This window comes from Salminus brasiliensis, chromosome 12 (assembly GCF_030463535.1).
Source record: "Salminus brasiliensis chromosome 12, fSalBra1.hap2, whole genome shotgun sequence".
In the NCBI taxonomy this organism is placed as follows: domain Eukaryota; kingdom Metazoa; phylum Chordata; class Actinopteri; order Characiformes; family Bryconidae; genus Salminus; species Salminus brasiliensis.
The window spans coordinates 19,783,220-19,927,398 of NC_132889.1; the positions used below are offsets into that span (position 1 = coordinate 19,783,220).

The 144,179-nt window shown below is 40.9% G+C and overlaps 1 pseudogene; it reads right to left on the reverse strand.

Annotated features, from left to right (window-relative positions):
* Nucleotides 1-13,867: 13,867 nt before the first annotated feature.
* LOC140573563 (uncharacterized) lies at nucleotides 13,868-15,549 on the reverse strand (annotated as a pseudogene).
* Between the last annotated feature and the right edge of the window lie 128,630 nt (nucleotides 15,550-144,179).

Consider the following 144,179-nt stretch of genomic DNA (forward strand, 5'->3'; position numbering starts at 1 on the left):
GTATAATCAACAGCATTTCTTAAACTACACCATTGACTCGCTGCAGGAAGCTGAGTGACATTGAGAAACTTTATCTCTCAAAACGATTCACGAATGATGCATCCAAGGCTGATAATGCAGATATCTGTGTAATGTTTGGCAACCATTGTTGTACCTACATCCACCCAGATGGGATTGTAGATAACCTTACAAGTATATTGAATATATTGACTAAGCGTCGTGATCAATACCTAGCCAGTATCGATCCACAGGATAGCTCCTGGTGGGCCTGGATAGAATCGCAGCATTGGCAGTCAATGCTGCCTCAAATTTTCATTACAATTGTCACTATTCTCATTTTGCTTAGTTGCATTATTCCTGCTGTCAAGCACTTCTATGAGAAGGCTAGACTTACGTATCCTGCTCAGTGTATTATCATGCAGTACACTGAGGTGTAGCCCGATTATTACTGTTAAATCACTGTTTCTTTTCATTTATGTCTGCACAGTATTTTTTTTTTGTCTTTAAGGTTCAGCTGTCAAGATGGAAGGTGAACATCACCTAAAACCCATAGCAGGACATAACTCATCTAACCTATGTAAAAAGGGAAGTGGTTAATACCTCCTCCAAAACCTAAGCGACCCTGGATTTCAAGTGTGATATCAATGTGTTTGAAGGAGTAGATTGTGCGGCGGCATCTCCTTTATCCACCCTAGGAAGAAACCTGGCAACTGCTCAGCCCATTAATTTGCCACAACTGAATAACTTTGACGCACCCTCCCACGACTTCCCAGGTTACATCAAGATTTTCGCCAAGCCCAGTACTGCTTCCCGCCTACTAAAGAGAATAAGACAACTCCTGGGAGATCAACCAACTAGAAAAGGTTTCGAGATCCATACCAGGCACCCAGGTAGATCTGTCTGGTTGTATTGCACCATCTCCTCAGGTAGCGGAGCTGTTCTCTGCACCTGGACCACGTGTGCGTGGATGCCAGAGTGTGGATTGGTTCAATACCGCAATACCCGTCCATTGAGTGCCAAGCATCAGAGACTTCCTCCTCAACAAGACAGACCTTTGTTTGACCTGACCTACCATCAGTATTCTGATCAGTCTTCTTCATCCTACTAGTCATCCTCTGGATCGTCAGTGGCCTCTGCATCCACAGCCACCTTCCAGCATCATGCTTACACCGTGTAGACGTCCATGGCACCCTTTCCGGTGACCTGGACTTTGTGGTCTAAGAGGGACACTGTTGATTTTAACAATCATTTCAATCCTTGTTGTCCTACCCCTGATCTTGTCAACCCATAAGAAAGAATCAGCAAAGTATCCTTGCCCACAGGCCCAAAATCAATCCTACGTGTCTAACAAACTTATTTCATTTAGGTTGCCTAGACATGTAATGGCTAGTCTTATTGAACACATTCAAAACATAATCTAATGTTAACTTCTCCTTTCAGGTCACAAATGTTTAGATTTCCTTTATGTCCTTCACTGTCCATTCTCTCACAAAAGATAATTGTGTGGTTTGTGCTAAAGGACGCTCACACCCCTTGATTTGGCCTGTCCCATTTAACTCAACTGAATGTAATAACAACCTTGATGTCTCATCTCGCGACCTGTGCCCGTTTTGGTGTCTGATTTATAAGGGTAACTCATGATACCATGATTTTCAGAGTAAGGCCCTTTGTTCCAAGTATCAAAACATGACAATTTTCTCTCCAATGACCACACCAGCTGTTACTGAAAATCAAACCAATTTGCTGGCCTCTTGGATTAATAGCACTGTTTTCCCTGATTGTTCCTACGCCCCAACTGGTACAGGTCCCGAGCTGAAGAACTGGAAATTGTGAATTTGGATGGTAGACAGAACTGTCTTACCATCACAAACTGGATTGCGCATGTTTGAAAAACATACCAACACATTTGTTGAGTTTGTACAACCAAATCACCCATTATTTGCTTTAAAAGATAATGAAGTCTCTGTCCCAGATGTATATTGGGTTTGTGGGGACCCTTGGCTGTATGTTACCCTAGATGATGGCTGGACAGGTCTTTGCGCTAGAGTAATGTTGATTGTTCCCTTCACACTAGTCCCGGTCTCACAAGAGGAACTGAACAAAGGTGTTTTAAGCCCAGCATCCACTCCCCCTAAACATAGAGTTTGATGAGATACTCCTCTATCAAGCTTTGATGACAAGGTCTATATCAATGCGATTGGCGTCCCAAGGGGGTCCCTGATGGGTTTAAAGCTAGGGATCCAGTCACAGCAGGCTTTGAATCCATCCTATGATGCCCTGTCTGCCATTGCCGAACAACTCCATGCTTCTTCTTTAATGTCATGGCAAAACCATGTTGCACTTGATATGTTTTTAGCTGAAAGGGGTGGAGTATGTGCTATGTTCGGTGATTCATGTTGTACCATTATTCCAAACCATACTGCTAGTGATGGGAGCAATACTGAAGCTCTTTCATACCTGAAGAGTCTTTGAAACGAACTAGCTGAAAATTCCGGCGTTGACTCCAGTCTAACTGGATGGCTAGAGTCCATGTTTGGCAGATGGAAGGCCTTCACCATTGCCATTCTGTCAAACCTGATAGGCCCACTATCTGTACTGGCCTTATGCGGTTGTTGTGTTATCCCTTGCATTCAAGACCTTATAGTTAGGGCGGTTGACAAATCTGTGTCCAAAGAAATGTATGCAGGCCTATACAATTTACATTCCTGCCCCACTGATTATTTTTTGTTGCCACGATCGCGACCTCTCCTTTACACAATTTCATCCTATGATGACCTATTCACAGATGATTTTCGGCCAAATGATGACTCTGAATATAAGTCCTAAGTTTCCCCATTAGCCTACCATACTATAACATTCATTAAGATTTATTCTTTGATTATAACTTTAGATTCTTGGCCAGATGGACCTGCTAATGTTACAGTCGGATGGTGGTCTGTTCTGGGGAGCGGCGTTACTACATGAAGCCTAAATCATTTTCGGGGCCCGTCCTTTTGACGAGCCATTAAGGTGATCTCCTTGCACATTCTTAGCCTGTGATGGCTTGCCGCAGCCCGTGGACCAACTTTCCTGACTGTTTTCTTGTAAGGTCTTGATCGCCTGACTCTTTGATTGGCTTATAGTATGTTGTGGTTCAGTATATCGTGGTTCCTAGGGGGAAAATGATATATTCACAAGATTTCAAGTTGTTTACTTATGCTCACAAGACTTTGAATTGTTTACTTATGTTACTAGTATGTTGCTTACTTACCCACATTATTTTGACTGAGTTGATGTGTTCTTTCATACATTATATCGACTCAAGTATTGATGGTTACTCCAACATATATCACAATTAGTAGGAAACTAGAAAAACCATGAGCAAGGGACCTCTCCAGGAAGCTACGAACTGGGGATGAATAAGCTTCAGCAGATATATCATTTTTAAAATATTTTTTTAAATGTTTTTCTTTAAATCATTATGTATCCACCTGATGTGTTTTTTTTTCAATAATGACTGTACGCATATAATCATATATCATATGATACTATGTTACTATACTCACATGTACTGATTTAATCACCCTGATACATTGTTCGTAACAAAGTTACGAAAGGGGGGAAATGATGGTTATTTGTATTTGAAAATACGTTATCTGCATTTAACATGTTCAATGTATGTATTATGCCACAACGACCTTAGCATGACACCGCCAGCCGAAACACATTAAGACAAAAAATATGCGTAGGGGTGACCGCATCATGATAAGGAAGGTATATAGGTATATGGCAGAGCCTTGCTTTTTAGACTGCTTTGGGGAAGTGCTGTCTGTCTCAGGCTAACACATCACATGTAGTGCCTTAGTCTTCACTCTTCTTTGTACACTTTATGCAGAAATAAAGGTTGTACTCTGCCTTTCTATTGACTACGGAGCTGGATTCTTTTATGCATCATTCTTAAGTGCTTATTAGCTAATTGGGGAAATTAGAGAGAAAGCGTCGACAACCACTCAGCAGAAATTTTGGCCTCAACCATCCTTGAGGTCATAATTACCTGCTGATGTCAGATAGAATTCTGAGTCCAGATTTCAAAAGTAAACACAATCAAAGTTACACCTCTGATAACACAAGCTCTTCAGATCTGCTCTTGAAAGCAACAGCAGCTACGTCTCCTACAGAAACATCTACAGAAATGGTACATTTATCTTCTGAGGTGTATTTTTATTAAAGTAGACTAAACTTTCTAACTGTACATAATTATTAAATATTCATATTTTAGTTTCAGGATTCGAGGAATCGTTCTTCTGCAGGTCAGTAAGGCCTCAGGAGGAAACTAGTACCTACTAGACGGCTGAGAGAGTACTTGGAGGAAGCGGCTGCAGCTAAAAGTAGAGCTTCTAAGCCCGAAGCTCCAGAGATCTCAGTATAGGTGTTGAGCCCCAGGCTGCATCTCCAAGTCTATCAGTACTCCTCAGCAGGTAAACCAAACACCAGCACAACCTAGAAACCCTTCATCCATGATCCTCCTTCATTTAATAGACTCCTCCTTCAGAGTAGAGGTAGTAAGGCTCCTCTGTAGATGTGGATTTAGGTCCAAAAACAATCAGGTTCTGAATCTTCTTCTTGTGCTTCTTGATTCAGACTGTTGTCAGTCCACCCACTGCTCCTGACTCAGTCCCAGAGACCAGCTCCACTGGTAGAGAGAGCTCCCTGCTGGTCCTGTGGTGGACCCTCTGCTCAGAACTCCTTCAGGACATCTCCATCCTTACAGCCTGCAGCTAGGCTGAGAAGTAAAGCAGCGTCTGTGGGAGGAGTGCCGCTGAGTATGAAGGTCCAGCCTGATGGACAGGTCCATATCGCAGAGGTCTTCAGCTCACCCACTGGGACAAGCTTCGCCCCTCACTTTGAACTGGATACAAGCAGAGAGCCAATGCCTAAGCAGCGGAAAAGGAAGAGGAGGAGGCAAAGACACTGAGATCAGGAAAAGCAGCAAACATGACTTTTAACCCCTTTTTTACTATTTTAACTACTTTTATTCTTATTATTGTTATTAAAATGTACTTTTTTTTCTCTCATAACTGATGTACTGTCATGAAGTTTGGCACAGAAATGTGCAATTGTGAAATATAAGCTTAATAATAGAACTGTAAATGTTACGTTAGGGTTCACACCCAAATCTATAAACCTATTCTAAAACTGAACTGAACTTCTAAATTTCACTGAACCAAACTGGATTTAACTTCAACAAAGTACTGATACATAACATGCTTACCATTTACACTATGATTATTTGCACAGCTGTACAGATGTTAAGTTTCTATAAATGTTTATATCATATCTGTACATAATAGTTTGTATATAGATGTCTACTCAGGCTACATATTGATTTACAGTATTCAAACCTGTACAAGTACAGATTTCTGATTACAGCTCTTTATTACTTTTTAAACTTATTATTTATTCTATTTATTGTTTAGTATATTTTTCTCTCTTAGTGTAATACTTGTTAACGGTCTGTTTTTTGTTACATAAATATATAATACATAAATGGATTATTCTAATATATATATTCATTATGTAATATAACATAATTATAATATTATTCTTATAAGCACAGTTTATACTTACCTGACATATCGAGAGTCTCTACACCCAACTGAACGACGCGTGAAAGAAGGGCCATCTAGAGATCACAATATGTCAGTAACAGCTTCCTTGTATAAAGACTCTTCTAGGTGTAAGTAGGTCAGACCGGCCGGTGCAGTGACACATCCTATCCCCCCAACTGTCCCATTGGTTAAAATATTGCACGTGATTAATTGCCCATCTTCACACAGCTGTCATACTTATATGCCAGATTAAAATGTATGAAAAGATATTTATTGATTATTACTGAGATGTTTTTATCTGAATAAAGTATTGCTATTTATTTGTATTAATCAAATGTTAAACATTAGCAAGTTAAACTGATGTAATATTGTTGCTACTCTGGCATTTAAAATTGATACCAACAGCACTTGCTATCCGCTATCGAGCTAACCTTGTGCAAGATCAGCAGATAATTGGCCCATTGATCCAAAAAAAAATAATAAAGCAATAAACAACAACTACCACTAGATAAAACACACTATGAAAGGGGGGGGGGGGGGGGGGGGGGGCAACTCGGCTGGCTAAGCAGTAGCATGCTAGCTAATACAATCCAAGAGAACTTGTAGTGACAAGAAATATCAGACCCGACCCCCCACCCCCACCCCCCGACCCCCCTATACTGAGGACTTTATATGACCAACACTATTAGACATTATTCTAAATGGATAAAGCAATTGATTATGCCCTCCGTTTTGTTCGGACCCTATAGGGCGCTCAACCGCAAGTCTAAAATGAAGGGGTCCGTACGGAGCTTTTGTGCAAAAGTAATAATGATCCTACATTTTGATATAGATAACTGCTCACGTTCTCGACACAGTACATCATAAAACAACTCAACACACATTTTAATCAATTATGAGACTTAATTCAAGACGTCAGTGAGTCTGACCAGCCGATAAGCAGATCAGTTCACCAGTCAATCAGCACTCAGTAGCCAGAATGGTAGCGGTTTCTGCTCTACATCTGTTTCCTGTAGGGCAGGATGTGTACGCTGTTACATTTTCTTCTTATTCATTTATGTAAGGATTTCTTCTGCTTTAGTAATTAAAGATAATTCCTGCCTGAAAGACCAGAAAAAACATTCAAACATTTTTAACCATTGAAACAACTGAAGTCCTATAATTGTTGATTAAAAGTGTGTTGAGTTGTTTTCCTCTGTTCTGTGTTACAGTGAGAGCTGTTATCTGTATAAAAATGATGAATCATTTATAAATGACTATTTTGAACAGCTTCATATAGACCTATTGTTTTGGACTCACTCTGGGGTCCCTCTAGCGTCTGAACAAAAGACATCGAGTTGTAGGTTACAATATTCTCTACTATGGATTTTATCCCACTATTATAATATCAAATAATAGATCTAATATCTGCAATACGAGAGGGTTATTCTTGTTCCTCCAGCAGCAGCAGAGTCGCTGGGTCAAAGGAAACGAGCCTCGTCATTTCTTTAATGAGAGTTACAGTCAGTTACAGATTCTGGCCGCTAGACGGCGACAAAGCGCCAATTACACCAGTGTTACTCCAGTAAGGGCAGACATATGTTTGTCGTAGCGTCTCTGTTTCTGGTAAACGTGTTATTTATCACTGTATATTCAGTGCCAGCATTTAATCATTTATCTAGTGCCCTGGTGGTGTCCAGCACTTTTCTGATTATAACAATTATACAACTATCAACAAAAAATCACCAGTTTAATTTCATTTAATGTAGTTTAATTCAATTTAAAACATCTGTTAAAAAGTCACCACTATTAATACATTTAAAAGCATTTAAAATGATTGGTTGAATAATACAATATCAGTATCATTTAAAATGTTAAAAATGATAAACGCTGTAAGAGGAAAATACCGCGCTGATGTAATGTGGTGGACTGAACAGCAGATGGCGCAAATATACCGTTTAATATCAGACTGAGTTAAACCTGTGTTAAAAGACCAGTAGCTGGAAAGCGCCAGTAGAAATCCTGATTAGAGTTGATGGGTTTATTTGGTCAGTGGACACTGACCAAACTGACTGTTTAATTTGCCCTTCATATCAAAATTATACACCAGGAATGACTAAGTGCAGGTTCGTTAAGCAGGGTGACCAGACGTCCTCTTTTTACCGGACATGTTCTCTTTTTGGGATGTGAAAAATGTGTGTGCATTTATTTCACGTCTGCGTCTCTTTCTACAGTCGCTACTCAGTCTGTGCGGATTTCTACAGCTTTAAACACACTGTTGAAGTCCCGCCTTCTCACTGCCGCGATTGGTCTACATGTACTGCGGTCTACAGCAACCATTGGTCAAACTGCTTCTCCCCACAGTCGATTGGCCACAGCCTAAAACACAAATGTAAATAAACACAAATATGCTTGTCTGTATCTGACTTTTTATTTTATTTAGGAATTCGTTTATATATTTTACATTGACATGAAACTGAAAAACATCAAATAAACGCTGGTAAAAGTAAAACTTTTTTTTTATTATTATTTTACTTGACACTCAAGTTGGACTGAAAGGAGATTTGGCCCTGTAAGCAGAGTGAGGCTATTTATTAGTTTTGTTAAATTAGTAAGTGTATGTGCTTTAATGTTCATTAACTAACTTAGAGATATTAAACATTACATATTAATGTCCTTCTCTTACTAATGACACTCAATGGAGTAATAAAATAAAACACTTCAATTGAAATAAAATCTTTATTCATTTTAAAGCTTCTCAGGCTGCAACAAACAACTATTTTTACAATCGAATAATCTGACGATTATTGAAATAAATAATTGATTTAGCTTAAGGTAGTTTAAATTAAACTTTAAATTCAGAAATTCACTGTGTTAATGAATTACCCCGCTAATATTAAAGTTACATAATATAAAAGATTAATAAAACTCCAATATCTTTTTTTTCCAAATTTTAAACCCAAGGATATGTAATGTAGCAGCAATAAAATATAACAAAAGTACATCAGAAGGGCGGAACTTCATCAGTAACCTGTAACCTGATTGGTTGTTTGTGTTGAAGGGCGGGGCTTTGTAAGTAAACAGGCACCATTTTGAGCATTACGAGAACTCCCATTCATATTTCAACCATTAATAACATCTCTGGGTTGAGTTACTCAAAGATTTCTCTAGTTTACACTTTTTTCAGCATCGCTGTGAGGATTTGATTGCATTCAACGACAAGAGCTTTAGTGAGGTCAGTATATTGGTTGATCACTCCACCTAATCATCCCCAACTCTCCAACCCATCTCTAAAGTTTTGGATGGAGCACCATCCATCATTTCAGAAAACACAGTTCCACTGATCCACAGCTCAGTCTAACCTACAGGGGCTAGACAAGCTGTGTGTGTGCATTTGCACATCTGTGTCAGCAATGAGTGCAACATAAAGTAGCTGAAAGCATTGTTTAGCAGGGGTGTCCACAAATAATTGGACTATAGTGTAAGTTAAGTGAAACACTTGGAAGCTTTGAAAGTAGGTTAGTTTTAGACAACTCTGAAAATCTGAAATTTGAAAAAGAACTTTTTACAGTAAAATTGAACAATATCTGCATTTCATCGTACAATTCTTCATGCAGCTCATGATTAAACAGTCTGACAGTCTGTTCACCAAATGTCCTCATTTGCTTTGGCAGATAAGTAGAGCTGGGTGTCAGCATAGCAATGAAAGTCAATACCATGTTTACGGATTATTTTGCCCAGCGGCAGCATATAAAGAGTAAACAGTAGCGGACCCAGGATTGATCCCTGAGAAACACCATATCTTACTTTTGAGTAGTAAGAATATTCATTATTTAAGTAAACGCATTGGTGGCGATCTGTTAGATAAGCGAGGGCAGATCCTTCAATTCCTAGAGTATTTTCAAGCCTGTCAAGCAGAATTGCATGACCTTCTGTGTCAAAGGCAGCACTAAGGTCAAGCAGCACAATAGTAGTGCAGCCCCTATCAAATGAAATGAGGTCATTTGTGGCTCTTAGTAACACTGTTTCAATGCTGTGGTCGGGTCTAAATCAGACTGAAAGGCCTTGTAAATGCTACTGTTGTGGCGGTAGGTGCACAGCAGCTGAAACACTGCTTTTTCTAGGACCCTGGCTATAAAGGGGAGATTTGAGACTGGTCTATAAATACCAAGCTCATTGGGGTCAAGGTTAGTTTTTTTAAGAAAAGGCTTGATAATTGCTGAATTAAGGGATTTAGGAATGTAGCCAATGTTGAGGGAAGAGTTAACTATGGCCAGTACTGGTTGTATAACCCTAGGTAGAACCTGTCTACAACTGTGTGTACTGTGTTGTAGTAACCGGATGGAAATATTCAGAGTGTGCATTACAGCTGGTGCACCATTCATCAACATTCACTGCAGTGGTTTTTAGTCCAATGTTTTCAATTTTATCCTGCTAATGTCAGCAGGAATGGCTGAGTTAGTTTGTCTGTGACTGCTGGTGAGTTTATTCACAGTATTAAAAAGGAATCTGGGCTTGTGTTTGTTATTGTCTATTAGTGATGCAATTTATGATGATTTGGCTTTAATTAAAGCTTTTTTGTATTCCGCATGACTATGATGCCAGACATAGCTGTAGACATTGTTACGGTACGTTTGCTCATAAAGCGAGGCGGCAGGAGGATATCCTGGTTTAAGACTACAAACATGTCTGGTCAAGTCAGATTTATTTGTATAGCACTTTTTACAACTGTTGTCGTCACAAAGCAGCTTTACATAAATAGTGATTAATAAAAGACAGAGACAAAGAAGAAAGAAGAAAATAACGTAAGACATGATGGTCAAAGACCCCCAGTGAGCAAGCCAACCAATATAATAATGGTGGTATTAATAATGGCAGATAGTTACGAGTTGGTTACGCAGCTGGTTTGACGCAGGTAGAGGGGACCTCAGCGGGCAATCTTCCAGCAGGTCAGGCTGGGTGGCCATTTACTCGGAGAAGGTAAAAAGAGAGTTCGTTCTGAGAGGAATTTTATGGAGAGCAGAGAATGTTGAGCAGTATCAGAATGTGTCTGATGACTCCGGCAGGTCTGACTATAACAGCCTAATTAAAAGGAGAGAGCCAGAAGGTAACACAGACACGGGAGCACCCTGAAAAAGCCAGCATCTATCTGCTCAACCGTCCACAAACCTGAGTGATTGCGTGTAAGCAGTGAGACGACAGCTCCAGCATCTCAGTGTACTACAATTCTCTGGGTCCGCGAACCCCTGGATCTACACCCTTTATCTAAGGGGAAACATTAATTACCAAAAGCTAAACTAAACAGATGAGTTTTCATCTTTGATTTAAAGATTGAGACTGTGTTTGAGTCCCAAACATTATCTGGAAGGTTATTCCAGAGTTGTGGAGCTTTATAAGAAAAGGCTCTTTCCCCTGCTGAGGTTTACTGAATTTTGGGAACGAGTAAGAGTCCAGCACCCTGAGATCTAAGTAGTCTTAAAGGTTTGTAATATGTAATAAGATCCTGCAGGTACTCAGGAGCGAGGCCATGTAGGGCTTTATATGTTAATAGAAAAAAATTGTATTCAATACGGAATTTAACTGGGAGCCAATGAAGTGCTGATAGAACTGGACTGATATGGTCAGATTTTCTAGTTTTAGTAAGGACCCTGGCTGCAGCATTTTGAACCAGCAGAAGTTTATTGAGGTTCTTGCTGGAACAACCTGACAAAAGTGCATTACAGTAATCTAGCCTTGAAGTAATAAAAGTGTGTACTAGCTTTTCTGCGTCCTGTAGAGATAAGGAGTTTCTGCATAAAGGCTGTCCTACTAATATTGGCTAGTTTAGTTGCTCAATTGCTAAAAAAAAAAAGATTTTAGCCACTAAACCAGGAATAATGGAAGTATCAGCCAAGTCTAACATTAAGTCAGATAGTTTATTTCTAGTGTCTTTTGGACCTAAAAGGAGAACCTTGGTTTTGTCACTGTTGAGGAGAAGGAAGTTATGTGACATCCAGAGTTTTATATCCTTTACACAGTCCTCCATTTTGTGTAATCTAAATTTATCTTCAGGTTTGGCTGATATATAGAGCTGTGTGTCATCTGCATAGAAATGGATATTAACGCCATGTCTGCTTATAACTGAGCCCAGTGGTAACATGTATAATGTAAATAGTAGCGGCCCTAAAATTGAGCCTTGCGGAACTCCATATCTTACTTCTGTGTAATTTGAAGATAAATATTTTATCTTTACAAACTGATAGCGTCCCGTTAGATATGATTTGAACTACGATAGGGCTGTCCCTGTGATTCCAACCATTTTCTCTAATCTTTCTAGTAATATAGTATGATCTATTGTATCAAAGGCTGCACTGAGGTCTAGTAGGGCTAATAAAGATACGTAGCCTTGATCAGAGGCAAGAAGGAGATCATCAACACTAGGGCTGTCTCTGTGCTGTGATTGGGTCTAAATCCAGATTGGAATTTCTCATACGAGTCATTCTTACTCAGGTATAAGCAGAGTTGTTGGGCCACAGCTTTTTCTAATATTGTAGATACGAATGTTAAGTTGGAGATGGGTCTGTAATTAGACAATACACTGGGGTCAAGATTTGGTTTCTTGATTAAAGGTTTTATGACTGCTAATTTTGGGGTTTGGGGTACATGCCCAAGGCTAAGGGATGAATTTACAATTGTTAAAAGAGGTCTGATTATGATTGGGAGTATTACTTTTAGCAATTTAGAGGGAATTGGGTTGAGTGGACAGGTTGTACAATTTGATGAGTAAATAATTTTTTCTAGTTCTGGCTGTGGAAGTGGGTTGAAGGCTTCCAGTCTTTGTTCTACAACTAAGTTATCTTCTAAAACAGCTCCACCAGGTGACGGCCATGTTTGATTTAATAAGCAGGGTTGGATTGGTTGTCTAATATTTTCTATTTTATTATTATAATAGTTCATAAAAACAAGTTTTATGGTTAAAGATTGGGTTGAGTATCTGCCTGGCTTTTAGTAAGTTTAGAGATCTCACTAAAAAGTATTCTGGGATTGTTTTTATTTTTCTCAATTAGCGAGGCCAGATACACTGAGCGAGCTTTAATGAGTGACTTTCTGTATTGACTAAGGCTGTCCTTCCACGCAGAGTGGAACACCTTTAGTTTGGTCGTCCGACATTTACGCTCTAGTTTCCGCACTGTTTGTTTTAAGGTACAAGTTTGATCACTGTACCACGGTGCGAGCCTTTTTTGCCTTGTCATTTTACTTTTAAACGGTGCTACTTTGTCTAAGGTTGATCAAAGGTTATTCTCTAGATCGTTTGTTAATTTAACGAGCTCCGCTTGGTCTGGCGGAGTGTAAGCTAAGGTTGATAGGGGTGGGATGTTTTTAGTAAACTGTACAGCTGTCACTGCGGTTATTGTGCACTTTAGACAGTGTTGGGGAGACAAATTAACATTTTGCCTAAGATGTAGCTCAGGAGATTAGATAATGGTCTGATATTACTGAGCTTTGAGGTACAATATTTAGATGATCAATGCTAACACCCAGGGTCAGGACTAAATCTAGGGTATGGTTACAGTAATGTGTGGGTCCAGTTATGTTTTGTGTGATGTAGACAGAATCTAAGATTGATACAAACGCCTTTGTTAATGGATTGTCTGTTTTTTTTAAATGAATATTAAAGTCTCCTACTATTATAACTTTGTCGCTGCACACTGCCAAGTCTGCAGCAAAGTCACTAAGTTCTTTTAAAAATTCAGAATAGGGCCCTGGAGGCCTATAGATATTAACTAGTGTGAATGCATTTTTATTTGTGGTTGGATTTGATATATTAATGTAGAGAATCTCAAAAGAAGTAAAGGTGATAGTGTTTTTGAGTAATATCTAGTGTATTCTGGTAGATTATGCATACTCCACCTCCTCTGCCTGATAATCTAGGGCTATGTACATATTTATAACCTGCGGGAGAGGCTTCATTTAGTGCTATATATTGATCAGGTCTAATCCAGGTTTCAGTTAGGCAGAAAAGGTCCAGTTTCTGATCACATATGATTTCATTTACGATCACTGCTTTCGAGGTTAGTGATCTAATATTAAGTAGACCGAGCTCTAGACCGAGGTCTGAGGTGCTGCTGTTATCATTTGATTGCGAGATCGTTTGATTTAACACTGATTAAATGATTAAAACGAGCTTATCTAGATGTTCTATGTTTGGGTTTAATTCGGGGCACAGTCTCAATACGGTAAAACTCAGGTGACGCCTCAAAGCAGCGCGCAGACGGTCGGTTTAGCCGTTCTGTATGCGGCCTGGTCTCGACTCTGGATTGTCAGCAGCCTTTTACACTCCTCTGCCGTCTAACTAGCAGACTATGGGCTATGCTGCACGAAAGTAGGGCAGCACCCTCCCGCGTGGGGTGGACACCATCCCTACCTAAAAAACCAGGCTTGCCCTCAAACTGTAACCAATTATCTATGAAGCCCACATGATTGTCTGAACACCACTTGGACATCCAGCGGTTCAGCGCTGTGAGTCGGCTGTAAGACTCAGCTCAGTCGGCTGTAAGACTCATTGGGATGGGGCCAGAGCAAATTACGGCATCGGACATCATCTGGTCCAGTTTAACCACCTCTTTAATATTATCCTTCATAACTTCAGACTGCCGCAGACAAATATCATTGGCCCCTACATGAATAACTATCCTTAAATATCTCCTGTTTGCTAACCACTTAAGGTTGCCGCTAATGTCCGGTGCTCTGGCTCCCGGTAAACAGCTAATGGTTACAGCTGGAGCCTCTAAAGGACGAGCTATTTTCACGTGTCGAACAATAGAGTCTCTTATTACCAGAGTTCTTTGAACTGGCTTCTCAGCGGGTGTTTCACTGAGCGGGGCAAACTTGTTTGACATTCGAATCGGGGGGAGGGAGTGGTGTTCCGGTGGGCTAGCTTCGGCCTTAGCGCTAGCAATTGCCTTAGCTTTCCAGCTATGCCGCTAAATAAGTGCTAGAAAGTGGTAGAAAGCAGAAAAAACAAGCTAAACACGGAGACAGTGATTCCTCCAAGGTCCGGATCAGGAGTCAGGATTTCCCACAAGGGTTAGCGGCAAGCATTAGGGTCAGGGGATTAGGTAAAGGTCAGAAATGGAGTCAGGCTGAGAAATGCTTACTAAATGTTCTGTTTCAATACGCAGGGTCAGAACTAGGTCTAGTGTATGGTTGGACGTATATCTATGAGTTGGACCTATAACATTTTAAATAAATCCCAAAGCATCTAAGATTGATTTAAACCCAGTTCTAAGGGGGTCCTGAGTCTTTTCAAAGTGAATATTGAAATCTCCAACAATCAAAGCCTTATCAGTAGAGACAGCTACTTCTGAAAAGTCAGCAATTTCACAAAAATTGCATTTCAAGAAAATCTGTATAAGGTCCAGGAGGATGATGGACTGTAATAAGCAGAAAAGAGTGCTGCTTTCTAGAAGCCGGAAAAAAGCCTGCCACTTTAAGGCTAAGCACTTGAATGATTTAGCTTCATAACCTGAGTTTAGGATTATACCTAGAACTGAATCATAGATTGAGGCTACGCCGCCGCCACGACCAGACCTTAGTGGAAAACTGCAGTAGTTAAAGCCTGGGGGAGTCGATTCATTCACAGCAATAATTTATTAGGTTTAACCCACGTTTCACAAAGACAGTGAACTGAGGGGGTTTACAGTAATCATTTCATTGACAATGACAGCTTTACGTGCTAGAGACTGTACATTTAACAGCCCAAACTTAACGCGGGAGTTGCTAGTACTCGAACATCACGAAACGCTAATGTTGAGTCTAATCAGGTTGTAAAAGACCCCAGGCGGCTCAGACGAAGCCCATCTCTACGGTAGAGGGCTGGATGCTCCCGAAACCTCTCCCAGATGTCTAAGAAGTCTGCTCCAACGCTGACGCACCAATCCCGAAGCCAGCAGTGGAGAGACGGCTGAACGGCTCGCTCCTTCAACCGTACGCGGGCGTCCATCTTCTTCCGGACGGTGTGATACCAGAAGCTTGCGGAAGTGCTACTTCAGAACCTCGCTGCCGAGACGACATTTGTTCCAACGTGGAGAACCACGGTGCCAACGGCCCCCAGCCTCGTCTTCTGTTGGTAGAGCCCGCTACTCCAACAGCCACTGGATCTGCCGGTCCAGCAGGGCAAGCTCCTAGCTGAGCGTTCGAAGAGCACGTTCCTCCACGGTCACCATGTTCCTCGAGGTAAACAAACACACAGAAACACAATCGACGGATGGTGAGACGAAGGAACGTGAAGCAAGAGGTCGCAGTTGGCACAAAGATTACAAAATCAACTAGCTAAGAGAAATAAGCAAAAGCGAAGATGAAGGAATATCAACTGAGGCTGAGGAGTAACAAGTAATTTTTTCAAGTAATAAGAGAGCAAACAATCAAACAGCAGGTGAGCGAGCGTACGACCTGTCCACCAGAACCGGAAACACTTGCAGAGTTCATAGCTTTATGATGGGAGTCATATGTCTGCTGTAACTGGTGGGGCTCTGGTAGGAATCTGCACCCAACATGTTGCACAGATGGACTGTAATACCTTTATGTGTGTATTGGGGAATGTGGGGATGGGTCATTTATGCTTGATTTAAATATTAGAAATGTAAGAAGAAATTACATTACATAATTTACATTACAAAAGAAATTACATATTTTCTAGCAGTTCTTAATTTTTAAATGCATTATTGACAGTATTTGATGTATTTGGCAGAGATATATCAGCATAACTAAAGTCTTTTTGTTAAATTGCAGAAGATTCTGCTATTTTTGTTAGTAAAGTTTAATGTTTTCCATTTATTCAGATTTTGTCAATATGTGCATCTATTTATAACTCTTGCAGTTTATCAGTTTGACCACATGGTGACATCCAAGCTCCATCCATGAGGTCAATTCCAAAGGGATTCCTTCTCACTATATAGAAGTGCACTCTTCTATTTGAGTGAACGGCTTCTGTGCCCTTAATAGTGAGTGATTGGAGGCTGAATATTAAAGACATTGTATTAGATTGTCGAGTACAGAAGCTGTTGTTGTGTGTTTTTGCTTTATAAGAGTGAACTCCATAGAGAGGGAGAGTGTCCTTTCCTTCACATTGAACTGAACTAAAATCCATCAGAACACTAAACTACTGACAACTTTTTCAAGAAATGAGAGAATGTCGTTCCTGTCATATTGTCTAGTGATGGCTTTACAAGTGCCGAGGCAGATTAAGTAGGCGGTCCTAGATTTGAATATTTTAATGTGAAATATTACAACACAAACACTGACAGTCTCATCTCACTGGTTTCTTCATCTCCTCCTGGATGGTAGGTGGTTATACAGTGTGTGGCTGGAGTGAAAGGTGTCCCTGCAATCTCCTTCCACACACAGTGCTGGTGAGGAACATCTCTCATGGAAGGGGAACTTATATGCAGATATGATGTCCTGAGCATTTCTCACCACCTATTGCAGAGCCTCAGTCTGCCACAGTGGAGCTGCCATATTCCACTGTCACACAGAGAGTCTGCAGGACACAGAACTACACAACCGCGCATAATGGGGTCTTTTTATTAGGATGTCCCAAAACCGAATTACAAATGCAGGTGTTGATTTCCAGGTCTGGTGGGGATGACTGTTTTGAAGGCGGAGGAAAAGTCGATGAACAGCATACAGATATAGGTGTTTCTATTGTGCAGTCAGTTGAGGGCTTCTCCCTTATATAGTGCACATTATTGTACCCTATTGAGATACCACAGAGAACCTTTCAGCACAAGTACTTTTTGTACAAGTTAAGGTTCTATTAAGTTCCCCAAGAGGCTAAAATGCACCTTTAAACTATGGTACAACGGTGTCTCCTCTGCAAAAGGCACGAGCATGTGCTTTTAGATGTACCACCTCAGTGATGAGCCATTTTGGACCCTATAGTGACTAAAGAGTACCAGAAATATCCACTCATGATCAAAATGTCTTTCTATACTGTTTATTTATAGAAAGTAAATAGTAAACATATTGAACTTTAGCATTAATTGAAAGAGCAACAGAAACAGAAAGACATTAACAATGTTTATGAAGATTAAATTAAAAGAAACTGCACCCCATACCATTACAATATGACATTAACAGCAAATAAAACAATGAAATTAAGTAAAAAGGTTTTATTATACCAGCTAAAAAAAATCATATTTCATCCTGACACGGCAAAATGTACATATAGTTCCACTTATATAAAAGAATATCAGCCTTATTAAAAAGAAAAACACCCACCAGAAACCAGAAGCTACATTTTACCACACAGAACCCACACAGCGTCTATGTTTAGTAAGTACGTGACCAAAACAATGGAATCACTTCAGGATGCAGACGGCCCGTTACACCAACATCATCAAGGGAGTGCTTACATAATTTAGTGTAATATTAGACACACACTGAAGCACCTCCCCTTGAACCTGTACACCTCTGAGAGCATCACTGAATTTAAGAGTCTTCTGTAGGTCTGCTGGTGGAAATGGAAGTGGGGTGCTTACACTTTTGCTGAGCATCTCTTGAAGATCACATAGGAGTCCTTTAGAGGAAAACTCCCAGCACTGTTTCAGCTGAAGCGGTGACAAATGTTCACCATCACAGGATGGATGTCATCAACCTCATCATACACTGTAAGACAAAAGCAGAAAACACACAAAAGCTTCATTATGATGTTGCAATAAAGTGTAGAGATGAAGGCAGATCTCAGATCTCTTTCAGACAGAAAGACAGTAAAATGGATAGGCAGACAAAATAACAAATGGAAACACATGCAGTTGGAAAGGCAGGCAGAAAGACAGATAGACAGACAGGCAAGCAAAAAGACAGAGAGATGGGAAGACAGACCACCAGGCAGAGAGACAGGTGGAAAGACAGACAGCTGGAAAGAGAGACATAAAGAACAATGGACAGATGGAAAAACATGTAGTTGGAAAGACAGACAGACAGACACAAAGAAAGAGAAGTGGAATGACAGTTGATTTGACAGGCAGGCAGGCAGAAAGACAGATGTAAAGACAGGCAGGCAGAAAGACAGATGTAAAGACAGGCAGAAAGAAAGACCGATGTAAAGACAGGCAGAAAGAAAGACAGGCAGATGTAAAGAGAGGGAGAAAAAAAGAAAGACAGGTAGAAAATGAATGACAGGCAGTTTGAACAAATGATGGAAAGACATGGAAAGTCAGGCCAAAAGACTGACAGATAGACAGACAGGTAGTTGGAATGACAGGCTGGCAGACAGTTGAAAAAACAAATGGAAAGACATGCAGTTGGAATGAGAGCTATGAAAAGTCAGGCAGAAAGACAGACAGGCTGGCAGACTGGTTTAACTACAGATATTTAGATGGAAACACAATACAGGCAGACAGAGAGAAAGAAGACAAAAGTGGAAAAGACAAGGACAGCTGGAAGGAGAGAGTTTAAAAGACAGACAGATGCATAGACAGGCAGGCAGAAACACGGACAGACAGGCAGAAAGAAAGAGAGATGGCACAACAGATGACAAGAGACAGTTGGAAAGAGAGTTTAAAGGACAGGCAGGCAGAAAGACACACAGTTGGAAAGAAAGACAGGCAGAGGGAAAGAGACAGGCAGACAGGAAAGAAAGACAGGTAGAAAGACATTTAGTCAGATAGATAATACAAGCAGCCAGAAAGACAGACAGTTAAAATGACAGGTATGCGGAATAGGCAGGCAGTTGAACAAAATGATGGAAAGACATGGAAAGGCAGGCAAAAAGAGTGATAGAGGTGGAACGGAATGGAATGACAGCAAGGAAAAATATAGATGGGATAGATAAATACATAGATACAGAAATAATAAATACAGATAGATAAATACATAGATATTTAAAACACTATCCATTGATTAATCTTATGATCGGTTTGTTTGTCTTTCTATCTATCTATCTATCTATCTATCTATCTATCTATCTATCTATTAATATATCTCTATTAATGTATCTTGTTAAATTCAATGATACTACCTATATAATCATCCATCCTCCTTCCTTCCATCCACCGTAGACTAATAGACAGACATATAGACACATAGATAGACAGATACTTCCATTCACTATAGTTTGATAGATAGATATCTAATCTTCCATCCATCTAAACCTCATTCCTCTTATCTATATATCCTGCTTTATATCTATCTATCTATCTATCTATCTATCTGTCTGTCTCTTTATGTATCCTTTTAAATTTAATGTTACTACCTATATAATCCTCCATCCCCCTTCTTTCCATCCACCGTAGACTAATAGATTCACCATAGATTAACAGATAGATACCTAAACTTCAATCCATCCAAACCTCCTTCCTTTCCGTCTATCTATTTTAACCGTTGTGTGACATGTCAGGTGATGTAGTATAAGCTGTACACAGCATATTCAGTATGCATATTCAATATAATAACATTTCCATATTGTAAATGATCCAGTTGTTAACTGTAGCTGAATGAATAAGATGTCATTGTTTATTAATATTGCAATGAAGCTTCAACATTAACAGGTGAATATAATTATTTTATAGTAAATGTATTATTTATGTAGCTACTCATTGTTTGTATTGAATTTATTATTAATTTGTGTGTTTGGACAATTGTTACGTTTCTTACATTTACTTCATCTCAATAATGTATTCATATTGCATTTCCATTATTTGATCAAATCAGATAACATGCTGTGTGTTATGAGTTGCCCAGAATGTCCACTAAAAGTTCAATATTTTGGTAAAATCTGCATTTTGGGATGATATGGTCATCCATTCAAAAGCTATTAAAATGATTTCACACTTTAGCTAGAGCTGTTAAGGCTAGCTATATAAGAGGGGTAGTATGTTGTGTAGAATGCACTTGATTAAATATAACTTATTTTGGAGCATTCTGATTAATGATTTAAAAGCTATTGAAAATATTTCATAAAGACGTATTACAGCAGTTTAGCAGAGTATGCCTATTTAAGAGTAGCATGTCATGTGGATTGCAAACCAGCCCCAAAATAATACAAAGTTATGGTAGAATATTTCTCTCTACAATGGTTTGAAGGTATTAACCTTTTTGCTTGCACAGTTATTAAAGACCAAGCTGAAGACAGACAGAAATACATGCTATGTAATAAATGCTATTATAGACGACTTTTAAGACTTCTGATGTATCAAAGCTGGTTTTTTTTATTCACAACAAATACCTGAACAGCACCAAGATTGTAATTAAAATAACAGACTGTGTCAGTCACAACAACCAGAGATTTTGTAATATAAAGAAGATTAGAATAAAAAAGAAGATAAATGGAAATGGAAATTTGTCTTTGGCTTCACCAGGTTGCACAAAATAAATAAATAGAAAAAGTGTACCTACAAAAACAACACACAAACACACCTAAGAGCACAAACCAGCTTCAAACCCTCCAGGTATCAGAATAATTACAGTACAACTAAAATTAGCTACATTTTCATCAAATCAATAAGGGACTTCAGGATTTCACTGAAGGAATTCCATAAGAAATACATTTAGTATTCCTCTCCTGTTCAACATTGTAGAAAAGCAACACGCCTGGCTCATCCAATCAGATATAATACATTCATAATATTTAGGCCAATCATATCAGAACCTGATGTCAGTGAGTCTGTATTTCTGAGGTTGTATGTATTTGAGTGTTTTAGCACTGAGGTCATGCATGTGAAAAGATTAGTCAAAATTAAGTCACCTGCTTAGTTTTCATTTTGTGCAGCACATTCAATTAAGCTTTACTCAAATAGACACATAGACAAACTCATTGAGCACTTTATTAGGTACTTATTATTATTATTATTATTATTATTGTACTAATACTGAGTAAGAGGTCCCTTTACACTCGAATCACAAATTCCACAAGATGATGGAAACATTTCTTTGAGATTCTGGTCAATGTTAGAAAAGAGTAAGTAGAAAATGGGTAAACCTTAGCTATGAAGGAAAGCACACGGTCAGCAACAATGCTCAGATTCGTTTATGCTAACTGTTGACTAAAGGCAGATTAGGTGCATGAATTCATGCTGCTTGTGCCAAATTCTGGCCTCCACATCTGTTCAGCTCAGCAGAACTCCTGGTGAATTAAACCAAGCTGAATTTTTCAGGCTTTAATTGTCCAGTTTTGGTGAGCCTGTGCCCACAGCCTCAGCTTTCTTTTCTTGGCTGACAGAAATGGAAGCTTACTTGGTCTTAGGCTGTTTCTGTTTCAGGGTTCAATCTTTTCTGAGCTCTCTTTGCAACAAGCCAATTTCATGTGCAGGAACTGCTGCTCACTGGATGTTTTCTTATTTCATTTTCCTTATTGCTTTATTCTGAGGAAACTCTAGAGAGTAACTCTAGAGTGCCCAAAGATCAGCAGTCATATAAATACTTAAACAAGCCCATCTGGCACCAACAATCATTCCATACCTGAAGCTGCTGAGCCATATCTGCATAATCTAAAGCATTGCACTGCTGTCCCATAATTGAATAAGTTGAGGATAGCATGCATATAAATATATATATATATATATATATATATATATATATATATGCTTGCTATCCTCAACTTATTCAATTACGGGACAGCAGTGCAATGTAAGAAATGTCAGTCAACATAAAGTCAAGCTGAGAAAAAGAACTTTCTGAGAGAACTGCTTATACAAAAGATTTGAAAGGAACAGTTTGTGCAAGACTAAATTGACTCAGGATCTGGTTGAACACATCAGACTGCATGAACCTGATTCAGCCTTCTTTAACCAACTTTAATAAGGTAATAAGGATTGAGGAAGATGGAGGGAGCTTTTCTGCTATTGGTCCATTCACCATGAACTTCTACCACAATATAAAGAACAACTTTAGGATTCAAATGATATCAAAAAGTTAAAAAAAATAAAAAATAAAAGTATTTTATTTATTGTAAAAATACAAAAAAAATAATTGTTAAAATATAAGGTTTTTGCAAGGCAGTGACAAAATACACAAATAAGTCATTAAACCAAGCGGACCAAATATTCTGAAATGTGCAAATCAATAATCTGATTTTTGAGTTACATTGTTAGTTATAGCCTGTTGTAGCCTCTTTCAGACCAGGAACACTGAAAAGTGTCTAATAAAATAGTCTTTTTAGGTTGCTGACTTTATTCTATTTTTTTATATTGTTATAAAAAAATAAAAAATGAAAGGAGATTATTTGGCCATGTGTGCTATTGAGGATATTACAGCCTGTGTGCTCAGCATCCTCATAAAAAAACAAAACAAAATCAAACTATGGTCACCCTACTTTCAGCTGATTGCCAAACTACAACTTTCACTATGAATTTCCCCACATATGAACCTGATCCTTATCCATAAATAAAACTATAAAAAATCTAAGTGTTAGCTGGCTAGATGCTAATAGTCAATTTAGCCTGGTAATCCCACAATGGAAGGCAGGCCTTTTAGCTATTTAAGGCTGCAGACTAGGCTTGCTGGGGTGGGTACTCCAATCATATGCCAAGTTAAATCAGATTGTGGATCAGTTATGAATCTTTATTCGTTTAAATTTCCAATTATCCAATCAACCAAAATGTACTTTTATTTTTAAGTGAAATGAAGCAAAAGATACTCAGGTTCCAGTTCTGCTATTCTTTTAGGTGAGCTGAGGCAAATTATTACGTCCCACTTGAATCTGTCTGTGTTCACGGTTGTTTGAATATTTTTCACATGTCATATTGTTTTTGATGTATTTGATACTATTTGATAATTATAAAAGTCAGTAAAAGGCATTATCAATATATATGTACCAAGTACATTAATTCATAGTTTAAAAAAAATGAAAAAAATGAACACAAATGTAAGCGATCTCAAATCTCTTTCATGTATCACTTCCTACGCTCTCAGACGTGATAAAGAAGCAGCTGCAGGAATCGAGAAAAGAGTTGAGTCGGTATAAGACTGGCCCTCCGCTAGACTCCGAGAACATTAGGGCGTTCTTTATAAATGTGAGTGACCACTTTCTCAAACTCACAAAGCCAGCAACTTGAACATGGTTTAAACATCTTTCTGTCTTTCATTGTTTTCGCAGTGCTTGATACAGTTCAATGACCAGATTACCTGTGTGGCATCTGGTGAAGGCAATCAAGGCAGCTTGTTTGTTCAACTTCGCTCAGAGTTCAAAAAGTGGAAGGACCATCTTGACAGTACAAAGGATGAGTGTAAGTGAACAGTTTTTGTGGTTTTCATAGGTGAAAAGCCAGTGGTCACAACCCTGTTCCAGGACATCTACTCTGAGAAGTTTCCAAATAGGGTTGGGGATCTGATCCAGTTGAGCTTGAGCAGAATTCTGTCGGAAGGTAGATCTCCATGAGCAGGGATGGTGGCCAGTGGCCTGAAGGAACACTATTCCAGTAATTTTCAAACATATTTGTGTCCACACTTCTAATAACTGCAATTGGCAATGGATAGAACCAACTTCCATGCAACTTTCATGGACTTACAGCTAATGCGAAACAATTAGCGTAGTTTTTGCTGTCATTTTGGAATGTTACCAACTTCACAATCCACTTCCAATTCAGGTATGAATCTATATATTGTTGCTGTCCAATCAAAAATGTGTATCCCTAAAATGGTTATTTTACAGGAGATGGCAAAAATGGTCTTAGCTTTGAATGGAGCTATTCCACTCAGAATATACAGAATTATTTACACAGTGAACAGAGCAGCTACAGGGTTCAAATGATAGAGGAAACCAAAAAACGAACAGAAATGGAGATACATGTTTTTCATTGGACAGCTTGTTTATTTGTTTTTGTTCTTAAAATACTACAATTAAAAGTTTTAAATGTACCACAGTTTAAAAGACGCTCCAGACTCTGGTGAAAGAATATGACCTGAAATACAGATCAAGAGAGCTGCCTGGCTTCAGTGATTATAATGTATTTGAGGTGGTGGTGCAGAGGCTTGTGATCCAACTAAGAGCACCAGCCATTGAGAGACTCAGGGTCATAAGAGGTATGTTGACACCACATACAACCACAATCTTTACATTTATAATATAATTGTTTGATGCTTAAATAGACTGTACAGTATGTACAGAACTACTGCTGTTTCAGTAAAGAAGAAATCAGTGGTATTTTTAGGTAAAAACAAAGTGTTTGCAGTAACTGCGTCAAGCTGGTGGCCTCCCTGACCTCGCTAAACTGCATTCATCCTTTTCCAGCTTTTACTGCATTGTCTTTCACTTGCTGTTGGTTTCTGGGGGTTCTCTTTTTAGTCTCCTCTTTAGGAGGTGAAACACATGCTTCACAGGGTTTATGTGATTGACTTGGTCATTCTAAAAACTTCTACTTGTTTGCCATTGGGTCATTGTCTTGCTGCTTGATGACATTTTCCCAATTTAGATTGAAGCATTGCTCTGATGGCAGACCTTTGAATTTATTTGGCTTCATCATGAGTTTCTTTATCAATAAAGAATAGTGAGCTCATTCCAGAATCAGCCATGGAGGCCTAATTCATGACACTACATACGTTGTGCTTGAGTGATGAGCTCATGAGCTCATGATCTTTTCTTTCTCCACACTTTTGCCTTTCTGTCACTTTTTATAAAGTTGAGGTTACTCTTTGTCTCATTAGTCCATAAAACTTCCAAAGCCTTTGTTGTATATCTCTAAATGTCTTGATCAGTTCCTGGCTGATTTGCATCTTGCTGTATGGCCTCTATATTTCTGCTCTTCAAAGTCTTTTTTGAATAGTAATACCTTCTGCCCTCTGGAAGTAGTTTGAGATGTCTCTGTCTCTATTTATTTCTGTATTTCGTGCTTTTAGTGTTTTGGTTCCTTCTAAAGGTTTCTTGGTGTGCTTACTTGGGACTGGCACACGGATCTCTAAAAAAGCAGCTTTGTGACATTGGCTGTTGCTAAAAACAACAATATAAATAAATTATAATTTGAGTATATACTACTACATTCAAACTACTTCTGTATCCCATTAAACTGATAAAATAATATGAACAGCCTTCACAAAATATGTAAAAAAAAATGTTGTCAGATGTGGTAGTTATTTCCCAGTACTGTTTACAAAAAAAGAGCTCTATTTCTTAATGCTCTTATTCCACAATTCACTGTAGGATTAGTGACATGAAAGACTGTAGAAAAAGGGGAAAATAGGAACCCACGTGAGGTTCCCCAAATAGAACATGGCCATTGTCACCCATGAAGTTAACCTACACTCTACGTTTATTATAACCTACTGCTTCTGTGCTGAGCTTTATAAAATTGTTGTTTTGTGTTTAAACACTTTAATGTAACATAACTTTGATGAAAAACATAATATAATAATTAATTTATGAATTGATTTTATTATATTAATATTAATTAATTATATTAATTCATGTTTTGTGAGGGGAGGCCATCTGTGCATGGATAGCTAGAGCATGGCTGCATCTGCTTATCAAGCATCACAATGTCTAAAAAAGCAAGATCAGTCAAACTGTCATCAGTCCTGATTGTTCTTGGCCTTTCCACTATCTTCAGCACTGTCAGCCAAAAAGTGTTACTGTCCATCCTCTTGTAATCATCAGCTCTACATGGAAATTGGCCCATTTTTTCTCTTTATTCTAGTTCTGCTGGCAATGTAACGTCCACTCATTGCTTTTCCTACCACTGTTGATTATTGTAATTACACTCAACTAAACATTTCCTTCTTGCTTTTTGAGACTCAGGTTTTCAGTCCCACCCTGGCTTGTCTGGCTGATGTCTCATTATGGACCATGTGAAGCTAAATAACAGCAAGATGATGTTGGACATCCCTGATACGACAGATCCTGCCATCTTGAGCTTCAATTATGACTCAGCTTATCCTACAGCATATACATGAGACACATGTCCTGGCACCCAAGTGTTGGAACAAATGAATCCAGCTATCTGAACAACACAGTGCCTCACTTCAAATGCTGACTAAAGACCTGTTACTTTGAGAAACATTTCAAATGTCTTCTGTAGCATTTATGTGAGACGTGTTTCTGTCTAGACTATCAGCTTTAAGTCTAAATGTGTCTCTTCAGAGTCCAACAGTCTTTGTCTTTGTCTTTGCTCAAGGGTATTTCAGCTCAATGGTATTTCAGACCTGAATTTGTTTACACAAGCTATGGATAATTTTTTATATTTTCTGAGTGGACAACAAAGCTACATTTGTTAGGGCCTCTGGATATGAGCATCTTCTAAATACTGTAAGGGTATAAAAGTGCAGAGGTGGTAGAAATCCACAAGACTCATACTTCAGTAAAAGTACAAATATTCCAGTTAGAAAATACTAAAGTAAAAGTTAAAATATGATTCATATTTTATATTCAAGTAATAGTATAAAAGTCTAAAAGGACAGACTAAGAAACTGGTGGTACATTTACAGTTTATCCAGATAACTGGTGAAATGTTCAACTCTTCATGTTGTCCATTAAGGTTTGGTTGGAGAAGAATCCTTAAGTAAAGTACAGATCCTTCAAAACTCTACTTAAGCACAGTAAGAAAGTTCTGATACACTGTTAGTTGCCACCTCTGTAAAAAAGCCATGCAGTATTAGGGCTGACATGGACTACATATTAAAAAAGGACATACGAGTCCCAAGACAAAAGCTCCATAGTGGTCTTTGGTGATACTTTCATTAGTCAGTCTAAGCTTAGTAAGAGAAACTTCTGCACATTTGATGTAATTTGACAGTAATTTTATGGACCATTATCCATGTCTGAACTTGTCTACTGTATTGCAGAGACCATCCAGAAACAGTTCTCTGTTGTGTCTAAAACCTGCTTCCCCAACTATCCCCTCCTCCAGTGTTCTGCCACGGTAAATATTATCGTTAGGATGAAGAATATTTCCATAATTCTGAAATTTCACGAATAGCTTTTAATTGCTGTACTGACACTTTGTTCTCTAACTGCTTCTTTCTGCTTTTCCAGAACATGATAAACCACATTCAGTCAAAGCAAGAAGCCAAATTGGAGCAGAGAATTAGGGAGCAGTTTGAGATGGAGCAGCTGGTCCACACTCAGGACAGCACCTACTTTAAAATCTTGAACAAAATTGGTTTTGCTGGGGCAGGAGCTTCAGAAGATAAATCTGCTGAGCTTGACAGTCGGAAAAAGTACCCTGAAATGCTGTCTGCTTATTATGAGGTATGTTAAAGTGAACTCCTTGAACCCTGTACGTAGGCCTGCACTTCAGTTATTCACCCTCATAACTGCATTACTTTAAAAATTAACAGTTTCACACACACTAAAATCGGACCATGTGGGATATGCTGTTAATAAACTACCTAATGATTCATATTAATTAGGATTAATAACAAAGCAGTATATCTAGGGTTTAAAAGGGTAATGGATATTAAAGCACCTGGATAGTTAGATACATTTGCCTTACCTGTCAGGGTAAGACCTTCACCACTCTCTTGAAATCTACTTTCTGTTTGTGTCCATTCTTGCTCTTCTACCACTACATTTGTGCTCTTTGTCCAATCAGAGCACTGACATAAGCTCAAATCTATGTGCAACTGGCTCAAAAGACAAGAACACTGGGACATGTTGACTAACCAAAACCTCCAGACAGTCTCAATCTTTGAACAGCAGGTGAAAGTTCTAAGATCTATGAAATGTGCACTCAATTCAAATGACTGGTGTAATCCTTACCTAACAGGATTGCACTGGTCCAGAGGCAAGGGTACACATAACCAAGTATTTAATATAAATAATAATACTATTTTTTAAAGATTCGCTTGCTGACACCTTCAGGTCAATTGAGGTAAGTATTTTTTGTCTATAAGATGTATAAGTATAAGATGTCTGGCACTGCTCCCATTATTCACAATAAGTGTTGCTTGCTAACTGGACAAGGTTTTGAGAATGACAGGTTTAATGGGAACCAGCTATAATTCAGAATCATGTTGCATAGAAATCTAATTCAAAACAAATGTAGTAAAATGGCACATAAACAAAACCAGTCAGAAGAACAGAGAAAGTTTTATTTACAGCTTTTTGTACAGTTTCATTTATATTTCAAGAGAAATCATAGCAAACAGCTTGTGTATCCTTCGAGACATTGAATGACCTGCAATCCTGCATTTGTGACCTTAACTAATTATGGAAACAGTGGTGAATGACAGTGGGAAAGAAATGTAATGCAGTGCAACTGTTCATTTTGATTTAAGGTAGGAGAAGCCTTTGTATACCAGTGCAGGATCTGTCCTACCTTGGCTGCAGCATAAATTTGTGGATGCACCAGGATACCGGCACAACACATTTACGTTGAAGAGTCTCGAGACAACTTACAAAAACTATTGGCTTTGTGATCAAATATTTAAACAAGCCACAAAAAGCTTTGCTGAAGACCTGAATGTACATCAGTCCACGGTTAAAAAAAAGAAAAAATTAGGACTGTGTTCTCTCCCTATGAGTGCATTCTGCATCCTGTTAAGATCACTCCAAGAGTACATCAGGCAATCCTAAAAGAAGGCTCGAAAGACTTCAAGGGTAACAGCAAAATAACTACAGAAGACTCTCCAAACCCTCCAACTACTAATATAAACACTGAACACAACTGGTGCTCATAGGCCGACACCTCGAAAGAAGCCACTGACGTTCTTTGTTTGCCAAAGAACACCTAGATGTTCCCCAGTGCTTCTGGGGGGAAAATCAATGTCAGAACTGGAACAGGACAAAGAAGACTGCAAAAACCTCATCCCATTTGTGAAGCATGGTGGAGTGTGCATCATTAGGCCAGAGGACATCCTCTAATCTTTATGGCAACAATGTATTCAGTCACATGAAAACATTTTACAGGAAAATGTAAGGGCAGCAGTCCATGACTGAAGAGACGTTGAGTGAAGCAATAACAGAGTAATAACACACCCAAAACAGACAAGTTTTGGAGTCCTGACCTCAACACTACTGAGATACTGTGGCGTGACCTGAAGAGGGCTGTGCATGTAAGACATCCCAGTAATATTGATGAAATGAAAAAACTTGGAATGGTTCACAATTCCTCCTCAATGTTGTGCAAAGCTTATTTACAGCTACAGGAAACGCTTGGTAAAGGTGACTGCTGCTAAAAGGGGGATGTACAGGTTATTAAATTCAAGGGTTCACTTACTTTTTGTAGCCTGTACTGTGGACATTCACTATTAGTTATAATAGTAATAATTTATAGTGCAATACAACTCATGAACAGTACAAATGCAAATCCTAATGCACAGCAGAAATCACATTTTGCAAACTGGCTTTTTTGTCTATCCACAGATCTCTAAAGCATGTTTTAGATATTAGTTCTGTTGTAAAATTCATTCTCTTTATGGAAGAAATTTTGAATATCAGTTTTAGAGATGGCATAGTTTGTGAAATTTGTGAAATTAGGGATTAGGCTTGAATCTAGATTGGTCCAAGGCTTACATTTCACAGTTTATATTTTAGCTTTTGTTACTTTACAACAGCAAATCTCTATTTATTTTGAGTATATTTTCACCCAAGTACTCTCAGAAGAGGAGGGTTTTCAGTCTGCATTTGAAGACAGCGAGAGACTCTGCTGTTCGGACACCCAGAGGAAGTTCATTCCACCACTTTGGTGCCAGGACAGAAAAAAGCCTGGACGCTTGTGGTTCAAGCAGAGCGATACTTGAAGCTCGAATGACTCTTGGAACTGATTTGCATTTGACCATTCTTAGACATTTTAAGTAGATATTGATGCAGAATAAAAATCTCACTCCATTGACTGATTATCCAGATCACTCTAGGTTAATACATTTAACTGCAAAGGTGCCGTATCCAAAAAAAAACATGTAAAGGACTGTTCTCAAACCCCAGTTAGGTTCTTTTCTTGACCTGCACTGTCCACCTGCACAATTTTCAAATATCTTATCAAAAGATAAATCATCAAAACATCAAAATATGCCCACTGAAAGCACTGAGAAAGCAAGCTAGCAAATTCCCAGAGAAGTAAGACTCTAACTAGTAGCCATAGTATAGTTTTTTTCTGCATATCATGAGCGGAAAAAGGGCAACATTGGATAGGCAGGCCATGGCCCTTCTACATTCCTTCCATTACTGATGGCCCCAGTATGCCCAAGACCCAAGACACACAGCCAAACAGGAGTAGAGAAGGCACATCCGTAATCTGAGAAAAACCAAAGCAAGAGCACAGCAAGAGCAAAGCAGTAATGCAGGGTGGTCCTAATCCTAACTAGTCTTTGAGTATGTAGTATGTATTATAGGTAAAAGTGTCCAAGCTGAGGATACTTAAAAACCATGATGCATACTTGGAACTGGTCCATTTCTGAGTATAGTTTTGAGGGACACCATTGTCCCACAATGCCCCAAAGTATCCAAATGTTGGCATGGCAACACTTCATCACTTCCTGTTAGTCTGCAGTGGATTAGTACATTAATATTGAGTTTACTGACCTGTCAAAGTCTATCTCTTGTAGTTAGAGGATTTACCCTCCCTGCTTGTTATTGGACCCCTGTCTGTTCCATGGCTTAATAGTTCTGTTACTATGAGGGACTGTCATGGGCTGGACCGCTCCCAAGTGCTCTCTGATCCAGTTGCTCACTCCCTAGTCAAATATATATATATATATATATATATATATATATATATATATATATATATATAATAAATTATAAATAATATATATAATAAATGTATTATATATATATATATATATATATATATATATATATATATATATATATATATATATATATCCAAGCTGAGCAGTTTTCAGAGTAAATTATGTACATAAACACACATATAAACAACCAGAAATTGGAGAAACGGGTGAAATTAATTTATTCATTGATCATACTGACCACGCCCCCTCCCCCCCTCCTCCCCCGCGTGCTTTCGAGTCCGATCATTGACGCGTTGATGACGCTCCAGGCTGATTGTGAGCGCGCGCTGAAATGGAGCTCGGTGTTCGGTTCGGGATTCTGATCCGGTGGAAACCGTTCACACGTTAACCGACCGCTCCACCGACAAGCTGCTTTCTCTTCATACGGAGCCATTTCTGGTTCAGATGACCCCTCCCTAGGTGTGTGACCCAAGCTGTGGCCAGGTGTGTCCATTTTCCAGGAGTGGCGGAGGGAAGCAGAGGGAGTACAGGTGCGAAAACTCTCCTGAGCAGATCTGTGAGGAGCCTATTGCTCCTATTCTACCAAAGAAACATGAGTAGAAACGCTAGAGGGCGCCAGAGACCGAGTCCTTACTGAATAGAGCTGAATGGAGCTAAACGGGTAAAAGTGTTTATTAAATATTCATATTTTTATTCTTTTACTCGAGAATTATCTTCATTTCTGTAAATGTAGCTCATGAAAAATCACTGAGTGCTGACTGGCTGGTCAGCTGATCAGCTCACTGTGTGTCTGTGCTTCAGTGGAAATAAGACGGTGTTAAAAGTCCACTCTAAGTTTATTAGTGGAGTTTAAAGGAGTTTAGAATCTCACAGCAGTGTTGAAATGTCTGATGTTGGTCTGTTTTGAGGAATCGAGCCGTTTTCTCTGTTAAAATCATCAATCCTACAAAACGAGACTCCACTAAATCTCCCCTCAACCCGTTTCCTCTGACTCGCACTGCAGCGCCCTCTAGCGTCTGACCCGAGCAGAGACACGTTTAGGAGATTAATGCTGCACTAAATGATGATAATCCAGTCCTCCATAGAGAACTGTCTGTCTGTCTGTCCTTCTGTCTTTCTATCTGTCTGTCTGCCTCTTTGTCTGTCTGTCTTTCTGTCTTTTCCTTCCAGTCTTTCTGAGTCTGACTTTCCAACTGTGTGCCTAGTCATCTTTCTGTCTGTCTGTCTTTCCATCCATCTTTTCGCCTCTCTGTATTTCTGCCTGTATTTCTGTCTGTCTGTCTTTATATGTGCTTGTCTCCCGGCCTGACTTTATGCATGTCTTTCCAACTTTCTACTTTTGCCTTGTTCTGCCATCCTGCCTACCTGTCATTCCAACTGTCTGTCTTTCTGCTTGCCTGTCTGTCCATCTGACTATTTTTCTCCCTGCCTTTTCATCTGTCTTTCTAACTGCATGTTGTTCCATCTGTTTATTTTGATCCACCTTTCTGTCTCTCTGTGTTTACATCATTCTGTCTCATCTCCTTTCTAACTGTCTGTCTTTCTGCTTGTGTGTTTCCATCGATTTTGCCTATCAGTCTAATTGTCCATCAGTCCATTTCTTTCTACCTGCCTGTCTACCTTTCCATCTGTCTGTATTTCTGACTCACTGTCATTTTGCATGTCTGTCTTTTCATCTGTCTTTTTCCTGGCTGTTATTCGTCTGCTTGTCCTTCCACCTGTTTCTGTCTTTTTTCCTGTATTTCCATCATTTTTTTCAACTGCCTGTCTATTCATCCTCCTGTCTGTCTGTCTGGCCTTTCTTTCCACCTGTCTGTCCATCTGTCTGTCTGTCTTTCTGACTGCCTCTCATTCTACATGCATTTTAATGTTTCATGTATTTCTGTATGTCTTTTCATCTGTTTTATTAAACTGTCCATCTTTCTGTCTTTCTGCTTGCCTGTCTGTCCATCTGGTGGGTCAGTCCTTCTGTCTGTCTTTCTCTCTGCCTTTTCATCCGTCATTCCAACTGCATGTCGTTCCATCTGTTTTATTAAATGTCTGTCTACCCATCTTTCTGTCTTACTTCCTGCCTTTCTAACCGTCTGTCTTTCTGCATGTTTCTTTCCATGTTTCATTCTGCATGTTAAATTTTCTGTTTATCTTTCCTTCTGCCTCTCTTTACATCTGTCTGCCTTTCTTTCTGCCTCTTTACATCTGTCTGCCTTTCTTTCTTTCTGCCTGTCAAATTAATTGTCTTTCCACTTTTTTCTTTATGTCTGTCTGTCTGTCTTTCATCTTGCATGTTTTTCCATCTGTCTATCTTTCTTCATGTCTGTCTTTCCACCTGTCTGTCTGCCAGACGGTCTGTCTTTTCATCTCTGTGTCTTTTTGCTTACCTGTCTGTCTGTCTTTCTGCTGCCTTTCCAACTGCATGTCATTCCATTTGTTCTTTCATCTGTCTGCCTATCTATCTTACTGTCTTTCTGCCTACCTGTCATTTTAACTGTCTGTCTTTCTGACTGCTTGTATTATCTTTCTGACTAAATGTCTTTCCACCTGTCTTTCTTTCCTGTCTGCCTGTCTGTCCATCCATCTGCCTTTCTTTCCTGTTTTTCACTGTCCGTCTTTCCAGCTGTCTATCTTTCCATTTTTGTGTCTGTCTTTCTGCCTATGTGACCTTCTGTCTGTCTACCTATATATCCATCTCTCTGTCTTTCCAGCTGCTATGTCTCTGGTGTCTTAACTAAGCAGGGAACACGCTTAGGATATTAATGGTGCAATAAACACTTTTTTTTCCACTGTCTGTCTTTCCAGGTGTCTCTTTTTCACTGTCCGTCTTTCCAGCTGTATATTTTTCCAAATATCTGCCTTTCCAACTCTGTCTTCCTTCCTGCCTGACTTTCATCTTGCATGCCTTTCCATCCTAGCTGTCTTTTTCCCCAGCTGTCTGTCTGCCAGCTGATCTTTCAAATTGCCTGTCTGTCTTTCAGTTTGGTGTCTTTCTTTTCTTAATGTCTGTCTTTTCGTCTTTCTTTCCCACTGTCTTTCAAACTGCTAATCTCTCCAACTGTCTCTTTCCCACTGTTTCCAGCTATCTTTCCAAATGTCTCTTTCCATCCTGCCTGTCTTTCCAGCTGTCTGTCTTTCCAACTGCTTGTTGTTCCAGCTGCCCTCTAGCGTCTGATTGAAGCAGAAAACACGTTTAGGATATTATTGGTGTAATAAACAGTGATAATCCAGTACTCTATATAACTCTTGTGTGTCTGTCTTGCCTGTTTTTTCTTTCCACTGTCTTTCCAGCTGTCTTTTATCTTGCCTGTCATCTTTTGCCTTGCTTTCCAACTCTCTCTATCCCGCTGTCTCTTCAACAGTCTGTCTCTCCAGCTGTCTATTTTTTCAACAGTCTGTCTTTCAATATACTATCTGTCATTTCAACGGTCTGTCTGCCAGCCTGTCTTTCAAGTGGCCTTTCTTTTCATCTATCCCTGCCTTTCCCACTGTCTGTCTTTCCCACTGTCTGTCTTTCCAACTGCATGTTTGTCCATCTGTCTATCTTTCTTTATGTCTGTCCTTCTTTATGTCTGTCTTTCCAGCTATCTGTCTGCCTGGCGATCTGTCATTCCATCTATCTGTCTTTTTTGCTTGCCTGTCTGTATATCTGTCTTTCTGCCTGCCTTTCCAACTGTTCTTTCCATTTGTTCTTTCAACTGTCTGCCTATCCATCTTACTGTCTTTCTGCCTACCTGTCATTTTAACTGACCAGCCTGTCTTTCAAATGTCGTTCTTTACATCTATACCCGTCTGTCTATTTGTCTGTCTTTCTGACTGCCTGACTTTCCATACATCAGATTTTCCAACTCAGTTTTTCCAGCTTTCTATATTCCCTATATATATATATATATATACACATATATTAACTGTCTGCCTATCTATCCATCTGTCTGTCTTTCCTGCTGCTGTGTCTCTAGCGTCTTTCTGTCTTTCCGTCTCTGTGTTTACATGTGTCTTTTCATCTTTCTGTCTTTCTGCATGTTTCTTTCCATCTTTTATCTCAGTCTGTTGTTATTCCTGTCTTTCTATATTTCTGTTCTTTCCATATGTCTATCATTTTGCATATCTTTCTTTCAAACTGTCTGTTATTCCAACTGCCTGTCATTCCAGTCTTTTCATTGGACTGTTTTTCTACCTGCCTGCTGTCTGTCTTTCTGCTTGTGTATCAATCCATTTGGCTGCCTTTCTACCTGTCTTTCCACCCGTTTGTCTTTTTGCTGGCCTGTCTGTCCATCTGTCTGTTTTTCTGACTCCCTGTCATTGTGCATGCCTGTTTTTTTTCCCATGTATCCAGGTCTATCTTTCTTCCTGTCTGTCTTTCCATCTCTCTATCTTCAATCACTGCTGTGTCTCTAGCATCTGAACTAGCTCTCTGCCTTTTAGCTGTCTGTCTTTCCCATTGTCTGCCTTTCAGCTTTCTCTTTTTCCAACTGTTTTCCCCCACTGTCTGTCTCTCCATTTGTTTGTCTTTCTGCCTGCCTGAACATCTATCTGTATACCTATCTCTTCGTCTGTCTATCTTTCCAGCTGTCTGTCTTTCCAGTTGTCTGCCTTTCGAACTGTTTGCCTTTTCCACTGCCTGTTTTGCCATCTAAATGTCTTCCTGCCTGCCTGTCTGCTTCCCTTTCCCACTGTCTGTTTCCATCTGTCTGTCCGTCTTTTATCATCCCCTTCTTTTCATGTCTCTATTTCCCACTGTCTGTATTTTAAGCTGTCTGTCTCTGCAAATGTCTGTCTTTCATCCAACCTGTCTTTTAAATGGCCTTTCTTTCTTCTGTCTGGCTATCCCTTCTGCCTGCCTGCCTGACTTTCATCTTAACTGTCTTTCCATCCAACTGCCTGTCTTTCCAAATGTCTGCCTTTCCCTATCTTCACAGGTGTCTGTCTTTCAAGCTGTCTGTTTTTCTAACTGTTTTCTTACTGTCTATTTTTTAATCTGTCTGGCTCTCCCACTGTCTTTCTTTCCAGCTGTCCATATTTCCATCTATCTGTCCTTCTGCCTGCATGACTTTCCCTCAGTCTTTCTTTCTCACTGTCTGTTAACAACTGTCTATCTTTCCAACTGTCTGGCTATCGCACTGTCTGTCTTTCCAGGTGTCTCTTTTTCACTCTCCCTCTTTCTAGCTGTATATTTTTCTAACAGTCTGTTTTTTCTACAATCTGTCTTTCCCACTCTCTGACTTTCTTCCCTCTGTCTTTCGCATCATCCTTTTTTCCTTCTGTCTCTCTCTTTCCATCTTTTTGTCTTTGCAGCTGTCCTCTAGCATCTGAACAATGCAGAAATTAATAAAGATTAAAGATGTAATAAAAAAGATGAATCCAGCACTCTTTAGAAAACGTCTGACTGTATATTTTCTGCCTTTCTATCTGTCTGTCTTTCAACTTGCCTGGTTTTCCATCCCACTCTGTCTTTTGATCTGTCTGTCTTTCCCATGGTCTGTCTTTCCAGCTGCCTCTTCCCCACTGCCTGCCTTTCTTTCCAGCTTTCTGTCTTTCTGCCTGCCTGTCCTTTAAACACACTTCCCAACTGTCTCTTGTTATCTGTTGTGCCATCTCTCTTTCTTTCTACCTGTCTGTCTGTGTTTCTGCCTGCCTGTCTGTCCATCTGCCTGTCTTTTAAACTCTCGTTCCAGCTGTCCTTGTCTTGTCATGCTTTCTGCCTGCTTGTCTTTTCCCATTTTGTCTTCTCTCTCTCTCTGTCTGCCTGTATTGTCTTTCTTTCTAAATATCCAAATAAAATAATAGTTAAACCTGTCTGCCTGCCTGTCTGTCTTTCTGCCTGACTTTTCATATCTGTCGTTCCATTTGTTTTTTCAACTGTCTGCCTGCCTGTCATTCCAACTTCCTGTCTTTCTATTTGTCAGTCTTTTTGCCTGACCTTCCATGTCTTTCCATCATTTGTTCAAACTGCCTGCCTATTTATTTTCTGTCTGTCTTTCTTTGTGCCTGCCTGTCAAATCAACTGTCATTCCACTTCTCTTTCTTTGTATTTATCTGTCTGTCTTTCCAACTGCATGTTTTTCCACCTGTCTGTCTTTCTTCAAGTCTCTCTTTCCAGCTGTCTGTCTTTCCAATTGTCTGTCTGCCTGGTGGTCTGTCTTTCCATCTCTGTGTTTTTGCTTGCCTGTCTGTCTGTCTGTCTTTCTGCCTGCCTTTCTGCCTGCCTTTCCATTTGTTATTTTGACTGTCTGCCTATCCATCTTACTGTCTTTCTGCCTACCTGTCATTTTAACTGCCTGTCTTTCTGACTGCTTGTATTATCTTTCTGACTATATGTATTTCCACCTGTCTTTCTTTCTTGCCTGCCTGTCTGTCCATCCATCTGTCTGTCTTTCCATCTGTTTTTTCAACTGCCTGCCTATCCATCTGTCTATGTCTATTTTCCACCTGTCTGTCTTTACAACGATCTGTCATTCTGCTGGCCTGTATTTCAAATTGCCATTCTTTCTGTCTGTCTGTCTGTCTTTCATCTTGCCTGTCTTTTTATCGCTCGTTCCCACTGTCTTTCAATCTGCTAGTCTCTCCAACTGTCTCTTTCCCACTGTTTCCAGTTATCTTTCCAAATGTCTGTCTTTTCAGCTGTCTGTCTTTCCAACTGCCTGTCATTCCAGCTGCCCTCTAGTGTCTGAACAAAGCAAAGAGTCTTTAGGTTATTATTGGTGTAATAAACTATGATAGTCCAGCTCTACTCGTTATACTCCTGTCTCTATCTTTGTATACTCTTTGTATCTATCTTGTCTGTTTTATCACTCCACGGTCTGTCATTTCCAACTGTCTGTCTTTCCCTCTGTCTGTCTGTGCCAGCATGTCTTTCAAATGTTTGTTCTTTTCATCTATACCCGTCTGTCTGTCTGTTTTTCTGACTGCCTGACTTTTCATACATCTGATTTTCCTACTGTCAGTTTTTCCAGCTCTCTATATTTCCACCTGTCTGTCTTTAATGAAATTAATGAAGATTAAAGATGCAATAAACAAGATTAATCCAGCACTCATTAGAAAACTTCTGACTGTGTATTGTCTGCCTACCTGCCTTTCTATCTGCCTGTCTTTCATCTTGCCTGTTTTTCCATCTTTCTTTCCAGCTGTGTGTCTTTCTGCCTGCCTGTCCTTTAAACTCTCTTTCCAACTGTCTCTTGTCATCTGTTGTGCCATCCCTCTTTCTTTCTGCCTGCCTGTCTGTGTTTCTGCCTGTCTGTCTGTCTATCTGTCTGTCTTTTAAACTCTCTCTTTCCAGCTGTCCTTGTCTTCTGTCATGCTTTCTGCCTGCTTGTCTTCACCCTTTTTGTCTTCTCTCTCTCTGTCTGCCTGTATTGTGTGTCCATCTGTCTGTCTTCTTCCTTTCCTGTTTCTCCATCTGTCTTTCTGCCAGACTGTTCATATCTCTCTTTCCAACTGCATGTCTTTCCATTTGTTTTTTCAACTGTCTACCTGCCTTTCATTCAACTACCTGTCTGTCTATCTGTCAGTCTTTTTGCCTGACTTTCCATGTCTTTCCATCATTTATTCAAACTGCCTGCCTATTCATTTCCATCTCTCTATCTTTCTGACTATATGTCTTTCCATCTGTCTTTCTTTCCAACTGTCTCTTGTTCACTGTCTGCCTTTCCAGCTGTCTATCTTTCAATTTTTTTGTCTGTCTTTCTGCCTACGTGACCTTCTATTTTTCTGCCTATATATCCATCTCTCTCTTTCCATCTGTCTGTCTTTCCAGCTGCTGTGTCTCTAGTGTCTGAACTAAGCAAAAAACATGCTTAGGATATTAATGGTGCAATAAACAATCCAGTACACTGTCTTTTCCACTGTCTGTCTTTCCAGCTGTATATTTTTCCAAATATCTGCCTTTCCAACTCTCTGTCTTCCTTCCTGCCTGACTTTCATCTTGCGTGTCTTTCCATCCCAGCTGACTTTTTTTCCCCCAGCTGTCTGTCTGCTAGCTGATCTTTCAAATTGCCTGTCTGTCTGTATTTCACTGTAGTGTCTTTCCAGCTGTTTGTCTTTCAATGTAGTGTCTTTCCAGCTGTTTGTCTTTCCCACTGTCTGTCTTTTCAGCTGTCTTTGAAACTGTCTGTCTTTTCATCTTTTTTCCACAGTCTTTGAAACTGTCTGCTTTCACAGCTGCTTGTCTTTCCCAGCTGTCTATTTTTCCAGCTGTCTTTCATCTTGCCTGTCATCTTTTGCCTTGCTTTTCAACGCTCTGTTTTCCGGTGTCTCTTCAACTGTCTGTCTCTCCACCTGTCTATTTTTTCAACTGTCTGTCTTTTAAGCTGTATGTCATTCCAGCTGTCTGTCTGCCAGCCTGTCTTTCAAGTGGCCTTTCTTTTTATCCATCCCTGTCGTTCCCACTGTTTGTCTTCCTAAGTGTCTGTCTTTAAAATGGACTGTTTTTCTTGCTGATTATCTTTCTAGCTCTCTGCCTTTTAGTCTTTCTGCTTTCAGTTCTTACAGCTGTATATCTTTCCAACTGTCTGGCTATCCTACTGTCTTTCTTTCCATTTGTCTCTGTCTGCCTGCCTGACTTTGTCCATCTCTCTATCTCTCCATCTGTCTGTCTTTCCTACTGCTGTTTCTCTAGTGTCTGTACAATGCAGAGAACTTGTTTAGGATTGTATATTTTCTGCCTACCTGCCTTTCTATCTGTCTGTCTTTCATCTTGCCTGTTTTTCCATCCTACTCTGTTTTTTGAGCTGTCTTTCCCACGATGTGTCTTCCCAACTGTCTGTGTTTTTTCTGCTGTCTTTCCAGCTGTCTGTCTTTCTGCCTACCTGTCCTTTAAACTCTCTTTCCAACTATCTCTCTTTCTTTCTACCTGTGTTTCTGCCGGTCTGTCTGTCCATCTGTCTCTTTAAACTCTCTCTTTCCAGCTGCCCTTGTCTTCTGTCATGCTTTCTGTCTGCTTGTCTTTTCCCCTTTTGTCTTCTCTCTCTCTGTCTGCCTGTATTGTGTTTCCATCTGTCTGTCTTTCTTTCCAAATATCTGTAGTTAAACCTGTCTGCCTGTCTGTTCATCTGTCTTTCTGCCTGTTTTTATATCTCTCTTTCCAACTGCATGTCTTTCAATTTGTTTTTTCAACTGTCTGCCTGCCTGTCATTCCTACTGTCTGACTGTCTGTCTGTCTGTCTTTTTGCCTGTCTTTTCAACTGCATGTTTTTCCACCTGTCTATCTTTCTTCATGTCTGTCTTTCCACCTGTCTGTTTGCCTGGCAGTCTGGTTTTCCATCTCTATTTTTGCTTGCCTGTCTATCTGTCTTTCCTGCCTGCCTGTCTGTCCATCCATCTGTCTGTATTTCTGCCTGCCTGCCTGACTTTGTATCTATCTTGCCTGTTTCACTACTCCACTGTCTGTCTTTCCTAACCTGTCTTTCCCCTTGTCTGTCTGTGCCAGCATGTCTTTCAGATGTCTTTCTTTTCATCTATACCCGTCTGTCCATCTGTCTTTTTTACTGCCTGACTTTCCACACATCTGATTTTCCAACTGTCAGATTTTCCAGCTTTTTATATTCCAAACTGTCTGGCTATCCCACTGTCTGTCTTTCTATTTGTGTGTCTTTCTGCCTGCCTGACCTTCTATCTGTCTGCCTATCTATCCATCGGCCTGTCTTTCCTGCTGCTGTGTCTCTAACGTCTGAACGGAGCAGAAAACATAATACAGTAAACCCTGATAATCCAGTACTATTTATAGAACTCCTGTCTCTGTCTGTCTTTCTGTCTACCTGACTTTTACCTTGCCTGTTCTTTCATCCTACTGTCTGTCTTTCAAACTGTCTGTCTTTCCAGCTGCTTGTCTTTTCCAGCTGTCTCTGATCTTGCCTGTTAACTTTTGCCTTGCTTTTCATCTCTCTCTTTCCCGCTGTCTCTTCAGCTGTCTGTCTCTCCAGCTGTCTATTTTTTCAACTGTATATCTTTGCAACAGTCTGTCTTTCCAACTGTCTGTCTTTCGCACTGTTTGTCTTCCTTGGTGTCTGTCTTTAAAACTCTCTATTTTTCCAGCTGATTGTCTTTCTAGCTCTCTGCCTTTCAGCTGTCTGTCTTTTCAGTGTTTTGCCTTTCCATCTATCTGTCTTTCTGCCTACTTGACTTTCCATCAGTCTTTCTTTCCCACTGTTTTTTACTACCTGTCTCTCTTTCAGTGTGCTGTCTGCCAGCCTGTGTTTCAAATTGCCTTTCTTAGTGTCTGTCTGTCTTTATATCTGCCTTTTTTATATCTGCCTTTTTTCTTTTTTCATCTTCTATCTTTTCAACTGTCTATCTTTCCAGCTGTCCTCTAGCTTCTGAACAATGCAGAAAATAATGAAGATTAAAGATACAACAAGATTAATCCAGCACTCATTCACCAGACTGTATATTTTCTGCCTACCTGCCTTTCTATCTGTCTGTCTTTCAACATGCCTGTTTTTCCATCCCACACATCCCACTATGGACATGTCTTTTGAACTGTCTTTTTCCCACGGTCTGTTTTTTCTGCTGTCTGTCCTTCTGCCTGCCTGTCCTTTAAATTCTCTTTCCACCTTTTGGTCTTACCAGCATGTCCCTCAGCTGTCTCTGTATTTCTCTTTCTGCCGAGCTGTACTGCCCTCCTGTCTGGGTTGATGCTGGTGTGAGATCAGGGCTGACTGGGTCTTCCAGCTGCTGCTTCTGCTGCTGCTCTCCAGACCGACTCCACCATCATTGAGTTTTCTGCTTGTTCCATTCACCCTCCAGTAGAGCCAGAGAACCCCCTCAGCAGCTCCACTCATCCCCCTGATAAGACTGACATAAACTTTTACTAAACACATTATATATTTGTGCTATCCGGTGTCAACCAGAGGAGGATGGGTTCCTCTTTTGAGTCTTGGTTCCTCTCAAGGTTTCTTCCTCTTGACCTGAGGGAGTTTTTCCTTGCCACTGTCGCCGCTGGCTTGCTCAGAAGAGGCTCGGACCCGGATCTCTGTAAAGCTGTTGAATTATAAAATTGTCTGTTGTTAAAAGTGTTTAATGAATAAACTTGAGTGACTGTCCTCTCCACCTGTTGTCTCCTCCACGTTCTTCTCTTAACTTCGCTCAACCCACTCAAACCGCTTCCAGGTACAGGTGTGGGATGTTGGAGAACAGAAGTATTGAAAATACATAAATGAATTATCTGTATTCACTCTAAGTTACATTGGGGAAACGCTGTGTTCAGAAGACAGCTACTGTTTACAGTTTAGTAGAATACTTTTACACTATGCTATAATTACCCACTAAGTAAAAATACAATCTTTAAACGGTTCCAGTCATGTTTATATAGCATAGTTAGATACATAACATAGTTAGAAACATGCCGTTCATTTCATACAGTCTGAATATGGCTATAAGCTCAAAAACAGCCTGTTTTAAAGTTCCGTATATTCTACTATTCAGACTAAGTGACAAATAAAACATAACATTCATTTCCCAGATCATATGATCCATATTGTTGCTGTCCAATGAAAAACATGTATCTCCATATTGATTTTATTAATTGACCAAGTGACTTTACAGGAGAAGCAAAAATGTTCTTACCTTTGAATAGAAGTCAATGTAAAATATTTTTTACCAAGTAATTTAGAGCGTTTCTATTGGTCTATTCATCCAGATTTACTCACGCGGTGTACAGAGCAGGTGTACGGACAAAAATAGAGATACATGGTCTTCATTGGACAGCAGCAATATACAGACCACAGGCTTCAAACCGGCCCATTTTTAGTGTATTGCTCATGTCATTAGCACATTTAGCTCCGCCCATTGAGCCTACATTAGTTTAGCTCTGCCCTTCCCCTCTTCGTTTTTAACATCCACCCATTCACGTTGATGTTATAAGCAGTGTTTCAGCCCGGACTGCTTTTTGAATGAGGAGACAGATGGTAGCTGATAGGGTCGATAATATTTATATTTTCTTATTAATATTTATATTTTCACTAATCACTCAACCCAATAAACCCATAATGATGGTTTATTTACTTTAACGACGACAAAGTACATTAAACTCTTTAAGAGTAAATTCTCCAGTACTCTTCTTTCTAGCTATTTCCATCCTCCCTCAAAATATGCATATGCCCCCTCCAATATGCTGAAGAGTACACACGGATGGTGCTGATATTTGCTTTACTACTTTGTGGTGTAAGATGAAAGTACAGTGTTTCACACTGCAGACGTTTGTCATTGATCACATTTATTTGGACGCAGATATAGTTTTATTTCAACACCCGTTTTCATACTTTAGCCAGGCTAAAGTATAGCCTTCAAACATGGTGGAGGTAGTTTTAGACACTGTTACTATAATAAAGATCCCCAGAGTAAAGAATGAGAGACTACCCCCCTCCATATACATTCACAGTTGCTGATGTTTAGGACACAGGTAGATTAGAAACACACTGATGGGGGTTTGATGAGCAATGATGGGAAAACAGTGTATAAATCATCTCTCTCTGAAATGTACAGATTCACACACTCACAGGTATCACTCACTCACTCACTCATGCTCATCACTCACTCATGGTGTATTTGAGAGTGAGGGGTGGTTTTAAGGAGGCACATTTGATGTTTTATGATTAAATTCATCACTTTACAGTTTGGAACAAAGATGTCAGGACATCTGTAGCTGAGAAGAAGATTACATATTAATAAAGATTTTATTTTAATGGAACTGTTTGTCAATGTTGAGCAGATTAGACACACAGTGTTCAACTAGTATGTAGTTCATTTTATTAAGAAAAATCAAAGTAAAAGTGTCATTTATAAATGACAGATTTCTAACTTCTCCATATCCTTCATCTATCTGCCCAAGGTTTGTGTCCCCATGGTCAAATTCTATGTTTAGTTGCTTATGTAAGATTAAATAAGAACATTCTCTACAGATTATTATAACTAAGAGACACAATTTAATTCAAATACTGTTTATTTACTGAATTTAACATACTTAAAACAACCATTACACATGATGTGTGCTCCAATAATCTTTCATCTGTTTAATTCAGTAAATAAATAAATATTGTCTAAATAATTTTTTTTTTGTCTGTAGAGAACGTGTTCACTGTATTTACCCTTTAAAAATCAGGAACAGGTGCCAAAACGTTTGCAATAAGATTGTATTCTTGTTTTTGTTTTTTTCCTTTGTGCTATAAACTTGCTTTAAATGTCTGCAGTAAAATTACTCTTTGTTTTGTTAGCATGTAAATATATATATATATAATTATTATCTTTTTTTTTTTAATATTATTATTTTTTTTTAAACTTGCTATTGAGAGTTAACCTACACTTACTAACTATCCTTCACACTTCAACTCTGACTGACTGTCTGACTATCTGTGGGTGGCTGTCCATTTTAAACTACAAATTGCAAATTAAATTACAAATGCAGGTGTTGATTTTCAGGTCTGGTGGGGATGACTGTTTTGAAGGTGGAGGAAAAGTCGATGAACAGCATACAGATATAGGTGTTTCTATTGTGTAGTCAGTTGAGAGCTTCTCACTTATATAGTACACATTATTGTACCCTATTGAGATACTACAGAGAATCTTTCAGCACAAGTACTTTTTTGTACCAGTTAAGGTACTATTAAGTTCCCTAAAGGGCTAAAATGCACCTTTAAACTATGGTACAACTGTGTCTCCTCTCCAAAAGGCACCAGCATGTGCTTTTAGATGTACCACCCCTGTGACTAAATGTCTTTCTATACTGTTTATTTACAGAAAGTAAATAGTAAACATATTGAACTTTAGCATTAATTGAAAGAGCAACAGAAACAGAAAAACATGAACAATGTTTATGAAGATGAAATTAAAAGAAACTGCACTACCATTACAATATGACATTAACATCAAATAAAACAATGAAACATAGTAAAAAGGTTTTATTATACCAGCTAAAAAAATCATATTTCATCCTGACACGGCAAAATGTACATAATGTAGGTTCCACTTATAAAAGAGAATATCAGCCTTATTAAAAAGAAAAACACCCACCAGAAACCAGAAGCTACATTTTACCACACAGTGTCCATGTTTACTAAGTACGTGACTTTCCAAAACAATGGAATCACTTCAGTATGCAGACGGCCCGTTACACCAACATCATCAAGGGAGTATTTACATAATTTAGTGTAATATTAGACACACACTGAAGCACCTCTCCTTGAACCTGTACACCTCTGAGAGCATCACTAAATTTAAGAGTCTTCTGTAGGTCTGCTGGTGGAGATGAAAGTGGGGTGCTTACACTTTTGCTGAGCATCTCTTGAAGATCACCTAGGAGTCCTTTAGAGGAAAACTCCCAGCACTGTTTCAGCTGAAGCGGTGACAAATGTTCACCATCACAGGATGGATGTCATCAGCCTCATCATACACTGTAAGACAAAAGCAGAAAACACACAAAAGCTTCATTATGATGTTGCAATAAAGTGTAGAGATGAAGGCAGTAGTGGAGAGTAAAACACCTAGAACAGTCATAAATATTTATAACAGACTATAAAAGACACAATTATTCATATGAAGTTGGTTCATCACATCACATTTGATGGCTATACTGTTTTACACTCCCCCACCCCCCAGTCCTACTGCCACACCCCGGGTTGCCAGATCTGGAAAAACAACAGCAAGGAAACACAGCGTGCTGCAGCCATGGAGGCGAGGAAGCGACCTGGACCTGGATCATTAGATGTTCCACAACCTAAAAAGCCTCGGCATTCGTCTAAAAAGCTCCATGACCAGAGACGGAGTAAAAGCAGAGGAAATACTGGAGATGCGTTTGATAGATGGAGACAGCTTAGAGCCCAGAAGGACTCAAAACGGACCGAACTGGCTGATTTTCTCCTGAACAGGTGAGCACTGAGCTTCAGCTAAGTTTAGCTAACCTCATCTAGATCATTTCTTACAGCCACTAGTAGAGATGGGCTTTTTCAGTGCTTTAAACATTGGAGGGCTTCATTTCTAGCCAGTGGTCCGAGTGCAGCTGGGTTATGAAGGCAGCGCGTGTTTGAGAGAGCTAGGTAGCTAAAGTGCTCCAGACTAGAGCTGCCAGCTCAATATTAATGCAAACGCATCGCCAATATTTCCTCTGCTTTTACTCCGTCTCTGCTCATGGAGCTTTTTAGACGAATGCCGAGGCTTTTTAGGTTGAGGAACATTTCTGTGATTGGCGGTTCGCCCATAATTTCATCCTACCTGGACTTTCTGCATTTCATCAGTGCAGTCAGATAACTTGGTGTTTCTAATGTTTTACTGTGTTTTTAATGTTAGTTCTTGATTGAAGTGTATTATATAATCTCATCTACATCTTATTGTTTATTCCATCGTTTAAATTGTGCTGGTTTGTTCAGAATGGTTGAAAATAATGTTTTAATCGTGTGCACAGTGTCTATCAGACGTTAGCTGTTTATCCGTCGTATCTAATAGAGTCCATAAAGCCCTTTTTAGTAGAGATCACTCAGGTTTGATATTGTGGTGAAATGATCTTCACTTTTCTGTGTAAATAAGTTGATTATGGGATTTTCTTTTTAGCTTTGAATGTTCAAGCACCTCCACCCCTAGTAAGAGGCAGTAGAAGAAGCAGCATTTGATGCCCCTGTCCAGTATTGGGTGTCCATCAAGTGGAGCACTTTCAGACCGGTCAGTATTCAGGATCTGAACTAATATGATTTCAGACCACATTGTGAATTATAGATCCTAATATCAGTACAGAAGTACAGTATTATTGGTGGTCTACATTTTCACAAACAGAACAATTTGATCTCTATAGAGAAGATCTACCACTTCTAGAAGAAGGGACTGAAGCTCTGGAGAGCAGCATGGATGTCTCTGAAGCTTTGGAGAAGAGGTAACTATAGTTTATTACTAAACATGACACAGAGAAAATAGTAGCTGCAGTCCACACCTATGCTGACAGTGTGTAATTCTTTATCATATTGTCTTCAGAATAGGAGAGTCCAAGACAACCAAAACCTGAACATGAATGAAGATGAGATCAGTGAGCTCAGGAAGTTGTGATTATTGTTTGAGTAGTAATGTAGAAGTAAATGTACTTGTAGTGTGATTCCTAGTATTTACTCATCTCACATTTCACAGTTCTGATTGGGGAACAGATGATCAGGAAGAAAAGGAAAAGGTGATGACAGTCCAGATGAGGAATATGCTCCTCGTCTTTGTAAACAGTTTGTTATAATTTGATTCTTACAGCTGCTGCTTCATGACTGCAGGGGAAGACCCAGACTAAGGTCACTTCACCCTGATGACCCCAGAAGGTTTGGCCTGTTTCTACCTGTCCCGGCACCAACCATAGAGGAACTCAGGCAAACCCAGGCTTGACCGTATGCTCCACAGCTATAAACCATCCTTTCTTTTCTACATCACACTGTGCTGAAGAACTAGCCCACAAAACAATAACTCCATTTTTAGTGTAATAACTTCAGTTCTTCTCCACAGTGCAGCGTTCCAGACAGACTAATGAGCAGCAGTTCCCACTGGAGGAAGAGCTGCACATCTCTCAAGTCCCTTTAAAGTCCATTTGATATATTTTTCTGTACTATATTTATTCATATCTGTTGCTATACCTTGTTTTGCATTATTTTTATAATAAGGTCTTTCCACTGATTGGAGTTTGTATACTGATCTGAGCATTTCTGGTTTTATTAATGATATAATATGAAATGTTCACTTATCAATACTGTAAATCATGTTGATCATAACCATTTTAAACAATCTGATAACCATTTTGTTACCCTTATAAACCCTTATTACTCTGTAAATAGGAAATGCACACAACTGTTTAATAAAATGGTTCATTTTCATCTGGTCTTTTTTATCAACTCATAAGTCATACTTTGTTGTTACAGCAGCTTTGTTCATTAATAATTTGACTTTATTTGAACAACAAACAGCAATGTTATAAAGGTAAATCAGGGTAAAGACAATGTGAAATAAAGTAATGTGTAACAGTAACTACATGAAATGGAGGGAGCTGGTGATCAATGAAAGCTGAAGAGCTGGAAGCCCTGATGATGTTCCTGCGTCCAGAAGGTTTGTGTGGTGAAGCTCCAGTGAGGGTCCTTCATAACTGAGGTCTACAGCAGCTACTACTCGGAGAAAAGTGTGTATATGATCTGTTAAACTGAGCAGTATGTTGTCAGGATGTGTAAATGAGTAATTCCAGCTCCAGAGTGGATTTTAGGAGCAGTGGGCTTTTGTGTTCAGGAGAACGAGCTTGGCTCTGGATAAAGCCGGCAGCGCTGCATCCAGCTCGCTAACAGTTGACAGAGTTGTATAAAATCCTCATGAGCTGGTTTATAATGAACAGACAATAAAAACAGATCAAGCGAGTATATTTACTGATCATCTTACAGAATATGACTCGTCGTCGCTTGTGATTGTAAAAGTTATTGATCTCGTCTCGCGCTCGTTCCTGCAGGTTCAGTGTCCTCAACCTGGCAACCCGCTCGAGCTGCGGGTCTGGGGTTGAGGGGGCGGGGCAGACCCCTCTCTCCAGTGTTTGGAAATTGGACTGCGGGAGACATTTTAAACGATTGCTGTCATTTAGTCCTTATTGTTCCTTTTAATGTTTTATTAGAGGTCATTTCACGTCGCCTCCAGTTAAAAACCCTCGAATACGGAGGTTTGTCAAGGACTTTTATCTCTTTTGTCGGTTTGGAAACAAAACCTGATGTTCAAATAAAAACTATGTTCATGTTTAGTTTTCTCTTAAAATGAAAGTCAACCAAATTCACTCATTTTATACATTTATATTTTATTTAAGTTCATATTTCAGTTTATATTCAGCTCGTTGCGCTCGGGTCTGACGCGCCTTGACACGTGATCGCGTTTCAGTGACGTAACGAAGCTTCGGTTCGGATCACGTGATCTCCGGTATTTTGAGCGAGACTCTGAACCGCTGTTCGAGACGTGAGTCGACTCAGAGAGGAACATGGAGACCGCGGAGGAACGAGCTCTCCAGACGCTCAGCTTGGAGCTCGTCCAGCTGGACCGGCAGTCCGAGTTCCACCGACGGAAGACGAGGCCAGAGGCAGCCCGCGACGTCTCCAACGCGGCGGTCTCAGTTCCAGCGCTACCGGAGCGGAAGACCCCGAGGTTCGTCACATCCACTCCCGCACCGGAGAGGGTCTGGGGGCGTCGGCGTGGTCGGAAAAGTCGACGGCTCCTCCACCACCACAGCTCTTCACCTTCACCTTCACCTGCTCCGGCACCGAGTACAGCTCCTCAGGGCGGTGCTCTCATTGTTGGAGACTGTAAAACACTTCAGAGTATCGGAGCCAAAGAGCAACGCCACGGTCTCCTGTTCTCCAGGTGTCCGTGTCCTGGACGTCGGTAGTTGGCTCCCTCTCGGCGGCAGCGTGGCGGCTCCCTCTCGGCGGCAGCGTGGCGGCTCCCTCTCGGCGGCAGCGTGGCGGCTTCCTCTCGGCGGCAGCGTGGCGGCTCCCTCTCGGCGGCAGCGTGGCGGCTCCTCTCGGCGGCAGCGTGGCGGCTCCTCTCGGCGGCAGCGTGGCGGCTTCCTCTCGGCGGCAGCGTGGCGGCTCCTGTCGGCGGCAGCGTGGCGGCTCCGGCTCCGTTTGGAAAAAGACAGACTCCTGGATCATCGTCTTCGGCCCCCTGCTCACCTACCGACGAGTAAGAGAGCGTTTACCGGCTCTTCGTGCTCCACTGCTGGCTGCCGGACAGGAGATCTTTGGGGAGCGGCAGGTCCTCTTCCGCAGAGAGGTTCACCCGAGCGGCCTGGGGTCCGTCGTTCTCTCCGGGAACATCGAGAAGCTGCTACGCCAGGACTGACTGGCCCTTCCCAGTCCCACCAGTCAGGTTAGTTTAAGAGGATTTCCTCCATTTTATAACCATTAATATTTATAAGCATCAGTATTTAGCTGACTTTCCTGTCTCTCTTTGGATGGTTTGTGCTATGTCTGTCTCTCCTTCTGTTCAAAAGTCATCTTGAACATCAGTTTGAGACTCTTGAACCTCTATTGGAGTCTGATCAACACGGTTAGCTGTTAGCATGGGGGTACACGCCTCTCTTCATGGTGGTCATCTGCTATTGACTGGTCAGTCTGGGTTTGGTGTTCTGTAACACACACTGTAAGAAATTTCACCAGTCTGTGTTTATGGACTTTCTCTGTGTCTGGATCGTAGACTAGGTATGATGGACTGTTCTTGTCGTTCCTACAAAGATTCCTTTAACACTTTGAGTCTAGGTTAGGCTTTCTCTCTGTCAGCATGTCGTATGGAGGAGGTTTCAAACAGCTATTTAAGCTCCTGTTGTGAAGAGTTCTGTAGGTAAATTGCTGTGTAAAATGGTTGGTGTGTAACCCATCGGTTGATTGGAGTCTCACTTGCTCTCTCACTGTACATGGCATTCCACAGCACAACACTTACCCGTTTACATCCCAAACACAAAGCTCTTAACTTTCTCCAGCTTGAGCTTAGTTGCAGGTGTTGTCATAACATCTGCAAGCATATCTGCTGTGGGTCAGTGTTCAGTTATTTTACACTCATGGAGCGCTGATTGAATGAAGTGCTGTCTAATGTGGACGTGTTCTATCTTTAACATACAGGGTTCGTCTATCTTCTGTATTTGATGCTGAATCTGCATCACTGTGTTCCTCAAGCTTCAGTTACTCTCCACTCTTCTGGTAACACAGTCCATGATCAGTTGAAACCTTTAAGTACCTTCTTACATGCTTGACTGCAGTCCAGTGTTGTATTTAAACTTGGATCAGGTCTTGTACACGTTGTAATGGTTACAGCTTTGTAAGTCATCTTGAAACTAAAAAGAAAGGAGTGCAGAGAGAATCATCCACTAAGTGTTATTTTGTTTACTGCACCACAAACCCTCTGAAAACATAAAACATACAAACATCCACCAGTTCTTTTACGGTTCTTTCATACTTTGTCTATTGGAACGATCCAAAAACAGGAGTTGTGTAACTCTCACTGAGGTGTTTGTACTTCAGATGTTCTAATGACCCCCCCCCCCTTGTCTCTTCACATAAGTCAGTCTACCTGCTGCTTTGTGAGATCTTGTAGGATCAACAGAATCACTACTTGTTACACTGTGACTTTTGTTCTCATGGGGTTGACCTTGGCAGACATAACAAATTGTTCTAGTACTTTTGATGTGAACTTCTTTTGACTCCTCTTTACTGCTCCTTGACTTTTATCAAAATCAGGACCTAGAAAATGGTTCAGTGTTCCTAGATTCTTCATCTTGAATGTTGTTGACCTCTTTTTCACCTCCATGAGTAAGTAATTGTCTCTGGCAGCAATGATGAGATCCTCAATCCAGATTATCAGTATATTCCTCCTGTTTTCAGTGTGTTTGTTGTAGACACAACGGTCAGGTCTGTGTAAAGCCATTTTCATCTGGATAATCACCTGGTGGACCTCAAGGTCATCTGCGTCAGTGTCTGGCACAGTCAGCTAAGTACTGAGCTGCTTTCCTGTCTCTGAGTAGTGTGTACCATGTCTTTAGCATCAGTTTGAGACTCTTTAACCTCCTCTGGAATCTCATCAACACTGTTAGCTGTTTGTGAGCGTGTACACACCTCTCTTCATGGAAATAATCAGCTGTCATTACCTGGTCAGTCTGGGTTTGGTGTTCAGTAACACGCTGTAAGAAATTTCACAAGCATGTGTCTGCGTAGTAGACTAGGTATGATGGACTGTTCTGGTCCTACCTTACAAAAATTCCCTTTCTCATTTTGCATCTCACTTCTATCGGTCATGTTTGTAAGTGTTGTATACTGATTGAAGTACTCTCGTCTTTAAAATGTTGTGGCTTTTAGAGTACAAGCAGCTCCTGCATTAAATACATATGACCCTAAAGAAGTCACTGTCGAGAGAGCATACAACGACCTGTTCAGTTTACAGAAAACCTTTTCTGTTCTGTTTGCTTTTCCTTCAAATTCCTCTGGTTGCTCCATATATATCTCACAGTCGGTGCAAGTGGTTGTTGTATCGTCCATCTTGTGAAGCTGAAGGTCATACTGTGCTGTCATCTGCATCAACCCAAAACTGTGATTTTATTGAACTCCTTGCCTCTCTGAAGCTCTGTGGTACATTACAGACTGTAACAGTAATCAGTATTGGTCAGTGTCTGGTCTTCAATATCTGTCACACAATCAGCTAAATACTGAGCTGCTTTCCTGTCTCTGTTTGAGTAGTGTGTACCATGTCTTTAGCATCGGTTTGAGACTCTTGAAGCTCTTCAGGAATCTAATCACCACGGTTAGCTGTTGGCATGGAGGATGCACATCTCTCCCCATGGAAATAATTAGCTGCCATTACCTGGTCAGTCTGGGTTTGGTGTTCAGTAACACTCTCTGTATGAAATTTCAGCAGTCTGTGTTTGAGGACTCTCCATATACATCTCGCAATCAATCGTTGCAAGTGTCTGCTGTAATGTCCATCTGGTGGAACTGTAGGTCACTCAGCTCAAAATTGATTTTGTTGAACACCTTGCCTCTTTAAAGCTCTGTGGTACATTACAGACCCTGTAACAGTAGTTAGTATTGGTCAGTGCCTGGTCTTCAATATCTGACACAGTCAGCTAAATACTGAGGTGCTTCCCTGTCTGTCTTTGGATGGCGTTTAAACAGAGAGAGACAGACATAGTGAACGCCATCCAAAGACAGACAGGGAAGCACCTCAGTATTTAGAGATCTTGTAGGATCAACAGAATCACTACTTGTTACACTGTGACTTTTGTTCTCATGGGGTTGACCTTGGCAGACATAACAAATTGTTCTAGTACTTTTGATGTGAACTTCTTTTGACTCTTCTTTACTGCTCCTTGACTTTTATCAAAATCAGGACCTAGAAAATGGTTCAGTGTTCCTAGATTCTTCATCTTGAATGTTGTTGGCCTCTTTTTCACCTCCATGAGTAAGTAATTGTCTCTGGCAGCAATGATGAGATCCTCAATCCAGATTATCAGTAATATCCTCCTGTTTTCAGTGTGTTTGTTATAGACCCAGTGGTAAGCTGGGTTCTGTGTAAAGCCATTTTCATCTAGATAATCATGTTTCAGGTTCTTCTAGATGGTTTGAGCGCATACAGTGACTTATTCAGTTTACAGACAACCTTTTCACCTGTACTTGTCCTCCCTTTAAATCCCTCTCCATCTCCATCGATCTGTGCATGCAAGTAGGCTGTTGTAACATCCGCCTGGTGGAGCTCAAGGTGATCTGCATCAACCCAATACTGTGATTTTGTTGAACACCTCTTTGAAGCTCTGTGGTACATTACAGACCCTGTAACCTTAGTCAGTATTGGTCAGTATCTGGTTTTCAATATCTCAGTCAGCTAAATACTGAGGTGCTTTCCTGTCTCTCTTTGAATAGTGTGTAGTGTGTCTTTAGCATCAGTTTGAGACTGTTGAACCTCTTCAGGAATCTGATCAACACAATTAGCTGCTGGCAAAGGGGTACAGATCTCTCCCCATGGAAATAATCAGCTGTCGTTACCTGGTCAGTCTGGGTTTGGTTTTCAGTAACACATTCTGTAAGAAATTTCGCAAGCCATGTTGTACCATCCATCTTGTGGAGCTGAAGGTCATACTGTGCTGTCTTCTGCATCAACTCAAAACCCTGTAATAGTAGTCAGTATTAGTCAGTGTCTGGTCTTCAGTATCTGACACAGTCACCTAAATACTGAGGTGCTTTCCTATCTCTCTTTGGATGGTGTGTGCTATGTCTGTTTCCGTCTGTTTAAGCGCCATCACTGAGCATAAGGTTGAAACTCTTGAACTTCTTTTTGGGTGGGTTAAAATGGTTAGCTGTTGGCATGGGGGAGTACATATCTCTCCCTATGGAAATGATCAGCTGCCATTGACTGGTCAGTCTGGGTTTGGTGTTCTGTAACACACTGTAAGAAATTTCACCAGTCTGTGTTTAAGGACTTTCTCTGTGTCTGGATAGTAGACTAGGTATGATAGGTATGGTTCTTGTCGTACCCTACAAAGATTCCCTTTCTCATAACCATATCTGCTGTGGGTCAGTGTTCAGTTATTTTACACTCATGTATCGCTGATCGAATGGAGTGGTGTCTAATGTGGGTGTGCAATTGCTTCTTGGCTGTCTTCCAGTATTTATTTACAGGTGCATATTGGTGATCACTGTTCATGGCATTTGTGAGGTGCAAGCTTTCCTGAATGGTTGCAGACAGTGCCATATATTCTCCTTTACATGTAGACCGTTTCTGACTAACTGACGTTTGCATTTCTGTCTCTGTGTTTACGCTCTCGAGGAACATGGCGACCGCGGAGGAACAAGATCTCCAGACGCTCTGCATGGAGCTCGTCCTGCTTGAACGGCAGATCTAGTTGCTGTTGTAGAGACAAACTCCACAGATGGAGGACGAGGCCAGAGGCAGTCCGGGACGCCTCCAACATGGTCTTCAAAATACCAGAGAGAGTCGTCGTCTCCGTTGTGTTCTAATTGTTGGAGTTTCTACTGTAAAACACTTAAATTTTGGGCCCAAAGAGTAATGCCACGGTCTCCTGTTTTCTAGGTGTCCGTGTCCTTGACATCTCTAGGCTTCCATTGGTGCTTCGGCAGCGTGACTCCTTCAGCATCATCGTTCTCCACTATTCTCCACCTGACTCATCGAGGCCCTGAAGGAGCACTGCCGCACACATCTGGACACCTTTTGGAAAAAGACCGCCTTGGGTCCGTCATTCATGCTTAGTGAATTGGATAGTTGGCAGGTAAGTCATTTAACGTGTGTGTGTGTGTGTGTGTGTGAGTGAGTGTGAGATTCATAATACGTTTTGTCCTATTCTTTTTCAGAGGGGTTCTCGTTTGTTTGTTTGTTTGTTTGCTGTCTGACTCCGGACTGTTTTGAACTTTTCCAATGGACTTCAGGTATGTGCCATTTAAAAGAACTGGTGGATGTTTGTTTGAATGTTAGGTTTTTGATTGGGTTTGGGGGGTTTGTGGTGTAGTAAACCAAATAACTCTTACTGCGTGGTTCTCTTCTCACTCTTTCTCTTTTAGCTGTGGATGAGCTACAAAGCAGTGGTCGTTACAGTGTGATTGGGAATGGGTTAATGGGTCTACATGTAAATAAGGGAGTGACCAGAGACAATTAAAGCCCTGTTCAAGCGCTAGTGAGCAGTACACAATTGTTCTAATATTTTTGTAATATAAGCTCCCCAAATTCGAGTGAAAACGTGCTTGGATTAACTCCGCTAACGTTTTGTTTACTAACGTTTCCTGAGTAGACCCTGAAAGCTGGTTATTAATATGTACAGATGTAATACTGTAATGCTAGTTCTCTTGTATGATATTTGTTCCTTCAAATGCAGCTTCTCCTAGTCTTGGAAATATGAGGAAATACCACCGGTGAAAGTGGTGAAATAAGTACAGGGGGGTGATATTAGGCACAGCCATGTTAACTGAGTTTAGTGTGTTTTTCTTGTCTATCTATCTCAGGTGATATGCAGGTGGTCTTCACTTGCCCACCTGCTGTTTGCTAGCTATCATGTTGCTTGTTACTCCTAGTTATTTCTTTTTCTTTAATATTAGCATTGGCTTGTTTCTTAGCCAGGTTTAATCCTTTTGTTATCTGCTGTGTTACTTTACATTATTTTGCGTTAATAACTTACTAACCCCTTTGTTTACTCATGGAATATAGTGAACATCATGTGGAAGAAGACAGCTGCCAGGACCGTCATCTCTAGCCCCATGTCTACTACTGACGAGGGAGCAAGCCGTTCAGCCGACTCTTCACAGTCCACTGCTGGCTGCAGGTTTGACATCTGATCCCCTTCTGCAAAGAAAGGCTTCATCTGGCTATGTGGGGCTGTCTTTCTGACTGTGCGTCTGCCACTATATTTGGCTGTGTGTCTGTCCATTAACACTCTTTGTTTGTCTATAAATCTACAATTAGTTCTGTTTGAACTCTGATAGCTGGCTGTATATCCATGTGAAATTGTATGATAATCAGTCTGCCACTATGTGCATGTCCATGCATGTGCAACTCTATGGCTGGCTGTCTAACCATGTGCAACTCTATGGCTGGCTGTCTTTCTGACTGTGTGACTGTTTCTGACTGTAGTGTGTATGTCGCTCTGCAACTCTGGCTGTCTGTTCATCTACAACACTCTGGTTGTTTATAAATCTGCAGTTTGTTTTGTTTAGACTCTGAAAACATCTGACTGTTTCTCTCCATCTGCAACTGGTTGAGTGGGTGGCTATCCGTTTTAAAGTGTCTCTAAACACTGTGTGACTGCAACTGCTGGCTTTCTTTCTTTCAGTGTGTAATTCTGTGACTGGACTGGCTGTCCGTGTGCGACTCTGGCTGGCTCACTGACTGCTTAACGTTCTGCATCACTGTCTGTCTCCATCTAAAACTCTGAAACTCGTTCTGCTAAGGCTCTGGCAGCAACCCTGGCTATCAATCCATGTGCAACTGTGTCTGACAATCCGTCTGCCACTGTGTGAATGTCTCATTGTCCATGCATGTGCAACTCTATGGCTGGCTATCTTTCTGACTGTGTGTTTCTGACTAGGTTTGGCAGTGTTTGTCGATCTGCGACTGGCTGTCTGTCCATCTACAACACTGGCTGTTTATATCTGCAATTCATTTGGTTTAGATTCTGGCTTCAACTCTGACTTGCTGTCTATCCATTCATCTGCGACTGGTTGACTGGGTGGTTTTCCATTTTAAACCGTGTCTGTCTAACTGTGTGTGTGGCAACTTTTGGCTGGCTGGCTGGCTGGCTTTCTTTCCATGTGTAATTCTGTAGCTGGACTGGCTGTCCATGTGCAACTCTGGCTGGCTCACTGGCTGCTCACCATTCTGCATCTCTGTCTGTCTCCATCTAAAACTCTGCAATTTGTTTTCTGCATTGTCTGCAACTCTGTGGCTAGCTGTCTTTTCATGTGCAGTTCTGGTTTGCTGGCTGTTTTTCTGACTATGCATCTGCAACCATGTTTGGCTGTGTGTATGTCCCTCTGCAAGTCTGGCTGTCAATGTACACCTTTTTCTGGCTGCCTGTTCATCTGCACTTCATTCTGTTTAGACTGGCTGCAACTCTGGCTGTCAGTCCATATGCAAAGCTGTCTGTCTATGTGAAAGTGCATGTGCAACTTCTGACTATGTGTCTACAACCATGTTTGACTGTGTGTATGTCCCTTTGTAACTCTGTCTGGCAGCAATTCTGACTGGCTGTCTATACATGGGAAACTGACTATCTGTCTGCAACTGTATGATAATCCGTCTGCAACTGTGTTTTGGTGATTGCTGAATGATTGGTGTGTTTCGAACTATGCGTCTGCATCTCTGTGGCTGTTTATCCATATGCATCTCTGTGGCTGGATGGCTTTCTGAACTTCTGCATCTCTGGCTATAAAGCTGTAATTTATTCTGTTTAGACTCTGCAACGCTGGCTGTCTGTCCTTCTGCAACTCTAAATGTCTGTCTGCAGCTCTGTGGCAGTTTTTCTGTTCATCTGCAACTCGTTCTATTTTACCCATCTACAAGTTTGCAGCTCGCCGTCTGTCCATCTGCTCATGGCTGGACTGGCTGTCCATATGCAGCTCTGGCTGGTTGTGGCTGTCTCCAATGTGTGGCTGTCTGCATGTCCTTATGCTTGTGAAATTTAGTGGCTAACTTTCAGTGTGTGTCTGGCTGGCTGGCTGTTTTCACGACTATGCATCTGCAACTGTGTTTGGCTGTGTGTATGTTCCTCTACATCCTTCTCTGACTGGCTGTCAGTCCATATGCAATGCTGTCCGGCTGTCTATGTGACACTGTCTGATTCTCCAACTGCAACTGTCTGTCTATAAATCTGCTGCTCTGTATTTATTCTGTAGTCTATCTGCAACTTGTTCTGTTTAACCTGTCTAAAAGACTGTAGCTTGCTGTCTGTCCATCTGCGGCTCTGGCTGTCTGTCTCTGTGATGTGGTAGTGTGGCTTTCCCAGAAGGACACAGCTGAATACTTCCAGAAACTTTCCAGTGATAATTATAGAATTTGTGCAAAAAAAGTCAAAGGAAAGTAAAGACAAAGGGAAAACAGAACACAAAAGAGCCAAGTCACACGCTCTTCACATAATAAGGCCTCAGTAGCCTTCCTCTGAGGGCTGCGAAGCCTCACATCTACCATGATTTCAGTTTAATCTGCACCAACTAACCCACTATTCTTTCTACACAGTCCTTCTAAGCCAGGTGCTCATCCTTTGCTTAGCCTGGAGTGAACCAAGTGTCCACTATAGGGGTGGTCATCACATCCTGAAAAAACAGTGCAACCTTATTTACATGTCTTGATTACATGGACTTGTTGATGTATACTGGTAAGTTAAGCTACATGTAATTAATTGCCATATCCTAATGTTACTGGTGTGGTTTTTTTTTTTTTTTTTCCCCTTTATAGGTTAACTCTGGATCCTGCCGGCTCATAGAAGACCCACTTTAGGGATCTAAGGGGTGAGGGGTCAGCTATCAGGACTGCATCACACTGTCCATCTGCAACTCTGGCTGTGCTGGTTGTCAGTCCATGTGCAATTCTGGCCGGCCATCTGCAACTGTATGTGGCTGTATGTCCATGCATACATGTCCATGTGCAGCGCTCGCTGCCTGGCTGTCAATGTGTATCTCTGGTTGGCTGCCTGTTCTTTTGCATCTCTGGCTGTTTCTCTATTTAAAACTCTGCTTGTCTTTTCATCTGCAACTGGCTGTCTACTTGGGCATGTGCAACTCTGGCAGTCTTTCTGACTGCATCTGCATACATGTTGAACTGTGTGTATGTTCCTCTGCAAATCTGTCCATCAACACACCCTGGATGTCTATAAATCTGCAGTTTATTCTGTTTGGACTCTGGCAACTACTCTGACTGGCTTTCTATCCATGTGAAACTGACGATCCGTCTTTATGAGAATTCCTCTGCATCTGTGTTTGGCTGGCTGTTAGGTGCAATGATGGCTGTCTTTCTGACTATGCGTCTGCATTTCTGTGGATGTGTGCTGCTCTGGCTGTTTATCCATGTGCATCTTTGTGGCTGGCTGCCTTTCTATCTTTCTGCATCTCTGACTGTCTGCAACTGTGTCTGTCTTTAAATTTGCAGCTCTGTAGTTCTTTTTCTGTCCATTTGCAACACGTTCTATTTTACCCATCTAGTCTGTAGCTTGCAGGCTGTCCACCTGCAGTTCTGGCTGACTGGCTGTGATGTGGTAGTGTGGTATCAAGCAGATGCAAAGGACGATTCACCACAACCACACAGCCGAAGACTTCCAGGTAAGTTCCAGAGATATTGAATTTATGCAACAAGTCAAAGGAAAATGTAAAATGTATATAAAAAAAAAATTAAAGAAAGAATAGAACACAGGTTTTACAGGTCTTACAGGTTTAGAGGATGCCATTACCCCTTCCCTCCCTGATGGTTCTTCTGTCCCACAAGGGTCCATCCATCTGAAACTGTGTACGGCTTGCTGTCTATCGGTTTGCTACTGTCTAAAAGGTAGGTGATCATTCAGTTTCTATACATGTATTGACTTTTTTTTTTTGTCTTACAGGTTCAGGACCTTCTGAGCCCCTCCCTCACTGACCGTAGATTCAGCCACCATCAATCTGTCCATCTGCAGCTGTGTCTGGCTCTCTGCCTATTGTTCTACAACTGTGTAAAAGGTAAGTGATCTTTCCGTTTCAAAACCTGTATTGACTGTCTTTGTTGTCTTTCAGGTTCCGAGGATGCCTTTACCCCTTCCCTCCCTGATGGTGCATCTGTCCATCAAGGGTCCATCCATCTGCCACTGTGTAGGGCTCGCTGTCCATCTTTCTGCACCTGTCTAACAGGTAGATAATTATTCAGTTTTTATACATGTATTGACTTTCTTTGTTGTCTTACAGGCTTTCAGGACTTCAGGACACCCTTCTCCTTCCTAATGGTGTATCCATCAAACAAGGATCTGTCCATTGCAATGATGTGTTCGACTCGCTAACTATCTGACTGCAAGTGTGTAAGAGTTTGGTCATCAATCAATTTCTATACATGTATTGACGTTTTTTTTTTGTCTTACACGTTTAGGACCTTCAGAGCCACTCACTCCCTGACCGTAGATCCAGCCACCATCAATCTGTCCATCTGCAGCTGTGTCTGGCTAACTGTCTATTGTTCTGCAACTGTGTAAAAGGTAAGTGATCTTTCCGTTTCAAAACCTGTATTGACTGTCTTTGTTGTCTTTCAGGTTCTGAGGTTGCCATTAGGTGACAACAGGTAGGTGATTATTCAATTTCTATACATGTATTGATTTTCTTTGTTGTCTTACAGGTTCCGAGGATGCCTTTACCCCTTCCCTCCCTGATGGTGCATCTGTCCATCAAGGGTCCATTCATCTGCCACTGTGTAGGGCTCGCTGTCCATCTGTCTGCACCTGTCTAACAGGTAAGTGATCATTCAGTTTCTATACATGTATTGACTTTCTTTGTTGTGTTACAGGCTTTCAGGACTTCAGGACACCCCTCTCCTTCCAAATGGTGGATCCATCAAACAAGGGTCTGTCCATTGCAATGGTGTGTGTGACTCACTAACTATCTGACTGCAAGTGTGTAAGAGTTTGGTCATCAATCAATTTTTATACATGTATTGACGTTTTTTTTTTTGTCTTACACGTTTAGGACCTTCAGAGCCACCCACTCTCTGACCGTAGATCCAGCCACCATCAATCTGTCCATCTGCAGCTGTGTCTGGCTAACTGTCTATTGTTCTGCAACTGTGTAAAAGGTAAGTGATCTTTCTGTTTCAAAACTTGTATTGACTGTCTTTGTTGTCTTTCAGTTTCCGAGGATGCCTTTACCCCTTCCCTCCCTGATGGTGCATCTGTCCATCAAGGGTCCATCCATCTGCCACTGTGTAGGGCTCGCTGTCCATCTGTCTGCACCTGTCTAACAGGTAGGTGATCATTCAGTTTCTATACATGTATTGACTTTCTTTGTTGTCTTACAGGCTTTCAGGACTTCAGGACACCCCCCTCCTTCCTAATGGTGGATCCATCAAACAAAGATCTGTCCATTGCAATGGTGTGTTCGACTCGCTAACTATCTGACTGCAAGTGTGTAAGAGTTTGGTCATCAATCAATTTCTATACATGTATTGACGTTTGTTTTTGTCTTACACATTTAGGACCTTCAGAGCCAATCACTCCCTGATCGTAGATCCAGCCACCATCAATCTTTCCACCTGCAGCTGTGTCTCGCTCACTGTCTATTGTTCTGCAACTGTGTAAAAGGTAAGCGATCTTTCCGTTTCAAAACCTGTATTGACTGTCTTTGTTTTCTTTCAGGTTCTGAGGTTGCCATTAGGTGACAACAGGTAGGTGATCATTCAGTTTCTATACATGTATTGATTTTCTTTGTTGTCTTACAAGCTTTCAGGACTCCCCCCTCCTTCCTAATGGTGGATCCATCAAACAAGGATCTGTCCATTGCAATGGTGTGTTCGACTCGCTAACTATCTGACTGCAAGTGTGTAAGAGTTTGGTCATCAATCAATTTCTATACATGTATTGACGTTTATTTTTGTCTTACACGTTTAGGACCTTCAGAGCCACTCACTCCCTGACCGTAGATCCAGCCACCATCAATCCGTCCACCTGCAGCTGTGTCTCGCTCACTGTCTATTGTTCTGCAGTTGTGTAAATGGTAAGTGATCTTTCCATTTCAAAACCTGTATTGACTGTCTTTGTTGTCTTTCAGGTTCTGAGGTTGCCATTAGGTGACAACAGGTAGGTGATCATTCAGTTTCTATACATGTATTGACTTTCTTTGTTGTCTTACAGGCTTTCAGGACTTCAGGACACCCCTCTCCTTCCAAATGGTGGATCCATCAAACAAGGGTCTGTCCATTGCAATGGTGTGTGTGACTCAATATCTATCTGACTGCAAGTGTGAAAGAGTTTGGTCATCAATCAATTTCTATACATGTATTGACGTTTGTTTTTGTCTTACACGTTTAGGACCTTCAGAGCCACTCACTCCCTGACCGTAGGTCCAGCCACCATCAATCTGTCCATCTGCAGCTGTGTCTGGCTAACTGTCTATTGTTCTGCAACTGTGTAAAAGGTAAGTGATATTTCCGTTTCAAAACCTGTATTGACTGTCTTTGTTGTCTTTCAGGTTCTGAGGTTGCCATTAGGTGACAACAGGTAGGTGATCATTCAGTTTCTATACATGTATTGATTTTCTTTATTGTCTTACATGTTCCGAGGATGCCTTTACCCCTTCCCTCCCTGATGGTGCATCTGTCTATCAAGGGTCCATCCATCTGCCACTGTGTAGGGCTCGCTGTCCATCTGTCTGCACCTGTCTAACAGGTATGTGATCATTCAGTTTTTATGCATGTATTGATTTTCTTTATTGTCTTACAGGCTTTCAGGACTTCAGGACACCCCTCTCCTTCCAAATGGTGGATCCATCAAACAAGGGTCTGTCCATTGCAATGGTGTGTGTGACTCGCTAACTATCTGACTGCAAGTGTGAAAGAGTTTGGTCATCAATCAATTTCTATACATGTATTGACGTTTGTTTTTGTCTTACACGTTTAGGACCTTCAGAGCCACTCACTCCCTGACCGTAGATTCAGCCACCATCAATCTGTCCATCTGCAGCTGTGTCTGGCTCTCTGCCTATTGTTCTACAACTGTGTAAAAGGTAAGTGATGTTTCCGTTTCAAAACCTGTATTGACTGTCTTTGTTGTCTTTCAGGTTCTGAGGTTGCCATTAGGTGACAACAGGTAGGTGATCATTCAATTTCTATACCTGTATTGATTTTCTTTGTTGTCTTACAGGTTCCGAGGATGCCTTTACCCCTTCCCTCCCTGATGGTGCATCTGTCCATCAAGGGTCCATCCATCTGCCACTGTGTAGGGCTCGCTGTCCATCTGTCTGCACCTGTCTAACAGGTAGGTGATCATTCAGTTTTTATACATGTATTGACTTTCTTTGTTGTCTTACAGGTTCTGAGGTTGCCATTAGGTGACAACAGGTAGGTGATCATTCAGTTTCTATACATGTATTGACTTTCTTTGTTGTCTTACAGGCTTTCAGGACTTCAGGACACCCCTCTCCTTCCAAATGGTGGATCCATCAAACAAGGGTCTGTCCATTGCAATGGTGTGTGTGACTCGCTAACTATCTGACTACAAGTGTGTAAGAGTTTGGTCATCAATCAATTTCTATACATGTATTGACGTTTTTTTTTGTCTTACACGTTTAGGACCTTCAGAGCCACTCACTCCCTGACCGTAGATCCAGCCACCATCAATCTGTCCATCTGCAGCTGTGTCTGGCTAACTGTCTATTGTTCTGCAACTGTGTAAAAAGTAAGTGATCTTTCAGGTTCAAAACCTGTATTGACTGTCTTTGTTGTCTTTCAGGTTCTGAGGTTGCCATTAGGTGACAACAGGTAGGTGATCATTCAGTTTCTATACATGTATTGATTTTCTTTGTTGTCTTACATGTTCCGAGGATGCCTTTACCCCTTCCCTCCCTGATGGTGCATCTGTCTATCAAGGGTCCATCCATCTGCCACTGTGTAGGGCTTGCTGTCTTACTGTTTGCTACTGTCTAACAGGTAGGTGATCATTCAGTTTCTATACATGTATTGACTTTTTTTTTTGTCTTACAGGTTCAGGACCTTCTGAGCCCCTCCCTCACTGACCGTAGATTCAGCCACCATCAATCTGTCCATCTGCAGCTGTGTCTGGCTCTCTGTCTATTGTTCTACAACTGTGTAAAAGGTAAGTGATCTTTCCGTTTCAAAACCTGTATTGACTGTCTTTGTTGTCTTTCAGGTTCCGAGGATGCCTTTACCCCTTCCCTCCCTGATGGTGCATCTGTCCATCAAGGGTCCATTCATCTGCCACTGTGTAGGGCTCGCTGTCGATCTGTCTGCACCTGTCTAACAGGTAAGTGATCATTCAGTTTATATACATGTATTGACTTTCTTTGTTGTGTTACAGGCTTTCAGGACTTCAGGACACCCCTCTCCTTCCAAATGGTGGATCCATCAAACAAGGGTCTGTCCATTGCAATGGTGTGTGTGACTCGCTAACTATCTGACTGCAAGTGTGTAAGAGTTTGGTCATCAATCAATTTCTATACATGTATTGACGTTTTTTTTTTGTCTTACACGTTTAGGACCTTCAGAGCCACCCACTCCCTGACCGTAGATCCAGCCACCATCAATCTGTCCATCTGCAGCTGTGTCTGGCTAACTGTCTATTGTTCTGCAACTGTGTAAAAGGTAAGTGATCTTTCTGTTTCAAAACCTGTATTGACTGTCTTTGTTGTCTTTCAGGTTCTGAGGTTGCCATTAGGTGACAACAGGTAGGTGATCATTCAGTTTCTATACATGTATTGATTTTCTTTGTTGTCTTACAGGTTTAGAACCTTCAGAGCCCCCCCTCCCTGACCGTAGGTCCAGCCACCATCAATCTGTCCATCTGCAGCTGTGTCTGGCTCACTGTCTATTGTTCTGCAACTGTGTAAAAGATAAGTGATCTTTCAGTTTCAAAACATGTATTGATTTTCTTTGTTATCTTTCAGGTTCTGAGGATGCCAATACCCCTTCCCTCCCTGATGGTGCATCTGTCCATCAAGGGTCCATCCATCTGCCACTGTGTACGGCTCACTATCTATCTGTTTGCTACTGCCTAACAGGTAGGTGATCATTCAGTTTCTACACATGTATTGACTTTCTTTGTCTTGCAGGCTTTCAGGACTTCAGGACACCCCTCTCCTTCCTAATGGTGGATCCATCAAACAAGGGTCTGTTCATTGCAACTTTTTTGTGAATCAATATCTATCTGACTGCAAGTGTGTAAGAGTTAGGTCGTCATTCAGTTTCTACACATGTATTGATTGTCTTTGTTATCTTTCAGGTTATGAGAATGCCAATACCCCTTCCCTCTCTGATGGTTCTTTTGTCCCACAAGGGTCCATCCATTTGCAACTGTTTACGGCTTGCTGTCTATCGGTTTGCTACTGTCTAACAGGTAGGTGATCATTCAGTTTCTATTCATGTATTGATTTTCTTTATTGTCTTACAGGTTTAGAGGATGCCATTACCCTTTCCCTCCATGATGGTGCATCTGTCCATCAAGGGTCCATACATCTGACAGTGTGTACGGCTCACTGTCTATCTGTTTGCTACTTTCTAACAGGTAGGTGATCATTCAGTTTCAAAACCTGTATTGTTTGTCTTTATCTTTCATGTTCTGAGGATGCCATTACCCCTTCCCTCCCTGATGGTGCATCTGTCCATCAAGGGTCCTCCATCAGCAACTGTGTACGGCTTGCTGTCTTACTGTTTGCTACTGTCTAACAAGTAGGTGATCATTCAGTTTCTATACATGTGTTGACTTTCTTTGTTGTCTTACAGGCTTTCAGGACTTCAGGACACCCCTCTCCTTCCTAATGGTGGATCCATCAAACAAGGGTCTATGCATTGCAACTATTTGTGTGAATCAATATCTGTCTGACTGGAAGTGTGTAAGAGTTAGGTCGTCGTTCAGTTTCTATTCATGTATTGATTTTCTTTATTGTCTTACAGGTTTAGAGGATGCCATTACCCCTTCCCTCCCTGATGGTGCATCTGTCCATCAAGGGTCCATACATCTGACAGTGTGTACGGCTCACTGTCTATCTGTTTGCTACTTTGTAACAGGTAGGTGATCATTCAGTCTCTATATATGTATTGATTTTCTTTGTTGTATTACAGGTTTAGAGGATGCCATTACCCCTTCCCTCCCTGATGGTGCATCTGTCCATCAAGGGTCCTCCATCTGCACCTGTGTACGGCTCGCTGTCTATCTAAAGGTAAAGGTAAAGGTGCACGTATTTGTCACTATACAGTGTACAGCGAAATGTGTCCTTCACATTTAACCCATCTGGTAGTGAACACACACTCACACACACACATGTGTTAGGGGCAGTGAGTACACACACACACCCAGAGCGGTGGGCAGCCAACTCCAGCGCCCGGGGAGCAGAGAGGGTAAAGGGCCTTGCTCAATCTGTTTGCTACTGTCTAACAGGTAGGTGGTCATTCAGTTTCTAAACATGTATTGACTTTTTTTTTTGTCTTACAGGTTCTGAGGATGCCATTAGGTGAAAACAGGTAGGTGATCATTCAGTTTCTATACATGTATTGACTTTCTTTGTTGTCTTTCAGGTTCTGAGGATGCCATTACCCCTTCCCTGCCTGATGGTGCATCTGTCCATCAAGGGTCCATCCATCTGTCACTGTGTATGGCTCGCTGTCTATCTGTTTTCTACTGTATAACAGGTAGGTGATTATTCAGTTTCTATGCATGTATTGACTTTCTTTGTTGTCTTACAGGCTTTCAGAACCCCAGGACCCCAGGCCTCCACCCCCTTCCTCCTTCCTAATGGTGTATCCATTAAACAAGGGTCTCTTCATTGCAACGGTGTGTGTGACTCGCTGTCTGTCTGTTTGCTACTGTATAACAGGTAGGTGATTATTCAGTTTCTAGACATGTATTGACTTTCTTTGTTGTCTTACAGGCTTTCAGGACTACAGGACCCACCTCCTTCCTAATGGTGGATCCATCAAACAAGGGTCTGTCTATTGCAACTATTTGTGTGACTCGATATCTATCTGATTGCAAGTGTGTAAGAGTTAGGTCATCATTCAGTTTCTATACATGTATATATTTTTTTATTTGTCTTACATGTTTAGGACCTTTTGAGCCCCTCCCTCACTGACTGTAGTTCCAGCCACCATCAATCTGTCCATCTGCAGCTGTGTCTGGCTCACTGTCTATTGTTCTGCAACTGTGTAAAAGGTAAGTGATCTTTCAGTTTCAAAACCTGTATTGATTGTCTTTGTTGTCTTACAGGTTTAGAGGATGCCAATACCCCTTCCCTCCCTGATGGTGCATCTTTCCATCAAGGGTCCGTCCATCTGTCACTGTGTATGGCTCGCTGTTTATCTGTTTGCTTCTGTCTAACAGGTAGGTGATCATTCAGTTTCTGTTCATGTATTAACTTTCTTCTTTGCCACACAGGTCCTCATGAATTCCTGACTCTGGCTGACTGGCTAACTATCCGTCTGATTCTCTGTCTGTGTGTCCATCTGTAACTGTGTTGTTGACTATTCATATGCAACTGTGTAGCAGGTAGGTGATCATTCAGTTTCTATTCATGCATGAACTTTCTTTTATTGCCACACAGGTCCTCGTAAATCGCTGACTCTGGCCGACTGCCTAACTATCCATCTGCTTCTCTTGTTTGCAACTGTGTAACAGGTAGGTAATCATTCAGTTTCTATACATGTATTAACTTTCTTTTTTTTGCCACACAGGTCCTCATGAATTCCTGACTCTGGCTGACTGGCTAACTATCCATCTGCTTCTCTGTGTGTCCATCTGCATCTGTGCGAGGCTGACAATTTGTTTGCAACTGTGTAGCAGGTAGGTGATCATTCAGTTTCTATACATGTATTAACTTTCTTTTATTGCCACACAGGTCCTCATTATTCCCATTACTCTAGCCGACTGGCTAACAGACTGGCTAACTATCCATCTGCTTCTCTGTCTGTGTCCATCTGCATCTGTGCGAGGCTGACAATTTGTTTGCAACTGTGTAACAGGTAGGTGATCATTCAGTTTCTATTCATGTATTAACTTTCTTTTATTGCCACACAGGTCCTCATGACTTCCTGACTCTGGCCCACTGTCTAACTATACATCTGCTTCTCTGTCTGTGTGTCCATCTGCATCTGTGTAAGAATGACAATTTGTTTGCAACTGTGTAACAGGTAGGTGATCATTCAGTTTCTATTCATGTATTAACTTTCTTTTATTGCCACACAGGTCTTCATGACTCCCTGACTCTGGCCCACTGACTAACTATACATCTGTTTCTCTTTTTTGCAACTGTGTAACAGGTAGGTGATCATTCAGTTTCTATTCATGTATTAACTTTCTTTTATTGCCACACAGGTATTCATGACTCCCTGACTCCTATCCCTGAAGATGGATCGGGCTAACCATGGACTATCCATCTGCATCTCCATCTGGAGCTTTGGCTGACTGGCTAACTATGCATCTGCTTCTCTGTCTGTGTGTCCATCTGCAAGTGTGTGAGGCTGACAATTTGTTTGCAACTGTGTAGCAGGTAGGTGATCTTTCAGTTTCCTTACATGTATTAACTTTATTCTTTGCCACACAGGTCTTTATTACTCCCTGACTCTGGCCGACTGGCTAATTGTCTGGCTAACTATCCAACTGCTTCTCTTGTTTGCAACTGCGTAACAGGTAGGTGATCATTCAGTTTGTATACATGTATTAACTTTATTCTTTGCCACAGAGGTCCTCATAACTCCCTGATTCTGGCCGACTGGCTAACTGTCTGGCTTTCTATCCATCTGCTTCTTTGTCTGTGTGTCCATCTGCAACTGTGGGAGTTTTGACTATTCATATGCAACTGTGTAGCAGGTAGGTCATCTTTCCGTTTCTATACCTGTATTAACTTTCTTTTATTGCCACACATGTCCTCATGACTCCCTGACTCTGGCTGTCTGGCTAACTATCCATCTGCTTCTCTATCTGTGTGTCCATCTGCAACTGTGATGTTGACTATTCATATGCAACTGTCTAACAGGTAGGTGATCATTCAGTTTCTATACATGTATTAACTTTCTTCTTTGCCACAAAGGTCCTCATGAATCGCTGACTCCTATCCCTGAAGATGGATCGGGCTCACCATGGTCTATCCATCTGCATCTCCATCTGGAACTTTGGATGACTGGCTAACTGACTGCCTAAATATCCACCTGCTTCTCTGTCTGTGTGTCCATCAACTTTGTGAGGCTGACAATTTGTTTGCAACTGTGTAACAGGTAGGTGATCATTTAGTTTCTATACATGTATTAACTCTCTTATTTGCGTAACAGGTTTTTAGGTTCCCTTGAACCCCTTCTTTGCATATGTAATGTGTGAGGCTAACTTTTCGTATGCAACTGTGTAACAGATACAGTACAGGCCAAAAGTTTTTACACACCTTCTCATTGAGAAGGTGCTATGCCAGGACTGGCCCTACCCAGTCACACCAGTCAGGTAAGTGGTTTACATGATGTACTTTATTCCAATCATTCATTCTGCCATGTCTTTGCTTGTATTAAAACATTGTCACTCGTTCATAATATTTCTGACAAACCCTGCAGTATCTAACCTGTGTTGGTCCCTTACATTGTAACCAATAATCATCAATGAAGTCGTTAGTGATGGCCACCTTAGTTCACCATGTCTAATGAATCCATAGCCCTGAATGAATCCACTCCCACATGTTTTAACTATTACAGTTTCCTTCGCAGGTCTGTTTATGAATGTGAAACTGACTATCTGTCTGCAACTCTGGCTGGCTGTATCCATCTTGTGCAGTTCAGTGCAGTGTTAGTGGTCTAACCATGTGCAATGGCTGTCTGTCTTTCTGACTGTGACTGTTTGGCACTGTGCATGTCAATCTGCAACTCTGGCTGTCTGTCCATCTACAACACTGGCTGTTTGTAAATCTGCGAATCGTTCTGTTTAGATTCTGGCTTCAACTCTGACTGACTGACCATCTGCAACTGGTTGACTGGGTGGCTGTCTATTTTAAATTGTGTCTGTCTGCAACTGTGTGGCGCTGTCTGCATGTCCATGTGCAACTTTGTGGCTGGCTGGCTTTCTTTCCATGTGTAATTCTGTGGCTGAACTGGCTGTCCGTGTGACTCTGGCTGGGTCACTGGCTTCTTACCGTTCTGCATCTTTGTCTCTCTCCATCTAAAACTCTGCAATTTGTTCTGCTAAGGCTCTGGCACCAACTCTGGCTTCCTATCCATGTGCAATGCTGTACCTTTCTGGCTATGAATCTGCAACTCATTCTGTTTAGACTCACTCTGGCTGTAATGCTGTCTGACTGTCTGCCCATCTGCAACTCGTTCTAGTTTACCCATCCACAATTCTGTAGCTCTGGCTGTGATGTGGCAGTGTGGCTTCAAGCAGATGCGAAGGACGCTTCACCACAAGGACACAGCCGAATACTTCCAGATAAGTTGTAGTGATATTGAATTTATGCAACAAGTCAAAGGAAAATGTATATACAAAGCTGTCCATCTGCTGCTGTCACTGACACACGCAATTACAGTATTGTTAATGTCATAAAGAATTTTTTAAATTAAAAGAATATTTAAAGGTTGTATTACATTTATAAGGATTTATAAACTCAAGATTGAATTAATGTAATGCCACTCTGGTAGGAAGTTTATGCAAATCATGAAATAAGCTCAGGGTCATTAAATAAGTTCAGAATGCAGCGACTTGACTGCTCACTAGAGCTTAAAATTGTGACCACATCAGTCTTACTCTCTCATCCCTGCTCTGGATTCCAGTTAAATTCCTCATTGATTATAAAATACTCCTTCTGACTTGAGTCACTTGATTGTTTGTCCCCACAGCATCTTGGAGAACTTCTTAAACCCTACAACCGGTAACGTACATTTCTTTTGCAGGATTCTGGACTACTATCAGTTTCCCCACTTCAGAAGAAGCAACTCTGGGGGGGGAAAGCTTTCTCTTCTTAAGCCTCCAACTCTGGAATAAACGTCCTGTTTCTGTTCTGGACACACTTTTAGTATTCTAATCATGCTGTTCTAGTCTGTTTTCATACTAACACTGTTCTGTACTGCTCTGATTACAGGTTCTGATTGTCTTTCTAGTCTACGTTTACAGGTTGTACACCAGTCCACTCATACTCCTAAATCCCTTTCTATTTTTCTTCTTTCTCCTCGTGCTGAGCTGCTCGCTGCTGACATGAGTCCATTCGTGGTTGAGTGCTGGTACCTACCCTCTGGGTCAGCCTTGTCCCACTGTAAATCCCAATTGTTAGAATTGTGTACAATTGTGTAGAATTCAGTCTAGTGTAGAATAAGTCTATAACATAAAGCATGGAGAAGGGGTGTGCAGACTTTCCAGCTTGACTGTATGTAACTTCTACTGTATGTACTTGATCAATAATCAGTGTATTCTGTACAGTTCTCTTACTTCAAATGACCTGAGTGACATTTTCATTGTTGGGATTTTAAGGTGCATGTGATCAGATGATATGACCATCTGAAGAGTCAATGGCAACGGCTGGCAAACAGTCATCCTGACTCTATCCTACGTTGACAACACAGCCTTAGGTATGAGCCTAGCGCCGCCTTGGCTGTCTGCGATGACGCTGAGACGCCACACTTAAACTTTTAGCTCTGAAGGACAAAGACTGTGACAGGAGAATTCCTGACTCAGCACCCTTTGAACAACCGCTTTGCACTGATTGTATTGCTCACTTCCCACCACCTACAAGATATGACCCAGGACGCTTTGTTTCAGTAGTGGTGGAACAGAAGTGGATTTGTAGGTTGGGAATGCACCCAGAACAGGATTGAACTCTGGACTATTTAGAACACTTTCTGAGTAAAATGACCCAAACATTGTGCACCCTTGACCTCCTTTCAGGCCCAGAGGAATCTGGTTCCTATCCTTTTCACACACAAGGACAATGCAGCACCTAATGTTTTGTTAGTCAATCATACCGATGTCTCTTGTGAGTTTCTGTGTTCAAAACAGTGTTTCATCCAAACTGGCTGAGCTGTTCTCACGTTCAAGACTCTTACCAGCACTACTTTAGGAAATGACAGCATGTGGTTGTTCTATGTAGCTTTTACAGCCGCAGTGCTTCAGGACTGAAATAAGGGGTGAGGACACCAGTCTTACGGGTTATAGAAATCCATGTTTGGTAAATGGAAAATGTTTATGGTCTCTGTGCTGATCATATGGATTGCAGTGCTTGTGCTCAGTGTCTGCTGTATTATCCTGTGCATTCGAGGTCTTATTCTCTGAGTGGTAGATATGTCTGTTTCTTTGAAAATGTGTTTTGTCCACAATTCTGTCTCTACTGTAATGACCTTGATGAATTCTACCTGTGTCATTTGTACAGCAAGTCCTGTGCCAAAAGAGGCCTGTGTTTAGGGAAGGACATTTTTATTGTATCCAATCCTTTGAGTGTTTATGTAGTCACGACTTTCCTTGTTAACCAAGACCTTGTTTTATCTAAGATGTGTTTTTAATTGGCTTGAAACCTTTGCTGTTGCTGTGTTGTTTTGTTTTTTTTTTGTTCCCCTTTTTTTTTTCTTCAGCTTGCTGTGATCTGACTCCCACCCTACTTATTGGATCTCCTAACCCCTTGTTTTTCCCTCCTTTCTGTTTTCTCTCTCTATCTCTATTTTCCATGTATTGAGATGCCCAGTTCCAGCTGTTCCATCCAGGTGCCACCAGACCTGGCTCTCTACTGCCCACTGTCCTGCTCTGGAGCCTCGTGTTGATTCATCCTCACCTGCCTGGACTTCAACATTTCACTCACGTTTTCATCTTTTATGGCTTGACGTCGCATTTCCATGATCTCTTAATTCAGTATTGATTTTTTTTTTTATATTCCTGGGTTTTATTCTAGGTATTTATACCCAGATCTCTGTAAAGCTGCTTTGTGATGACTCTTTGTGAAAAGTGTTTTATAAATAAACTTGAATCAATTTTTAATGCCTTTTTCCTTTTATCAATTTAGTTTTTTGCCAATGTTTTAATATCACTCCCTTTTCATATTTATTACTTGTGGACACTTTTAACTTATAGCTCAGTGATTACACCAAGCGCTTGTATTTTTGTGCTTTAGAGAAACTAGAGCTGTTTAAGCTTGTGTATCCTATATACTTTTCTATATTCTGAAAGCAGTGTGTGCAGTCTTTAATCCCTTATTTTCCACTAATAATATTAATAATACGTTTTAACATTTGCTGTTACTTTACTGTAAATCATTGTGTGTTATTATAGTAGTCTAGTGGTTATGGATTTAGTCTCTTGGGTGCCAGACTTTGTAGAAGAAAATTAAACTTGAACTGTTCACTAATGCTGATTAGAGGTTTCTGATGGAATACTCACAACAGGAAGATCTCATTCAGGCTAAAGGCCAGTATATTAATTATGAATTACTTCAGTTGACCATATATATAATTCAGTATGGGAGTAAAAGGGGAACACATTTACTTACACAGCTGTGGTAAATGTATCTTTACCCCTTATCTTGTGTTTGTTATATCCTCTCTCTAATCTCATCCTGAACTGAATTTAGAGCATCTATTAACTGATGATTTTGGAAAACCTCTAAAGTAAGCTTTAAAATACTTGGAAATCGACTCCAAGGTTGAAGGTGGGATGAGAAGAACCAGATCCCAAAACAAAAATATGTGAAAAGCTGGATGTAGTTCAGTTCATGACAGTCATGAAAAGGGAGAATGAAGGTCTGTAAACAGAAGAATTGATAAATCTGTAGAATCCTCACTTGAAGTGTATGTTTAAATGCACTGGAACTAAAAAAAACTAACTCTCTAGCTGCTCTCTGTGGCCTAGACCTTGCAGAGGCTCATGGGAGGGTGCAGGGAGATTGTCTCTCCAAGGCCAAGTGAGGTGAGGGTTCTGGAGATCAGAACTAATAAGCTGCATTTTAAAACTGCTGTTATATTTAATATATGCTGGAGTTGATCATTTAGACACAACAGTCTATTAGACGTCTAAATTAAACAGCCCATAATGTTGCATATTAATGATCTTCGAATGCTGTGATGGAGTTTCAGTTCATAGTTTCTAAAATCTAGATTTTAAAATGAAATTCAGGAAATTGTCATTTATCATATTTCAGATTAAATTCTATATCTTTGTCTTTTTCCACATGTTGTCCACATCTGTCTTTTTCTGGTGTTTTCCTTCATGTTAATGAAGTTTAAAAATGGTTTAGGAAGTCAGTGTGTTTTAACTCCTTATCCTTTGATCTGGATCTGGATTCTCGTTGGGAAATGAGGACTGTTTCAACTCATTATGGAACTTGTAAAGGTGAAGGTCACTTTAGGTCAGTCTGAAACCACGTTAAGGTCATTTTTCCAGGCCTCCTCATACTGTGGTTATTAGCACAACAAAACGGAGACAGTTCAGGGTAAAGAGACACAAGTAGACAATTCAGTCCAGTTTCACAGAGATTCCACTGATTCAGGATGAAGAGAGACACAGCAGCGCCACCTACAGGTCAGATATCATATCTGCAGCAGCAGCTCCAGTCATAGACTGAGAAGAAGAAGCCAACGATCATTTCCTCACTTATTAACGAGGCTAATTGTCTCATCACATTAAATATGTAAATATTACCATTGTTATTATTGTTAATAAATAATGACAACCACAATAATACTTTCCTTTATGTATTACAGATGTGATGTTTTTAATAATAATTTATTTGTTACTGTCATGCCTGGTCAGACGTGGCAGTGAACACAAGGAAACACTGGCAGGGATGGACGATGCAAGACTTTAATGTAACCTGGGCAAAAGTAAACAGACACAACAAAGCAAAGCACAACCGGGGGAACAGCAATCTAATGGACAGAACCAGAAACAAAATCAAAACCTGAAAACTCAAACTGGACACAGTAACACAGCTGGGACTGGGAGGAAGCTGAGCAGTATTCAGGAAAACCAGAAACACCTCAAACAAAAGCAGAAGGTTGGGCCAGGAGAAAGAACACAGACGAGGTTTTGAAGAGGACTTCATGGACGTGGAGCTCCTGGATGAAGGGGAAGAAGAGGATGATGAAGAGCAAGATAAGCAGAGGGATCAACCAACAACCTCTTATCTGTAAATACATTTATTCCAAGTGTTTGTGTGACGCCCACAGAAGTGTCTCATTTGTATTTATTTATTTTCTTTACTCCCTTAAAGTGAGTCAGAGATGATATTTGATTGGGTTTGGACAGACAGATGCTGTTTCTAGCTTTAAAAAATAGCTTGTTATACTTCTCCAGTACCAGTAGGCGGCAGGGTGAGGGGGTGAGGCGGCTCATGGGTGTTTCTGAACTTTCTCATAACTGTAGAGAACTCTGTAACGTTCAGAGCTCAGAGCTGCCCTGCCTCATCATTTCTCTCCTGTTTTGCAGGAGTATAACTGTTATGTTGGTTCTGCCATGCGGTACTTGTAACATTTGTGTTTGTAAATGTGTGTATGTGAACATATATGCTGACAGGGGTGGGAGCTTGTACTGAATGGGCCGTCTTATGCGAACCATCATGGGACACGGGAAGAGAGTGACCCCGGATGACCGTTTTCTTGGGCTCCTCATTTATGTGTTTCACGTCCCTCCCTAGCATTCACAGATATTGGGGAACCAGATCTCTTTAGGGTTAATGGGTCAAGTTATTCATGTCCTGTGACCGTTTCAAGGAACTGATGGACCACCTCAAAACCCAGTGTCAGCAGCTTTTCCAGGCTGATGAAAATCTGTGCATAGAGGAGAGGATGGTAAAATCAAAAGGTCGATCAGGATTCAAGCAGTATATGAAGAGCAAACCTACTCACATTGTGGGTGATTGCAACTCTTCATAACTGTTTATTAAATTGTTCAATGATTATCCTGAACAAATAATAGCTTTTTCTTGTTGAACTGGATTATATGAGGGTTTGTTTAATGGAGTGATGCTTTGTTCATTGTTCTTTAAGAGTGCTAAACTGTATTGTAGTTATCTGCAAGAAAATCAAATAAACAGTTTAATGATTTTATGGAATGATAGTATGTCCATGTTAATGTGTTGTTTTGAAATTATTTATAGATGAGAAATGTATATAATTCTAATACAAATCTTTGTCTTTTTATTTTGTCAAATACATTTTATCTGTATTATCTCAAAAATATGGATGCTGACAATTTAGTCCTTTAAAGAAGTACACTTTCATTGGTTTATAGTGTGTGCTGACAGTAAAAAGTGAGGTAAAAAAGGAGCTACATGAACATTTTAAATTGCTAAATGACACCTGCTAAACAGATGATATGTTTTGAATAAAAGATGATGAATTAAAAATTATTTTTCTGACAAATGGCTCACAAAATTGCAAGTACTCTATATTTTTATCTATATTGCACAAAAATGTGTAAAATGTAAGTATATATGAATTAAATAAAAATGGAGAGATTGATAAATTAGGTAGGTAAAAAAATGAAAAACATTGTGTTTCATATCATATTAAAGAACTGATTCTCCTGGTTATAATGGTATGTATATATTGTCTGTATTATGTACTGTATTTACACCATAAGGTTTTTTCTACGACTATGTTACATAGTGTCTGAAAAAGGAATGTTCCACTCAGGCAGGAAAGGGTTAAGACAGATGTCTGTTACCTTGGTCGAACTGTGTCCACAGAAGGAAGCAGGACGGACCCTGCTGATACATCTGCGGTGAGAGCTCTTGCGGAGGGACACAGCACTGTAGGTGAGCTTAGAGGAATGCTGGGGCTTTGAGTTATATTAGACAATACATAAAGGATTTATCTCACAGTGCTGGTCCACTCTATGACCTCATCAAGGTGGGTTGCTGAATTGACAGATTTTCATTTCTCCATAAAATACCGCCCCGGAAAAGAGAATATGGATGCCGACAGTTTGTCACGAATGCCTGCTAACATGCTCACTTTGATGCAAGAATGCACAGAGGAAATGCCCCATGATGCAGTAGAAACCACCGCCCTGGCAGTGGAGCTACAGTCTGAGTCCAGTGCCTTGTGGTCAGTGGTAATATATCTCCCTGTCCTCCTAGTTCCTTGAAAACACATACAACCAAAGTTGCAACAAAGTAGCAAGTTTTATTAAGTCATATTCCTTCCATACCTTGAACCCTAAGGGACAATTTGGGAAATTTGGGATGAGGTGGGTGGTGATCATTCAGCATCCTGACCTCACTAATGCAATCAAATCCTCACAGCAATTAACCAAAGTCCAATAAAAAGCTTTTCCTGGACAGTAGAGACAGGTTCTCCATCAAACCCACAATAAACTCTTCTTTTATACCCTTTCTTTTGAAAGAAGCAATGAATAAGCAGGTGTCCCAATACTTTTGTCCATATAGTGTATGTCTAAGCTCCATCCTCAAACAAGCTGTGCTTTCTAACAAGCTGAAAACTTCAAAATGCTTTGCCTCTGCATTCCAGTCTCAGCAGCTTCACCTCAGAACATACTCTAACCTGCAGCTTCTGGAAACATGTTTGGATATTGACGCTCTAATGAAGGTCTAATTAGCGCCAACCCAGAGACTGTGTGAGGCGCCTGAGCCTGTATGACAGTGAAGGTAAGACAGTGGTTTGTGCTGCTCTTTGCAGGGTGCGTTCCTCTATGTTAAGTAGCTTGTGGGATGTACTTACTGCAAAGCTCAAGATCATACTCAGACAGTAGGTCTAATAGGAGCATGTTTGCTGTGACGCCCCCAACCCTGAAGCTGTAACACACAAGTCAGTGGCCTGTGATGGCGGATTAACCAAAGGCTTGTGGGAAGAGGTACGTTTTCAGTGTGGATTTGAATGTGTGTGACTGAAGAGTCCTGCTACTATTGCTGGGAGTGTGACGGCTAGCATGTGCTTCCTCAGAGTCACATGAAAGCAGCCAAATGCTTCTTTTTCAGTGTCTGTGTAGTACACAACCAAAAAAGCTGATTCCCCTAGGTGCATTTAGGAGGGCCACAGGGTGGGTGCTTTGGTGAACCCGCTGACTAATGAGGAAACACACTGAAAACAGGTGGTGAAAAATCAGCTCCTCACTAACTGTGCATTTAGCGACTCACATGGGACAGTTCATACAGCCAGTGTTTTCAACGGGGAACCCTCAGGGTCTTCTAGGACTACAGAGAAGACCTAATGATTTCTGGGAATTAGGAAACACTTGTAGAATGATGCTTGTATTTAAACTGATACTTCAGTCTTAGTTGGAAATAAAAAGGTTACATTTGTGACGGGAAATAAAGAAAATTCAAGCAGGACAGTTTTCTCAGTGGTTTCTGAGTAGATACAGCTAAACAAGATCTTCCATTGGTCGAGACTTCACTGGTGAAAAGACTGAACACAAACTCAATTAAAAATGAATTATTATTAATTAACTGTCTGATTTCCAGTGGGTGTGACCAGCTTTGTCAAAAAGCCCATCACTCCAGACCTTCTGGAGGTTCATCACTGGCTGTGAATGTGAGCGGTAGTGTGAGCAGGTTTCAGTCAGAAATGGAAATAAGTGGCAGCAGCTCTGTGCCAGAACTCTTTACTGACCACTCTTTACTTCTTAATGTCTGCCTTTAATATACTGCATCTCTTTCAACATTCTGAAGCAAATCTGAATTATTGAAGCATCTGAAATCATCAACACTGGAAGCACATGAATAAACATGAGCTGTTTATTAGCTGTTAATGAACAGTAATGAGCCGGTCTTTAGACTGGACTGGCTCTCCTCAGCAGGAGTAGTGTCTCTGCAGACAGATCGCCCTGAGCTCTGTTCTCCTCCTTCTCTCCTCTTTTTCACCTTCCTCTCACTGTCTGTCTCTCTCCTTCTCTTAGTATTCCTTTCCCTGTCTGTCTCTCTCCTTCTCTTAGTATTCCTTTCCCTGTCTGTCTCTCTCTTTCTCTTCTTGCTCTTCTCACTGTCTGTCTCTCTCTTTCTCTTCTTGCTCTTCTCACTGTCTGTCTCTCTCCTTCTCTTCTTGCTCTTCTCACTGTCTGTCTCTCTCCTTCTCTTCTCACTGTCTGTCTCTCTCCCTCTCTTCTTGCTCTTCTCACTGTCTGTCTCTCTCCTTCTCTTCTTGCTCTCCTCACTGTCTGTCTCTCTCCTTCTCTTCTTGCTCTTCTCACTGTCTGTCTCTCTCTCACTCGTCTCACTGTCGTTGGCCTGAGCCGCTATCATTGCCCTCAATCGAGCTTCGAAGTTTCCTGGATCTTTCACATCGAAGCTGTATCCTGGCTTTTTCTGGCTGTCTGTCTGCCAGGATGGGGGGATATACTCAAAGCTCATGTTTAAAGGAGCAGCTGATCTCCAACAGCAGAAAGCTGTGAATGAGCCGAGTGAAGATGCTCCTGCCATTTATACACTTCCAACCCTGTGATGTCATAATTCACCTGTCCATGCCCTTTGTTCTGTCATTAGTAACTGTTGCTATGGTGGACAAGCTTTAAAGAACACTGGTAAAACTGCCTGTTCCCCTCACAATATATTTATCTTACAGTATATTTATCTTACTACTGTTTCATATGTCTATAGTCTACACTACATTTCCACTGTCCCCACAGCACCAATGCACTGCAAAACATCAGTGTCAAAAACTAAGATGAATAAAAGCAAAATAAGAAAAGAAATGCATGAATCAAGCAAAATTATCTGCCAATATAGTGAGAAAACTGCAATGTAAATGATCTTGTAATCTCAAAAAACAGTAAGAATGAATCATTATAAGGCATTATGACTAGGTTTAGAGACTCACTTGATCACAAATCATAAAAGTCCTCCATAAAGTGACAAAACTAGAACACTAATCTTGTTTTAAGCTTTTTTATAAAAGCTTTGTTAAAAAAAAAAAAATAGAATCATTTAATGCACTTTACACTCAATATGGAGTTTAAATAAACAAAAATGACTTCTAAGTCATTCTAATTTAAGACTGTAATTTTATAATAATTATTTCATATTTCATAACTCAACATGAGGAACAGTAAAAACAACCACATCCAGTATGGTACAAACTCCAGAGACACTAAAATAGGTAGAAATGCTGCTACATAGCACTTAATGAAAGACATGTATGCATTATACATGGTGCTGGTGAGTCAACCTGTTTTTAAACTTCAACAAAAAGTAACATTTCACTTTTAGCTTAGTTAAACTAAATAACTCCATGTTCCTGAATGTGTTACACTGTTTTATTTTTAACAATCAACCCTCTAAGAGTAGTTTTATTAAATAAGATATCTAACACAACTGAATTTCTGAAACACCAAACTTAGTAAACAACCAGCTCTGTAACTGTTAGAATTTGTTACACCCTGATGACAATGATAGCCACTGCTGCTTGACCACAGGGCACTTTTCACTACTCACCAATGATCTTTCTCCACGCTGACAAAGCTTTTTTGTAGGATGAATCTGCATCCCGATCATGAATGGCATCCTGCAGAACTTCTGTCTGAAGTATTGACAGGAGTGTTGTGAGGCACTTTGGATAGGTCAGATGAAATGTGCAGTAGTGTGCTAAAAGATAGAGCTCACCTGTGTCGATGTTTTCTTTTGGAAAGGTTGTTACAGGTGTAGACCCAAAGGCCAGCTTGCAGTTGCTATTGCAAATGATCAGAACTGGACTGAAGACTGGTCTTCTCTGAAGGTAGGTGTTTGGGTTTTCTGTGGGCTGTAATAAAGAAAATTAACGAGTCTGCAATAATGCTGTCTGAAAGCTTCATTTAAAATCTAAGCTTGAGTCTGAATTTGGTTTCTAAAGATTCTGAAGTTTATCAAACAATCTGCAAACAAACTACATTCAAGGAGAAATCTGAAACTTGGTGATGAAATTAAAATGGTGAATTCACCGTTATACAAACTAGAGAACACAACCTTGGCCCTCCACACAACAAACTATGGTTCTATTCACTACTATGCAAGAGGACCTTTATTATATCAATAGCAGACCACGAGCAAAACGTATTCCAAAAGGCATTCCCTAGCTCAATCGGATCTCATATAAATTTCATTCATGAGGCCTAAGGCATTTCTAATGCATTTCTCACCTCAAGAACATGCACCATCTCACTAGCATGATCCAAGTTCTTGGGTAGGGCCACAGGTGATGAGAACATCTCAGGCAGAACAAAAAAAAGTGGGCCAGAGGACCTCCATTATATTCTGTAGTGTTACAACACAGTTTTAGATCTGTTTCTATTTCCAGAACCCAACATAAAGCTCTGCAGCCCCTGATGATTAAGCCTAAGTGTAAAAGCAGCTGTAAAAACAAAAAAGTATTTCCTGAAATGTTTCTAACCTTTGTCCTGTGTTGTTGGTTCTCCAAGTGGGTCTTCAGGTCAGAAATAAAATCAGGGTTTGATCTGTCAAGGATATGAAGTTCATCCATAACCTGGCACAAAAAAGAGAACACAAACACAGAGAAAGATTTAACACAGTGTTCCAGTTCTAGTTAGGGGGGATACATGAAATCTATACTTCTGCTTACATGATCTACTGCTCTGAAGCAGGGGTATGCTTGCAGTATGTTCACTGGCCTGTCCTGGTCTCTCAAAGTGTCAGAGTAGAGGAAGGCCCTATGAGCATCAAACTCAAGGTCAAGCAGCTGAGCAACTGCCTCCTTGTTAGGTTCCGGTCTGTCATACAACTCTTGCAGGGTACAGTTTTGTCTTGCTGGACTTTGCTGACTATCAGGGCCAGAATGGACTCCTAGATCTTCAGCAGCTTCTCCTCTCTGGTCAACAATCTCTGATTCCTGAAAGCAAAGGAGTCAGTCTTTTGTTCAAATATGATCTATAATGAAAAATCATAATATATCACACTTAGCAGCAGCTGAATTCCTGCCATCCAAAGACTGCTTGAATCACCATCAGAACACTCCAAACTCAGCCGTCACTGCTTTTCAAGCAATGAATGAAAAGACTCCACAACATAAAGACACCAAAAAAGCGACAGGGACCAACACCACAAAGACAGAGGGTCTTTGTGGTGTTGGTCCCTGTCGCTTTTTTGGTGTCTTTATGTTGTGGAGTCTTTTCATTCATTGCTTGAAAAGCAGTTCCTGTATGTGAAAGACATGGAAGTAATGCACTCATTTCATTTCACCATTTACAACTAAACATTTAAACTGCACATTGTGTTTTACTATGGGGGCAAATTGAATTGACATTGAAATGTAACAGTCTGTGTACTTTTTGGTTATTTTTTAACCAGAATTATTAAAAACAGAAAATTAAAAATGAAAGACGGATGGTGATTTATTATTCAATGTAAAAGCGAACTATATTTCTTTTTTTCTTTGAAATCAAAGAATGAATTTTAATTCATTTTTAAGAAAACATATAATAGTATAATTAGTTTTTATGTTCTATGGAGGTTAGAATATGATATGAAAAGTAAATAATCATCCATCTTTCGTTTTTTATCTGTTTTTAAAATGAAAAAGAATGACCGGAAAGTGCCTAACACACGTTTTTACTGTATTGCCCAGCACTAAATCAAAATATGAAACACTTTACCTGCTGGAAAGCACACATTTACACTTTATCCTATAGTTCTATAAATATAAACTTATTGTTTAGTTTTCATGATTGATCATGGATGGGGTTTTCCATCACTGGAACTTAAAACTGGCTTATGTGACATTAATGAAAAGTTGGTTTACAAATGGTACAAACACTTACCCAAGTGTGTGTGCAGTTCACTGTGTTATCACGAAGCACTGGATAATACTCCACAAGCCGCTTTGCCATGGCCTGGACCTCATTTTTCAAAGGAAACATATCTTCACAGGACAAGGTTGGTAACAAGGTTTCGCTGAAGTTTGCAGCTAAAAAAAACAATAACATAAAAACAAAATAAAAATATGAAAATATGTTTTTTACTAAACTCCATCGAACATTATTTGTAAATTTAGAACTTGCAGCCTTTCACAAACTGTGTTTTGACAGATTAAAAGAAATATATATATATAAATATCTTGTTTAAATGTTTGATGTTAGCATCTTATCTTTGAGTGGGTTCACACTGTACAGGAGTATAAAAATCTTTTCCATGTTTTCTCTTTTCTGGTATGAATATCATTATTTTTGATCAATTATATAAATCATACTATATAAATGCATCAATATTTCATTCATATTAATCATAAGACAGAAAAAGAATTATCATGCAAAAATAGGCTTACTGTAAGCATTAGCATGTATATTAATATCATTTTAGTAAAATATGATATACACACCTGCACAACTCTGAATATTAAAAAAATACCACAGTCATTTACCACCACACTATTTACAGTAACGGGCAGCAGCACATTTTAACTTTAATAATATTTATCTAGTAAAGTAGCTGCTGATATTACTTTCAGTTTCTCCATAACTGATATCTGAGGGAGATTTATCCAGATATGTAGCGAACGTTTCCAGGCTGTCCTAGAAAAAGTCCCATATCTTACTTTTAGCTCGCTCACAAAAGTAGCAGAGCACATTTGCACATTTGATATTAGTGAGCTGGCGACTTCTAAACTCTAGTAGAAATCAAAGCAGCCTGTCTTTGAATGTTCTAGTGTTGGAGATCGAGCTTCTCAGCATTTCTTGCATTTTTATATTACTAGGGTTTGATTCCACGGCCTGGCGAGTGCACCACACTACACCAATGAAAGATCCTGGGCAACATTCACCTACCTGTGCAGCATGATTCTAGACCTCAGGATGAGAGGATCAGCTAAACGCATTAAATGTAAATGATACTGAGCCTAATTCTGCAGTGAGTTATATATAACTCAGATATGGTCAAATCTAAATATTTGATTCATTTATTTGTTTAAACCCTGAATGCAGAAAGTTTTATTACATACTAAGTCATATTATTCAGTAGCTACAGGGACTTCTGTACAAACTGGTGGAGCTATCAAAGTCTGAAATCTCCACCAATTAAACTAATCAGAAGGAAGCGCTACTTCCAATAAGTCAGCAAATTCACTAAGAAGATCAGGAGGAGGAGGAGATGATAGCTTGTGATGAGCAGGAAAGTGGGCAGCTTTTTGGAAGCTGGAGACGGGCCTGCCACTTTAAGACTAAGCACTTTAAAAGATTTTGCAAGAGCAAGAGCGTAGATTAGGGTAGTGACGGTAGAGACTTGTCCCTACCAATAAACAAGCACTACTGAATTGTCCCTAGCAATCATTTTTATCAGAATTTAATATCCAGTGGATTCATGTAAAGGTGTGAGGCACTCAAGGGTTGAGATGGGTTAGAAAGTACTGAGAAGCAAATCTACCTAAATCCACCCTAATCTAAATAGTTGTCTAGCCTTTGACTTTCCTGCAGTTCACCTTTCTTCTTCACAGTATTACATTACATTAGACTTGTAGGTCAAGCTTCCATTTTAGACAGCGATGTGGACGGAGACACTGTGGACTGTGGATTTACATGATTTCCTGTCTCTCTGACAACTCTTTCAACAACCAATGATTTTGTCTAAAGGACTCTGAGGAGATTTTGACGAGATGCTCAGCTAAAGTGTAAGCACACCATTTCCATCTCACCAGCAGCAGACCTACAGAAGACTCTTCAATTCAGCAATGCTGTCAGAGATGTACTGGTTCAAGGGAAGGTGCTCCAACATGTAACTACTATTACAGTAAATGATGGTAAATATTCCTTTGATGATTTCTTTGTAATAGACCGTCTGCATAATGACATGGTTCTATTGTTTTGGAAGGTCTAGTACCTACTAAACAGAGACACTTTGTGGGTCTGGGCGGTATTTTCCATGCATGTTGTCTCACAGGTGACAAAGACTGGAGCATCAAGCTCTTGACTCACCTTCAGCTGATGAGAATCTGTTTGTTTAAATGAAGGATTTAGTCTAAAGTCAGAGGAATGCAGAAATGGCAATGCAGTTTCTTCATCTTCATGGTTTAAGGACATGTTCATCAGTTCTGTCCTGTTCATAAATGACATGCTGGCTTTTTAAAATTGCCATGATACAAACATCTGCTGTTTAAATGTTGATCCCAGGTTTATTTGTGAAGCTTGAAATTGAAAATGGTAGTTTTAGCATTGCCGTGGGGGGATTGGTGTTTGAAGTGTTTTTGTTAACATTAATATTTTATCAGTTTTATATGGAGGTTGTGTGTGTGTGTGTGTGTGTGTGTGTGTGTTAATTTAATTAAATTAAATTTAAATGTTTTCATATATCACTTTTCACAACAAATGTCACAAAGCAGCTTTATAGAGACCCGGGAAACAGTGGAAAAACTCCCTCAGATCAAGAGGAAGAAACCTTAAAAGGAACCATGACTTAAAAGGGGAACCCATCTATCTAAAATAATTCAAGTCATTGGAAATAAACATAATAAAAACATTGAGAAAACATTGTCAGTGTTGTTTGTTTGTGTTTTAATTTAATTTAATTTCACATTAAAATGGTCATATCTAGTACAGTCTACTTAATCTGCCTCGGCACATTTAAAGTCATCACTAGACAATATAAACGCTTTTCTTAGAAAAGTGCTTTTGCAAGTATTTGGGTGAAGAATGTTTAGTCCTTGGATTTCACTTTTATAAAGTAAATACACACAACAATGACTTCTGTACTCGAGAGCATCACACAATGTCTTTAAACGTCAGCCTCAGTTTCCCTCATTATTAAGGACACAGAAGTCCTTCAGTTCAATAGAAAAGGGCTCCTCTGTACAGTGAGGAGCTTTCCTCTTCATACTGACCTGCTGAGAACGACACAGAGGTTGAGAGCACGTTGGGATTTTCTGAAGATGGAGCTTGGATGCCATCATGTGGCCAAACCGAGAAACTGCAATGGTTCTAAATAGAGGCACATACTAGTACAGTCTACTTAATCTACCTCAACACGTTTAAAGCCATCACTAGACATTAACCACATTAGCACTTTTTATGGGGAAAACCTTTGTAAACACCTGAGTGGAGCATGAATAAAAAATGAACAGCTTACCTGCCTAGCAAAGAGATAACCACCTAACTAAATTGTGGCCCCCAGCCCTTACCTAGTGTGCCTGTACAAAGCTTCTCCTGACATGTGATGTACAGGCATCTGTGCTTTCCTGTCCATGTCAGGGTGGAAATGAGTGGAGAGCTGAACACAGGAGGCTAAAACATCAAGCTAAACAAGCAGCTGTAATTAGCAGCACACACCTCAAATATAGCTGCAGCAAAGCACAAGCTAAAAGCTATTCATTTAGATCATACTCTAGCAGACAAAAACACATATGTATAATAACTGAACTATTTTTAATAAAGAATATTAATATTATTATTTAGTGTCAGACCCTCGGTATAGCGCCCTTAGGCTCACAGAATGACTTTTGTTGGGTTTCCGTTCTTGTTTTGATTCATGGATTCGGTTCTTGTTCATATACGTTCATTTATGTTCGGTTCAGTGTCTTGATTCGGTTCAGTGTTTGATTCAGGCTCATCACGTCATGTTTAGTTAGGCAATAGGCAGCAGGCAGGTCAACAACCACAGGAACTAAAACGGGCCATTTTGGAACTAGAAAGTCTTTGGAAACAGGAACACACACAGGAACAGATCTGGAAACTCATTTAAACAATCTTTTAATGAACAAATGCATCAATAAAGTCAAAGTTCAAATCTGTTCAAATGTCATTAATGCCGTCTCATAGGGCAGGCAATCCCTCTGATTCTCCAGTTTATAAGAGTAAATGAATGGTTAGGAAATGCAGAATTACTAAACACGTTTCTTTGCTCTCATATTTTCTTGCAGTTCTACATTTCTAAATGCATTATTGTCAGTATTTGATATATTTGGCAGAGATAGACAGATTAAAGAAATTGCTTTTTTTGACAAAAATTACTTTATTTTACAGTTAGTTTTGTTAAAAAGTCACAAAAGCTAAAAGCTGTTAAAACGGACTTTTTATTTATTCCATTTATATAGATTTAGTAAATCATGTGCCTTTTTTTTACAGACTATCAATAACTGCATGAAATCATACGATTCATCAATATGTGCATCTATGCACTTTATCGGTTTGACCACACGGTGACATCCAAGCTCCATCCATGAGGTCAATTCCAAAGGAATTCCTTCTCACTATATAGAAGTGCACTCTTCTATTCGAGTGAACGGCTTCTGTGCCCTTAATAGTGAGTGATTGGAGGCTGAATATTAAAGACACTGTATTAGACTCTCGAGTACAGAAGCTGATGTTGTGTGTTTTTGCTTTATAAAAGTGAACTCCATAGAGAGGGAGAGTGTCCTTTCCTTCACATTGCTTCATGAACTAAACTAAAGTCCATCAAAACACTAAACTACTGCCAATTTCCATAAAGAGGACTTTTCCAAGAAATGAGAGAACTGACTGTCCTAGATTTTAATGTGAAATATTACAACACAAACACTGACAGTCTCATCTCACTGGTTTCTTCATCTCCTCCTGGATGGTAGGTAGTTATACAGTGTGTGGCTGGAGTGAAAGGTGTCCCTAATGAAGCTGCAATCTCCTTCCACACACAGTGCTGGTGAGGAACGTCTCTCATGGAAAGGGACCTTGTGCCAGATAAGATGTCCTGAGCATTTCTCACCACCTATTGCAGAGCCTCAGTCTGCCACAATGAGTCTGCAGGACACAGACCTACACAACCGCACATACTGGGGTCTTTTTATTAGGATGTCCCAAACCCAATTACAAATGCAGGTGTTGATTTCCAGGTCTGGTGGGGATGACCATTTTAAAGGCGGAGGAAAAGTCGATGAACAGCATACAGATATTTGAACATTATTGTACCCTATTGAGATACTACAGAGAACCTTTCAGCACAAGTACTTTTTTGTACCAGTTAAGGTTCTATTAAGTTCCCCAAGAGGCTAAAATGCACCTTTAAACTATGGTACAACTGTGTCTCCTCTCCAAAAGGCGCCAGCATGTGCTTTGAGATGTACCACCCCTGTGACTAAATGTCTTTCTATACTGTTTATTTATAGAAAGTAAATAGTAAACATATTGAACTTTAGCATTAATTGAAAGAGCAACAGAAACAGAAAAACATTAACAATGTTTATGAAGATGAAATTAAAAGAAACTGCACTCCGTACCATTACAATATGACATTAACAGCAAATAAAACAATGAACCTAAGTAAAAAGGTTTCATTTTTTATTACCAGCAAAAAAAATCATATTTCATCCTGACACAGCAAAATGTACATAATGTAGGTCCCACTTATATAAGAGAACATCAGCCTTATTAAAAAGAAAAACACCTACCAGAAACCAGAAGCTACATTTTACCACACAGAACCCACACAGCGTCTATGTTTAGTAAGTACGTGACTTTCCAAAACAATGGAATCACTTCAGTATGCAGACGGCCCGTTACACCAACATCATCAAGGGAGTATTTACATAATTTAGTGTAATATTAGACACACACTGAAGCACCTCTCCTTGAACCTGTACACCTCTGAGAGCATCACTGAATTTAAGAGTCTTCTGTAGGTCTGCTGGTGGAGATGAAAGTGGGGTGCTTACACTTTTGCTGAGCATCTCTTGAAGATCACCTAGGAGTCCTTTAGAGGAAAACTCCCAGCACTGTTTCAGCTGAAGCGGTGACAAATGTTCACCATCACAGGATGGATGTCATCAGCCTCATCATACACTGTAAGACAAAAGCAGAAAATACACAAAAGCTTCATTATGATGTTGCAATAAAGTGTAGAGATGAAGGCAGTAGTGAAGAGTAAAACACCTAAAACAGTCATAAATATTTATAATAGGCTATAAAAGACACAATTATTCATATGAAGTTGGTTCATCACATCACACATCAAACACAGCGTGCTGCAGCCATGGAGGCGAGGAAGCGACCTGGACCTGGATCATTAGATGTTCCACAACCTAAAAAGCCTCGGCATTCGTCTAAAAAGCTCCATGACCAGAGACGGAGTAAAAGCAGAGGAAATATTGGAGATGCGTTTGATAGATGGAGACAGCTTAGAGCCCAGAAGGACTCAAAACGGACCGAACTGGCTGATTTTCTCCTGAACAGGTGAGCACTGAGCTTCAGCTAAGTTTAGCTAACCTCATCTAGATCATTTCTTACAGCCACTAGTAGAGATGGGCTTTTTCAGTGCTTTAAACATTGGAGGGCTTCATTTCTAGCCAGTGGTCCGAGTGCAGCTGGGTTATGAAGGCAGCGCGTGTTTGAGAGAGCTAGGTAGCTAAAGTGCTCCAGACTAGAGCTGCCAGCTCAATATTAATGCAAACGCATCGCCAATATTTCCTCTGCTTTTACTCCGTCTCTGCTCATGGAGCTTTTTAGACGAATGCCGAGGCTTTTTAGCTTGTGGAACATTTCTGTGATTGGCGGTTCGCCCATAATTTCATCCTACCTGGACTTTCTGCATTTCATCAGTGCAGTCAGATAACTTGGTGTTTCTAATGTTTTACTGTGTTTTTAATGTTAGTTCTTGATTGAAGTGTATTATATAATCACATCTACATCTTATTGTTTATTCCATCGTTTAAATTGTGCTGGTTTGTTCAGAATGGTTGAAAATAATGTTTTAATCGTGTGCACAGTGTCTATCAGACGTTAGCTGTTTATCCGTCGTATCTAATAGAGTCCATAAAGCCCTTTTTAGTAGAGATCACTCAGGTTTGATATTGTGGTGAAATGATCTTCACTTTTCTGTGTAAATAAGTTGATTATGGGATTTTCTTTTTAGCTTTGAATGTTCAAGCACCTCCACCCCTAGTAAGAGGCAGTAGAAGAAGCAGCATTTGATGCCCCTGTCCAGTATTGGGTGTCCATCAAGTGGAGCACTTTCAGACCGGTCAGTATTCAGGATCTGAACTAATATGATTTCAGACCACATTGTGAATTATAGATCCTAATATCAGTACAGAAGTACAGTATTATTGGTGGTCTACATTTTCACAAACAGAACAATTTGATCTCTATAGAGAAGATCTACCACTTCTAGAAGAAGGGACTGAAGCTCTGGAGAGCAGCATGGATGTCTCTGAAGCTTTGGAGAAGAGGTGACTATAGTTTATTACTAAACATGACACAGAGAAAATAGTAGCTGCAGTCCACACCTATGCTGACAGTGTGTAATTCTTTATCATATTGTCTTCAGAATAGGAGAGTCCAAGACAACCAAAACCTGAACATGAATGAAGATGAGATCAGTGAGCTCAGGAAGTTGTGATTATTGTTTGAGTAGTAATGTAGAAGTAAATGTACTTGTAGTGTGATTCCTAGTATTTACTCATCTCACATTTCACAGTTCTGATTGGGGAACAGATGATCAGGAAGAAAAGGAAAAGGTGATGACAGTCCAGATGAGGAATATGCTCCTCGTCTTTGTAAACAGTTTGTTATAATTTGATTCCTACAGCTGCTGCTTCATGACTGCAGGGGAAGACCCAGACTAAGGTCGCTTCTCCCTGATGACCCCAGAAGGTTTGGCCTGTTTCTACCTGTCCCGGCACCAACCATAGAGGAACTCAGGCAAACCCAGGCTTGACCGTATGCTCCACAGCTATAAACCATCCTTTCTTTTCTACATCACACTGTGCTGAAGAACTAGCCCACAAAACAATAACTCCATTTTTAGTGTAATAACTTCAGTTCTTCTCCACAGTGCAGCGTTCCAGACAGACTAATGAGCAGCAGTTCCCACTGGAGGTTTGTCAAGGACTTTTATCTCTTTTGTCGGTTTGGAAACAAAACCTGATGTTCAAATAAAAACTATGTTCATGTTTTGTTTTCTCTTAAAATGAAAGTCAACCAAATTCACTCATTTTATACATTTATATTTTATTTAAGTACATATTTCTGTTTATATTCAGCTCGTTGCGCTCGGGTCTGACGCGCCTTGACACGTGATCGTGTTTCAGGCGCGTTTGATGTAACGAAGCTTCGGTTTGGATCACGTGATCTCCGGTATTTTGAGCGAGACTCTGAACCGCTGTTCGAGACGTGAGTCGACTCAGAGAGGAACATGGAGACCGCGGAGGAACGAGCTTGGCGGCTCCTCTCGGCGGCAGCGTGGCGGCTTCGGCTCCGTTTGGAAAAAGACAGACTCCTGGATCATCGTCTTCGGCTCCCTGCTCACCTACCGACGAGTAAGAGAGCGTTTACCGGCTCTTCGTGCTCCACTGCTGGCTGCCGGACAAGAGATCTTTGGGGAGCGGCAGGTCCTCTTCCGCAGAGAGGTTCACCCGAGCTTCTCTGTCTGTGTGTCCATCTGCATCTGTGCAAGGCTGACAACTGTGTAGCAGGTAGGTGATCATTCCGTTTCTATACATGTATTAACTTTCTTTTATTGCCACACAGGTCTTCATGAACCCCTGACTCTGGCTGTCTGGCTAACTATACATCTGCTTGTCTGTCTGTGTGTCCATCTGTAACTGTGTGATGTTGACTATGCATACGCAACTGTGTAACAGGTAGGTCATCATTCAGTTTCTATACATGTATTAACTTTCTTCTTTGCCACACAGGTCCTCATGACTCCCTGACTCCTATCCCTAAAGAGGGATCAGGCTAACCATGGTCTGTCATGTGCAATGGCTGTCTGTCTTTCTGTGTGACTGTTTCTGACTGTTTGGCAGTGTGTATGTCAATCTGCAACTCTGACTGACTGACCATCTGCAACTGGTTGACTGGGTGGCTGTCCATTTTAACTGTGTCTGTCTGCAACTGTGTGTGGTGCTGTCTGCATGTCCATGTGCAACTCTGTGGCTGGCTGGCTTTCTTTCCATGTGTAATTCTCTGGCTGGGTCACTGGCTTCTTACCGTTCTGCATCTTTGTCTCTCTCCATCTAAAACTCTGCGGTTTGTTCTGCTAAGGCTCTGTCACCAACTTTGGCTTCCTATCCATGTGCAACGCTGTCTATCCGTGTGAAACTGTCTGACTATCCATCTGCTACTTTGACTGGTTGTATTCATCTGCAATAGTGTCTGACAATCTGGCTGCAACTGTGTGTGTGTGTGTCTGCATGTCCATATGCGTGTGCAATTCAGTGGCTAACTTTCTTTCAATGTGCAACTCTGGCTAGCTGTCAACAACTTTGTGCACCTTTCTCTGGCTGCCTGTTCATCTGCAGTTCATTCTGTTTAGGCTTGCTGCAGCTCTGACTTGCTGTCAGTCCATATGCAACGCTGTTTGGCTGTCTATGTGAAACTGTCTAATTCTGGAACTGTCTATAAATCTGTTGCTCTGTATTTATAGACTGTGGCTTGCTGTCTGTCCAAAGTGAAAATGGAACATAAAAGAGCTAAGTTGCACGCTTTACATGATAAGGCCTCAGTGGCCTTCCTCTGAAGGCTGCAAAGCCTCACATCTACCATGATTTCAGCGTAATCTGCACCAACTGACCCCATATTTCTTTCTACACAGTCCTAATAAGCCAGGCACTCATCCTTTGCTTAGCCTGGAGTGAACCAAGTGCCCACTATAGGGGTGGCCATCATATCCTAAAATGACAGTACGACATTATTTACATGTCTTGTTTACATGGGTATGCTGATGTATACTGGTGAGTTAAGCTAGATGTAATGAATTGACCTATCCTAATGTTATTGATGTGTTTTTTTCCTCTTTATAGGTTAACTGTGGATCCTGCAGACTCCTAGAAGACCCACTCACCAGCGCCCCCCTACAGCGTTCTGTACTGCTCTGATTACAGGTTCTTATTGTCTTTCTAGTCTACGTTTACAGGCCGTACACCAGTCTACTCATGCTCCTAAATCCCTTTCTTATTTTTCTTCTCTCCTTGTGCTGAGCTGCTCGCTGCTGACGTGAGTCCATTCGTGGTTGAGTGCTGGTGCCTACCCTCTAGGTCAGCCTTGTCCCACTGTAAATCCCCCTATTTCGAGGAGGATGGGTTACCTTTTTGAGTCTTGGTTCCTTTTAGGGTTTTTCTCTTAAACTTGTGTACATATGAGATTTAACATTATTATTTATTTATTTTTTAATTATTATTATTATTATTATTTTTAATTACCACGAATGTCTAAAACCCTGCTTTCACATTGTCATTGTGTACAATTGTGTAGAATTCAGTCTACTGTAGAATAAGTCTATAACATAATAAAAGCATGGAGAAGGTGAAAGGGGTGTGCAGGCTTTCCAGCTTGACTGTATGTAACTCCTACTGTATGCACTTGATCAATAATCAATGTATTCTGTACAGTTCTCTTACTTCAATTGACCTGAGTGACATTTTCATTGTTGGGATTTTAAGGTGCATGTGATCAGATGATATGACCATCTGAAGAGTCAATGCCAACGGCTGGCAAACAGTCATCCTGACTCCATCCTACGTTGACAACACAGCCTTAGGTATGAGCCTAGCGCCGCCTTGGCTGCCTGCAATGACGCTGAGACGCTACACTTAAACTTTTAGCTCTGAAGGACAAAGACTGTGACAGGAGAATCCTGAATCAGCACCCTTTAAACAAGCGCATTGCACTGATTGTATTGCTCACTTCCCACCACCTACAAGATATGACCCAGGACGCTTTGTTTCAGTAGTGGTGGAACAGAAGTGGATTTGTAGGTTGGGAATGCACCCAGAACAGGATTGAACTCTGAACTATTTAGAACCCTTTCTGAGTAAAATGGCCAGAACATTGTGCACCCTTGACCTCCTTTCAGGCCCCCAGGAACCTGGTTCCTATACTTTTCACACACAAGGACAATGCAGCACCTAATGTTTTGTTAGTCAATCATACCGATGTCTCTTGTAAGTTTCTGTGTTCAAAACAGTGTTGCATCCAAACTGGCTGAGCTGTTCTCACGTTCAAGACTCTTACCAGCACTACTTTAGGAAATTACAGCATGTGGTTGTTCTATGTAGCTTTTACAGCCACAGTATGTTTATGTAGTCAGGACTTTCCTTGTTAACCAAGGCCTTGTTTTATCTAAAATGTGTTTTAAATTGGTTTGAAACCGTTGCTGTTTTCCTTTTTTTTTTTTCTTTCTTTCTTCAGCTTGCCGTGATCTGACGCCCACTCTACCTATTGGATCTCCTAACCCTTTGTTTTTCCTCTCATTTCTGTTTTCTCTCTCTCTCTCTCTATCTCTTCCATATATTAAGATGCCCAGTTCCAGCTGTTCCATCCTTGGACCACCAGACCTGGCTCTCTACTACCCTACTGCCCACTGTCCTGATCTGGAGCCTCGTGTTGATTCATCCTCACCTGCCTGGACTTCAACATTTCACTCACGTTTTCATCTTTTATGGCTTGACGTCGCATTTCCATGATCTCTTAATTCAGTATTGATTTTTTTTTTTTATATTCCTGGGTTTTATTCTAGGTATTTATACCCAGATCTCTGTAAAGCTGCTTTGTGATGACCTTTGTTGTTAAAAGTTTTATAAATAAACTTGAATTAATTTAAAGCTTTTTTCCTTTTATCAATTTAGTTTTTTGCCAATGTTTCAATATCACTCCGTTTTCATATTATTTATTACTTGTTGACACTTTGAACATATAGCGGAGTGATGACGCAAACTGCTTGTACTTTCCTGCTTGAGAGAAACTAGGGCTGTTTAAGCTTGTATATCATATATATACTCTTCTATATTGTGAAAGCAGTGTGTGCAGTCTTTAATCCCTTATTTTCCACTTATAATATTGATAATACATTTAATAATGTAATACATACATTTAACATTTGCTGATACTTTACTGTAAATCATTCTGTGTGTTTTATTATAGTAGTCTAGTGGTTATGGATTTAGTCTCTTGGGTGCCAGACTTTGTAGAAGAAAATTAAACCTGAACTGTTCACTAATGCTGATTAGAGGTTTCTGATGGAATACTCACAACAGGAAGATCTCATTCAGGCTAAAGGCCAGTATATTAATTATGAATTACTTCAGTTGACAATATATATAATTCAGTATGGGAGTAAAAGGGAAACACATTTACTTACACTGCTGTGGTAAATGTATCTTTACCCCTTATCTTGTGTTTGTTATATCCTCTCTCTAATCTCATCCTGAACTGAATTTAGAGCATCTATTAACCGATGATTTTGGAAAACCTCTAAAGTAAGCTTATAAATACTTGGAAATCGACTTCAAGGTCAAAGGTTGAGTGAGAAGAACCAGATCTCAAAACAAAAATATGTGAAAAGCTGGATGTAGTTCAGTTCATGACAGTCATGAAAAGGGAGAATGAAGGTCTGTAAACAGAAGAATTGATAAATCTGTAGAATCCTCACTTGAAGTGTATGTTTAAATGCACTGGAACTAAAGAAACTAACTCTCTAGCTGCTCTCTGTGGCCTAGACCTTGCAGAGGCTCATGGGAGGGTGCAGGGAGATTGTCTCTCCAAGGCCAAGTGAGGTGAGGGTTCTGGAGATCTAGAACTAATAAACTGCATTTTAAAACTGCTGTTATATTTAATATATGCTGGTGTTGATCATTTAGACACAACAGTCTATTAGACGTCTAAATTAAACAGCCCATAATGTTGCGTATTAATGATCTTCAAATGCTGTGATGGAGTTTCAGTTCATAGTTTCTAAAATCTAGATTTTAAAATGAAATTCAGGAAATTGTCATTTATCATATTTCAGATTAAATTATATATCTTTGTCTTTTTCCACATGTTGTCCACATCTGTCTTTTTCTGGTGTTTTCCTTCATGTTAATGAAGTTTAAAAATGTTTTAGGAAGTCAGTGTGTTTTAACTCCTTATCCTTTGATCTGGATCTGGATTCTCGTTGGGAAATGAGGACTGTTTCCACTCATTATGGAACTTGTAAAGGTGAAGGTCACTTTAGGTCAGTCTGAAACCACGTTAAGGTCATTTTTCCAGGCCTCCTCATACTGTGGTTATTAGCACAACAAAACGGAGACAGTTCAGGGTAAAGAGACACAAGTAGACAATTCAGTCCAGTTTCACAGAGATTCCACTGATTCAGGATGAAGAGAGACACAGCAGCGCCACCTACAGGTCAGATATCATACCTGCAGCAGCAGCTCCAGTCATAGACTGAGAAGAAGAAGCCAACGATCATTTCCTCACTTATTAACGAGGCTAATTGTCTCATCATATTAAATATGTAAATATTACCATTGTTATTATTGTTAATAAATAATGACAACCACAATAATACTTTCCTTTATGTATTACAGATGTGATATTTTCATGATACAGTTGTTTTTATTATTAATAATAATAATAATAATAATAATAATAATAATATTAGTTACTGTCATGTCTGGTCTGACGTTGCAGTGAACACAAGGAAACGAGCAGGGATGGATGATGCAAGACTTCGACATGTAACCTGGGCAAAAGTAAACAGACACCACAAAGCAAAGCACAACCGGGGGAACAGCAATCTAATGGACAGAACCAGAAACAAAATCAAAACCTGAAAACTCAGACTGGACACAGTAACACAGCTGGGACTGGGAGGAAGCTGAGCAGTATTCAGGAAAACCAGAAACACCCCAAACAAAAGCAGAACACTAGACGGAGCTTGGGCCAGGAGAAAGAACACAGACGAGGTTTTGAAGAGGACTTCATGGATGTGGAGCTCCTGGATGAAGGGGAAGAAGAGGATGATGAAGAGCAAGATGAGCAGAGGGAACAACCAACAACCTCTTATCTGTAAGTACTTTTATTCCAAGTGTTTGTGTGACGCCCACAGAAGTGTCGTCTGATTTGTTGGTGAAATGTATTTGTTTCTGTATGTACTGTATTTATTTATTTTCTTTACTCCCTTAAAGTGAGTCAGAGATGATATTTGATTGGGTTTGGACAGACAGATGCTGTTTCTAGCTTTAAAAAATAGCTTGTTATACTTCTCCAGTACCAGTAGGCGGCAGGGTGAGGGGGTGAGGCGGCTCATGGGTGTTTCTGAACTTTCTCATAACTGTAGAGAACTCTGTAACGTTCAGAGCTCAGAGCTGCCCTGCCTCATCATTTCTCTCCTGTTTAGCAGGAGTGTAACTGTTATGTTGGTTCTGCCATGCGGTACTTGTAACATTTGTGTTTGTAAATGTGTGTATGTGAACATATATGCTGGCAGGGGTGGGAGCTTGTACTGAATGGGCCGTCTTATGCGAACCATCATGGGACACGGGAAGAGAGTGACCCCGGATGACCGTTTTCTTGGGCTCCTCATTTATATGGGTTTCATGTCCCTCCCTAGCATTCACAGATATTGGGGAACCAGATCTCTTTAGGGTTCATGGGTCAAGTTATTCATGTCCCATGACTGTTTCAAGGAATTGATGCTAGCCCCCCATGTTCTAGATCCTGCCACAGAAAATAATTGTGATTGTCTTAGGAAGTTGCGTTACCTGATGGACCACCTCAAAACCCAGTGTCAGCAGCTTTTCCAGTCTGATGAAAATCTGAGCATAGAGGAGAGGATGGTAAAATCAAAAGGTCGATCAGGATTCAAGCAGTATATGAAGAGCAAACCTACTCACATTGTGGGTGATTGCAACTTCAGATTTGGGATATACCTTAGACTCTGATGTCTACACAGGTGGTCTTGATGGGTGCATAACTGATTTGGCTACAAAAGTGATTAAAGACCTTGTGCAGCCATTTAAAAATCAAGGTCACACAGTTTGGTTTGATAACTTCTATACATCACCAACTGTTATGGTCCGACTCAAGGAGTGGGGAACCAATGTAGGTTTAATCATAAGAAATTCCCAAATAATTCAATGAAGAAAATAAACAAAGACTGCAAGCAGGACTCCTGAGTGTTAAGATAGAAGATTTAGTTTAGTTGGGAATTGAAACTGTTTCAGTCTTGGTGAAGGAGATGAGTTTCACAGTTAGACCTACATAGAGCTTCTGTCTTCTCCTCTCATCCGCCCTCAACCCCTGTGTTTGTGTATATGTTCTCTGTGTCTCTTTTTCTTCACAGGTCAAAGTTCAGTGTGTGATTGTTCATTGGAAGGAGGTCATTTGAGCATCGTCTGTTAAATATTATGTAGTGAATTTCTGTTGCCTTTCATCCTGTTGCCTCATAACTGTTTACTGAATTGTTCAATGATTATCCTGAACAAATAATAGCTTTTTCTTGTTGAATTGGATTATTTGAGGGTTTGTTTAATGGAGTGATGCTTTGTTCATTTTTCTTTAAGAGTGCTAAACTGTATTGTAGTTATCTGCAAGAAAATCACATAAACAGTTTAATGATTTTATGGAATGATAGTATGTCCATGTTAATGTGTTGTTTTGAAATTATTTATAGATGATAAGTGTATATAATTCTAATACAAATCTTTTGTCTTTTTATTTTGTCAAATACATTTTATCTGTATTATCTGAAAAATATGGATGCTGACAATTTAGTCCTTTAAAGACGTACACTTTCATTGGTTTATAGTGTGTGCTGACAGTAAAAAGTGAGGTAAAAAAGGAGCTACATGAACATTTTAAATTGTTAAATGACATCTGCTAAATAGATGATATGTTTTGAATAAAAGATGATGAATTAAAAATTATTTTTCTGACAAATGGTTCACAAATTTGCAAGTACTCTATATTTTTATCTATATTGCACAGAAATGTGTAAAATGTAAGTATATATGAATTAAATAAAAATGGAGAGATTGATAAATTAGGTAGGTACACTTGAAAAACATTGTGTTTCATATCATATTAAAGAACTGATTCTCCTGGTTATAATGGTATGTATATATTATCTGTTTTATGTACTGTATTTACACCATAAGGTTTTTTCTATGACTATGTTACATAGTGTCTGAAAAAGGAATGTTCCACTCAGGCAGGAAAGGGTTCAGACAGAAGTCTGTTTCCTTAGTCGAATTGTGTCCACAGAAGGAAGCAGGACGGACCCTGCTGATACATCTGCAGTGAGAGCTCTTGCAGAGGGACACAGCACTGTAGGTGAGCTTAGAGGAATGCTGGGGCTTTGAGTTATAATAGACAATACATAAAGGATTCCTCTCGCATTGCTGGTCCACTCTATGACCTCATCAAGGTGGGTTGCTGAACTGACAGATTTTCATTTCTCCATAAAGTACCGCCCCGGAAAAGAGAATATGGATGCCGACAGTTTGTCATGAATGCCGGCTAACAATGCATACTTTGATGCAAAAATGCATTGAGGAAATGCCCCATGATGCAGTAGGAACCCCCACCCAGGCAGTGGAGCTACAGTCTGAGTCCAGTGCCTTGTGGTCAGTGGTAATATATCTCCCTGTCCTCCTGGTTCCTTGAAAACACATACAACCAAAGTTGCAACAAAGTAACAAGTTTTATTAAGTCATATTCCTTCCATACCTTGAACCCCAGGGGACAATTTGGGAAATTTGGGATGAGGTGGGTGGTGATCATTCAGCATCCTGACCTCACTAATGCAATCAAATCCTCACAGCAATTAACCAAAGACCAATACAAAGCTTTTCCTGGACAGTAGAGACAGGTACTCCATCAAACCCACAATAACCCACTCTTCTTTTATACCCTTTCTTTTGGAAGAAGCAATGAATAAGCAGGTGTCCCAATACTTTTTTTAGGTAAAGGTGCACGTGTTTGTTGAAATGTGTCCTCCGCATTTAACCCATCTGGTAGTGAACACACACTCACACACACACATGTGTGTTAGGGGCAGTGAGTACACACACACACCCAGAGCGGTGGGCAGCCAACTCCAGCGCCCGGGGAGCAGAGAGGGTAAAGGGCCTTGCTCAAGGGCCCAACAGTGGCAGCTTGCCGAGCCCGGGAATCGAACCCACAACCCTGTTATTGATATCTTGGCGCTCTAACCGCTGAGCCACCACTGCCCTTTTGTCCATATAGTGTATGTCTAAGCTCCATCCTCAAACAAGCTGTGCTTTCTAACAAGCTGAAAACTTCAAAATGCTTTGACTCTGCATTCCAGTCTCAGCAGCTTCACCTCAGAACATACTCTAACCTGCAGCTTCTGGAAACATGTTTGGATATTGACGCTCTAATGAAGGTCTAATTAGCACCAATCCAGAGACAAAGGCTGTGTGAGGCACCTGAGCCTGTATGACAGTGAAGGTAAGACAGTGGTTTGTGCTGCTCTTTGCAGGGTGCGTTCCTCTATGTTAAGTAGCTTGTGGGATGTACTTACTGCAAAGCTCAAGATCATACTCAGACAGTAGGTCTAATAGGAGCATGTTTGCTGTGACGCCCCCAACCCTGAAGATGTAACACATAAGTCAGTGGCCTGTGATGGAGGACTAACCAAAGGCTTGTGGGAAGAGGTACGTTTTCAGTGTGGATTTGAATGTGTGTGACTCAAGGGTCCTGCTACTATTGCTGGGAGTGTGACGGCTAGCATATGCTTCCTCAGATTCACATGAAAGCAGCCAAATGCTTCTTTTTGAGTGTCTGTGTAGTACATGACCAAAAAAGCTGATTCTCCTAGGTGCATTTAGGAGGGCCACAGGGTGGGTGCTTTGGTGAACCCGCTGAATAATGAGGGATCACACTGAAAACAAGTGGTGAAAAAAATCAGCTTTATTTAATTAAGTGGCTTTAATTTAGCTACTTACATGGTACAGTTCATACAGCCAGTGTTTTCAATGGGGAACCCTCAGGGTCTTCTAGGACTACAGAGAAGACCTAATGATTTCTGGGAATTAGGAAACACTTGTAGAATGATGCTTGTAGTTAAACTGATACTTCAGTCTTAGTTGGAAATAAAAAGGTTTCATTTGTGACGGGAAATAAAGAAAATTCAAGCAGGACAGTTTTCTCAGTGGTTTCTGAGTAGATACAGCTAAACAAGATCTTCCATTGGTCGAGACTTCACTGGTGAAAAGACTGAACACAAACTCAATTAGAAATGAGTTTGTGTTCAGTCTGGTGCAGTACTGTGCAGTACTGTGTAAGTCAGAGATCACCTTTTACTGATTTACTCTCCCGTCAATACGACCATTAAGATATTTTCTTTAGCCAGTAACGGCTTCTTGACCGCTCATCAGGTCAAGTTTGAGGCTTTTTTTCAAAAGCAGCTTCTACAGAAATTCGAGCCTCTTTTAAGCAGGAGGAAGAAACCTTGAGAGGAACCAAGACTCAAAAGGGGAACCCATCCTCTTCTGGTCGACACCGGATCCAAAACAAGAACACAGTAAATCCAATTAGGAGAAAGAATGGTCCGCCCCCTCTGGCTATGCCCCTCCCCCTCTACAGTGCTCTGTGTCACTGGCTCCAGATCCACTTAGCACACCTGAGTCTTGTTAGCCAGACAGCAACTATAGCCTCACAGGAAGCTGAACCAGCACAACGTCTCAAGCCTCATCCTGAGTTTAGAGCTGAGCGCTCTGTTGAGGTGTGGTTTGCTATGCAGAGGAGGTATGGGAGGCAACTCTCAGAGTCTGGATCAGAGGCAGAGGAGCTTTAAGTCACAGGTGGACCAACAATGCCTGCACACTGATCTGGAGACTGTGTCTAACTTCCTCTAACCTTCTTCTGTATTTCCTCTCACTTCCTCTGACTCTTTCTGACTTTCCTCTCATTTCCTCAGATGTTCCTTTGACTGTCCTCCGACTTCCTCTAACTTTCAGTGAGTTTCCTCGGTCTGTCCTCTGACTCTCTATTACATTCTACAGTTTCCTTTGGCCTTCCTCTGACACCCTCACTTCTCTGACACCCTTTGACTGTCCTCTGATTTTCTCTGAGCTTCATCAGACTGTTTCTGTTTCTGTTGACTTTCCTCTAGTCTCCTCTACAGCTGTAGGTGGTTTCAGGGCCTCTATTTCACTTCCGGTTTGGAAGCTTAAGGCCCAGCTGATTCACGAAATTCATCAGGTACCACTTATCTGTGCAGGAGTGAATGCAGCCGGACTCTGAACTGGACTGTCTGGATAGTTTGTGCTCCTGACTTGGCTGTAGTTCTAACTTCAGCAGATCTTTAGTTTTTTTATTTGCTGAACAGACTTCAGCAGTTCTGGGGCCGAGTTTGTGGAGGACCTGGACTTCTTGATTCAGTCTGTGAACCAGTCTCTGTTTGGGTGTGGTCTTTAGACTGGACTGGCTCTCCTCAGCAGGAGTAGTGTCTCTGCAGACAGATCGCCCTGAGCTCTGTTCTCCTCCTTCTCTCCTCTTTTTCACCTTCCTCTCACTGTCTGTCTCTCTCCTTCTCTTAGTATTCCTTTCCCTGTATGTCTCTCTCCTTCTCTTAGTATTCCTTTCCCTGTCTGTCTCTCTCTTTCTCTTCTTGCTCTTCTCACTGTCTGTCTCTCTCTTTCTCTTCTTGCTCTTCTCACTGTCTGTCTCTCTCCTTCTCTTCTTGCTCTTCTCACTGTCTGTCTCTCTCCTTCTCTTCTCACTGTCTGTCTCTCTCCCTCTCTTCTTGCTCTTCTCACTGTCTGTCTCTCTCCTTCTCTTCTTGCTCTCCTCACTGTCTGTCTCTCTCCTTCTCTTCTTGCTCTTCTCACTGTCTGTCTCTCTCTCACTCGTCTCACTGTCGTTGGCCTGAGCCGCTATCATTGCCCTCAATCGAGCTTCGAAGTTTCCTGGATCTTTCACATCGAAGCTGTATCCTGGCTTTTTCTGGCTGTCTGTCTGCCAGGATGGGGGGATGTACTCAAAGCTCATGTTTAAAGGAGCAGCTGATCTCCAACAGCAGAAAGCTGTGAATGAGCCGAGTGAAGATGCTCCTGCCATTTATACACTTCCAACCCTGTGATGTCATAATTCACCTGTCCATGCCCTTTGTTCTGTCATTAGTAACTGTTGCTATGGTGGACAAGCTTTAAAGAACACTGGTAAAACTGCCTGTTCCCCTCACAATATATTTATCTTACAGTATATTTATCTTACTACTGTTTCATATGTCTATAGTCTACACTACATTTCCACTGTCCCCACAGCACCAATGCACTGCAAAACATCAGTGTCAAAAACTAAGATGAATAAAAGCAAAATAAGACAGGAAATGTTTGAATCAAGCAAAATTATCTGCCAATATGGTGGGAAAACTGCACTGTAAATGAAAAACACAGTAAGAATAAATCATTATAAGGCATTATGACTAGGTTTCGAGACTCACTTGATCACAAATCATAAAAGTCATCCATAAAGTGACAAAACTAGAACACTAATCTTGTTTTAAGCTTTTTCATAAAAGCTCATTTGTTAAAATAATTCTTAAAATTAGAATCATTTAATGCACTTTACACTCAATATGGAGTTTAAATAAACAAAAATGACTTCTAAGTCATTCTAATTTAAGACTGTAATTTTATAATTATTTCATATTTCATAATATTGTACTCAACATGAGGAACATTAAAAACAACCACATCCATTATAATTCAAACTCCAGAGACATTAAAATAGGTAGAAATGCTGCTACATAGCACTTAATGAAAGACATGTATGCATTATACATGGTGCTGGTGAGTCAACCTGTTTTTAAACTTCAACAAAAAGTAACATTTCACTTTTAGCTTAGTTAAACTAAATAACTCCATGTTCCTGAATGTGTTACATTGTTTTATTTTTAACAATCACACCTCTAAGAGTATTTTTATTAAATAAGATATCTAACACAGCTGAATTTTTGAAACACCAAAACTTAGTAAACAACCAGCTCTGTAACTGTTAGAATTTGTTACACCCTGCTGACAATGATAGCCACTGCTGCTTGACCACAGGGCACTTTTCACTACTCACCAATGATCTTTCTCCACGCTGACAAAGCTTTTTTGTAGGATGAAGCTGCATCCCGATCATGAATGGCATCCTACAGAACTTCTGTCTGAAGTATTGACAGGAGTGTTGTGAGGCACTTTGGATAGGTCAGATGAAATGTGTAGTAGTGTGCTAAAAGATAGAGCTCACCTGTGTCGATGTTTTCTTTTGGAAAGGTTGTTACAGGTGTAGACCCAAAGGCCAGCTTGCAGTTGCTATTACAAATTATCAGAACTGGACTGAAGACTGGTCTTCTCTGAAGGTAGGTGTTTGGGTTTTCTGTGGTCTGTCATAAAGAAAATTAATGAGTCTGCATTAATGCTGTCTGAAACCTTCATTTAAAATCTAAGCTTGAATCTGAATTTGGGTTCTGAAACTTGGTGATGAAATTAAAATGGTGAATTCACCGTTATACAAACTAGAGAACACAACCTTGGCCCTCCACACAACAAACTATGGTTCTATTCACTACTATGCAAGAGGACCTTTTATATCATTATATCAACAGCAGACCATGAGCAAAACGTATTCCAAAAGGCATTCCTTAGCTCAATCGGGTCTCATATAAATTTCACACATGAGGCCTAAGGCATTTCTAATACATTTCTCACCTCAAGAACATACACCATCTCACTAGCATGATCCAAGTTCTTGGTTTGGGCCACAGGTGATAGGAACATCTCAGGCAGATCTTTATCATGGCTTTATCATGACTATAGAGCATGGCACTGTTCCAGACATAAGTAGATTAATTATTTAATATATTTTTGTGTTTAATTTTTTGTGTGTGTTTCAATCAGTGTGACATTTTCCATTAAAAGTTGGATCAAACTCAGTGGGATTGCAGGGTAATCTGTATTAATGAATTCACACCTTAATATTCACACATTGAAAAAATACATTTATATATTTCCAATATATTCTGTAGTCAACACAGTTTTACATCTGTTTCTATTTCCAGAACCCAACATAAAGCTCTGCAGCCCCTGATGACTAAGTGTAAAAGCAGCTGTAAAAACAAACAAGTATTTCCTGAAAAGTTTCTAACCTTTGTCCTGTGTTGCTGGTTCTCCGAGCGGGTCTTCAGGTCAGAAATAAAATCAGGGTTAAATCTGTCAAGGAAATGAAGTTCATCCATAAACTGGCACAAAAAAAGAGAAACACAAACACAGAGAAAGATTAAACCCAGTGTTCCAGTTCTAGTTAGGGGGGATACATGAAATCTATACTTTTGCTTACATGATCTACTGCTCTAAAGCAGGGGTATGCTTGCAGTATGTTCACTGGCCTGTCCTGGTCTCTCAAAGTGTCAGAGTCGATGAAGGCCCTCAAAGGCAAACTCAAGGTCAAGCAGCTGAGCAACTGCCTCCTTGTTAGGTTTCAGTCTTTCATACAACTCTTGCAGGGGACGGTTTTGTCTTGCTTGACTTTGCTGACTATCAGGGCCAGAATGGACTCCTAGATCTTCAGCAGTTTCTCCTCTCTGGTCAACAATCTCTGATTCCTGAAAGCAAAGGAGTCAGTCTTTTGTTCAAATTTGATCTATAATGAAAAATCATAATTTATCACACTTAGCAGCAGCTGAATTCCTGCCATCCAAAGACTGCTTGAATCACCATCAGAACACTCCAGAATCAGCCGTCTCTGTTTCCTCTGTCTTTGTGGTGTAGGTCCCTGTCGCTTTTTTGGTGTCTTTATGTTGTGGAGTCTTTTCATTCATTGCTTGAAAAGCAGTTCCTGTATGTGAAAGACATGGAAGTAATTCACTCATTTCAGAAACAGAAAATTAAAAATGAAAGACGGTGATGGTGATTTGATATTCATTCCATACTCCAACTCCATATAATGTAAAAGTGAATTATATATATTTTTTCTTTGAAATCAAAGAATGAATTTTTATTCATTTTTAAGAATTATGTTTTATGGAAGTTGAATATGAAATGAAAATGAAATAATCATCCATCTTTTTAGATTTGTTTTTAAAATGAAAAAGAATGACCGGAAAGTGCCTAACACACGTTTTAATGTATTGCCCAGCACTAAATCAAAATATGAAATACTTTTACACTTTATCCTATAGTTCTATGAATATATACTTATAGTTTAGTTTTTATGATTGATCATGGATGGGGTTTTCCATCACTGGAACTTAAAACTGGCTTATGTGACATTAATGAAAAGTTGGTTTACAAATAGTACAAACACTTACCCAAGTGTGTGTGCAGTTCACTGTGTTATCACGAAGCACTGGATAATACTCCACAAGCCACTTTGCCATGGCCTGGACCTCATTTTTCGAGGGAAACATAAATTCAGTATCACTTGCTCTGATGATGGACACCATGTTGGTCACGGTGTTCCTCACTAATCGGCAGCGAAGTTCTTCTGAAAGAGTGCATCCACCTTCTTGGTCAATGAGCTGCATTTCAGAATACTGCTTTCTAAAACGTTCCAGCTCACTGTCAGTAAACACAACACACTCAGGGTCGGGTAGCTGCAAGGTTCTCGGAGGGTCCAGTGTCTCTTGCACATCAGGTTGGGGAGGTTTAGGATTCCTGCACAGATCAGTTTCTGAAACACAGGGGTTGACTTGTACAGTGTCCAGTCCCCTGCCATTCGAACCATTCTCTCGATTAGGGGATGCTGCTGCTGCCCCTGCCAAAGAACATTAAGCTAATAAACTGAACCATTAGCAGCATTACTTAGCTGGTAATTACAGGTTTAATAGACAATTTTAACTACAAAATCTCTCAACTACAAAAGCTGTAAACTCCACATCATACAGTGATGAGTCAATTATGTGTTTATAATGTGTGTTATAATGTATGTGTGTTTATAATTATTTGTTAAACCTGACTGAATGCTGATGGTGAAAGTACTTAAATGACTGCGTACCTGCTGCTCCTTCTGAAACAGGTTCCATATTGCTTTTCTCCTGAGAAAATGTTCAGCTCCAGGAAAAAGATCACAGATATAAAGGTGCACGTATTTGTCACTGTACAGTGTACACTGTACAGCGAAATGTGTCCTCCGCATTTAACCCATCTGGTAGTGAACACACACTCACACATGTTAGGGGCAGTGAGTACAGTGAGTGGTGGGCAGCCAACTCCAGCACCTGGGGAGCAGAGAGGGGAAAGGGCCCAACAATGGCAGCTTGCCGAGCCTGGGAATCGAACCCACAACCCTGTTATCGATATCCCGGCGCTCTAACCGCTGAGCCACCACTGCCCCATATCTTCACAGGACAAGGTTGGTAATAAGGTCCTAGAAAAAGTCCCATATCTTACTTTTAGCTCGCTCACAAAAGAAGCAGAGCTTACAAGCACATTTGATATTAGTGAGCTGGCGACTTCTAAACTCTAGTAGAAATCAAAGCAGCCTGTCTTTGAATGTTCTAGTGTTGGAGATCGAGCTTCTCTTGCATTTTTATATTACTAGGGTTCGATTCCACGGCCTGGAGAGTGCACCACACTACACCAATGAAAGATCCTGGGCAACATTCACCTACCTGTGCAGCATGACCTCTAGACCTCAGGATGAGAGGATCAGCTAAATGCATTAAATGTAAATGATACTGAACCTAATTCTGCAGTGAGTTATAAATAACTCAGATATGGTCAAATCTAAATATTTGATTCATTTATTTGTTTAAACCCTGAATGCAGAAAGTCTTATTACATACTAAGCCATATTATTCAGTAGCTACAGGGACTTCTGTACAAACTGGTGGGGCTATCAAAGTCTGAAATCTCCACCAATTAAACTAATCAGAAGGAAGCGCTACTTCCAATAAGTCAGCAAATTCACTAAGAAGATCAGGAGGAGGAGGAGATGATAGCTTGTGATGAGCAGGAAAGTGGGCAGCTTTTTGGAAGCTGGAGATGGGCCTGCCACTTTAAGACTAAGCACTTTAAAAGATTTAGCAAGAGCAAGAGCGTAGATTAGAGTAGTGACGGTAGAGACTTGTCCCTACCAATAAACAAGCACTACTGAATTGTCCCTAGCAATCATTTTTATCAGAATTTAACATCCAGTGGATTCATGTAAAGGTGTGAGGCACTCAAGGGTTGAGATGGGTTAGAAAGTACTGAGAAGCAAATCTACCTAAATCCACCCTAATCTAAATAGTTGTCTTTTAGACAGCGATGTGGACGGAGACACTGTGGACTGTGGATTTACATGATTTCCTGTCTCTCTGACAACTCTTTCAACAACCAATGACTTTGTCTAAAGGACTCTGAGGAGATTTTGACGAGATGCTCAGCTAAAGTGTAAGCACACCATTTCCATCTCACCAGCAGCAGACCTACAGAAGACTCTTCAATTCAGCAATGCTGTCAGAGATGTACTGGTTCAAGGGAAGGTGCTCCAACATGTAACTACTATTACAGTAAATGATGGTAAATATTCCTTTGATGATTTCTTTGTAATAGGCCGTCTGCATAATCAAATGGTTCTATTGTTTTGGAAGGTCTAGTCCATACTAAACAGAGACACTTTGTGGGTCTGGGTGGTATTTTCCATGCATGTTGTCTCACAGGTGACAAAGACTGGAGCATCAAGCTCTTGACTCACCTTCAGCTGATGAGAATCTGTTTGTTTAAATGAAGGATTTAGTCTAAAGACAGAGGAATGCAGAAATGGCAATGCAGTTTCTTCATCTTCATGGTTGAAGGTTCATGTTCATCAGTTCTGTCCTGTTCATAAATGACATGCTGTTTTTTTTTTTAATTGCCATGAAACAAACATCTGCTGTTTAAATGTGGGGGGATTAGTGTTTGAAGTGTTTTTGTTAACATTAATATATTATCAGTTTTATATGGAGGTGTGTGTGATATATTTGGCAGAGATAGACAGATTAAAGACTTAAATTGCTTTTTTGACAAAAATTACTTTATTTTACAGTTAGTTTTGTTGAAAAGTCACAACAGCTAAAAGCTGTTAAAACTGACTTTTTATTTATTCCATTTATATAGATTTAGTAAATTATGTGACTTTTTTTATAGACTATCAATAACTGCATGAAATCATACAATTCATCAATATGTGCATCTATGCAGTTTATCGGTTTGACCACACAGTGACATCCAAGCTCCATCCATGAGGTCAATTCCAAAGGGATTCCTTCTCACTATATAGAAGTGCACTCTTCTATTCGAGTGAACGGCTTCTGTGCCCTTAATAGTGAGTGACTGGAGTCTGAATATTAAAGACATTGTATTAGACTCTCGAGTACAGAAGCTGATGTTGTGTGTTTTTGCTTTATAAAAGTGAACTCCATAGAGAGGGAGAGTGTCCTTTCCTTCACATTACTTCATGAACTAAACTAAAGTCCATCAAAACACTAAAGTACTGCCAACTTTCATAAAGAGGACTTTTCCAAGAAATGAGAGAACTGACTGTCCTAGATTTTAATGTGAAATATTACAACACAAACACTGACAGTCTCATCTCACTGGTTTCTTCATCTCCTCCTGGATGGTAGGTGGTTATACAGTGTGTGGCTGGAGTGAAAGGTGTCCCTAATGAAGCTGCAATCTCCTTCCACACACAGTGCTGGTGAGGAACGTCTCTCATGGAAGGGGAACTTGTGCAGATATGATGTCCTGAACATTTTGCTGAGCCTCAGTCTGCCACAGTGGAGCTGCCGTATTCCACTGTCACACAGAGAGTCTGCAGGACACAGAACTACACAACCGCACATACTGGGGTCTTTTTATTAGGATGTCCCAAGACCCAATTACAAATGCAGGTGTTGATTTCCAGGTCTGGTGGGGATGACCATTTTGAAGGTGGAGGAAAAGTTGATGAACAGCATACAGATATAGATGTTTCTATTGTGTAGTCAGTTGAGGGCTTCTCCCTTATATAGTGAACATTATTGTACCCTATTGAGATACTACAGAGAACCTTTCAGCATAAGTACTTTTTGTACAAGTTAAGGTTCTATTGAGTTCCCCAAGAGGCTAAAATGCACATTTAAACTATGGTACAGCTGTGTCTCCTCCAAAAGTTACCAGCATGTGCTTTTAGAGGTACCACCCCAGTGACGAGCCATTTTGGACCCTATAGTGACTAAAGAGTACCAGAAATATCCACTCATGATCAAAATGTCTTTCTATACTGTTTATTTATAGAAAGTAAATAGTAAACATATTGAACTTTAGCATTAATTGAAAGAGCAACAGAAACAGAAAAACATTAACAATAGATGAAATTAAAAGAAACTGCACTCCATACCATTACAATATGACATTAACAGCAAATAAAACAATGAAACTAAGGTTTTATTATACCAGCTAAAAAAAATCATATTTCATCCTGACACAGCAAAATTTACTTAATGTAGGTCCCACTTATATAAGAGAATATCAGCCTTATTAAAAAGAAAAACACCCACCACAAACCAGAAGCTACATTTTACCACACAGAACCCACACAGCGTCTATGTTTAGTAAGTACGTGACTTTCCAAAACAATGGAATCACTTCAGTATGCAGACGGCCCGTTACACCAACATCATCAAGGGAGTATTTACATAATTTAGTGTAATATTAGACACACACTGAAGCACCTTCCCTTGAACCTGTACACCTCTGAGAGCATCACTGAATTTAAGAGTCTTCTGTAGGTCTGCTGGTGGAGATGAAAGTGGGGTGCTTACACTTTTGCTGAGCATCTCTTGAAGATCACCTAGGAGTCCTTTAGAGGAAAACTCCCAGCACTGTTTCAGCTGAAGCGGTGACAAATGTTCACCATCACAAGATGGATGGCATCAACCTCATCATACACTGTAACACAAAAGCAGAAAACACACAAAAGCTTCATTATGATGTTGCAATAAAGTGTAGAGATGAAGGCAGTAGTGAAGAGTAAAACACCTAGAACAGTCATAAATATTTATAATAGACTATATACATATATATATATATATATATATATATATATATATATATATATATATATATATATAGACTTCTGTGATCAACCATAATAAAATCATTTTTAAACAAACTTACATAACCGCTCTCCTCAACATCCCTCAGGAAAGAGCTCTTCACCATTAAAGCTTTGTAACTTGGACATACTCTGCATTGGTGGGATACCTGCACACCAAGAGCAACAAAATCAATCAAATGTGTCCAGTAATTCTGTTCATCTAACTAAATCAGATGTATCCTATGTAAACATTTAGCCACTCCTGGAGGGAATTTCACAAAGCAGGATTTCTCAGATTAGCAAGATAACTTAAGCCCAAAGTCAAGCTTATCCAGTAGACAAAGAGCTGAGACACATTTTTATTAGAAAATCCTCCTCTATGAGCTTAAGCTCCCTGACTGAAAAATCCTGCTTTGTTTTCTAAGTAAAAATAATGAAATATCCTCCACAGAGAAAATTCTGTATGATTTCATGCAAATGACTTTCTATTCACTGTTGATTTCTTTCTTTAGTTATTTGTGTTTCCATTAATAAAAATGCTGACCTTTCACTGAACACATGGTAGTTAGCTAGCTAGCTAGTCCTCAAGCTAAGCTGCTATCACAGAGATGAAGACCCCTCACCTGCATTAGCTAGCTCAGCACTAGAGGTGGGCGATACCGGGAATTTTGGTACTGATCCGATACCAAGTAAACACAGGGCCAGTATCGCCAATACCGATACCGATACTTTTTAATATTTAAGCTTCATAGATCCAAAGGATCCAAAAGACCTAGGAAAGAATTTCGCAAAACACTGTATATGACAACAAAATACTTTATTATAACAATCAACATTTTTGTTTAGAAACAATGCAACAGTAACAAAACAAAGTTTGTCTTAACATTAGGAAAATAAATCTTTTTTTGAGGTAAAAACAACCTAAAACAAAAGGTAGAGGTAGAGGGCTGACAAACCACAATACAACAAAAGTAACAAACAGTTTCAAACTTATTCTGTCTAACAATACAATAAAATAATACAAAAAATAAGGAATTTCTTACATTCAGTGCACTTCTGGCTTTAAACAAAATAGAAACAATAAGTGAAAATGAAATAAAGTATAAATAAAGTTTTTTTCTTAAATAAAGAGTGTAAAAAATATAACTTAAAGCTAATTAAAACAATCTTCTGAGGTTAGAGAGCTGAAAAAACACAATACAGAAAAATTAACACACCACAACAAATATTGTAAACAGTTTAAACTTGTTCTTTTTCAAGTCGAACAATAAATAGAAAATAATACAAAGAATACGGAATTTCTTCCCTTCAGTGCACTTCTGGCTTTAAACAAAATAAAAACAATAAGTGAAAATTAAATAAAGAAAGTATAAATAAAGAAAGAATATGTTAAGGGTCCACAGCTACACTGCTGAAAACAAAGGATTACAGCTTTTTATTTAAGAACAGTATCATGTTCACATTTTTGGGTTTGAGACAAACGGACTTCCGAGTCAAATTCTGCCCAAATCCCACCTTTTGCTGCAGATGTAGAAGTTGCAGGAGCTGGAGCAGAGCTGGTGGCAGTTGAAGGAGGTGCTGCTGAGGTCTGACTCATTGTCTGCATCTCTGTGATAAGTCGAGCCTTTACAGGCTCCACATTTGATGAGTCACGGAGCCCCATGTTTTTGAACCTGATGTCCAAGTACATGCTGACGGCAAGACCATAAAATGTTTCAGTGGTCCTGAAACGGCAGTGACATTGTGCCGACAGCTCAGCAGCTAGCTTGCTGCCTTCTCACTCAGACGCACGACGGGTTCTTTGAAGCAGTGACATAAGGGGTATGACTTTTGAAATGGAAACATGTTTTTCAGATGATATTTCCCTGGTTACCTCCTCAAATGGTCTTGGTGCATTCAGGGAGAGACTGATTTCAGACCATTCTTCCTGAGTCAAGCAAAGAGAGTCCTGAGTCAAGCAGACAGAGGACCATGGTAACTGCATCCTTTTGCTCAGACAGTCTCTCCCACATGTAAAATACTGAGTTCCCTCTGGTCTCGACTGATTGAAGCAGTTTTTGCTCAGGAAATTTCTGCTGCTTTTGAAGTTCCTTGATCTGGGATGTAGCAGTGGTGCTGTGGTGAAAGAAAGAAACAATTGCACTTGTTTTGTTTTGGATCTCAAACAAGTCTGGGACAGCTTTGAGTGCGTCTTTTACAACCAAGTTTAAGGTGTGAGCAAAACATGGGTAATGTGCCCAACCTGCCTTGCGCACAGCAACAACCATGTTGACATTCTCTGTGTCCACCGCCACAATCTTGTCCTTTATGCCCCATTCTTCCACAATTCTTGTGAGTTGGGAACAAATATTGTCAGCTGTGTGTTGACCGGGGAAACCACATGTTTCGAGTACATATGCTTGCTTCTGCCATTGCTCATTTATAATGTGGGATGTGACTGTTAAATAACCTTCTGTGGCTCTTGATGTCCACATGTCAGTACAACATTATCCACTTCACTCAATTCCCTTCTAACCGTGGAAGAGCAGTCTTTATAAAGAGCCGGCAGTTTCCCCTCCATTAAAGATTTCTGACTTGGAATTCTATACCTCGAGTCAAGGGTCTTCACAAAATCCTGAAAGCCCTCATCTTGCACAATGGAGAGAGGTTGCAAGTCCTTCACTATCATTCCTGCCAGGCTCCTGGTGATCTCCTCAGCTCTTGGGGAATCGGCTGAGGGAAATAATAAAATAGTAAGTCTTTAACCTGTATGTAATCATGTGTTGTTTTTTAACCTCTGTTATGTTTAAAGTCACTATAAATTTCATACTTGTATGACTGTGCAAATATTCCTTGGAGATAAATTGTTCTGTTCATAATGTTTTTTCTAGTCACCTCTTATGTATCTTTTAATCCTTTTGCATGTTGCTTTAATTTTATAAAATTCCCTGTTGTGGGATAATTAAAGCTTTATCTAATGGTATCTTAGATTACAATGGAATAAATGTACTAGGTTATTTCAATATCTAAATTATATATATATATATTTTTTTTATTTTAGTTGGCTCCAGTAACATATGACTTAAGTAACCTGCACTTTGAAAGTTGATATGAACTGATGCTGAAGATGACCACTCTTATCTACCTGGATATTCTCTGCTGCTAGACTGAAAAGCCTCTGCCAGTGACTTCTGTCTCTGGGTGGAGGGTCTGGGTCTGTCTGGGCAGAGAATGGGGGATGTCTCTCCTCTTCTCTTCGTTTCTGCAGCTCCTCGTTTTCGGCTGCATGTTTTTTCATGTGTTTGTACAGGTTTGTCGTGTTTCCATTATATTTTACAGCCTTGTCGCAAACTGTACAGCTTGCTGTATTTTCATTCTCTGCACTAAAGTACAGCCAAACGGCGCTTCTCTTCCTCTCCGACATTTCTAACCTCCGGTAACGTCTCTCTCCGTACTGCGACGAGTGGACTCGAGGAGAGCGCTGAGTGGGCGGGCCAGGCTGAGCCACGTGACGGTGCACTACAACAACAATAAACTAATGGGAGCTTTATCTTTTTATTTAATATTTTAATATCATGGAAGTGATTATTGTAGCCTACATACATTGAAGTGCTGGGATTCAGACTAGTTTCCTCCACCGGTGATAAAGCCTCACTCTCCTCTCTCTGATAGCGGACCTTCTCCCTCCAGCCTGATTGAGCTGAACTTCATCAGCGTGTCCTCAAAATGTAGTCATCCGCCGCCTGGTCTAGTTCCTTTCAGTCACTTGTTCTTCTGCAGATCTCAGTGTTTCACTTAGAGTTCTCTATATTATTAATTAGTATTGTTTGTGGAATATCTGTAAGATGATGTATTTTACCAGAAAGGATCAATATATTACTCATTTGTTGTCTCCTAAAAAAGCGCTCCTCCTGTGGCGCATTAATACAGAGACACACAGTCGGACTGTTAGACACAGCCATAGCTCACAGTGTGAAGTTCATCTGACTCCAAATGTCCACTTCATTAAACTCATTTAGAGACCTGAGTTTAAGAGCTGACGACTTCTGAACTCCCCCAGTCCTACTGCCACACCCCGGGTTGCCAGATATGGAAAAACAACAGCAAGGAAACACAGCGTGCTGCAGCCATGGAGGCGAGGAAGCGACCTGGACCTGGATCATTAGATGTTCCACAACCTAAAAAGCCTCGGCATTCGTCTAAAAAGCTCCATGACCAGAGACGGAGTAAAAGCAGAGGAAATACTGGAGATGCGTTTGATAGATGGAGACAGCTTAGAGCCCAGAAGGACTCAAAACGGACCGAACTGGCTGATTTTCTCCTGAACAGGTGAGCACTGAGCTTCAGCTAAGTTTAGCTAACCTCATCTAGATCATTTCTTACAGCCACTAGTAGAGATGGGCTTTTTCAGTGCTTTAAACATTGGAGGGCTTCATTTCTACCCAGTGGTCCGAGTGCAGCTGGGTTATGAAGGCAGCGCGTGTTTGAGAGAGCTAGGTAGCTAAAGTGCTCCAGACTAGAGCTGCCAGCTCAATATTAATGCAAACGCATCGCCAATATTTCCTCTGCTTTTACTCCGTCTCTGCTCATGGAGCTTTTTAGACGAATGCCGAGGCTTTTTAGCTTGTGGAACATTTCTGTGATTGGCGGTTCGCCCATAATTTCATCCTACCTGGACTTTCTGCATTTCATCAGTGCAGTCAGATAACTTGGTGTTTCTAATGTTTTACTGTGTTTTTAATGTTAGTTCTTGATTGAAGTGTATTATATAATCACATCTACATCTTATTGTTTATTCCATCGTTTAAATTGTGCTGGTTTGTTCAGAATGGTTGAAAATAATGTTTTAATCGTGTGCACAGTGTCTATCAGACGTTAGCTGTTTATCCGTCGTATCTAATAGAGTCCATAAAGCCCTTTTTAGTAGAGATCACTCAGGTTTGATATTGTGGTGAAATGATCTTCACTTTTCTGTGTAAATAAGTTGATTATGGGATTTTCTTTTTAGCTTTGAATGTTCAAGCACCTCCACCCCTAGTAAGAGGCAGTAGAAGAAGCAGCATTTGATGCCCCTGTCCAGTATTGGGTGTCCATCAAGTGGAGCACTTTCAGACCGGTCAGTATTCAGGATCTGAACTAATATGATTTCAGACCACATTGTGAATTATAGATCCTAATATCAGTACAGAAGTACAGTATTATTGGTGGTCTACATTTTCACAAACAGAACAATTTGATCTCAATAGAGAAGATCTACCACTTCTAGAAGAAGGGACTGAAGCTCTGGAGAGCAGCATGGATGTCTCTGAAGCTTTGGAGAAGAGGTAACTATAGTTTATTACTAAACATGACACAGAGAAAATAGTAGCTGCAGTCCACACCTATGCTGACAGTGTGTAATTCTTTCTCATATTGTCTTCAGAATAGGAGAGTCCAAGACAACCAAAACCTGAACATGAATGAAGATGAGATCAGTGAGCTCAGGAAGTTGTGATTATTGTTTGAGTAGTAATGTAGAAGTAAATGTACTTGTAGTGTGATTCCTAGTATTTACTCATCTCACATTTCACAGTTCTGATTGGGGAACAGATGATCAGGAAGAAAAGGAAAAGGTGATGACAGTCCAGATGAGGAATATGCTCCTCGTCTTTGTAAACAGTTTGTTATAATTAGATTCTTACAGCTGCTGCTTCATGACTATATTTATTCATATCTGTTGCTATACCTTGTTTTGCATTATTTTTATAATAAGGTTGTTGCACTGATTGGAGTTTGTATACTGATCTCAGCATTTCTGGTTTTATTAATGATGTAATATGAAATGTTCACTTATCAATACTGTAAATCATGTTGATCATAACCATTTTAAACAATCTGATTACCATTTTGTTACTTACTTACCCTTATAAACCCTTATTACTCTGTAAATAGGAAATGCACACAACTGTTTAATAAAATGGTTCATTTTCATCTGGTCTTTTTCATCAACTCATAAGTCATACTTTGTTGTTACAGCAGCTTTGTTCATTAATAATTTGACTTTATTTGAACAACAAAAAGCAATGTTATAAAGGTAAATCAGGGTAAAGACAATGTGAAATAAAGTAATGTGTAACAGTAACTACATGAAATGGAGGGAGCTGGTGATCAATGAAAGCTGAAGAGCTGGAAGCCCTGATGATGTTCCTGCGTCCAGAAGGTTGGCGTGGTGAAGCTCCAGTGAGGGTCCTTCATAACTGAGGTCTACAGCAGCTACTACTCGGAGAAAAGTGTGTATATGATCTGTTAAACTGAGCAGTATGTTGTCAGGATGTGTAAATGAGTAATTCCAGCTCCAGAGTGGATTTTAGGAGCAGTGGGCTTTTGTGTTCAGGAGAACGAGCTTGGCTCTGGTTAAAGCCGGCAGCGCTGCATCCAGCTCGCTAACAGTTGACAGAGTTGTATAAAATCCTCATGAGCTGGTTTATAATGAACAGACAATAAAAACAGATCAAGCGAGTATATTTACTGATCATCTTACAGAATATGACTCGTCGTCGCTTGTGATTGTAAAAGTTATTGATCTCGTCTCGCGCTCGTTCCTGCAGGTTCAGTGTCCTCAACCTGGCAACCCGCTCGAGCTGCGGGTCTGGGGTTGAGGGGGCGGGGCAGACCCCTCTCTCCAGTGTTTGGAAATTGGACTGCGGGAGACATTTTAAACGATTGCTGTCATTTAGTCCTTATTGTTCCTTTTAATGTTTTATTAGAGGTAATTTCACGTCGTCTCCAGTTAAAAACCCTCGAATACGGAGGTTTGTCAAGGACTTTTATCTCTTTTGTCGGTTTGGAAACAAAACCTGATGTTCAAATAAAAACTATGTTCATGTTTAGTTTTCTCTTAAAATGAAAGTCAACCAAATTCACTCATTTTATACATTTATATTTTATTTAAGTTCATATTTCAGTTTATATTCAGCTCGTTGCGCTCGGGTCTACAGCGGGACGGGAAGTGACGTAATGAAGCTTCGGTTCGGATCACGTGATCTCCGGTATTTTGAGCGAGACTCTGAACCGCTGTTCGAGACGTGAGTCGACTCAGAGAGGAACATGGAGACCGCGGAGGAACGAGCTCTCCAGACGCTCAGCTTGGAGCTCGTCCAGCTGGACCGGCAGTCCGAGTTCCACCGACGGAGGACGAGGCCAGAGGCAGCCCGCGACGTCTCCAACGCGGCGGTCTCAGTTCCAGCGCTACCGGAGCGGAAGACCCCGAGGTTCGTCACATCCACTCCCGTGGCGGCTCCCTCTCGGCGGCAGCGTGGCGGCTCCCTCTCGGCGGCAGCGTGGCGGCTTCCTCTCGGCGGCAGCGTGGCGGCTTCGGCTCCGTTTGGAAAAAGACAGACTCCTGGATCATCGTCTTCGGCCCCCTGCTCACCTACCGACGAGTAAGAGAGCGTTTACCGGCTCTTCGTGCTCCACTGCTGGCTGCCGGACAGGAGATCTTTGGGGAGCGGCAGGTCCTCTTCCGCAGAGAGGTTCACCCGAGCGGCCTGGGGTCTGTCGTTCTCTCCGGGAACATCGAGAAGCTGCTACTCCAGGACTGACTGGCCCTTCCCAGTCCCACCAGTCAGGTTAGTTTAAGAGGATTTTCTCCATTTTATCAGCATTAATTCTGTGATTTCTCTGCTTGTATTAAAGTAATATATCAGTGTCACTCAGTGTTTCAGACAAACCCTGCAGTATGGAGACTGTGTCTGTGTCCCCGCATGATTTATAATCGTAACATCAGAAAATCCTCTTTATCAACTTTATTAGAATTGATCCAGATTCATTCAGCTTTCCGAGTACAAGCAGCTCCTGTATTGAATTTGGGCTGTTAAATATAGGATCTCTGGCCCCTAAAGAAGTCACGGTCAGTGAAGTTCTGACTGATGAGCTCCTTAGTTCACGATGTCTCTGTGAAACTTGATCAAAACCTAGTGAATACAGAGCTCTGAATCAAGGGCCTAGGAGGGATTTTCACATTGGTGGGGGACATAGAATCGCTCCCTCTGGAAGTTGAGGCTTTTAGCGTTCATGATGGACTTCTGACCTCAATGTCATGTTATATAGAGCCTTTATGTACAGAGACTGTAGCAACACACTCGTAAAGGAGCCAGTCTGTTCCTGAGACAATAAATACACACCTGTGATCATGATAACCAACAGCATCACAGCTAGCTTACTGTACTTCATGAAGGAACATCTAACCCTGTGTTCAGGGGGTTTGTTGTAGACCCAGTGGTCATCTAGCTTCTGTGTAAAGCCATTTTCATCTGGATAATCAGGCAACATGTTGTTCCAGGTTCTTCCAGACTGTTTGAGAGCATACAGTGACTTATTCAGTTTACAGAAAACCTTTTCACCTGTATTTGATTTCCCTTCAAATCCCTCTGGTTGCTCCATATACATCTCACAATTCATTAAAGCATTCAAGTAGGCTGTTGTAGCGTCCATCTGGTGGAGCTGAAGGTCATACTGTGCTGTTAATCTGCATCAATTCAAAACTGTGATTTTGTTGAACTCCTCTTTGAAGCTCTGTGGTACATTACAGACCCTGTAACAGTAGTCAGTATTGGTCAGTGTCTGGTCACTAATATCTGACCCAGGACTTCAGTATTTAGCTGCCTTTCCTGTCTCTCTTTGGATGGTTTGTGCTATGTCTGTCTCTCCTTCTGTTTAAAAGTCATCTTGAACATCAGTTTGAGACTCTTGAACCTCTATTGGAGTCTGATCAACACGGTTAGCTGTTAGCATGGGGGTACACGCCTCTCTTCATGGTGGTCATCTGCTATTGACTGGTCAGTCTGGGTTTGGTGTTCTGTAACACACACTGTAAGAAATTTCACCAGTCTGTGTTTATGGACTTGCTCTGTGTCTGGATAGTAGACTAGGTATGATGGACTGTTCTTGTTGTACCTACAAAGATTCTTTTAACACTTTGAGTCTAGGTTAGGCTTTCTCTCTGTCAGCATGTCGTATGGAGGAGGTTTCAAACAGTTATTTAAGCTCCTGTTGTGAAGAGTTCTGTAGGTAAATTGCTGTGTAAAATGGTTGGTGTGTAAAATGGTTGGTGTGTAACCCATCGGTTGATTGGAGTCTCACTTGCTCTCTCACTGTACATGGCATTCCACAGCACAACACTTACCCATTTACATCCCAAACACAAAGCTCTTAACTTTCTCCAGCTTGAGCTTAGTTGCAGGTATTGTCCTAACATCTGCAAGCATATCTGCTGTGGGTCAGTGTTCAGTTATTTTACACTCATGGAGCGCTGATCGAATGGAGTGGTGTCTAATGTGGGTGTGCAATTGCTTCTTGTCTGTCTTCCAGTATATTTTACAGGTGCATATTGGTGATCACTGTTCATGGAGTGTGTGTGTGTGTGTGTGTGTGTGTGTGTGTGTGTGTGTGTGTGTGTGGTGCAAGCTTTCCTAAATGGTTGCTGCCATTAATTCTCCTTCACATGCAGACCGAGCAGAGAGTAAGAGAACTGTCTTCAGTTGGTCTAAAACCTGAACCTGTTGTGCTTTGTCTATCTTCTGTATTTGATGCTGAATCTGCATCACTGTGTTCCTCAAGTTTCAGTTTCTCTCCACTCTTCTGGTAACACAGTCCATGATCAGTTGAAGCCTTTAAGTACCTTCTTACATGCTTGACTGCAGTCCAGTGTTGTATTTGTCTGACTCAAATGAACTGCAACAGTTTACTGACTGTCCAACTTGGATCAGATCTTGTACACGTAACGATTACAGCTTTGTAAGTCGTCTTGAAATGAAAAAGAAAGGAGTGCAGAGAGAATCATCCACTAAGTGTTATTTTGTTTACTGCACCACAAACCCTCTGAAAACACAACAGAACATACAAACATCCACCAGTTCTTTTAATGGTTCTTTTATACTTTGTCTATTGGAACAACCCAAAAACAGGAGTTGGATAGCTCTCACCAGAGTGTATCTACAACCCTCTTTTGCACACTGGATCTATAGGATCAGGTGGTATTTTGAGCGAGACTTCAAATTGCTGTTTTGATGCGGTCCTGCTTTGAAAGCTTGTGATGTAATTGAACCCAGAGAGTCGAGCAACTTTCCCTACTTTATAGTCTTAATATTAGCTTTGTCTTATTTATCTTGTAATCCCTGTGCTATCTGCTACCTGTGTTACTGTACAGTACTTTTTCTCACTAACTGACGTTTGCATTTCTGTCTCTGTGTTTATGCTCTCGAGGAACATGCCGACCGCGGAGGAACAAGATCTCCAGACACTCTGCATGGAGCTCGTCCTGCTTGAACGGCAGATCTAGTCGCTATTGTAGAGACAAACTTCACAGATGGAAGACTGGGCCAGAGGCAGTCCGGGACGCCTCCAACATGGTCTTCAAAATACCAGAGAGAGTCGTCTCTGTTGTGTTCTCATTATTGGGGATGTAAAACACTTCAATTTTGGGCCCAAAGAGTAATGCTACGGTCTCCTGTTTTCTAGGTGCCCGTTTCCTTGACATCTCTAGACTTCCGTTGGTGCTTCGGCAGCGTGACTCCTTCAGCATCATCGTTCTCCACTGTCACCTGACGCAGCGAGGCCCTGAAGGAGCACTGTCGCACACATCTGGACACCTTTTGGAAAAAGACCGCCTTGGGTCCGTCGTTCATGCTTAGTGAATTGGATAGTTGGCAGGTAAGTCATTTAACGTGTGTGTGTGTGTGTGAGTGAGTGTGAGATTCATAAGAAGTTTTGTCCTATTCTTTTTCAGAGGGGTTCTCGTTTGTTTGTTTGCTGTCTGACTCCGGACTGTTTTGAACTCTTCCAATGGACTTTAGGTAAGTGCCATTTAAAAGAACTGGTGGATGTTTGTTTGAATGTTAGGTTTTTGATTGGGTTTGGGGGGTTTTGTGGTGTAGTAAACCAAATAACTCTTACTGCGTGGTTCTCTTCTCACTCTTTCTCTTTTAGCTGAGGATGAGCTACAAAGCAGTGATTGGGAATGGGTTAATGGGTCTACATGTAAATAAGGGAGTGACCACAGACAATTAAAGCCCTGTTCAAGCGCTAGTGAGCAGTACACAATTGTTCTAATATTTTTCTAATATAAGCTTCCGAAAATCGAGTGAAAACGTGCTTGGATTAACTCCGCTAACGTTTCGTTTACTAACGTTTTCTGAGTAGACCCTGAAAGCTGGTTATTAATATGTACAGATGTAATACTGTAATGCTAGTTCTCTTGTATGATATTTGTTCCTTCAAATGCCGCTTCTCCTAGTCTTGGAAATATGAGGAAATACCACCGGTGAAAGTGGTGAAATAAGTACAGGGGGGATATTAGGCACAGCCATGTTAACTGAGTTTAGTGTGTTTTTCTTGTCTATCTATCTCAAGTGATATGCAGGTGGTCTTCACTTGCCCACCTGCTGTTTGCTAGCTATCATGTTGCTTGTTACTCCTAGTTATTTCTTTTTCTTTAATATTAGCATTGGCTTGTTTCTTAGCCAGGTTTAATCCTTTTGTTATCTGCTGTGTGTTACTTTACATTATTTTGCGTTAATAACTTACTAACCCCTTTGTTTACTCATGGAATATAGTGAACATCATGTGGAAGAAGACAGCTGCCAGGACCGTCATCTCTAGCCCCATGTCTACTACTGACGAGGGAGCAAGCCGTTCAGCCGACTCTTCACAGTCCACTGCTGGCTGCAGGTTTGACATCCGATCCCCTTCTGCAAAGAAAGGCTTCATCTGGCTATGTGGGGCTGTCTTTCTGACTGTGCGTCTGCCACTATATTTGGTTGTGTGTCTGTCCATTAACACTCTTTGTTTGTCTATAAATCTACAATTAGTTCTGTTTGAACTCTGATGGCTGGCTGCATATCCATGTGAAACTGTATGATAATCAATCTGCCACTATGTGCATGTCCATGCATGTGCAACTCTATGGCTGGCTGTCTAACCATGTGCAACTCTATGGCTGGCTGTCTTTCTGACTGTGTGACTGTTTCTGACTGTAGTGTGTATGTCGCTCTGCAACTCTGGCTGTCTGTTCATCTACAACACTCTGGTTGTTTATAAATCTGCAGTTTGTTCTGTTTGGACTCTGACTGGCTTTCTATCCATGTGAAACTGACGATCCGTCTTTATGAGAATTCCTCTGCATCTGTGTTTGGCTGGCTGTTTGGTGCAATGATGGCTGTCTTTCTGACTATGCGTCTGCATTTCTGTGGATGTCTGCTGCTCTGGCTGTTTATCCATGTGCATCTTTGTGGCTGGCTGCCTTTCTATCTTTCTGCATCTCTGACTGTCTGCAACTGTGTCTGTCTTTAAATTTGCAGCTCTGTAGTTCTTTTTCTGTCCATCTGCAACACGTTCTATTTTACCCATCTACAAGTCTGTAGCTCGCAGTCTGTCCACCTGCAGTTCTGGCTGGCTGGCTGTGATGTGGTAGTGTGGCTTCAAGCAGATGCAAAGGACGATTCACCACAAGCACACAGCCGAAGACTTCCAGGTAAGTTCCAGTGATATTGAATTTATGCGACAAGTCAAAGGAAAATGTAAAATTTATATAAAACAAATATAAAAAAAATAACCTAACAGGTTTTACAGGTCTTACAGGTTTAGAGGATGCCATTACCCCTTCCCTCCCTAATGGTGCATCTGTCCATCAAGGGTCCATACATCTGACAGTGTGTACGGCTCACTGTCTATCTGTTTGCTACTTTCTAACAGGTAGGTGATCATTCAGCTTCTATATATGTATTGATTTTCTTTGTTGTATTACAGGTTTAGAGGATGCCATTACCTCTTCCCTCCCTGATGGTGCAACTGTTCATCAAGGGTCCGTCCATCTGTCACTGGGTACGGCTCGCTGTCTTACTGTTTGCTACTGTCTAAAAGGTAGGTGATCATTCAGTTTCTATACATGTATTGACTTTTTTTTGTCTTACAGGTTCAGGACCTTCAGAATCACTCACTCCCTGACCGTAGATCCAGCCACCATCAATCTGTCCATCTGCAGCTGTGTCTGGCTCACTGTCTATTGTTCTGCAACTGTGTAAAAGGTAAGTGATCTTTCAGTTTCAAAACTTGTATTGATTGTCTTTGTTGTCTTACAGGTTCCGAGGATGCCTTTACCCCTTCCCTCCCTGATGGTGCATCTGTCCATCAAGGGTCCATCCATCTGCCACTGTGTACGGCTCACTATCTTTTTGCTACTGTCTAACAGGTAGGTGATCATTCAGTTTCTATACATGTATTGACTTTCTTTGTTGTCTTACAGGCTTTCAGGAGTCCCCCCTCCTTCCTAAAGGTGGATCCATCAAACAAGGATCTGTCCATTGCAATGGTGTGTTCTACTCGCTAACTATCTGACTGCAAGTGTGTTAGAGTTTGGTCATCGATCAATTTCTATACATGTATTGACGTTTGTTTTTGTCTTACACGTTTAGGACCTTCAGAGCCACTCACTCCCTGACCGTAGATCCAGCCACCATCAATCTGTCCATCTGCAGCTGTGTCTGGCTAACTGTCTATTGTTCTGCAACTGTGTAAAAGGTAAGTGATCTTTCCGTTTCAAAACTTGTATTGACTGTCTTTGTTGTCTTTCAGGTTCTGAGGTTGCCATTAGGTGACAACAGGTAGGTAATCATTCAGTTTCTATACATGTATTGATTTTCTTTGTTGTCTTACAGGTTCCGAGGATGCCTTTACCCCTTCCCTCCCTGATGGTGCATCTGTCTATCAAGGGTCCATCCATCTGCCACTGTGTAGGGCTCGCTGTCTTACTGTTTGCTACTGTCTAACAGGTAGGTGATCATTCAGTTTCTATACATGTATTGACTTTTTTTTTTTGTCTTACAGGTTCAGGACCTTCTGAGCCCCTCCCTCACTAAAAAGGTAAGTGATCTTTCCGTTTCAAAACCTGTATTGACTGTCTTTGTTGTCTTTCAGGTTCTGAGGTTGCCATTAGGTGACAACAGGTAGGTGATCATTCAGTTTCTATACATGTATTGACTTTCTTTGTTGTCTTACAGGCTTTCAGGACTTCAGGACACCCCTCTCCTTCCAAATGGTGGATCCATCAAACAAGGGTCTGTCCATTGTAATGGTGTGTGTGACTCGCTAACTATCTGACTGCAAGTGTGAAACAGTTTGGTCATCGATCAATTTCTATACATGTATTGACGTTTTTTTTTGTCTTACATGCTTAGGACCTTCAGAGCCACTCACTCCCTGACCGTAGATCCAGCCACCATCAATCTGTCCATCTGCAGCTGTGTCTGGCTCACTGTCTATTGTTCTGCAACTGTGTAAAAGGTAAGTGATCTTTCTGTTTCAAAACTTGTATTGATTTGTCTTTGTTGTCTTTCAGTTTCCGAGGATGCTTTTACCCCTTCCCTCCCTGATGGTGCATCTGTCCATCAAGGGTCCATCCATCTGCCACTGTGTACGGCTCACTATCTATCTGTTTGCTACTGTCTAACAGGTAGGTGATCATTCAGTTTCTATACATGTATTGACTTTCTTTGTTGTCTTACAGGCTTTCAGGACTTCAGGACACCCCTCTCCTTCCAAATGGTGGATCCATCAAACAAGGGTCTGTCTATTGCAATGGTGTGTGTGAATCGATATCTATCTGACTGCAAGTGTGTAAGAGTTTGGTCATCAATCAATTTCTATACATGTTTTAACGTTTGTTTTTGTCTTACACGTTTAGGACCTTCAGAGCCACTTACTCCCTGACCGTAGATCCAGCCACCATCAATCTGTCCATCTGCAGCTGTGTCTGGCTAACTGTCTATTGTTCTGCAACTGTGTAAAAGGTAAGTGATCTTTACGTTTCAAAACCTGTATTGACTGTCTTTGTTGTCTTTCAGGTTCTGAGGTTGCCATTAGGTGACAACAGGTAGGTGATCATTCAGTTTCTATACATGTATTGATTTTCTTTGTTGTCTTACAGGTTCCGAGGATGCCTTTACCCCTTCCCTGCCTGATGGTGCATCTGTCCATCAAGGGTCCATCCATCTGCCACTGTGTAGGGCTCGCTGTCTTACTGTTTGCTACTGTCTAACAGGTAGGTGATCATTCAGTTTCTATACATGTATTGACTTTTTTTTTGTCTTACAGGTTCTGGACCTTCTGAGCCCCTCCCTCACTGACCGTAGATTCAGCCACCATCAATCTGTCCATCTGCAGCTTTGTCTGGCTCACTGTCTATTGTTCTACCACTGTGTAAAAGGTAAGTGATCTTTCCGATTCAAAACCTGTATTGACTGTCTTTGTTGTCTTTCAGGTTCTGAGGTTGCCATTAGGTGACAACAGGTAAGTGATTTTTCCGTTTCAAAACCTGTATTGACTGTCTTTGTTGTCTTTCAGGTTCTGAGGATGCCATTACCTCTTCCCTCCCTGATGGTGCATCTGTCCATCAAGGGTCCATCCATCTGCCACTGTGTATGGCTCGCTGTCTATCTGTTTGCTACTGTCTAACAGGTAGGTGATCATTCAGTTTCTATACACGTATTGACTTTTTTTGTTGTCTTACAGGCTTTCAGGACTTCAGGACACCCCTCTCCTTCCAAATGGTGGATCCATCAAACAAGGGTCTGTCCATTGCAATGGTGTGTGTGACTCGATATCTATCTCACTGCAAGTGTGAAAGAGTTTGGTCATCAATCAATTTCTATACATGTTTTAACGTTTGTTTTTGTCTTACACGTTTAGGACCTTCAGAGCCACTTACTCCCTGACCGTAGATCCAGCCACCATCAATCTGTCCATCTGCAGCTGTGTCTGGCTAACTGTCTATTGTTCTGCAACTGTGTAAAAGGTAAGTGATCTTTCCGTTTCAAAACCTGTATTGACTGTCTTTGTTGTCTTTCAGGTTCTGAGGTTGCCATTAGGTGACAACAGGTAGGTGATCATTCAGTTTCTATACATGTATTGATTTTCTTTGTTGTCTTACAGGTTCCGAGGATGCCTTTACCCCTTCCCTGCCTGATGGTGCATCTGTCCATCAAGGGTCCATCCATCTGCCACTGTGTAGGGCTCGCTGTCTTACTGTTTGCTACTGTCTAACAGGTAGGTGATCATTCAGTTTCTATACATGTATTGACTTTTTTTTTGTCTTACAGGTTCTGGACCTTCTGAACCCCTCCCTCACTGACCGTAGATTCAGCCACCATCAATCTGTCCATCTGCAGCTTTGTCTGGCTCACTGTCTATTGTTCTACCACTGTGTAAAAGGTAAGTGATCTTTCCGATTCAAAACCTGTATTGACTGTCTTTGTTGTCTTTCAGGTTCTGAGGTTGCCATTAGGTGACAACAGGTAAGTGATTTTTCCGTTTCAAAACCTGTATTGACTGTCTTTGTTGTCTTTCAGGTTCTGAGGATGCCATTACCTCTTCCCTCCCTGATGGTGCATCTGTCCATCAAGGGTCCATCCATCTGCCACTGTGTATGGCTCGCTGTCTATCTGTTTGCTACTGTCTAACAGGTAGGTGATCATTCAGTTTCTATACACGTATTGACTTTTTTTGTTGTCTTACAGGCTTTCAGGACTTCAGGACACTCCTCTCCTTCCAAATGGTGGATCCATCAAACAAGGGTCTGTCCATTGCAATGGTGTGTGTGACTCGATATCTATCTCACTGCAAGTGTGAAAGAGTTTGGTCATCAATCAATTTCTATACATGTATTGACGTTTTTTTTTTGTCTTACACGTTTAGGACCTTCAGAGCCACTTACTCCCTGACCGTAGATCCAGCCACCATCAATCTGTCCATCTGCAGCTGTGTCTGGCTAACTGTCTATTGTTCTGCAACTGTGTAAAAGGTAAGTGATCTTTCCGTTTCAAAACCTGTATTGACTGTCTTTGTTGTCTTTCAGGTTCTGAGGTTGCCATTAGGTGACAACAGGTAGGTGATCATTCAGTTTCTATACATGTATTGATTTTCTTTGTTGTCTTACAGGTTCCGAGGATGCCTTTACCCCTTCCCTCCCTGATGGTGCATCTGTCCATCAAGGGTCCATCCATCTGCCACTGTGTAGGGCTCACTATCTATCTGTTTGCTACTGTCTAACAGGTAGGTGATCATTCAGTTTTTATACATGTATTGACTTTTTTTTTTTGTCTTACAGGTTCAGGACCTTCTGAGCCCCTCCCTCACTAAAAAGGTAAGTGATCTTTCCGTTTCAAAACCTGTATTGACTGTCTTTGTTGTCTTTCAGGTTCTGAGGTTGCCATTAGGTGACAACAGGTAGGTGATCATTCAGTTTCTATACATGTATTGACTTTCTTTGTTGTCTTACAGGCTTTCAGGACTTCAGGACGCCCCTCTCCTTCCAAATGGTGGATCCATCAAACAAGGGTCTGTCCATTGCAATGGTGTGTGTGACTCGCTAACTATCTGACTTCAAGTGTGTAAGAGGTTGGTCATCAATCAATTTCTAAACATGTATTGACGTTTTGTTTTTGTCTTACACGTTTAGGACCTTCAGAGCCACTCACTCCCTGACCGTAGATCCAGCCACCATCAATCTGTCCATCTGCAGCTGTGTCTGGCTAACTGTCTATTGTTCTGCAACTGTGTTAAAGGTAAGTGATCTTTCTGTTTCAAAACTTGTATTGATTGTCTTTGTGGTCTTTCTGTTTCCGAGGATGCCTTTACCCCTTCCCTCCCTGATGGTGCATCTGTCCATCAAGGGTCCATCCATCTGCCACTGTGTAGGGCTCGCTGTCCATCTGTCTGCACCTGTCTAACAGGTAGGTGATCATTCAGTTTTTATACATGTATTGACTTTCTTTGTTGTCTTACAGGCTTTCAGGACTTCAGGACACCCCTCTCCTTCCAAATGGTGGATCCATCAAACAAGGGTCTGTCCATTGCAACGGTGTGTGTGACTCGCTAACTATCTGACTGCAAGTGTGAAAGAGTTTGGTCATCAATCAATTTCTATACATGTATTGACGTTTGTTTTTGTCTTACACGTTTAGGACCTTCAGAGCCACTCACTCCCTGACCGTAGATCCAGCCACCATCAATCTGTCCATCTGCAGCTGTGTCTGGCTAACTGTCTATTGTTCTGCAACTGTGTAAAAGGTAAGTGATCTTTCCGTTTCAAAACCTGTATTGACTGCCTTTGTTGTCTTTCAGGTTCTGAGGTTGCCATTAGGTGACAACAGCTAGGTGATCATTCAGTTTTTATACATGTATTGATTTTCTTTGTTGTCTTACAGGTTCCGAGGATGCCTTTACCCCTTCCTTCCCTGATGGTGCATCTGTCTATCAAGGGTCCATCCATCTGCCACTGTGTAGGGCTCGCTGTCTTACTGTTTGCTACTGTCTAACAGGTAGGTGATCATTCAGTTTCTATACATGTATTGACTTTTTTTTTGTCTTACAGGTTCTGGACCTTCTGAGCCCCTCCCTCACTGACCGTAGATTCAGCCACCATCAATCTGTCCATCTGCAGCTTTGTCTGGCTCACTGTCTATTGTTCTACCACTGTGTAAAAGGTAAGTGATCTTTCCGTTTCAAAACCTGTATTGACTGTCTTTGTTGTCTTTCAGGTTCTGAGGTTGCCATTAGGTGACAACAGGTAGGTGATCATTCAGTTTCTATACATGTATTGACTTTCTTTGTTGTCTTTCAGGTTCTGAGGATGCCATTACCTCTTCCCTCCCTGATGGTGCATCTGTCTATCAAGGGTCCATCCATCTGCCACTGTGTATGGCTCACTATCTATCTGTTTGCTACTGTCTAACAGGTAGGTGACCATTCAGTTTCTATACATGTATTGACTTTCTTTGTTGTCTTACAGGCTTTCAGGACTTCAGGACACCCCTCTCCTTCCAAATGGTGGATCCATCAAACAAGGGTCTGTCCATTGCAATGGTGTGTGTGACTCGCTAACTATCTGACTTCAAGTGTGTAAGAGTTTGGTCATCAATCAATTTCTATACATGTATTGACGTTTTTCTTTTTTCTTACACGTTTAGGACCTTCAGAGCCACTCACTCCCTGACCGTAGATCCAGCCACCATCAATCTGTCCATCTGCAGCTGTGCCTGGCTAACTGTCTATTGTTCTGCAACTGTGTAAAAGGTAAGTGATCTTTCCGTTTCAAAACCTGTATTGACTGTCTTTGTTGTCTTTCAGGTTCTGAGGTTGCCATTAGGTGACAACAGGTAGGTGATCATTCAGTTTCTATACATGTATTGATTTTCTTTGTTGTCTTACAGGTTCCGAGGATGCCTTTACCCCTTCCCTCCCTGATGGTGCATCTGTCTATCAAGGGTCCATCCATCTGCCACTGTGTAGGGCTCGCTGTCCATCTGTCTGCACCTGTCTAACAGGTAGGTGATCATTCAGTTTTTATACATGTATTGACTTTTTTTTTTTGTCTTACAGGTTCAGGACCTTCTGAGCCCCTCCCTCACTAAAAAGGTAAGTGATCTTTCCGTTTCAAAACCTGTATTGACTGTCTTTGTTGTCTTTCAGGTTCTGAGGTTGCCATTAGGTGACAACAGGTAGGTGATCATTCAGTTTCTATACATGTATTGATTTTCTTTGTTGTCTTACAGGTTCCGAGGATGCCTTTACCCTTTCCCTCCCTGATGGTGCATCTGTCCATCAAGGGTCCATCCATCTGCCACTGTGTACGGCTCACTATCTATCTGTTTGCTACTGTCTAACAGGTAGGTGATCATTCAGTTTCTATACATGTATTGACTTTCTTTGTTGTCTTACAGGCTTTCAGGACTTCAGGACACCCCTCTCCTTCCAAATGGTGGATCCATCAAACAAGGGTCTGTCTATTGCAATGGTGTGTGTGAATCGATATCTATCTGACTGCAAGTGTGTAAGAGTTTGGTCATCAATCAATTTCTATACATGTTTTAACGTTTGTTTTTGTCTTACACGTTTAGGACCTTCAGAGCCACTTACTCCCTGACCGTAGATCCAGCCACCATCAATCTGTCCATCTGCAGCTGTGTCTGGCTAACTGTCTATTGTTCTGCAACTGTGTAAAAGGTAAGTGATCTTTCTGTTTCAAAACCTGTATTGACTGTCTTTGTTGTCTTTCAGGTTCTGAGGTTGCCATTAGGTGACAACAGGTAGGTGATCATTCAGTTTCTATACATGTATTGATTTTCTTTGTTGTCTTACAGGTTCCGAGGATGCCTTTACCCCTTCCCTGCCTGATGGTGCATCTGTCCATCAAGGGTCCATCCATCTGCCACTGTGTAGGGCTCGCTGTCTTACTGTTTGCTACAGTCTAACAGGTAGGTGATCATTCAGTTTCTATACATGTATTGACTTTTTTTTTGTCTTACAGGTTCTGGACCTTCTGAGCCCCTCCCTCACTGACCGTAGATTCAGCCACCATCAATCTGTCCATCTGCAGCTTTGTCTGGCTCACTGTCTATTGTTCTACCACTGTGTAAAAGGTAAGTGATCTTTCCGATTCAAAACCTGTATTGACTGTCTTTGTTGTCTTTCAGGTTCTGAGGTTGCCATTAGGTGACAACAGGTAAGTGATTTTTCCGTTTCAAAACCTGTATTGACTGTCTTTGTTGTCTTTCAGGTTCTGAGGATGCCATTACCTCTTCCCTCCCTGATGGTGCATCTGTCCATCAAGGGTCCATCCATCTGCCACTGTGTAGGGCTCGCTGTCTTACTGTTTGCTACTGTCTAACAGGTAGGTGATCATTCAGTTTTTATACATGTATTGACTTTTTTTTTTTTGTCTTACAGGTTCAGGACCTTCTGAGCCCCTCCCTCACTAAAAAGGTAAGTGATCTTTCCGTTTCAAAACCTGTATTGACTGTCTTTGTTGTCTTTCAGGTTCTGAGGTTACCATTAGGTGACAACAGGTAGGTGATCATTCAGTTTCTATACATGTATTGACTTTCTTTGTTGTCTTACAGGCTTTCAGGACTTCAGGACGCCCCTCTCCTTCCAAATGGTGGATCCATCAAACAAGGGTCTGTCCATTGCAATGGTGTGTGTGACTCGCTAACTATCTGACTTCAAGTGTGTAAGAGGTTGGTCATCAATCAATTTCTAAACATGTATTGACGTTTTGTTTTTGTCTTACACGTTTAGGACCTTCAGAGCCACTCACTCCCTGACCGTAGATCCAGCCACCATCAATCTGTCCATCTGCAGCTGTGTCTGGCTAACTGTCTATTGTTCTGCAACTGTGTTAAAGGTAAGTGATCTTTCTGTTTCAAAACTTGTATTGATTGTCTTTGTGGTCTTTCTGTTTCCGAGGATGCCTTTACCCCTTCCCTCCCTGATGGTGCATCTGTCCATCAAGGGTCCATCCATCTGCCACTGTGTAGGGCTCGCTGTCCATCTGTCTGCACCTGTCTAACAGGTAGGTGATCATTCAGTTTTTATACATGTATTGACTTTCTTTGTTGTCTTACAGGCTTTCAGGACTTCAGGACACCCCTCTCCTTCCAAATGGTGGATCCATCAAACAAGGGTCTGTCCATTGCAACGGTGTGTGTGACTCGCTAACTATCTGACTGCAAGTGTGAAAGAGTTTGGTCATCAATCAATTTCTATACATGTATTGACGTTTGTTTTTGTCTTACACGTTTAGGACCTTCAGAGCCACTCACTCCCTGACCGTAGATTCAGCCACCATCAATCTGTCCATCTGCAGCTGTGTCTGGCTCACTGTCTATTGTTCTACCACTGTGTAAAAGGTAAGTGATCTTTCCGATTCAAAACCTGTATTGACTGTCTTTGTTGTCTTTCAGGTTCTGAGGTTGCCATTAGGTGACAACAGGTAAGTGATTTTTCCGTTTCAAAACCTGTATTGACTGTCTTTGTTGTCTTTCAGGTTCTGAGGATGCCATTACCTCTTCCCTCCCTGATGGTGCATCTGTCCATCAAGGGTCCATCCATCTGCCACTGTGTATGGCTCGCTGTCTATCTGTTTGCTACTGTCTAACAGGTAGGTGATCATTCAGTTTCTATACACGTATTGACTTTTTTTGTTGTCTTACAGGCTTTCAGGACTTCAGGACACCCCTCTCCTTCCAAATGGTGGATCCATCAAACAAGGGTCTGTCCATTGCAATGGTGTGTGTGACTCAATATCTATCTCACTGCAAGTGTGAAAGAGTTTGGTCATCAATCAATTTCTATACATGTATTGACGTTTTTTTTTTGTCTTACACGTTTAGGACCTTCAGAGCCACTCACTCCCTGACCGTAGATCCAGCCACCATCAATCTGTCCATCTGCAGCTGTGTCTGGCTCACTGTCTATTGTTCTGCAACTGTGTAAAAGGTAAGTGATCTTTCTGTTTCAAAACCTGTATAGAAACTGAATGATTACCTACCTGTTGTCACCTAATGGCAACCTCAGAACCTGAAAGACAACAAAGACAGTCAATACATGTATTGATTTTCTTTGTTGTCTTACAGGTTCCGAGGATGCCTTTACCCCTTCCCTCCCTGATGGTGCATCTGTCCATCAAGGGTCCATCCATCTGCCACTGTGTACGGCTCACTATCTATCTGTTTGCTACTGTCTAACAGGTAGGTGATCATTCAGTTTCTATACATGTATTGACTTTCTTTGTTGTCTTACAGGCTTTCAGGACTTCAGGACACCCCTCTCCTTCCAAATGGTGGATCCATCAAACAAGGGTCTGTCCATTGCAATGGTGTGTGTGAATCGATATCTATCTGACTGCAAGTGTGTAAGAGTTTGGTCATCAATCAATTTCTATACATGTATTGACGTTTGTTTTTGTCTTACACGTTTAGGACCTTCAGAGCCACTTACTCCCTGACCGTAGATCCAGCCACCATCAATCTGTCCATCTGCAGCTGTGTCTGGCTAACTGTCTATTGTTCTGCAACTGTGTAAAAGGTAAGTGATCTTTCCGTTTCAAAACCTGTATTGACTGTCTTTGTTGTCTTTCAGGTTCTGAGGTTGCCATTAGGTGACAACAGGTAGGTGATCATTCAGTTTCTATACATGTATTGATTTTCTTTGTTGTCTTACAGGTTCCGAGGATGCCTTTACCCCTTCCCTCCCTGATGGTGCATCTGTCCATCAAGGGTCCATCCATCTGCCACTGTGTAGGGCTCACTATCTATCTGTTTGCTACTGTCTAACAGGTAGGTGATCATTCAGTTTTTATACATGTATTGACTTTTTTTTTTTGTCTTACAGGTTCAGGACCTTCTGAGCCCCTCCCTCACTAAAAAGGTAAGTGATCTTTCCGTTTCAAAACCTGTATTGACTGTCTTTGTTGTCTTTCAGGTTCTGAGGTTACCATTAGGTGACAACAGGTAGGTGATCATTCAGTTTCTATACATGTATTGACTTTCTTTGTTGTCTTACAGGCTTTCAGGACTTCAGGACGCCCCTCTCCTTCCAAATGGTGGATCCATCAAACAAGGGTCTGTCCATTGCAATGGTGTGTGTGACTCGCTAACTATCTGACTTCAAGTGTGTAAGAGGTTGGTCATCAATCAATTTCTAAACATGTATTGACGTTTTGTTTTTGTCTTACACGTTTAGGACCTTCAGAGCCACTCACTCCCTGACCGTAGATCCAGCCACCATCAATCTGTCCATCTGCAGCTGTGTCTGGCTAACTGTCTATTGTTCTGCAACTGTGTTAAAGGTAAGTGATCTTTCTGTTTCAAAACTTGTATTGATTGTCTTTGTGGTCTTTCTGTTTCCGAGGATGCCTTTACCCCTTCCCTCCCTGATGGTGCATCTGTCCATCAAGGGTCCATCCATCTGCCACTGTGTAGGGCTCGCTGTCCATCTGTCTGCACCTGTCTAACAGGTAGGTGATCATTCAGTTTTTATACATGTATTGACTTTCTTTGTTGTCTTACAGGCTTTCAGGACTTCAGGACACCCCTCTCCTTCCAAATGGTGGATCCATCAAACAAGGGTCTGTCCATTGCAACGGTGTGTGTGACTCGCTAACTATCTGACTGCAAGTGTGAAAGAGTTTGGTCATCAATCAATTTCTATACATGTATTGACGTTTGTTTTTGTCTTACACGTTTAGGACCTTCAGAGCCACTCACTCCCTGACCGTAGATCCAGCCACCATCAATCTGTCCATCTGAAGCTGTGTCTGGCTAACTGTCTATTGTTCTGCAACTGTGTAAAAGGTAAGTGATCTTTCCGTTTCAAAACCTGTATTGACTGCCTTTGTTGTCTTTCAGGTTCTGAGGTTGCCATTAGGTGACAACAGGTAGGTGATCATTCAGTTTTTATACATGTATTGATTTTCTTTGTTGTCTTACAGGTTCCGAGGATGCCTTTACCCCTTCCTTCCCTGATGGTGCATCTGTCTATCAAGGGTCCATCCATCTGCCACTGTGTAGGGCTCGCTGTCTTACTGTTTGCTACTGTCTAACAGGTAGGTGATCATTCAGTTTCTATACATGTATTGACTTTTTTTTTGTCTTACAGGTTCTGGACCTTCTGAGCCCCTCCCTCACTGACCGTAGATTCAGCCACCATCAATCTGTCCATCTGCAGCTTTGTCTGGCTCACTGTCTATTGTTCTACCACTGTGTAAAAGGTAAGTGATCTTTCCGTTTCAAAACCTGTATTGACTGTCTTTGTTGTCTTTCAGGTTCTGAGGATGCCATTAGGTGACAACAGGTAGGTGATCATTCAGTTTCTATACATGTATTGACTTTCTTTGTTGTCTTACAGGCTTTCAGGACTTCAGGACGCCCCTCTCCTTCTAAATGGTGGATCCATCAAACAAGGGTCTGTCCATTGCAATGGTGTGTGTGACTCGATATCTATCTGACTGCAAGTGTGTAAGAGGTTGGTCATCAATCAATTTCTAAACATGTATTGACGTTTTGTTTTTGTCTTACACGTTTAGGACCTTCAGAGCCACTCACTCCCTGACCGTAGATCCAGTCACCATCAATCTGTCCATCTGCAGCTGTGTCTGGCTAACTGTCTATTGTTCTGCAACTGTGTAAAAGGTAAGTGATCTTTCCGTTTCAAAACCTGTATTGACTGTCTTTGTTGTTTTTCAGGTTCTGAGGTTGCCATTAGGTGACAACAGGTAGGTGATCATTCAGTTTCTATACATGTATTGACTTTCTTTGTTGTCTTTCAGGTTCTGAGGATGCCATTACCTCTTCCCTCCCTGATGGTGCATCTGTCTATCAAGGGTCCATCCATCTGCCACTGTGTATGGCTCACTATCTATCTGTTTGCTACTGTCTAACAGGTAGGTGACCATTCAGTTTCTATACATGTATTGACTTTCTTTGTTGTCTTACAGGCTTTCAGGACTTCAGGACACCCCTCTCCTTCCAAATGGTGGATCCATCAAACAAGGGTCTGTCCATTGCAATGGTGTGTGTGACTCGCTAACTATCTGACTTCAAGTGTGTAAGAGTTTGGTCATCAATCAATTTCTATACATGTATTGACGTTTTTCTTTTTTCTTACACGTTTAGGACCTTCAGAGCCACTCACTCCCTGACCGTAGATCCAGCCACCATCAATCTGTCCATCTGCAGCTGTGCCTGGCTAACTGTCTATTGTTCTGCAACTGTGTAAAAGGTAAGTGATCTTTCCGTTTCAAAACCTGTATTGACTGTCTTTGTTGTCTTTCAGGTTCTGAGGTTGCCATTAGGTGACAACAGGTAGGTGATCATTCAGTTTCTATACATGTATTGATTTTCTTTGTTGTCTTACAGGTTCCGAGGATGCCTTTACCCCTTCCCTCCCTGATGGTGCATCTGTCCATCAAGGGTCCATCCATCTGCCACTGTGTAGGGCTCACTATCTATCTGTTTGCTACTGTCTAACAGGTAGGTGATCATTCAGTTTTTATACATGTATTGACTTTTTTTTTTGTCTTACAGGTTCAGGACCTTCTGAGCCCCTCCCTCACTAAAAAGGTAAGTGATCTTTCCGTTTCAAAACCTGTATTGACTGTCTTTGTTGTCTTTCAGGTTCTGAGGTTGCCATTAGGTGACAACAGGTAGGTGATCATTCAGTTTCTATACATGTATTGACTTTCTTTGTTGTCTTACAGGCTTTCAGGACTTCAGGACGCCCCTCTCCTTCCAAATGGTGGATCCATCAAACAAGGGTCTGTCCATTGCAATGGTGTGTGTGACTCGCTAACTATCTGACTTCAAGTGTGTAAGAGGTTGGTCATCAATCAATTTCTAAACATGTATTGACGTTTTGTTTTTGTCTTACACGTTTAGGACCTTCAGAGCCACTCACTCCCTGACCGTAGATCCAGCCACCATCAATCTGTCCATCTGCAGCTGTGTCTGGCTAACTGTCTATTGTTCTGCAACTGTGTTAAAGGTAAGTGATCTTTCTGTTTCAAAACTTGTATTGATTGTCTTTGTGGTCTTTCTGTTTCCGAGGATGCCTTTACCCCTTCCCTCCCTGATGGTGCATCTGTCCATCAAGGGTCCATCCATCTGCCACTGTGTAGGGCTCGCTGTCCATCTGTCTGCACCTGTCTAACAGGTAGGTGATCATTCAGTTTTTATACATGTATTGACTTTCTTTGTTGTCTTACAGGCTTTCAGGACTTCAGGACACCCCTCTCCTTCCAAATGGTGGATCCATCAAACAAGGGTCTGTCCATTGCAACGGTGTGTGTGACTCGCTAACTATCTGACTGCAAGTGTGAAAGAGTTTGGTCATCAATCAATTTCTATACATGTATTGACGTTTGTTTTTGTCTTACACGTTTAGGACCTTCAGAGCCACTCACTCCCTGACCGTAGATCCAGCCACCATCAATCTGTCCATCTGCAGCTGTGTCTGGCTAACTGTCTATTGTTCTGCAACTGTGTAAAAGGTAAGTGATCTTTCCGTTTCAAAACCTGTATTGACTGCCTTTGTTGTCTTTCAGGTTCTGAGGTTGCCATTAGGTGACAACAGGTAGGTGATCATTCAGTTTTTATACATGTATTGATTTTCTTTGTTGTCTTACAGGTTCCGAGGATGCCTTTACCCCTTCCTTCCCTGATGGTGCATCTGTCCATCAAGGGTTCATCCATCTGCCACTGTGTAGGGCTCGCTGTCTTACTGTTTGCTACTGTCTAACAGGTAGGTGATCATTCAGTTTCTATACATGTATTGACTTTTTTTTTGTCTTACAGGTTCTGGACCTTCTGAGCCCCTCCCTCACTGACCGTAGATTCAGCCACCATCAATCTGTCCATCTGCAGCTTTGTCTGGCTCACTGTCTATTGTTCTACCACTGTGTAAAAGGTAAGTGATCTTTCCGTTTCAAAACCTGTATTGACTGTCTTTGTTGTCTTTCAGGTTCTGAGGTTGCCATTAGGTGACAACAGGTAGGTGATCATTCTGTTTCTATACATGTATTGACTTTCTTTGTTGTCTTTCAGGTTCTGAGGATGCCATTACCTCTTCCCTCCCTGATGGTGCATCTGTCCATCAAGGGTCCATCCATCTGCCACTGTGTATGGCTCGCTGTCTATCTGTTTGCTACTGTCTAACAGGTAGGTGATCATTCAGTTTCTATACATGTATTGACTTTTTTTGTTGTCTTACAGGCTTTCAGGACTTCAGGACACCCCTCTCCTTCCAAATGGTGGATCCATCAAACAAGGGTCTGTCCATTGCAATGGTGTGTGTGACTCGATATCTATCTCACTGCAAGTGTGAAAGAGTTTGGTCATCAATCAATTTCTATACATGTATTGACGTTTTTTTTTTGTCTTACACGTTTAGGACCTTCAGAGCCACTCACTCCCTGACCGTAGATCCAGCCACCATCAATCTGTCCATCTGCAGCTGTGTCTGGCTCACTGTCTATTGTTCTGCAACTGTGTAAAAGGTAAGTGATCTTTCTGTTTCAAAACCTGTATTGACTGTCTTTGTTGTCTTTCAGGTTCTGAGGTTGCCATTAGGTGACAACAGGTAGGTAATCATTCAGTTTCTATACATGTATTGATTTTCTTTGTTGTCTTACAGGTTCCGAGGATGCCTTTACCCCTTCCCTCCCTGATGGTGCATCTGTCCATCAAGGGTCCATCCATCTGCCACTGTGTACGGCTCACTATCTATCTGTTTGCTACTGTCTAACAGGTAGGTGATCATTCAGTTTCTATACATGTATTGACTTTCTTTGTTGTCTTACAGGCTTTCAGGACTTCAGGACACCCCTCTCCTTCCAAATGGTGGATCCATCAAACAAGGGTCTGTCCATTGCAATGGTGTGTGTGAATCGATATCTATCTGACTGCAAGTGTGTAAGAGTTTGGTCATCAATCAATTTCTATACATGTATTGACGTTTGTTTTTGTCTTACACGTTTAGGACCTTCAGAGCCACTTACTCCCTGACCGTAGATCCAGCCACCATCAATCTGTCCATCTGCAGCTGTGTCTGGCTAACTGTCTATTGTTCTGCAACTGTGTAAAAGGTAAGTGATCTTTCCGTTTCAAAACCTGTATTGACTGTCTTTGTTGTCTTTCAGGTTCTGAGGTTGCCATTAGGTGACAACAGGTAGGTGATCAATCAGTTTCTATACATGTATTGATTTTCTTTGTTGTCTTACAGGTTCCGAGGATGCCTTTACCCCTTCCCTCCCTGATGGTGCATCTGTCCATCAAGGGTTCATCCATCTGCCACTGTGTAGGGCTCACTATCTATCTGTTTGCTACTGTCTAACAGGTAGGTGATCATTCAGTTTTTATACATGTATTGACTTTTTTTTTTTGTCTTACAGGTTCAGGACCTTCTGAGCCCCTCCCTCACTAAAAAGGTAAGTGATCTTTCCGTTTCAAAACCTGTATTGACTGTCTTTGTTGTCTTTCAGGTTCTGAGGTTACCATTAGGTGACAACAGGTAGGTGATCATTCAGTTTCTATACATGTATTGACTTTCTTTGTTGTCTTACAGGCTTTCAGGACTTCAGGACGCCCCTCTCCTTCCAAATGGTGGATCCATCAAACAAGGGTCTGTCCATTGCAATGGTGTGTGTGACTCGCTAACTATCTGACTTCAAGTGTGTAAGAGGTTGGTCATCAATCAATTTCTAAACATGTTTTGACGTTTTGTTTTTGTCTTACACGTTTAGGACCTTCAGAGCCACTCACTCCCTGACCGTAGATCCAGCCACCATCAATCTGTCCATCTGCAGCTGTGTCTGGCTAACTGTCTATTGTTCTGCAACTGTGTTAAAGGTAAGTGATCTTTCTGTTTCAAAACTTGTATTGATTGTCTTTGTGGTCTTTCTGTTTCCGAGGATGCCTTTACCCCTTCCCTCCCTGATGGTGCATCTGTCCATCAAGGGTCCATCCATCTGCCACTGTGTAGGGCTCGCTGTCCATCTGTCTGCACCTGTCTAACAGGTAGGTGATCATTCAGTTTTTATACATGTATTGACTTTCTTTGTTGTCTTACAGGCTTTCAGGACTTCAGGACACCCCTCTCCTTCCAAATGGTGGATCCATCAAACAAGGGTCTGTCCATTGCAACGGTGTGTGTGACTCGCTAACTATCTGACTGCAAGTGTGAAAGAGTTTGGTCATCAATCAATTTCTATACATGTATTGACGTTTGTTTTTGTCTTACACGTTTAGGACCTTCAGAGCCACTCACTCCCTGACCGTAGATTCAGCCACCATCAATCTGTCCATCTGCAGCTGTGTCTGGCTAACTGTCTATTGTTCTGCAACTGTGTAAAAGGTAAGTGATCTTTCCGTTTCAAAACCTGTATTGACTGCCTTTGTTGTCTTTCAGGTTCTGAGGTTGCCATTAGGTGACAACAGGTAGGTGATCATTCAGTTTTTATACATGTATTGATTTTCTTTGTTGTCTTACAGGTTCCGAGGATGCCTTTACCCCTTCCTTCCCTGATGGTGCATCTGTCTATCAAGGGTCCATCCATCTGCCACTGTGTAGGGCTCGCTGTCTTACTGTTTGCTACTGTCTAACAGGTAGGTGATCATTCAGTTTCTATACATGTATTGACTTTTTTTTTGTCTTACAGGTTCTGGACCTTCTGAGCCCCTCCCTCACTGACCGTAGATTCAGCCACCATCAATCTGTCCATCTGCAGCTTTGTCTGGCTCACTGTCTATTGTTCTACCACTGTGTAAAAGGTAAGTGATCTTTCCGTTTCAAAACCTGTATTGACTGTCTTTGTTGTCTTTCAGGTTCTGAGGATGCCATTAGGTGACAACAGGTAGGTGATCATTCAGTTTCTATACATGTATTGACTTTCTTTGTTGTCTTACAGGCTTTCAGGACTTCAGGACGCCCCTCTCCTTCTAAATGGTGGATCCATCAAACAAGGGTCTGTCCATTGCAATGGTGTGTGTGACTCGATATCTATCTGACTGCAAGTGTGTAAGAGGTTGGTCATCAATCAATTTCTAAACATGTATTGACGTTTTGTTTTTGTCTTACACGTTTAGGACCTTCAGAGCCACTCACTCCCTGACCGTAGATCCAGTCACCATCAATCTGTCCATCTGCAGCTGTGTCTGGCTAACTGTCTATTGTTCTGCAACTGTGTAAAAGGTAAGTGATCTTTCCGTTTCAAAACCTGTATTGACTGTCTTTGTTGTTTTTCAGATTCTGAGGTTGCCATTAGGTGACAACAGGTAGGTGATCATTCAGTTTCTATACATGTATTGATTTTCTTTGTTGTCTTACAGGTTCCGAGGATGCCTTTACCCCTTCCCTCCCTGATGGTGCATCTGTCTATCAAGGGTCCATCCATCTGCCACTGTGTAGGGCTCGCTGTCTTACTGTTTGCTACTGTCTAACAGGTAGGTGATCATTCAGTTTCTATACATGTATTGGCTTTTTTTTTTTGTCTTACAGGTTCAGGACCTTCTGAGCCCCTCCCTCACTGACCGTAGATTCAGCCACCATCAATCTGTCCATCTGCAGCTGTGTCTGGCTCACTGTCTATTGTTCTGCAACTGTGTAAAAGGTAAGTGATCTTTCCGTTTCAAAACCTGTATTGACTTTTTTTGTTGTCTTTCAGGTTCTGAGGATGCCATTACCTCTTCCCTCCCTGATGGTGCATCTGTCTATCAAGGGTCCATCCATCTGCCACTGTGTATGGCTCACTATCTATCTGTTTGCTACTGTCTAACAGGTAGGTGACCATTCAGTTTCTATACATGTATTGACTTTCTTTGTTGTCTTACAGGCTTTCAGGACTTCAGGACACCCCTCTCCTTCCAAATGGTGGATCCATCAAACAAGGGTCTGTCCATTGCAATGGTGTGTGTGACTCGCTAACTATCTGACTTCAAGTGTGTAAGAGTTTGGTCATCAATCAATTTCTATACATGTATTGACGTTTTTCTTTTTTCTTACACGTTTAGGACCTTCAGAGCCACTCACTCCCTGACCGTAGATCCAGCCACCATCAATCTGTCCATCTGCAGCTGTGCCTGGCTAACTGTCTATTGTTCTGCAACTGTGTAAAAGGTAAGTGATCTTTCCGTTTCAAAACCTGTATTGACTGTCTTTGTTGTCTTTCAGGTTCTGAGGTTGCCATTAGGTGACAACAGGTAGGTGATCATTCAGTTTCTATACATGTATTGATTTTCTTTGTTGTCTTACAGGTTCCGAGGATGCCTTTACCCCTTCCCTCCCTGATGGTGCATCTGTCTATCAAGGGTCCATCCATCTGCCACTGTGTAGGGCTCGCTGTCCATCTGTCTGCACCTGTCTAATAGGTAGATGATCATTCAGTTTTTATACATGTATTGACTTTTTTTTTTTGTCTTACAGGTTCAGGACCTTCTGAGCCCCTCCCTCACTAAAAAGGTAAGTGATCTTTCTGTTTCAAAACCTGTATTGACTGTCTTTGTTGTCTTTCAGGTTCTGAGGTTGCCATTAGGTGACAACAGGTAGGTGATCATTCAGTTTCTATACATGTATTGACTTTCTTTGTTGTCTTACAGGCTTTCAGGACTTCAGGACGCCCCTCTCCTTCCAAATGGTGGATCCATCAAACAAGGGTCTGTCCATTGCAATGGTGTGTGTGACTCGCTAACTATCTGACTTCAAGTGTGTAAGAGGTTGGTCATCAATCAATTTCTATACATGTATTGACGTTTTGTTTTTGTCTTACACGTTTAGGACCTTCAGAGCCACTCACTCCCTGACCGTAGATCCAGCCACCATCAATCTGTCCATCTGCAGCTGTGTCTGGCTAACTGTCTATTGTTCTGCAACTGTGTTAAAGGTAAGTGATCTTTCTGTTTCAAAACTTGTATTGATTGTCTTTGTGGTCTTTCTGTTTCCGAGGATGCCTTTACCCCTTCCCTCCCTGATGGTGCATCTGTCCATCAAGGGTCCATCCATCTGCCACTGTGTAGGGCTCGCTGTCCATCTGTCTGCACCTGTCTAACAGGTAGGTGATCATTCAGTTTTTATACATGTATTGACTTTCTTTGTTGTCTTACAGGCTTTCAGGACTTCAGGACACCCCTCTCCTTCCAAATGGTGGATCCATCAAACAAGGGTCTGTCCATTGCAATGGTGTGTGTGACTCGCTAACTATCTGACTGCAAGTGTGTAAGAGTTTGGTCATCAATCAATTTCTATACATGTATTGACGTTTTTTTTTTGTCTTACACGTTTAGGACCTTCAGAGTCACTCACTCCCTGACCGTAGATCCAGCCACCATCAATCTGTCCATCTGCAGCTGTGTCTGGCTCACTGTCTATTGTTCTGCAACTGTGTAAAAGGTAAGTGATCTTTCCGTTTCAAAACCTGTATTGACTGTCTTTGTTGTCTTTCAGGTTCTGAGGTTGCCATTAGGTGACAACAGGTAGGTGATCATTCAGTTTCTATACATGTATTGATTTTCTTTGTTGTCTTACAGGTTCCGAGGATGCCTTTACCCCTTCCCTCCCTGATGGTGCATCTGTCTATCAAGGGTCCATCCATCTGCCACTGTGTAGGGCTCGCTGTCTTACTGTTTGCTACTGTCTAACAGGTAGGTGATCATTCAGTTTCTATACATGTATTGACTTTTTTTTTGTCTTACAGGTTCTGGACCTTCTGAGCCCCTCCCTCACTGACCATAGATTCAGCCACCATCAATCTGTCCATCTGTAGCTGTGTCTGGCTCACTGTCTGTTGTTCTACAACTGTGTAAAAGGTAAGTGATCTTTCCGCTTCAAAACCTGTATTGACTGTCTTTGTTGTCTTTCAGGTTCTGAGGTTGCCATTAGGTGACAACAGGTAAGTGATCTTACTGTTTCAAAACTTGTATTGATTGTCTTTGTTGTCTTTCAGGTTCCGAGGATGCCTTTACCCCTTCCCTCCCTGATGGTGCATCTGTCCATCAAGGGTCCATCCATCTGCCACTGTGTACGGCTCACTATCTATCTGTTTGCTACTGTCTAACAGGTAGGTGATCATTCAGTTTCTATACATGTATTGACTTTTTTTTTGTCTTACAGGTTCTGGACCTTCTGAGCCCCTCCCGCACTGACCGTAGATTCAGCCACCATCAATCTGTCCATCTGCAGCTTTGTCTGGCTCACTGTCTATTGTTCTACCACTGTGTAAAAGGTAAGTGATCTTTCCGTTTCAAAACCTGTATTGACTGTCTTTGTTGTCTTTCAGGTTCTGAGGTTGCCATTAGGTGACAACAGGTAGGTGATCATTCAGTTTCTATACATGTATTGACTTTCTTTGTTGTCTTACAGGCTTTCAGGACTTCAGGACGCCCCTCTCCTTCTAAATGGTGGAT